General features: G+C 60.6%; 6 protein-coding genes across 12 annotated transcripts; 4 read left to right on the top strand and 2 right to left on the bottom strand.

Moving 5' to 3' along the window:
• The first annotated feature begins 1,683 nt into the window (after positions 1-1,683).
• On the top strand, positions 1,684-6,738 carry C1QTNF12 (C1q and TNF related 12). 4 transcript variants are annotated; one of them, XM_027060782.2, is made up of 8 exons: positions 1,684-2,222; positions 4,528-4,644; positions 4,726-4,837; positions 4,930-5,081; positions 5,493-5,676; positions 5,883-5,973; positions 6,119-6,197; positions 6,345-6,738. In XM_027060782.2, exons 1-8 carry the CDS (start codon positions 2,058-2,060, stop codon positions 6,528-6,530), a joined length of 1,086 nt encoding a protein of 361 aa, XP_026916583.1. In that variant the 5' UTR covers positions 1,684-2,057; the 3' UTR covers positions 6,531-6,738. The 4 variants fall into 4 exon arrangements, with proteins under 4 accessions (XP_026916583.1, XP_026916584.1, XP_053061206.1 ...); XM_027060783.2 differs by having other exon boundaries at positions 1,688-2,222; positions 6,388-6,735; XM_053205231.1 differs by having other exon boundaries at positions 1,689-2,222; positions 5,568-5,676; positions 6,345-6,733.
• A 7,362-nt stretch (positions 6,739-14,100) lies between these two features.
• Positions 14,101-19,323, bottom strand: B3GALT6 (beta-1,3-galactosyltransferase 6). Of its 3 annotated transcripts, none has more exons than XM_053205213.1 (2): positions 18,723-19,323; positions 14,101-18,430 (listed from the first exon to the last, which is right to left on the bottom strand). In XM_053205213.1, the coding sequence occupies exon 2, from the start codon at positions 17,775-17,777 to the stop codon at positions 16,788-16,790; it is 990 nt and encodes a 329-aa protein (XP_053061188.1). In that variant the 5' UTR covers positions 17,778-18,430; positions 18,723-19,323; the 3' UTR covers positions 14,101-16,787. The 3 variants fall into 3 exon arrangements, with proteins under 3 accessions (XP_053061188.1, XP_053061181.1, XP_053061191.1); XM_053205206.1 differs by having other exon boundaries at positions 14,101-18,881; positions 19,085-19,323; XM_053205216.1 differs by having other exon boundaries at positions 19,085-19,323.
• SDF4 (stromal cell derived factor 4) lies at positions 17,986-31,570 on the top strand. Its single transcript, XM_027060787.2, has 7 exons — positions 17,986-18,123; positions 21,209-21,561; positions 25,139-25,275; positions 25,774-25,887; positions 29,454-29,612; positions 29,950-30,125; positions 31,191-31,570. Exons 2-7 carry the CDS (start codon positions 21,257-21,259, stop codon positions 31,365-31,367), a joined length of 1,068 nt encoding a protein of 355 aa, XP_026916588.1. The 5' UTR covers positions 17,986-18,123; positions 21,209-21,256; the 3' UTR covers positions 31,368-31,570.
• Positions 31,571-33,765: 2,195 nt separating this feature from the next.
• On the top strand, positions 33,766-40,191 carry TNFRSF4 (TNF receptor superfamily member 4). The gene is made up of 7 exons (XM_027058186.2): positions 33,766-35,423; positions 37,587-37,709; positions 38,154-38,255; positions 38,642-38,708; positions 39,347-39,543; positions 39,713-39,817; positions 39,903-40,191. The coding sequence occupies exons 1-7, from the start codon at positions 35,276-35,278 to the stop codon at positions 39,971-39,973; spliced, it is 813 nt and encodes a 270-aa protein (XP_026913987.1). The 5' UTR covers positions 33,766-35,275; the 3' UTR covers positions 39,974-40,191.
• Positions 40,192-44,515: 4,324 nt separating this feature from the next.
• On the top strand, positions 44,516-49,939 carry TNFRSF18 (TNF receptor superfamily member 18). Of its 2 annotated transcripts, none has more exons than XM_027058188.2 (5): positions 44,516-44,837; positions 45,700-45,822; positions 46,791-46,878; positions 47,047-47,253; positions 47,317-49,939. In XM_027058188.2, the coding sequence occupies exons 1-5, from the start codon at positions 44,624-44,626 to the stop codon at positions 47,405-47,407; spliced, it is 723 nt and encodes a 240-aa protein (XP_026913989.2). In that variant the 5' UTR covers positions 44,516-44,623; the 3' UTR covers positions 47,408-49,939. The 2 variants fall into 2 exon arrangements, with proteins under 2 accessions (XP_026913989.2, XP_026913988.2); XM_027058187.2 differs by having other exon boundaries at positions 44,519-44,837; positions 47,047-47,249; positions 47,317-49,936.
• Positions 49,940-53,315: 3,376 nt separating this feature from the next.
• Positions 53,316-111,364, bottom strand: TTLL10 (tubulin tyrosine ligase like 10). Its single transcript, XM_053205190.1, has 17 exons — positions 111,283-111,364; positions 75,592-75,695; positions 70,055-70,214; positions 69,140-69,207; positions 66,210-66,510; positions 65,461-65,541; positions 65,195-65,330; positions 64,947-65,065; positions 64,645-64,774; positions 63,807-63,878; positions 63,265-63,350; positions 62,809-62,980; positions 61,942-62,113; positions 61,189-61,329; positions 54,533-54,649; positions 54,111-54,204; positions 53,316-53,789 (listed from the first exon to the last, which is right to left on the bottom strand). The coding sequence occupies exons 3-17, from the start codon at positions 70,065-70,067 to the stop codon at positions 53,413-53,415; spliced, it is 2,079 nt and encodes a 692-aa protein (XP_053061165.1). The 5' UTR covers positions 70,068-70,214; positions 75,592-75,695; positions 111,283-111,364; the 3' UTR covers positions 53,316-53,412.
• Between the last annotated feature and the right edge of the window lie 732 nt (positions 111,365-112,096).

Here is a 112,096-nt window from a genome sequence, read left to right as displayed (position 1 = left end):
TCAAGGTGCCTGGGGATGGGAGCAGAGCTCATGGTTCAGGCATGGTTGCACCTGTCTGAGGCCCATTGCCATGTGGCTCCCCCATCCTGCTTCAGAGGCCCTCTGCTGTTGGCCTGCCTTTAGGAGGACCGTGCCGGAGGCTGCTGCAGCTGGCAGTGTCCACACGGCAGCCAGAGACGGCGCATTGCCGATGGCACTCCGGTGACGCACTTTTGAGCCTCGAAGGATCAAACTGTCAGGATGCAGTTGATGGGAGCACAGGTACCCAGCCTGCGAAGGGGGGTCTGGCAACTCAGGAGGAGTCTTCCTGGCTACCTTTCCTGACCCGGTGTTGGGTGCAGGGCACATCTGGGGTTCCACGGGGCAGGGCACAAGGGGATCTTCTGCAGTGCGGCGCCCCCCTCAGGACCCGGCGCCCTCCTCAGGACCCGGGCGTTGGGAGCTCACCAGCTGGACACCCAAGAGACCTGAGGCTCCCAGTCGTGAGCTCCGGGTTCACCAGAGCCGGCCTCTGTTGTCCCTGGAGGTGACCGACTATCTCTGCCTGAGCCAGCAGAGGGGATGGATGACCCTGGGCGGACACTCCTCACACCTTCCCCACCAGGCTTGTCTCGGCGCCTCAGCATTCCTGGCAGGCATCGGGAAGTTGAGGGGTGCCTGGAGGACTCCTCCACCAGGACCGGTGTGCCCCACCTTCCTCTAGGCCGGACTGCAAGCAGCAGCTCCTGCGGGGGCTATAGCCATGGCTCTGACCCGTCCTAGCCTCGGTCCCCACGCAGGCCCTCACCACGCGGCGAGTGAGTCTGTGGGGCTTGTTGGCTTGAGTTGGCCCTGGCGGACCCGTTGCCCGCGGCGTGCACCCTGGAGGTGGTTCAGGATGGGTCCCAGCTCTCCCTGGGGACCCGCCCACTGTTGCTCAGGTCCAGCTGAGGGGAGATCCCGAGCTCCCTCTCCTTGGGCGGACAGCTGTGGAGGGAACCTGCTCCTCTGGCGCCACACGGCCACCCAGGGGCTCACACTTGTGCTGACCTCCAGGTTGGGGTGCAAAGGCCTGGGGACTCCGCTCCCTTTCCCCTGCTGGCTCAGGACGATCAGACGCACAGAGGCCTGTTTGGGTGAGGGCAGCCCCTCAGGCAGTAACGGTTGGCCTCGTGCCCCAAGAAGAGGAGGGGGCAGAAGGACGTTGGGGCGGCCGGGGCCACCCACCGTGCCTTTGCTCTGAGGTCAGTCAGTCCCTCCCCTCACTAGCCAGGCTCCCCGCTAGTGGAGGGCCAGCGCCCACTGCCAGGACAAAGCTGGGAGCCTGGTGGGTCAGCTGTCCTGCTTCCTGGGTCCTGCCTTTCTCAGGAGTGGGATCTGAGCCAGGCTTCTGGGCATCGCCGGGACCCTGGGGTAGGGGTTGCTGTGTAGAGGGCTTGGGGGGCCCGAGTGAGGTGGGTCATACGGAGGAAGGGCAGTTGGGGCTGTTGGTCCTGATGGAGGGCTCCCCTACCCTGGGCCACCACCCTGAAGGGGCTGGATGTGAGGTGTCAGGAGCTGAGCTGGGAGGCGGGTGGGGTGAATTCGTGTTAACAGTTTCCAGGGTGAGTTGGCCCTCGGGGGGGGGGGGGAGGGGGGGGGAAGGGTGGGGCTGTTTCCAAAGGCTCAGAGCGCCTGCGGGAGGCGCGGATCCACGCCCCCGGGCTGGCCTGGGAGCCCTCGGCGGCGCCGGCTGCGGCGGACCAGCCGAGTGTGAGCCCTCCCCCTTGGAGCTTCGGGGAGGAGGGGAGGGTTTATTTGGCGGGCGGCGCGGGCGGCCAGGGCGCCGCGCGTGAGGGGAGGCGGGCGCCGGCCCCAGCCTAAGGGAGCAGGAGCGCGTCTGCCGTCGTCGTGCCCGCCCCGCCGCTGCTCCAGCTCACCCTGTGTGTACATGCACCGGCAGCAGCCGGGCGCCCCCTGGGGCCGTGTCCCCGCACCGGGGCCCTGAGTGCGGCTGTGCTGCTGCCCCCATGAGCACACTGGGCTGTCCCCACCCGCAGCGCTGAGCTGCGGAGGTCCGGAGCTGCGGGCCGGCCGCCATGCACTGGGCCCGGGCTGCCGCAGCCCTCCTCTGGCTGCAGCTTGTGCTCCTCGGGGGCATCGGGGCGCGGCGGGAGCCCAAGAGGCCACGGCAGCCCGGCCAGCGCACCGAGCACCCCACCGCCACCGCGTCCAACAGCGAGGGGCTGCCAGGCTCCCCCAAGGTACATGCGGGCCGGTTGCACGTGGGTGCGGGTGTGCACGCCCTTTGTAGACTTCAGGGGGGCCCCCGGCTCTGCAGCCCTCCCCATCCTGTCCCCACGAAGTGGGACTTTGGGCACGATTTGCAGCGGCTGCTATTGGGGCATCCATGGGGCCCCCCTGGCCCAGGGGAAGGGGCGGGGGAGGAGAGGGACTTCCCAGAGGGGTTACAGTGAACGCTTTGAAGCCCTGGGTTCCACGTGCTGCCGTTTGGTGTAACTGCTAATTCAGGAGTGGGTGGGGAGGAGTTCTAGACTCCTCGTTGGGAATCCAGGTCCCCCACAACTTGAGTGGCTGGAGAGGCACAGGCTAGCCTGGACCCTGTGCTTCCTGGAGGTCCTTACCCTGATCGCTCACTGCGCAGCCAGCACCCTCTCCGGCCTCTGGCACGGGCTGTGTTCCTGGTTATTGCAGTCCCTCTGGCCCCAGTCTGGCCCTGGGTCCTCTCTGAGACAAAAGTTCCCCGCACCCACCTCAGCCCTGGTCCTCCACCTCTCCTGCACCTAGTATCTCCAGAGGGGGTCTCGGAGCTGACTCCAGCAGGCCTGGTGGCTTTGTGCAGCTGCCCACCTGGGGGCTGCGGGACTGGGAAGGGAGAGGCCGTTGCTGGGACAGGTCCCCCACCCCCCAGCCCTCACGCCTTTGATCCTGGCCTCCCGCCTCCCAAGGGCGTCTCTGCGGCGGCCAGCCAGGCTGCTCTCAGCCCACGCGGCCCGTTGGAGCCCGGGGCCCCGTTTGCCAGACGGGCAGGCCGAGCCGGAGAAGAGTGGGCTCCCCGCCGCTTCTGGGGCTGATTCCGGCCAGTCACCCAGGGGAAGGTGCTTAGTGGCCATTCCCTGCCCTGCGTGGCACGAGTCAGCCTGGGGACAAACAGGAAAATCTCTATTCCAGGAGTGGTCTCCGTGGGTTGGGGGGCTGCCGTGGGACACGTGCCCCGGACAGCCCTCCCCAGACACTGGAGCTCCTGCTCTTCTTGCTAGGGATGAGCTCATCTTGCACTGGTCCCCTGCTCCTGCAGCCCTTGGCCCCTAGACGCCACTGATGTACCGGTCTCTCAGGGCTCCTGGGTCCCTCAAGCGTGGCCAGGGTGGGTGGCAGCCAGGGGACCGGGCAGATACCAGATATGCGAGGAACCAGGACATTCCAAAGTTTTTTTTTTTTTTTTTTTTTTTAATCTTTTTAATGTTTGTTTATTTTTGAGAGACAGAGACAGAGCATGAGTGGGGGAGGGACAGAGAGAGGGAGACACAGCATCCGAAGCAGGCTCCAGGCTCCGAGCTGTCAGCACAGAGCCCGACGCGGGGCTTGAATTCACGAACCGCGAGATCATGACCTGAGCCCAAGTCGGACGCTCAACCGACTGAGCCCCCCAGGCGCTCCTGGACATTCTGAAGTTCTTGGCGTCCTTCTCTTCTCTGGGTGGGGCCCAGACCAGGGGTGGGAGGTACCCTACCCTACCTGCCCTTCCCATCCCCCCCCAGGATAGAGACCTGGCCTGGTCTATGGAGAGGAGGCCCTGGCTTTCCCAGGTCAGGAGGCGGCACCTGTCCCGGGCGCCTGGCTCTTGCTATGCTAGGGACTGAGGGCTGACTGCCAGCCTGGACCCCGGGTCAGGACTGCTCAGCTTGCCCTACCTGGGTCAGCCCGAAGAGAGCGGCCAGGACTCTGCGAGCCCCTCTGCGAGCCCCGTGGTGGTGGCTCTCTCCCAAACCTCGCTCCAACAGTGAGGTGGACTGGCCAGCTGTGGCCTGGGTCAGAGCCTGAACAGCAGGGCCGGCTGGGGGGCCAAGGCCACCAGCTCACACACTCATGTCCAACACAAAGCAAGGCCTGTGCCTGTCCTCCCCCTGGTTTCGCATGGCTCTGGGACTCTCGAGAAGCCCCACAGAGAACTCGCTGCTCTTCACTGCTGCCCGCCTCAGCCAGGGCCAGGCCTCTGTTGGGACTTGGGGGCTGGCCTTGTGTATACACAGGCGTGCCCATCCGCTTGGGAACAGGGTCCAGTGGGAGGGGACACGGTCGCTCTAATACAGAACCCAGACCACGGTGCCTGGCTATCAGGCCCCGAGCCCTTGTCCTGTGTCTCATCCTGGTCTGGGTCCCCAGGGGTGGCCCGCGGTGCCCCGTTGCCACTTTTCTTGTGTGTACCCTGAGTCCTGCCCAAGGTGGCCTGGGCCCTGAGGTTCCCTGCTGTCCGCTGGGGGCAGTAGGGCAGGACTCATTAGGGCCCGGTGGCCAGCACACTAGCCCTGTTCCCTGGCCCTGCAGCCGCCTGAGGCCTTGGGGCCTGAGTTCTCAGATGCCCACATGACATGGCTGAACTTTGTCCGGCGGCCAGATGATGGGGCCTCGAAGAGACGGTGCCGGGGCCGGGACAAGAAGTCGGTGAGCCCCGGGGTCTGAACCCAGGGCAGGGGTGGCTGTGGCTCCAACTAGGACCCTCACTTTTCTCCTGCCTCCCCGCAGCGAAGCCTCTCTGGCCCCCCAGGGCCTCCTGGGCCCCCTGGGCCCCCCGGCGCCCCCGGTGCAGCAGTCAACCAGGAGGCCCTGTTGCGAGAGTTTCAGGAGATGCTGAAAGGTGAGGCCCCTGTCCCTGACTCTTCCCGCCTGGGGCCCCGGGGGTGACCCCACACTGACCCCGAGGTGCTGCCTCACCCTTTTCCCCCGCAGAGGCCACTGAGCGCCGGTTCTTGGGGCTGCTGAGCCCCTTGCTGCCTGAAGGGACAGGCAGGTGGCTGGTGGCTGAGGCCTTCCACTGTGGACTGAAGGGCCCTACAGTGGTGGACGAGAGGACACTGCTGGAGCTGCGTGGCTTCCAGGCTGTGAGTGGGCTCGGGGGCTCGGGGGGGGCCCCGGTCCTCTTGGGGCATCTGCTGTAGGCCTTCCTCATGTACCAGCACGGGCCAGCGGGGTGCGTGGTGCTGGGTGGGCTCCCCACCACTGGGGGGGGGGGGTGGGGGCGGTGCTCACAGCCAGCCTGGGACAGCCACCCAGCACATACATGCAGGGGGAGGTGACCTAGGTCAGGGTCAGCAGGTCTCGTGTGCCATGACTGGGTGGGATCCAAGGTGGCCGGGAGGCAGGGATACCTTTCCAGGTGGGGGCTCTTGAGGGTTCATCCATCCCTTGGGGCCCGGAGCCTGTGCCCAGGGGCCCAGAGGGGCATAGACGCGTAGGTCACCCCCCACCTTGCCCACCTGGGGCCTGCTTGGGGTGGTGGCTGTTGGTCACAGGCGCCTCCCCCAGGCTGGATGTGCAAGATGAGGGCCCAGGCGCTGCAGCTGGCTGTTCACCTGCTATCCCTCCAGCCCACTGCCCAGGGCGCCTTCCTGCGGGGGTCCGGCTTGAGCCTGGCCTCGGGCCGGTTCACAGCCCCAGTGACCGCCATCTTCCAGTTTTCTGCCAGCCTGCACGTGGGTGAGTGGGGCCGGCCCCCAGGCCCGGGTCCTTTGCCACAACCCCACCTCCCTGGGGGTCTCACTCAGGGCCACCCTCCCCCAGCCCTCAGCCGCTCCCGGGGCTACATCTGGCAGTGCGTCCTGAAGGCCCCCAGTCCCAGCCCCCCGCCCCTCTCTGCTCCGTCCTCCCTGAGGGCTGTTGCAGGCCAGGCCCTGTCTCCACAGACCACAGGGAGCCGCAGGGCAGGGCACGGCTGCGGGCTCGGGACACAGTGCGGGCGCTCGTCTGCATTGAGTCCCTGTGTCATCGACACATGTGAGTGGGCCTTCCTAGGGGGCACCCTGAATGCTGGGCGGTCGCGGGGGGTGGTGCCCCAGTGTCGACCGCACTGTGTATGGGGGTGGGGTCCTGGCCCCGCAGTCAGCTGTGCCCTCACCCCTGTCCTGCGCGCCCTGTCCAGGTCCCTGGAGGCCATCTCGGGCCTGGAGAGCCGAGGCAGGGTCTTCACCATGCAAGTCCAGGGTCTGCTGCACTTGCAGGTGAGGCCAGGGGGCTGCACCGGGGGTGGGGGGGGTGGGGGGTGGGGGGGGTGGATCCGAGGCCCGGAGCATCGGCCAGATGACCCCTGGGGTGGGTGCTGTGTGCTGGGGCTTGAGCTTCATCCCTCCACGCGCTCCCTCGGGCAGGCGGGCGTCGTGGGTGGTGACATCCACTGTGGGATGTCTGCAGGCCGGACAGTACGCCTCCATCTTTGTGGACAACGGCTCTGGGACAGCCCTCACGATCCAGAGTGGCTCCAGCTTCTCTGGCCTGCTCCTGGGCACGTGAGGGCCAGACAGGGCCCCCCACCCACCCCCCACTGTCCTCTGTAAAACCTGTGGTGACAGCAATAAAGAGCTCTCAGCCCTCCCTGTCACCTGGTCACTTTGTAGTCATGGGGCGGGGGGGGGGGGGGGCGCAGGTGTGGCCCTGGAAGGACGTGTGGCCTCATGTCCAGCCTTGGAGGCAGCGGTCTGTGGACACGTGAAGGGCCAGGGGCCCAGACCCGTTCAGCATCAGAAGTTGGTCAGATGGTGGCCAGATGCCGCGTGCTGTGCCTGTCTGGGGTGCGGAGCGCAAGGTGGGGAGCCCTTGGGAGGGCCTTGTCCTGTGGGGCAGGTGCGGGGAGCCCACGGGTGTGGGCTGCACACAAGATTGCACGTGCGTGTGCAGGTCACCAAACCCCACACGTGAGCCCAGAGGGCGTTCCTGCCCACGCTGGGGTGCCGAGTGCGCCTGCGTTTGCAGGGCGGGGCCCAGGGTGGTCCAGGCCCAGGCTGGCAGGGCACCTCGCTGACTCCCCGCTTCTCCTTGGTGGCTGCCACGTTAAGTGGATGCAAACCCCAGGTGGGGCGGCCAAGGCCATGCCCGCCCGTCCTGTGGGTTTGGGGCCCTCTACCCCTACCCCGTCTTGGCTCCAGCAAACCCAGACCAAAGAATGTAAATTGATCTTGGGATGTCTGGGCCTCCGCAGAGCTGCTGAGATACTATCTCTGGTTGGCACCCGGGTCCTCGGCAGGCGGCCCCACCTGGAGGGCTGAGGTGAGGCCCCTGACCCCTCCACAGAAGCCTGGGGGCTGGAGGTGGGGCTCGGGTCCGCAGCAGCAGGGCCTGAAGCCCCATTTCCAAGGCTGAGCAGGGAAGGGCCTCTTTCACCCTGTAGACGGAGGGACGGGGCAGGTAGAGGTTGGAGCCCAAGGGCCATTGTTCAGCTTCTCCCCCTGGGGACCCTGACCCCTGTGGGGGGGGGGGCAGCGCGTGGGGGGGGGGCGGAGCATGGGAGGGACCCTCCCTGCAGCCTGCTGGGTAATGAGGCGGGAGAGCAGTGGTGCCAGACTGGCGCCAGCCCGTGCAGCCCAGGGCTTGGCCGATGACCCACCCCACCTCTCTCCCTGGTCGTCCCAGGCTGGCGTCAGGGGCTGGGGGGCTGAGTGGGGGGTGTCTCTGCTTCAGCTGCAGGCACCGGCCTGGTCTGAGTGGGGATACTCTGGTAGCTTGTGGGGGTGGGGCGCGGGTGCCTTCCTGGGGTCTCCAGTGAGGAGGCTGGGAGAGGAGGGGCACACAGGGGAGGCAGAGGCTTGGGAGGACACACCGTCCCCCACTTCCCATGACCGAGGTCCCGTACCAGGCTGGCCAAGCTTGGCTTGGCCATGGGCACCAGTTTATAGAGGAGTAACAGCCTGTGGGCTGACGGGGCTGCCGAGGGCACAGTGGGAGGGGATACTGAGGGATCGTGGCCAGCACCCAGCCAGACTCAGCCGGGCCCGGGGCCTCACTGCATCCAGGAGCTCTCCCGCAGGTCCTTCCACACCAGCCAGTCCCCCGCCCAGCCTGGTCCGGGAGGGGGCAGGTCTCACATACCCAGAGCTGCTCTGGGGGCGGCGATGACAGAGATGGAGACCCAGAGCCTGCAGAGAGTGACAGACGGGATGACAGATGAGAGGTGGGGACACGAGGACAAGGACGAACCAGGCCAGCCCCTTGGAGCCCACCGGGGGCAGGGGGCCAGGGCCAGGTTGTGGCGCCTGACTGCACCTGCCTCCCGGTCCGTCTGGTCTTTCCCCCTGTCTCTGCCACCCTAATCAGAGGTCATTAGCCACTTCGCTGCAGTCCCCTGGAATGTGCTGTCTCCAGCTGAGCCTCCGTGGCTGAGGATGTGAGAGCAGAGGCATGGGGGGCCGGGGTGGGCCGTCGTGACCGCCAATCAGCTTCGAGCGCTGTGAGCTGGGGTGGTCACAGCGTTCGGGCCCCAGGCTCAGACAGGCCCCCAAGGACACAGGCTGGCCCCCCAGTGTGAGCAAGGGGCCAGTGCAGGGCGAGGCTCCCACAGGCATACCCTGGGCCCAGCTGCATCCTTTTCTCTCATCTCTCCTGCCTTCAGGAGCTCCCAGGTACAGCCCTCACAGACACAAAGGGAAGCAGTGTTCTGTCGAATGGAAAAGATCAAGGTTTTTAAGTAGCTGACTCTGGGACCTACTTCAGTGGAAGCTTGTTGCTGTATTCTCTTCAGCCCGAACTGTGGTGTTTGAAAAGCTCCCTGGGGCCTTGGGAAGGGTCTGGAGCCCTCTAAGTGGCCCTGGGTCCTTGCAGTGATACTCAGCCTGAGCAGGGTTCCAGGGAGTGGGAGAGCTTGGGAGATGGGGCCGTTATCCTGGGCCTGGTCTCTTCTGGTTTCATAGCTGGGCTCTGGGGTGGCCTGAGCCTCTGGCTGGGCCACACAGCTCTGGAGAGCCTCGGGTTGACTGTTGACCCCAAGCCCTGCCCAGGAGCAGCGGGAAGTAATGGGCTGACTTCACTGACCTCTTTTAGGGCTCAGTCCCGGAACCTCCATCTGACCCTGGGGCTTGCCAGGGAGGGCTCTAGGCCCTGCTGTGCTAGGTAGGGCCCCCTGGGAGGGGGCATGCTTCCTCTGGCACGCCCCAGCCCTCCGCTGCCAGATCCCTGGTCTTGGGTCCATGGCCTGGTTGTAGGCCTTGGGGCCCTGGGGGTGGGGTGTCTCGGGGCTGGGTCATGGCCTGCCCCTCCAGTGCCCTCCATGTGCTGTGTTTGAGGGCAGACAGGAATGTGGGCATCTGGCTCAGGACAGCTGGAAAGTCCTCTTGGGGGCCAGGAGCCCCTACTAGCTTAGCAGCCAGGCCCCAACCTCGGTCCGTGGCAGGAGGCTGGAGGGGCAGGATGGGGGGGGTCCTGGCTATGAGCGAGAAGGCTGCCCGTCCCCTCTTCCCGTGGTCCTCCTCTGAGAGGCCTGTGGGATGGGACAGGGTAGGGGTGAGGCTTCCAGAAGAGCACCCTCCCCCCCAGCCTGGGCCCTGGAAGAAGTGTGGACTTTAGGATACAGCCAGGACAGGCTGGCCCTTGGTGGCCAGGGCCCAGCTTTGGGCGTGACTTCCCCCCCTCGGGGTTGGACCTGGGGCTGATGAGTGGGAGGGCTGTTCCAAGGGCGGCTGCTTGTCCTCCAAGCACACCTGGGAGGTTCTCACACCCCGTCGGGACGTCCCGACTCCTACGGCCTGGGCCAGGGACTGAGAGTTGGCCTGGGGTGTGGGGGGGTCTGGGCGGGAGTGTCCGTGCTTCTCTCGGGGCTCCCCGTGCTGACTTGCTGTCCTTGTGGCTGCGATCGTGTCTCTGGGCCAGTGGAGCTGCCCGGTGCTGCTGTGTGTGAGATGTGTGTGGGGTGGAGTCTCTGTGTCTCCTCTGTCTCTGCCCTGGGACCGGGGCTTGTGTGCTGAGCTAGAATCACCAGGCCCCTGGGGAGCAAACACAGGGCAGGAGGTGTCTGGGGCCCAGTGGCTGGAGCCCCTGGCCAGCCAGTCCCTGAGCTCGGGAACGGCTGTGCTCGGTCCTGGGCATCAGGGAGGCCGGCTGGCGGGGCTGTGCGCGTGGTCACAAAGCCGCCGGACCCCGGGGTGGGGATGTGCTGCTGTCAGTCCTCGAGCTGGACTCTCTGTGACAGCTGGGGACTCTGGGTGCTGGGGGCAAGGGAGAGGGCTTCCCCACCCCCAAGGAGAAGCTCGCAGCACACTGTCCTGGGACAGAAGCTCACTGGGATGGAGGGGGGCGGGGGTGCGCCTTGTCTCACCTGAGGCCTCAGATCCGAGGCCGGGCAGCCCTCTGCTGGGGAGCAGGGTGGGGCACTGCACCCCGGGGTCTTGCTCACTGGCTGGGCTTGAACGGTGCACTCGATGGGCTCTGAGTTCAGGCGGCTCCGAGCTCCGCATGACCTTAGGGCCCTGCCTCAGGGTCAGCCAGGAGCTGAGGCCTTCAGCATCTCAGGGTCTCCCCAAGCCCGGCCCCTGCAACCACGTTAAGCAAGGCTGGGAAGCACGTCCGGATGTCGAGCCCGTGCCTGCTCCCGCCATCGGCACGTCTGCCCACTTGTGAGTCTGATGGTGTGCACAGGCGGGCCTGGCCTAGGGGCGGGGGTGTGGTGCCTGGGGACAAAAGGCCTTTGTTCGGGGGAGTTTGGGGTGCAGCCCCTGCCCCGGGGCAGTGACTCATGGGTTCCTCTGGTTGATAATGTCAGTTTTGTAACAGCCGGCAGGTCACACACACACCCGGGGCGGCCTCGAGGGTAGGAGGGACCCCCACCTGCACTCGCGGCCCCTCCAGGCTGCTCTGTTGGAACCTGGGTATGTGAGGGGGTGGCAGCGAGAGCAGGAGTGAACAGGAAAGGTGTCAGAGGGCCAAGCGAAACTCCAGTTGTGAAGTAAAGCGTCTCCAGAAGCAGTCGCTCGGCCTTCCTGCAGCCCCTCGCCTGCCTCCTGGCCCCCTGCCGTAGCCCTGAATCCCTGCCCCCTGCCCCCCCCCCCCCCACCTCCGGGCCCCAGAAGCCCATCCGCAGGGGGCCCTCACAGCAGCCTGCACCAGGGCCAGACCCAAGGATGCACTTCAGGACCTTCGTCGTGGGGTCGTCTGATCCCTCCTCTGGGGCCAGAGGGACAGGGTGGGGGCCTGCCTGGAGATATGCTCAGAGGGCCTGATGTGGTGACTCCTGTCGCGGGCTTGAGCCTGGCTCTGGCCATCCATCTGTCACTTCCTTTGAAGGATCGAGTGGGCGCCTGCGTCAGGGTGCCGGGCCCCTCGGGGGTTGGGCCTTTGAGATCCTCGGACACCGCTGGAGGTCGGGGGCAGGGCTTGGATCACCGGGCTGGGCCAGGCCCTGGGTCGTGGGAGGCAGGCTGCAGGTGAGGGTCCTCACGGGGTTCCCGTCCTGCTGGCTGCAGCCTGTGGTGTTTACTCTGGAAGACGGGCTAGTCCATGGTCCGGGTTCTCCGTGGCCCTGGCTTCTCCCCGGCCTGTGAGCGCCACCACCAGCTGAGCTCTGCTTGGCGGGCCCTGCCACCCAGCCATCTGTGAACCCTGCTGGCTGGGAGAAGGGCCTCTGGGGCCATGTGCACAGGAAGTGCAGGCACCTGGGGCCAGGGGCGACAGGGGCACCTGGGCAGGTGGCCACAGGTGTGTGTGGGAGGGCCCCTGACCATCCTGCTGAGTGGCGGCGACCGGCCAAGCAGCTTCCCCCACTGCCACCCCTGCCTAGACCTCCTTGGATTCCAGTTCCTGCTGCCACGCCCCCCCCCCCCCCCCCCCAGCTGCCAGGGCTCCCTTCCTGGGGGTAGCTTTCATCTCCAAGCTCAAGTGGAGACCCCTCTGCAGAGAACCTTGACCCTCATCACTTCCTGGGCCCCCCCACACCCCCTACTCCCAAGATGGCCCTGGTGTAGCCCTCAGGTCTGTGTCAAGGCGGGGGAGGGGCAGAAGCCACTCCACCCCACCATTAGCTTCTGCAGAGGCTGGGTCTCCTGAGAGCAGCCTGTCAGGAGCCCCACCCCAGGCTCGGGATGCCCAGGCTCGGGATGGGCACCCCTGGGCACCTGCTGGTGCTCAGACTGGGGACCACGCCTCTGCCCAGTCTTCTGACTTGGGCAGCTGAGGCTGGCATCCAGAATGGGGTCCCACATCCCTGGGACCTCCCAGAACACATTCCCCTGACCCTGGTGCCCTGCCCTAGGCTTGCAGAACTGCTGATCTTCTCTGATTTCACTCATTTCCTGTTCTGGGCCCCTCGGGGGCCAAGGGGAAGGCCAGGAGCTGGGAGTGGGCGCCCTGCACCGATGGCCATCGGCCTCCGTGATGCCCGTTGGACCAGGCCCCGGGCAGAGCAGCGTGCCTGAGCTCGGTCCATGGGATGCCTGCCGAGGCCCCACTCCGAGTCTCCTTCTCTGCAGCCGGAGCAGAGGCCTGACACTGTCAGTCTTCCCTCTCCCCTCCCCCTCTCCTCCCTGCCCCTCCCGCACCGCTCGTCAGGCCACACCACCCACCGCACCACCTGCAATGGGACCCCACAGTGGGGGAGGCGCAGGGTCTGTGGGGGGGAGGGGGGAGGGGCTCCAGAGACACCCAGCAGAGGACAGTCCCCAGGGCATACAGGCCCCAGGACACACGGGGCGGTGGGCGGTTTTGTTGGCTTTGGGTGATCTCAGAAGCAGTCGGCACAGTGAGTAGGGTTACCTGGCTGCGGTGTGGCCATGGGGGGTAGTGCTGGGCCTTCTGCAGGAGACTGTGAGGGCATGAAGTGGGGGAACGGGGATGGACGGGGGGCCAACGGCACCATCCACAGGAAAGATGGGGGGCAGGAAGGGCTGGGTCAGAGGAGAGTGTGGGGGTGAGAGCAGAGGAGGGTAGGGAGCTCCAGGGGGTAGCCCAGGCTGGCAGTGAGCCCACCCTGGCCCTGAAGATGGGGGCACAGTTGCCCACAGAGGCCAGGTGACGGGATTATTTCAGCTCCCAAGCTGTAGGATGTGGGGAAGGTCCTCTGGGTGGCCGGAAGGTGACCCCTGGGGGAGACCCTGGAGTGGAGGCTCATGGGGTCTCAGAAACGGGAAGACTCACAGGGCTTGGACTGTGACCTCTCGAGAGCCCAGGTTTTGTTCTGAGGCCAGGCCGTGGTTTAAGGACAGACACAGGAGGTGTCCGCCCGCTCCCTAGGCTCAGAGAAGGAGAGAGACATTAGCTCAACCCAGGGCACACTGACTAAAAACAACCTGAGCCTCTCTCCAAATCCCTGGGTCCGGAGCGCAAGCATCAAGGAGCAGCCGGCACGCAGACTTTTTGGGATTGGCTTTTCTTGCTTGATGGAACTCTCTGGAGCTTCATCCTGTTACTGCCAACGTTTCTGAAGTTTCGACATTTTCTAGTCCTGGAACCTTGGCCAAAGCGCTCAGTCTCTATGCCCCGTCTCTTCCTCTTTCTCAGGAAAATGAAGGGGCCGTTGCCAGGGCTGCACGCCAGCCCGCAGAAGTGCTGAATGCAGGCGTTGGCGTGTTATCCTGGTGTCCCGACAGCTTGCGTCCTCTCCTGACACCTGCTCTCCACGTTGGCCCCGGGGGAGGGAGGGGCGGGGCCAGGGCCCTCCATGAGAAGAGGGGCACCACTCGAGGTGGTGCTGGGTGGCCCATGCCCCTCCGGGCCTGATGCTCTCTGCCAGTGTGGGCTGACGGCCACTTAAAGAGAGACTGGTTTGGCTGGGAGAGAGTGGGCTGTCCTGTGTCCCAAACCCCCAGTAAAAACCAGTTCGGTCGTCTGACTCCCCATCTCCCAAGAGCCTACCGTCTCCTGGGCCCTGGGCCGGCGTTGGGCTCAGCCACTGGCCTTTAGGACACACGTGTCCCGGTGGTGTGCAGCCTGCAGTGTGTGGCTCAGTGGGCGGGAGGTGCAGTCTGGGGGGGGCCACCCTGACCTGGAGAACCCGCCAGCCAGGGCGGGCTCTGTCCGTGGGCCCCAGTATTGCCGGCAAGGTGATGGCTGAGGGTCACTCCAGGAAGGGACCCCTGGCCATCAGATCGAACGTGTGGTCTGAATCCTGACGTTACAACTGCAGTAATGATGTGCACAGTCAGCCCAGGAGAGGGTTTGTTCTGTATGGAAATTTAATGATTTCAGCTGAACAATTGGAAGTTTCCATTTTTGTCAAAACTGGTTGCATACTGGCACCTTCATGTGATTCAAGCGAATGCTCAGTCTCATAGGTCCCCCTCGCCTCAAGAGACACGTCTGGGTTTTTAGATTTTTTACAAGGAGGCCTTGGACATGGCTGCCATGCTTCCTTCCCATGGGGTGTGCTCTGGAGGAACCGGAAACTACAGCAGGACTGCAACGCAGGGCAGGGATCAGAGGTCCACCCCTGGGCTCGGAGCCTGGCTCTGCCCCCGGCACGTGGGTGCCGGCAAGCTGTCTGCAGAAGAAGGACGGACACGGGCACACGCCAACTCCTCCGACGATCCCGACGTTCACACAACACGTTCAGGTGAAAAAGGTCGGCAGGGTCCCATTCTGCTCACCCCGGTGTCCCCAAACCTGGTTCCTCCTGTGAACCCTTGTCCTGTGAACCAGGTGTTCACAGGGGGAAGGTCAGTCCTGGCTCGAACTGGCCAATCAGAAAGCCGACGTTCACCTTGTAATCAGAATTTGTCAGATCTTGGGACCTCTCTGGCCCGGCTTCCACCTTCTAAAGGTAGGAGAATCACAACCACAAGACCATCCCCCGCTTCCTTCTGGCCCAAGACTCCAGACTCCGGATATCCTTCTACCTTTCAACAAAAATAACCCAAACCTGCCGCTGTGGACTACATCCCCCCAAACTCAGACTGAAGCCTCAACTTCCAATGTGATAGTATCTGGAGGTGGTGGTAGCTGAGGTCATGCGGGTGGGCCCTCTGGTGGGATCAGCGTCCTTGTAAAAAGAGACACCAGGCACTCGCTTTGGCTCTCTCCCGTCACAAGGCCGTGGTGAGAAGGCAGCCGTCTGCAGGCCGGGAAGAGGGCCCTCACCACCCAGCCCAGGTGGGGCGGATCACATGTGATTTTAGAGCCTGCAGACTGTGAGGGACACACATCTGTGGCATTTTGTTACCTCAGCCCAAGCTAAGACGCCCGCTCTTACGATCCATGGCCCGAGAACACCAGAGAGTGGCAGGTCAGAGGTCTGTGCCTTCTGTTTGCGTTGCCCGAGGTGCACTGCGGACACTGGCCGCGTGGCCAGGCTCCCCAGACAGCAAACCCAGGTCAGACCCCAGAAGAGCTCTGTAGGACCACACACCACTGCACCGGGAGGGGCTCGCGGCTGTCCCGGAGCCTCTCTATTTGACTTCTGTGACGGTCACAGCGCTCACTTTCACATTTAATGGGGAAAAAAGGGAGCCCGAGTGTCCGAGGATGTGTCCAGGTTTGAGGGGTGATCGGTCAGGGGGGCGGTGCACGTAAATGCGTTCTGTCTCCAAAAGGACGCGGCAGCCGGCGAAGCCTTTCTAAAGACAGAACGGACACCTCACCGGTACTTTCAAGGGTTCAGATTCCTGGAACTTGGACCCAGAGTCTAAAATAACAGATGTGCATGTGAGGAACACTTTGGCCTGCACGGCCGTGAGGAAGCCTTAAAAGGAGTCTTCTCAGAAAGAGACAGTGGGACTGACTTTCCAGTGTCAACTAAAAAGAGAAATGGGCAATTTTAGAATTCTTCCACATTTAAACACACATGCAGCAACGAGCCTACAACTCAAGCTGTAAAAACAGATTAATCCACAAATTCCAAGTTCTGATAGAAAAGTCTTCCCTTAAATAATTTAAAAAATATACTGAGACCCACATGCTCCCAACTTAAAACTCTTATCTACACGAATTTACAATATTTATAAGTCACAGACTCGTGCCGAAGCACACTGATCACAGATTCACTTTGGAGCAACACAGACCAAAACACCACTGAGGCTGTGAAACAGTGACACCAAGTGTAAACCCTAGACTTGCACATGACAAATGGTACCAACACGAAACACAGAAGCAGGTAACCTAACTCGATACGGCTACAGCAATTTGGATGAAAAGCCACTGGAGTGCGTCGCAGCGAAGGTGCAACATGCAAGGGCCCGAAGGTCAGATCCCTGCAGCCGCGGCTCTCTGGGCAGTGATTTCCTACGTGGACGGTCACCACAGGATGCAGGACAAGGCACAGTCCCCACCCCTGAACGAGTCCAGATTCTTTCTCTGTGGTCAGGCCCGCAAGGGCCCGTCAGCTCCAGCCTCTCGCTGCTGCTGGCCCCTACGTCGGGAGGACAGGCCGGGGCGCGGCGGCAAAGCCCTGCCAGCTCGCCCAAAGCTGGGCGTCTTCACAGCCAGGCCGATGCCGGCTGAGATCCAGGGACCCGACGTTTCTACCTGGACGTAAGGTGCTGCCCTGGCAAGTCCCAGGGGCCTCCCAGGCCCAGAACAAGATGCTCCCGAGCGAGGCCCGGTGGCGGCCGCTGGGGTGCACGGTCCTGGGCGCGCCCACCGGAGCTGGGACCTGCGAGCTGTCCGCCGCCGCTTGGCGTCTGCCTGAAAACCCTACCGGTCGCCGCAGAAGCCAGGTCCCCTTGAGGGCTGGGCTCCTTCCGGACACCCGGCCAGAACCCGTCAGCCGTGCCCGTGCAAGGCCGGCGGGAGGCCGCCTCAGCGGCTGCCTCACAGGGCCCTGAACGACCGTCGCGGCGGCGGCCGCCTTGGGGCCCCTGTCCCGGCCTCCGTGCGACTCGCGGCGGGTCGGCTGCGGCCGCAGCTCAGGGGATGCCCTCCTTCCTCTGACAGCACTGCGAGGGGGGCGCGGACCAGTCGTAGACGTAGGACAGGCGCAGCTGCACCTCCTGCCTGCACAGGCGGCCCTCCCGCATCAGCGTCTGGTGCTTCTCCAGCATGTCCTCCAGGCTCTGCTTGTGAGTCACCAGGTACTGGTTGCTGCAGCCGCGGGACTTGTACTCGGTGTCGAAGCGCGGGTCGTGCTCGCGCTGGACGTCCACCGGCGCCAGCCAGGCGCCCAGCGACACGTCCTCGCTGTGCCAGGCGCGCAGGTACTCGCGGCTGAGGCGCAGGTAGTGCACCAGGTCGGCCGAGAGCACGTAGCCGCCGCCCAGCGCGTAGGGCAGGTAGTAGTCACAGAGCTGCCAGGCGGCCTCGCGCCAGCGGCCCCCGGGCTTGACGCGGCCGCGGCCCGAAAAGAAGCCCCAGTAGAGGCGACGGCGACGCGCGGGTTCGCGCGCGCGCAGCTCGGCCAGCAGCGCGTCCAGCCGCGCGAACGAGTCGTCGTCGGCCTTGAGCACGAACTCGAAGGCCACGTGCTCGTCCAGCCAGGACAGCATGGCCAGCACCTTGGCGGTGAGGTTCTCATACGCGTCGCGCAGCGCGGGCAGCAGCAGCAGGTCGCCGTGCCGCGCCTGCTCGCGCTCCAGGGCGCGCCGCTCCTCGGCGCCCAGGCCGCCCGTGCCCACGGCGAAGCGCGCCCACACGTCGCCCGGGCCGCCGCGCCGCGCCGCCGCCAGCCACGTGCCGCGGACCACGCTGCGCCGCTCGGCCGCCCGGGGCGCGCTGGCCACCAGCACGGCCAGGAAGGCGGCGGCGCGTGCGGGCCCGCCGGGCGGGGGGCCGCGGCCGGGCGGCGGGCGGGGGCCGTCCGCGGCGCAGCGGGCCAGGTAGAGCAGCCCGGCGCCGCAGAGCGCCAGGCCGCCCAGGGCCAGCGCCGTCCGGTGCCGCCACGCGCGCCGCAACAGCTTCATGGCGCGCGCGCGCGCACGGGAGGCGTCCGAGGCTCCGCGGCTGGCGCGCAGGCCGCGTCCCCCCGCGGCGGACGCGGAGGGCTACGGGGCGCCCGTCACGTGGGCTCCCGTCACGTGGGCACGCGCGCCCTTCTCGTTGGTTGCCTCGGGAGGGCCGCGCGGCCACTTCCGCCCAGGGGAAAGATGGCGGCGCCGGCGTCGTCACGGCGGGGTCGCGCCAGCGCGCGCCGTTCCTGGTCCGCCTCTTCCCGGAAGAAAGATGGCCGCGGCCTAGGCGCGTCCCGTCGGAGGCGTCACGGGCGCTCGGGCCCCGCTTGGCGGATCCTGGGCGAGGGGAGGGAGGCCGGTGAGTGAGGGCTCCGGGGCGGGGGGCGTCGGGAGACCCGCAGACGCGCCCTCGGGCCGCTGGACCCTGGGCTCCTGTCCTCTCCGCCCACACCGACGGATGCCGCCGGGGAACTGAGGCTGGGGGAGACAGGTCGGCAGGGGAGTGGGGTGGACCCCGGTATTTACCAGCGAGGTGACTCCCTCTCCTAGTCTGTAAAAGGTGCCCTAATTGGTAGGGCTTGGTGAAGATTTGGAATGATACGTGTAAAGCCCTTGATTTCCGGTTCAGTCAGTGGCAGGTGTTAGGAACACTCTTAGCGGGACTCCTAAAACCGGAACAGAGCTGTGAGAATAAGGTTCGCGTTTTTATCGGCAAGAGATCTAGTTTCGCCTGAACGGACACCCCAGGATGACCAAGAAGTGTCGCCTCCACTTAAGCTGGTCACCCTGGGGCGGCGTTAACACCCTCCCCTGACGTCGTTTCTAGAGGAGGGCGACTCCCTAGTCAAGGGGGCAAAGCCCCTGCGCTTTGAAATCCCATTCTGGTGGGGCAGGCAGGGGACGAGGAACTGAGCAGTTGACTGAGATATTCAGCCGCGCTGCTCCTTTTGTGCTTACCAAGATAGGTAACTGTCGTAAGCGGAGAGGAGGAAGTTTCACGGGACTTCCTGATGTCCGTTCAGTTATCTTGGCATTACTTTTTGTACAGAACGTAGTGTGCTACCCATGAAGATAAGCGGACAGTTGATTTTGCTCTTTCAAGGAGCAAAGTACAGCCTGTTTGGACACAGTGTGTTTTTATGGCCACAGTCAGGGAGAGTTACAGTAACGTCAGGGGAAAGTTCTCTGGGTTTGCACGACACTTTCCTAGCCAGGAGAGCTGGGACGCAGCACTGGAGTCACACTCCAGCAGGAAAGGAAACCGTCCTCAGCCATGGGAAGAAAACCCAGCATGAGCACCTGCGTCGGGGGCTCCCTACCTTGGTGGCCGCAGGCTCATACAGGTCTTGGCTTATGGCGCTGCATTTCCTCCCGGGCCCACCGTAAGGCCAGCGCCACTGGCATCTCCTTGGCACCTGCGCAGAGCATCTCCTCTTGGTTTAATACCCCCGTGACCTGCTTGCCAGAGCTGTGGGTTCCTTGCCAGGCACCACTTCCTCGTGGTCTGTTTACATACAGTCCTGTTGGTTTTGAGTCACGTGCCCTCTTCTGTTCCCATGGGCCCTGTGTTTTTATCGTGCGCTCTTTTGCACTGACGTGTCCAGGAACGTGCATATTGCGATGTGGCAGAAATAGCTGTATGTGTTCGCTCACTTCTGTGGAGTGCCTGCTGGGTGTAGACGGTGTGACGGCCGTTGGATGGCGACGTGGGGGAGGGTGTGGCGTTCCAGTAGATGTGATTGAAGGGCAGTCACAGCACAGAGAGCACCATGGGGCAGCTGGCGGGCGCTCGTGCCCGTGGGGAGATCGCAGGCCCCAGAGGCCTGGGAAGAGGGACGTTTGCCACCCTGTGAGAGGCCCTCCCTCAGAGGGGTGAGACAGGTGAGGTGAGAGAGCAAGGGCTTGTCGAAGGGCCCAGACGGTGCGCAGCTTCAGAAGGTTAATGCATCAAGGCATCACGTGTCGGGAGAGTAATGCTGGTGAGGAGCAGGTAGCCTCAAAGGGAAGCATCGAGGAAGCAAGTGGTGGCATCTGCTAGTGCCCCCGGACCAGCCGGGGCTCGAGCTGTGTGCCCTCAGGCTGGGGTGTGGTGGCTGTGCTGCTGGCCAGCATAGGCAGGCGCTGTACCTCCTGAGCCCCATATGCCCCAGCTTGGCGGCGGGAGGGCACCCTGGCCTGTGGCCAGTGTGTCCAGGGCCACCGCCGCTGGGCCCTGGGTACTGGCGGCTTCCCTCTGCCGCTCCTCCCTGGAAAGACTGCCGGAGGAGGTGAGGGTCTCAGCTGCACCTGTGAGGACCGGGTTATGTCAGGGGCAAGAAGGAGCTGGAGCCTTCTTTGGGAAGTGTGGAATGCAAGTGTCCGTGGGAAGTGGAGTGGGCAGCACTGTCCCAGCGCCAGCCAGAAGAGAATCTGGAGGCACCCGGAGGGTGAGGGAAAGCAGGAGGGCCCAGGCAAAGGAGCAGATATGGGAGGAGGCTGGGATGGCCGAGTGCTAGGCGTGAGTGCTTGTGGCCCCGGGATCTTTAACGTGGTGACACGGACGGGAAGGTGGCCTTGTTTCATCGTTGCCAGGCCCAGGCATACCTAGGACGACAGACTTCCTGGTGCACCAGTCTTGGTCCTGTGTGAACACGAGCAAGGATGTGTGCACACACGTGCACGTATATGTGGGTGCACACGTGTAGGTGTGTATACACAAACACCTGTACATGCATGGGCATGGACATGCGCACATTTACGCGTATCTGTCTTGTGCACGCATGTGCGTGTATGCATGTGTTTGTGTATGTGTGTGCACATCTGCAGAGGTCACGGGGGTGGGAAGGTGGGAAGGGGCTGGTGCCCTGCTGGGCGGGTTTGGGCATTTGCACTGGCACCAGGCTCAGCTCTCACAAAGCCTCAGGGTGGGGAAGGGGCTGCTGGGTGTTCCTGTTACATCGGGGAAACTGAGGCAGGGGAGGTCAGGTAGCTTAGCCAAGTTCACAGAGCTCACAAATACTGAATTGGGATTCGGAGAGTGAATTACCACGTCCCTGGGGTCAGTGTCGATGGCGGGAGGGGTGGAGAGAGACTGTTCTGGGAACGCCTGCTGTAGGCATTGAAAAGGGGCAGGTTTAGTGGTGCTGGGCAGCCCTTGAGATGGGGCAGCTTTACGTGAGTAGGAGGGAGAGGGGCCGGAAACCCAGCATCTTTGGAAAAGGAAAAAGTAGCACGTCTAGTACGGAACCCATCAACCCAGAGCTTCTATTTCACGTCACAAGTAAACGCTTCTTCAGTGAAGTATTTGCCGAGGCTCCCCTGGACGATGGCTGTGTTCTCTTCGTAGACCATTAACGTTGGGGTCTGGCAGCCATGGGCGGTTGGCCTTCTGCAGCGTCTGGGGTGGCGGGAAGGCTGTGACCCCAGGCCTCGCTTCCTCACCTGTCCCGCCCCTCTCTCCCCAGCTCCTGGCCACACTTGCGGGACATCCCGAAGTCCGGACCCAGGTGGCCATGGCATCCAGGCGGGCTTCCCTCCGTGGCCTGGCGTCTCACTGCCTCTGGCTGTTGGGGGTCATCCTGCTGATGGATGTGTCTGCCCGGCCTGCCAACCACTCATCCGCTCGGGAGAGGGCAGGCAACAGGGAGGAGCGGGAGATCCTGCCCCCGGACCACCTGAATGGGGTGAAGCTGGAGATGGACGGGCACCTCAACAAAGACTTCCACCAGGAGGTCTTCCTGGGGAAGGACACGGAGGGGTTCGAGGAGGACGCGGAGCCACGGAGGAGCAGGAGGAAGCTGATGGTCATCTTTTCCAAGTAGGCGCCCAGGCCTGGGGGGCGGGGGGCTGTTAGAGTCCGACTGATTTGCTCACCCGGCACGTACTGTGGCCCAAGCCCAGGCGGGTCGCATGCTGGGGCTGGGTGGGGTCCCCAGGTGTCAGGGGCCCAGTGCCTCAGCACGTGCCTGGTGAGTTCCAGGCTCCCACGGTATTGGTAACGTGGTGGCACAGTCTTGTGCCAGGACCCAGGATTCGTGGCTCTCGGTTCCAGGAGAGAGACTGAGAGGAGCTGGGACGTGGGGCTGACTCTCTTGTGGGAGCCGCTCTGAGCGCACACAGGTATCACACGGGCCGTGGACACACACACAGGCCACACGCGCTGGCTGCGAGCACACACAGAGGTCACGTGGCCTGGGGCTTTGGAACCTCTGAGGGAGGTGAGGGGCCTCGCGGCTGGGGCCTGAGCTCAGGGGGAGGCCCTGGGCAGTTGGACTGGGCTTTGTTTCCTGAGCCCACTAGCCTCAGCTTCCTTGTTTGTGAAGGGGGTTGTTGAGAGCCCCGCTTTCCCAGGCATGGTGAGAACGAAGTCCCGGGACCTGCTGTGTGCTTGCCGTCTACTCGCAGGACGGGACGGGGTGGGATGAGGGCGGAGCACAGGTGGAGGGCAGCGGGGCTGAGGGGCGTGGTGGGTTTTGCCCGTGGGTGGGTGGGAGGAGACCAGGCAGCTGCAGGTGGAGGCAAGGAAGGACGGGCGGGTGGGATGCTCCTGCAGGCCCGAGTGGAGACGTCAGGAGCCCCGGTCACTGAGCGGGGCTGAGGGGGAGCAGCCAGCAGGCGTGCATCTGTCCTTGGCGTCGAAGGCCAAGTCTGGGCGCTGGGTGACAGATTCAGAGAGAGGACCGTGGCCAGACCAGGGCCTGGGGGGTTCAGAGGTGAGGAGAAAGGAGAAGCCGCCAGAAGGCTGTGGCGAGAGAGGGCGTCGCTTTCCCGCACGGCCCCCTCCGACGCCGCCCTGGAGGATGGTGATGGTCAGCTGTGCATCAAAGCCTCGTCCAGCGTACAGATTTTATCACTGTCGTCCGGAGTGAGCTTTGCTGCTTCCAGTGAGCAGAGGAAAGCTGGGGACTGAGCCACCAGTGGCAGGTGGCTTCTTCTTGGTGGTCAGATGGAGGCCGACCCACAGAAGGCAGCAAGGTTGGCGTGCCCGTTCTTTCCTCTCCATGGTGCCCTGATGGGGTTTCCCTGGATGGGTGTTGGTGAGAGATGTGGATCCCGGAGGCCCGCTGGTGAGGTGCTCTGTGCACAGGGTGCAGGGGTGGGGGTGGGGGCAGGGGGAGCAGCAGGTGGGCTGCCTGCTGGGGGCAGTCCGTCGGTGGGCTGGCCGAGACCGAGGACAGAGGTGGGCGCTGGTCGTGATTCGGCCAGCTCATGCAGAGGGCGCTGGGCTCTTCCCAGGAGTCTGTTGGGAGTACCCATCCCTACAATGAGAACCGCCTTCCCGGCAGCCTGGGGAGGGTGGGCTGCACCACTTGGTGGGCCAGGGGCGAAGTGTATGCCCACAGCCAGTCTTTGGGCTAAAAACCCGGTCCAGGGGATCTACCCAGGCCTGCCCTGGGCATTCTCGGGAGAGAGGGTGGCCCCACCCTGGGTCCTGAGGTCCCTGGGGTCCCTGGGGTCCCTGAGGGCCCTGATGGGGTCCCTGGGAACTTTGAAGCTGTGAATATCTTGCCTGTTGTGAGACCTTCCATCCGAACAGGTTCAAACTCAGCTGTTGAAGCAGCAGTGGGTTCTTCCTGGCCTGGCTTCTGTGCCTTAGAGCCCTTGGCACTTTTGCGTGTTCGGGGGCCTGGAGGGTCTGGTGGTGGATGGGCCTAGGGCTCTGGGAGGGCGGGGCCCCAGGGGGGCCAGGCAGGGCCTACTGGACAGGTGATGGCAATGGGGCAGAATCCAGAGAGGGTGGGATGTCGCCCAGAGACTCAGTGCCAGGAGCAGGTGCGTGACACCGGACAAGGTTCCGAAGGAGCAAGGCGCGCAGTGGGGAGGCGGGACTCTTTCCTGCTGTGCGCACACCTTAAGTGTTAAGGGTTGGTTCTTTAGCTGGTTGGCACATAGGTGGGCATGGGTACAGAGCGATACCGAGGAGTCTGGTGCCACAGCCAGGCCGGGGCCATGGGGGCTGGCGTGTGCTCAGAGCCCCTTTGGCGTTGGGCCCCACCCGCATCTCACACCTGGCAGGGCTCTGAGGGCCGGGTGTGCAGATGTCCGTGTGGAGGTGGGGGGCTTCCGGGCCACACCTGGGCGCCCGCTGGCCTGTGTGCCTGGAGCCACGAGGGGCCTGCAGTGTGGAGAGGCGGGCGCTTGCTCAGGGGTCATGATGCTAAGGTCACATCACCTGAAGTGCAGAAAACCAGACCGGCAGCCGCGTTGCTGCCTGGGAGGACAGTGTCCGTGGGCTCACACGCTGGCTGCCCGTCAGTCTCTCTGAGGGGTGGCTGTCTGCTCTCGCTTGTCATGACCTTGACAGTTTTGAGGGGGGCCGCACAGGCGTTGTGTCGAGTGTCCCTCGTTTCGGGTTTGTCTCTTGTGTTTTCTCATGGTCAGAGGGGGGTTGTGGCTTGGGGAAAGGACACCCCAGAGGTGAGGTGGCCCTCTTGTCACATCCTATCAGGGGGTCCTGTTGGCCGGTCACCTAGTTCGGGTGGTGCCTGCCGGGTGTCCCTCCTGTCTTCCTGGGCAGCAGCCACTCAGTGAGGCGGTCTCCCTGCGGGGCTGGGGACGAAGCTGTGCCTCCCTCCCGGGACCGGGGTGGGGGGGGGGTGGGGGCGGGGGATGGCGGGGAAGAACCGCTGTAGTATTTGGAATTCTGGAGGGTTCTGTCTCCCCCACGTGCTCACGTTTATCAGCGGTCCCCTCCACCAGCAGGGACTCCTGGATGTGTGTCGTGTACTTGGGGTCCAGTCCCGCACTGGGTTGTTTTGCCCTGGCCGTTGGGGGCTCTTTCATTTGCTTGTTTCGGGGGCACCGCCTTACTTTGTGGCCCTGCCGGGGGCTCCAGGTTCATCTCGTCGTGTGCCCGCCTCAGCCGTAGCGGCAGCCACGTCTCCAAGGAGCCCTGGTGTCTTTTACTGAAGGACGGTGTTTAGAAGCCAGGACCTGGGCACTGGTGTGCGTCTTGCTGCAGCTGTCGCGGCCTGAGGTCTTGTTGGCGGACGCAGTTAGATAACGTGTGCGTGCGTACCAACGTGTGTATATGTAGGTGTGTTAACTCACGCACATGCGTGCTAATATGTGTGCATTTGTGTGCACTAGGCGGTGCATACGCGTGAGCATCGCTGACTCGTGTTTGCACAGGGGCGGGCTGGCCCACGCACACACGTGGACGCGTGCTTGCGCCTCAGCTAGCCATCTGCTTCATCAGCTAGCCGTCTGCACCCGCGTATGAAGTGCGACCCCGCTCTGGCTTCGCGGCTCTGGTTCGGGCCTCGGCGTCTGCCACGAGCAGGGTCCCAGTCCATCCACCCCAGCGTGTCCCTGTTCACGGTGGTGGAGTCCATCGGTCCACCTGTGCTTCCGGGTTCCAGAGGCCTCGTGTGACATTGCCCCTCTGCCCGCAGGGTCGACGTGAACACCGACCGGAGGATCAGCGCCAAGGAGATGCAGCACTGGATCATGGAGAAGACTGCAGAGCACTTCCAGGAGGCCATCGAAGAGAGCAGGGTGCACTTCCGTGCCGTGGACCCCGACGGCGATGGTATGGCCGGCAGGGCTCGGGCCACCAGGAGGGGGCGGTGCGCAGAGGGCAGGGGTGGGAGTGGGGGGGCGCCCGCTGATGCTGCCTGCGAGACTGCCCTCCCGGCTCCCGTGTCCTCCGCTGGTGAGGGCAGGGCGGGGTGCAGGGGGTGGGCCGGGGCTTCGGGCTCCCCTGCTTCTGCTCCTTCGGTTGCCTGACGTCTGAAAACGGTTACGTAGCTCTTCTCGCGTATTTATCCTTTACCATTTCTTTGAAGTTCGCTTATTTATTTTGAGAGAGACTGCGCAAGTGAGGAGGGGCAGAGAGAGAGAGACAGAACCCCCAGCAGGCTCTGTGCTGACGGCTCAGCGGGGCTTGAACTCACGAACCATGGGATGGCGACCTGAGCTGGAACCGAGAGTCGGACACTTAACTGATGGCGCCGGCCAGGCTCCACTGCTCACGTCTTTGTAAAACTGTCCGTCGTCAAACACCCTAACGGTTGGTCTTTGCTTCTAGGCCGTGTGTCGTGGGACGAGTATAAGGTGAAGTTTTTGGTGAGCAAAGGGCACAACGAGAAAGAAGTCGAGGAGAAGATGAAGAATGGCGAGGAGCTGAAGGTCGACGAGGAGAGTGAGCGCCCAGGCCCTGCCGCAAGCCCGCGAGGGGGACCCCAGCCGGGGAGAGGGCGGGTCTGGGCCAGGAGGAGGGCCCACAGGGTGAGGCAGGAGGGGCACAGAACTCTGCCCACCCCTCAGCCTTTCACAGACATGCCTTTAAAACCTCAGGGACAGAAGCTCGGTGCACTAGGGTGTTGGCCAAGTTCTAGAGCGCGGCTGGAGAACACTGGCGCCTTTCCCTAGTGACTGCCTTCTGCTCCGCCACCCTGTCCCACCTGGGGGCCCCTGCGGGGCCCAGCATATCCTGTTCCTCCTCCACTCAGTGGGTCACCGTCCCCACCCTTGTCCCACGGTGTCTTCTCTTGGTGGATGCGCAAGCGTGGGAGTTTCTCTGCGGCATCTTTCTGCCTGTAACACGGTCTCTCACGTGTCCGCCGGCTGTGCTGGTGAGTGTGCTGGTGGCCTCTGCTTTGTGAAGGGTGCCGCTGTGTCCCCTGGGCCACAGGTGTTCACTGCTGTTGTGTCTCTAGATGAACGGTGGGCCCTCTTGTCTGTGCCAGTGTTTGTGTATCTAGGCCTGGACCCCTGTGTCCTGTGTCAGGACTGCAGCCATATCTTCTCTCTGTTTGATTTTCCCTTTAGTCTTTAATCCCGATTCCCCGTGTTCCTTGCGGGTGTGCAGGGAAGTGATGGCCTTTCTGCATTAACCTTCGTCCTGTGGTCTTGATACGATTGCCTAGTGGCTCCAGGAGTCTTTGTCAGCTCTTCCGGATTTTCTCTACAGGCAATTGTGACATCTGTGAGCCAAGACCGTTTATTTCCTCCTTCCCAATCTGGGTATCTTTAACTTCCTTTTTTTCTTTTTTGTTTTTAACTAATTTTTAAAGTTTGTTTCTTTCTTTTGTAATGTTTGTTTACCTTAGAGAGAGAACGCACACACAAATGTGGGGAGGGCGGTGGGGGTGGGGCAGAGGATCTGAAGTGGGCTCTGTGCTGCCAGCACAGAGCCTGATGCAGGGCTCAGACTCATAAATCTCGAGATCATGACCTGAGCCAAAGTCAAGAGTCAGCTGCTTAACCAACTGAGCCACCCAGGCGCCCCTTTAATTTCCTTTTCTTATCTTACTGTGTTGGCCGGAACTTCCAGTACAGTGTTGAAAAGCATCTTTTTCTTGTTCTGATCTTCGAGGCAAAGTGTCAAGTTTCTCACCATTAAGCATGACGTGAGCTGTAGGTTTTTTGTAGATGTTCTTTGTCAAGTTGAGGAAATTCTAATCTGTTCCTGGTTTGCTGGAAGTTTGGATCATAAATGGGTGTTGGATTCTGTGTAATGCTTTTTCTGTGTTGATAGGGTCATGTGGTTTTTCTTCCTCATCCTGTTGATGTGATGGTTACATTAATTGATTTTTGGATGTTCAACCAGCCATGCATACTTGGGGTAACTCCCACTTGGTCGTAGGATATAATTCTTGTGTTTCTGGATTCAATTTGCTGATACTTTGTGGGGCATTTAAAAAAATTTTTTTTTCTAATGTTTATTTATTTTTGAGAGAGAGACAGAATGTGAGTGGGTTAGGGGCAGAGAGAGCGGGAGACACAGAATCCGAAGCAGGCTCCAGGCCCCGAGCTGTCAGCACAGAGCCCGACATGGGGCTCGAACTCACAAGCTGTGAGATCGTGACCTAAGCTGAAGTCAGACGCTCAACTGACTGAGCCACCCAGGCGATGTGGGGCATTTTTGCATGAGAGACACCAGTCTGTAGTTTCCTTTTCTTGCAGGGTCTGGTAGTGTCTGAGTTCCCAGCCTTCCAGCTGTCTCCTTGGGGGTCACCTGTCACGGGCACCTCGTTAATGTCTCATGCCTTTATTTTTCCTGCTCAGTCTGTTCCTGGAGCACGTGTAACTCAGCAGAGTCTCAAGTTCAACAGTGAGGAGGCTCCTGAATGCGCTCCGACGCCAGTCGGCCTTTCCCACTTCCCAGGACGTCATCCAGAATTTTAGTTCTGTTCTTTTTAAACCCTGTTCCTTGGATGTTACTATTTTTTTCTGAATTGGTTGTTTGCCTTTTTCATATCTGTTTGTGTTTTGTGTTCCCACGGTTTGTCCTGCGGTTCCGGCTGTTCCCTGAAGGTGTAATTTGGAGGTGTCTGGGCATCCTGGGGGGCCTCTGCCCTCTTGCCAGCATTGGTGATTTGGCATCAGCTTCTGGGGTGGCCGCTGGGGTGTGGGCCGCAGGCCCCCTGTCCCTGCCTGCTCTCGGGAGCTAGTCTGTCTTCAGCGCCTTTCCTTTGGCCATGTCTGGGGTCAGGGCTGTCCTCCAGGGGTGTGAGTTCTGTCACCTCAGCACGTGTCTTCAAGGCCCCTGTTCCCTTCTTTAGTGTCGGTGGGGCACTGCAGGTGAGGAGCGGCGCCGAGGGTCTCGGAGGCCGGGGGAGGGTGGGCAGGGGCTCAGAGGTAGGCTTGGGGGTCCCCACGTGGTGGTCTGCCTCCTCGGGGGACCCTCACTCGGCAGGTGCCTGTGGGCTCACGGGCCTCCCTCCCTCCCGGCCTCCCTCCTGGTCCCTGCTTGTGGTCACGTTGCCGCAGTCTCTGTGTGTTGTCTTCTGCCGGGAGTCCTGCTGTTGGCTTCAGGGCCCACCTTGAGTGCCTGGTGACCTCATCTCAAGACCCTTAAGTGGTTATGGCTGCACAGACCTTTCTCCAGGTCAGGTGCTGTTGACAGCCTGCAGGCGAGTGTGTGCTAGCTAGCCCCTGTTTCTCTCGGCCCTGCACACGGGCAGGAGGGAGCCAGTCACCCCACCTCCCTTTAAGTGGATTCGCCATTCAGGGTAGGCCACCGTGGGATCTGGTGTTCATCAGAAGGCGCTAAGACTTGAGGCGACGGGTACCGTGTGGGATGCAGCTGTCTCCCCTGTTGTGATGTGCCAAGGCCCGGGAGTCCCTGTTCCTGGTGACGGTGGTGCGGTGCAGACACACCTCCTGCCTGAACCCTTCCTGCTCGCCTGGGCTCCAGCTGGACGGTCCTTGAGCCTGCGAGGCCGCGGGCCTTCCCACGGAGGGAGAGCGGGGGTGTGGCAAGAGTGTGCGGGGGATGCTTGAGTCATATCTGGAAGCTGGGTTTTCCTCCGGAGCCCTGCCCTCCGTGTAAGGCGCACGTGAAACAGATGGAAAGGAACAAGGTTATGCTTTGTTCCTGTAGGTGCGCGGGGAGGGTGAGTCAGCCTCCACCGTGCTTTTCCATTTCTCCCGAGGAGCAAACAGCAGTAGTGAGCTGGGGTGGGGGCTGTGTCTGGAGGAGGGTCAGCCCCTGTATTTGGTGGGGAGGATCTGTGTCCAGGGGCATATGTGTGTGTGTCTTGTGGGACCTGTGTCTGTGTCTTGGGAGGGTCTGTGTCTGTCTGGGGGCTTTGCCCCCTCTGCCTCCCTGAGGGCCGAGCTCTCCTTCGGGAGAGGGGCGCTAGGCCTCGCTTGCCGCAGCATCCTGAGCCGGCCCTCCTCTGCGGGCAGCACACCTCAGAGCTTTCCTGGTGCGTGCAGGTGCCGTGGGGGCCTGGGTCCTCACAGATGTGCCTCTCTCAGCACAGGAAGTCCTGGAGAACCTCAAGGACCGTTGGTACCAGGCGGACAACCCCCCCTCGGATCTGCTGCTGACTGAGGACGAGTTCCTGTCGTTCCTTCACCCCGAGCACAGCCGTGGCATGCTCAAGTTCATGGTCAAGGAGATTGTCCGGGACCTGGGTGAGGCCTGGGCAGAGGCCCTGGTGCCCCCGGGGTGGGGGTGGGGGTAGGGGCAGCTGGGCTGGAGGGCGGGGCCCACTGGCGCCTGCAGTGACTCTCCCGTCAGGGGTCAGCCTGGGGGTCTCGGAGGCTGTGTGGCCACCTGGTGAGGGAAGGCCAGGACTTGCCCTGGGCCGTCTGACTTCCACCAGGCTCCTGGGCACCTGTTTTGAGATGCGCCTGTTCTGCTTCAGGCTGAAAATTTGGCAGCAGACCTGTCTGATGGACTTTCTTCTGGGTGGGCCTGGGTGGCCCCGTGCTCACTTGGGGTCTGAGTGTCCACACCTCTGTCCTGCAGACCAGGACGGTGACAAGCAGCTCTCGCTGCCTGAGTTTATCTCTCTGCCCGCGGGCACGGTGGAGAACCAGCAGGGCCAGGACATCGATGACAGTTGGGTCAGAGACCGGAAAAAGGAGTTTGAGGAGCTAATCGACGCCAACCATGATGGGATCGTGACCATGGCGGAGCTGGAGGTGAGCGCAGGTGGTGGGGGGCGTGGGGGCGCCTCTGGGGTTGGGCTCAGGGCCCCGAGGCTTCCCGTGGGGCTGCAGTGGGAGGGAAGGCGGCACCGGTCCGGCTGTGGCCGGTCACTTAGTGGCACCTAGAAGCGGGCTCCCTCAGGGGTGGGGGTCCACCCCACCAGCCTGGTCGCCTTTGGCACTCACAGGGGATTCGAGCGGGGTGCCTGTGCCTGCCCCTGGTCAGGGTGCCCCCTGGTTGGGGTGTCTGGGTGTCTTGGCCTCTCGAGGCTCCAAGAAGCCGCTCCCCAGTGGGCATCTGGCTGGACGCTGGGGCCGTGGGCCACGTTGGAACCCACCATCTTCCCCCGAAGTGTTTTCACTGGTGCCGTGTAGGCTTGTTTCCCCATTGCTGTATGACTCGTTCGTCACACATCAGAATTCTCTGCTCCCTTGCTGATAGCTGGAGGACGGACACCTGTGGTTCAGGGGTCGAACGGTGGCTGATTTGGTCCATGTTTCCGCCTGTGTCCGTGCCCCGCACGCCCCACTGCCAGGCCGCGGGTGGCCACTCAAAGCTTCTTGCGCTCCAAGAGAGCTCCCCTCCCTCCCTCCCGTGGTGGGGGCTCCCTGGTGAGGACGGGGAGGCAGTGAATCTCCTGCACCCACACAGGCGAGGCTCCCTGGCCGTGAGCCACTTCCGGCCTGGTGCATGCCTTCCAGAACATTCAGGAACACGCCGCCATCCCCTTCCTGCTGCTTCTGTGCTATCAGCCATTGGGGGGGCGAGGGGGGGCGGGGTTTAAACAAGGACTTGCTCTTTGTAGCTGGTTAGAGGGTTCCAGCCTTGCTGCTGCTGCCTGAGGCACAAGGTGCTGACCTCGCTGACCGGGTGTCCGTGTGGGGCGGGGGCGTCCACCTCGGTGGGGGCTCTCAGCCGTGTCACTACGCGCGGACTTTGGGCGCCATTGTGACAGTGGCACCTGAGGTCCAGGGGTCCCAGTGCCGCCGGGGAGCGGGCGGGCCAGGGGGGCCCTGGCGGCCAGGGCCGCGCTGACGCGGTGCCCGCGACCACCGTAGGACTACATGGACCCCATGAATGAGTACAACGCCCTTAACGAGGCCAAACAGATGATCGCCATCGCCGACGAGAACCAGAACCACCACCTGGAGCCCGAGGAGGTCCTCAAGTACAGCGAGTTCTTCACGGGCAGCAAGCTGATGGACTATGCCCGCAACGTGCACGAAGAGTTCTGAGCCCGAGCCCCCCACCACCCGCCCCTCCCGGAAGCTTCCCTCCCTCCTGCCGCCCTCGGGCCCCGGGTCCAGGCTCCTCGAAGTTGTGCTCGAGCAGGCTGGAGCCCCCGAGGCGCACCACGGGCCCGGCCGCCCCTGTGCGCGGGGCCCCACGTGCTGCCACGTGTCACTTCTGGGAAGCGGGTGCCATCGTGCGAGGGCACGGACCGCAGTGGCGCCCTGCGGGCTCACCACACCTGTGGGAAGTAACGCGGCTCCTGCCGCCTCCTTAAAGACCGAGCGGTGGAGCTCGTGCTCGAATGTGCTGCCGGTGGCCAGTGGCTGGGGGTGCCTGCCCTTCCGAGCGGAGGACGCTCGGTCTCCGAAAACACAAACACTTGTGACAAGAATCTTACGAATTTACTTTAAAATATAGTTGCCTTTTTCTCCCAGCTTCTTTTTTTTTTTTTTTGAAGCCCATACAATGATTTTGGAACGTTTGTGGCTAGGTGGCTTCCACTTAGCGCTTTTGAGGTGGGCGATTTGGTGAGAACAGAGAGTTTGGTCAGGCAGGTGCGGGAAGGACCAGGGTCCCGGGTGGGGCTGCATATGACAGATGTGTTTACCGACAACGGGGACCTCTGGGAGCTCGTGGGAGATGGCTTTCGCAGGAAGCCAAGGGTGTGGGCTACAGATTTAAAGTCAGGAGCCTGAAGCCTGGGCCTGGGTGAGACCCCCTGGGAGGGGCTGGGGGGGGGGCGGGCAAGGGAACCGGAGTTCCTGGTAGAAAGGGAAGATCTGAGAACAAGCCCTTAGGGGAGGGACCGGGGTGGGGGTGGTGAGAACTCAGGAGTCCACCGAGATTGGCCTCAGAGCCCCCAGCCCGGCCGGTTGTGGGGGCCTAGAGTCTCCCTGAGCCGGCGGTCAGGGCCTGGGGACAGGACAGCGATGTTGGCTGAGGTTCCACCAGACCTGCATTTCTCACACATGCTGTCCCAGTCCTTCCTGGGGGTCAGCTCTGCCCCGTGCTTGACTGGCATTGGGGACAGAGGGCATTGAACTGTGAGGGTTTTGCGGCCCCTGACCCCACACGCCTCTCAGCTGCCACCTCCGGTCTCTGCTCCCCCCACCCCCTCCCTGCTGGCCATCCTCTCAGGAGCCCTGCGCTGTGGTCCGTGGCTCCTCAGTGGACAGCTCGCCCAGCCAGCGGGTCCACCCTTGCCACAGGGACCCGCTTCCGAAAAGCGTGGGAGCGGGGCCGCTGCAGAGGAACAAGGGCGCGGTGACACCTGGGCTGGTTTCTAGGCAAACAAGAGGAAAGACTTCAGAAGGGACGAGAGTGCGTGGTGGGAGGGGTCCCCATGGTGGCCAGGCCCACGTGGGTGCATCAGCAGCAAGCAGGTGTGTGACACTTGGAGGTGTGGGCTGAGCTGGGGGGGGTCGGCTGGGCCCACAGGATGGCGGTGAATCGAGCGGGTGACATACAGTTAGTTGTCTGTGCTCCACGGGCCGCTGTGGACCGATGGGGATACAGGGGCCAGGTGTGCAGGGCCTCAGGCGGTGGAGGCCGGTGCCGCCGGAGAGGGGGGCGCTGCCCACCAGACCCCCGGGTTGTTCCCTCAACCTCAGAGGCTCCGGTTTTTGTCAATTTAAGAAAAGGTTTTTCTCACCACCTGTGGGAGACGGCGTGCATGCACACACACACACACACACGCACGCACGCACGCGCACGCACGCACACCCGGCCGTCTGGACGCCCTGATCCCCTTCCCTGTGTGGACCCCGTCTCACTTGGCAGGCGTGGCGAAGGCTGACCCTGAGTGGCCCCCTGCCGGCTGGGAGAGCTGCCTCTGCCTGCGCCCCAGCCGCTGTGGGCCGTGGCCGCCTCCCTGGCAGCCTTGCCCCGCAGAGCCCAGGAGGAATTTCCCACAGACGGGCCGGGGGAGCTCAGCTTCCTTACCTGTTTTTCTCGGGGAGGGGGATTTCCAGCTCCTACCCCGCTCTCGTCCCATCCCCAAGGGAGGCCCCCTGCCTGAAACTTTTTAAAGTAACTGTTGAATGGTTAATTTCATCTCACGGTTGTGATTTGAAAGGTACAAAAATGACACAGTAGAGCGTCCCCTTCCTCGAGGGGTGTAAGAGAAAATGCACACGTATGCACACGTTCGTCTGGTGTGCGCACATGCGTGTGCCTGTGTCCTTCCCCCTTGACCCACCGCAGAGTTCCTGCACACGGGCCTTCCCTGCCTGCCCTGGATCCACCCAGATCTGTGTCTGAGGGCGCCACGCGCTCCGTAGGATCACACTGGGTCCTTCCAGTCTTTACTGCTGCCTTGGTGCTGTGGGGACACCCTAAGCCCAGGGTGGGTGTGGGGCAGGGTGGGGAGAGCCTGATGTGGCCTCTAAAGTTCTTGGGGAGGCAGAGTTGGCCCCGCCAGCAGAAGGCTCACAGCTGTCCTGCTGGCCTCTGCCCGGCCGGGGAGTCGGAGTGGGTGCTGATGGTTTGTTTTCACAGGACTCCCCACCCCCACCCCAAAGAAGTACCTGGGTGTTCACACAGGTCCCGGCACGTGAGGCCGGTGACACACACATGTGCCCGCGCACGGACACAGGTTCACACGTGCTCTTGGGCACACTGCCCCCAGGATGCATCTGCAGGCGTTTGGTCTGTGGGGCCGTCCGAACACAGCACCATGGGTGGGGCAGCTTAAACAGCAGTCCTGGGGCCCCGGTCAAGTGTGGGCAGGGCTGCTCTCTCCTGAGGCCTCTCTCCTTGGTGGCAGATGCCGCCTTCTCCTTCGTCCTCGCAAGGCAAAGAGACCCTCCCTCCCTCAAGGTGGGAAGAGACTCTCCTGGGGTCTCTCCCAAAAGGACCACGGTCCTGTGGGGTCAGGGCCCAGCCCTCTGACCCCGTCTAGCCCTAACCACCCCCCTAGAGGCCCCATCTCCAAACACTGCCACGTTGGGGGTTGGCTTCAGCACGTGGGGACACACAGTCCCTGACACTCGCGGTGTTCAGACACACTCAGCCTCACGCACACTCTCCCACACCAGCACCCCCCCTGCGTCCGCACCTGCCTGCTTGCCACACTGCTCCACACCTGCACACGCTCTCCCACGTGCTCCCACGTGTGCACGCTTGCTCTGAGCTAGTTCTGGGCACTTGTGCCAGGGACCATGCTCTGGAGGTGGGAGCACTCCTTTTCTTCCCCTTGAGCTGGTGCCCAGTCACGGGTCCAGATGGTGAAGGGCCTGTCTCCCAACCCAGTGTGCTGCCTCCGTTCACCCGTGTCCTCTGTTCACCCTTTTGCTGAGGGGGTGAAGACTGGCGTGAATGTGGCCTTTTGTGTGTGTGTGTGGGGGGGGGTAGGAATAGCTAGCCGCCTGTTCCCCCGGAGGGGCCGACCCTGCCCTGTACAGGGAGAGTGGGTGCCCAGAAGGAGCGGGCTTTGGAGGGGTTCTGAGACCAACCCTCCTCCAAGTGGCTTGAGTGGGCAGAGCAGGGCAGGAAGGCATCCAGGGTGCCCCGCTTCCCTGGTGAGATGGGAGCCAGAGGGGTCCCGTGTCGGGGGGGTGGGTGTAGACCGGATGGGCCTGGCAGGGGCCAGGGGGCTGTGGGGCCGCACTTTGGCCCCGGGGTCTGTCTGCATGCTGCAGGAGGGGTCTGGGTTGGTGCCCAGCTGCCAGCTGGCTGAGCCTGAGGTTAGTAGGTGTCGTTGAGGGGATGGGGGCCGGGCCCCGGGGCAGAAGAGAAGCCCACATCCCAGACAGGCTGCCTGCCTGCCACCAGCCCGGGGCAGGGGTCGCCAGCCCTTCCTGGGCCTCCTTCCTCCTGGTCCCCCCCTCCTCCCTCCCTCCCCACCCCTCCCCCGCAGCTCTTATAGCCACATCCTGCAAGGAAAAACCCCAGACTCCTGCACCGGGCAGAGATGAGGGTGGTTGTGGGGGCTCAGTGGCCCAGGGCACCTCACTCAGCTGTCCAGCTCCTGGGGCTTGTGCTGGGCACCGCGGCCACGCTCCACTGTGTCGGGAACACCTACCCCAAAGACGGCAAGTGCTGTAGCGAGTGCCCACCAGGTGAGTGGTCTGGCCACAGAGCTGGGGAGGGATGCCTGTGGGGGCATGGGGATGAGGTACACGGGGAGAGGGGACATGGAGACCTGGGACATGGGGACATGGGGACAAGGACCATAGGGATGGAGACACGGGGATCGGGGAGGGGGAAAGGGGGACAGGGACATGGGGACAAGGGGACAAGGGCCATAGGGATGGAGGCATGGGGAAAGGGGGGCAGGGGCATGGGGACAAGGGACATGGGGATGGAGACACGGGGATTGGGGAGAGGGAAAGGGGGACAGGGACATGGGGACAAGGGGACAAGGACCATAGGGATGGAGACACGGGGATCGGGGAGGGGGAAAGGGGGACAGGGACATGGGGACAAAGGGACAAGGGCCATAGGGATGGAGGCATGGGGAAAGGGGGACAGGGGCATGGGGACAAGGGACATGGGGATGGAGACACGGGGATTGGGGAGAGGGAAAGGGGGACGGGGACATGGGGACAAGGGGACAAGGACCATAGGGATGGAGACACGGGGATCGGGGAGGGGAAAGGGGGACAGGGACATGGGGACAAAGGGACAAGGGCCATAGGGATGGAGGCATGGGGAAAGGGGGGCAGGGGCATGGGGACAAGGGACATGGGGATGGAGACACGGGGATTGGTGAGAGGGAAAGGGGGACGGGGACATGGGGACAAGGGGACAAGGACCATAGGGATGGAGACACGGGGATCGGGGAGGGGGAAAGGGGGACAGGGACATGGGGACAAAGGGACAAGGGCCATAGGGATGGAGGCATGGGGAAAGGGGGGCAGGGGCATGGGGACAAGGGACATGGGGATGGAGACACGGGGATTGGGGAGAGGGAAAGGGGGACAGGGACATGGGGACAAGGGGACAAGGACCATAGGGATGGAGACACGGGGATCGGGGAGGGGGAAAGGGGGACAGGGACATGGGGACAAAGGGACAAGGGCCATAGGGATGGAGGCATGGGGAAAGGGGGACAGGGGCATGGGGACAAGGGACATGGGGATGGAGACACGGGGATTGGGGAGAGGGAAAGGGGGACAGGGACATGGGGACAAGGGGACAAGGACCATAGGGATGGAGACACGGGGATCGGGGAGGGGAAAGGGGGACAGGGACATGGGGACAAAGGGACAAGGGCCATAGGGATGGAGGCATGGGGAAAGGGGGGCAGGGGCATGGGGACAAGGGACATGGGGATGGAGACACGGGGATTGGGGAGAGGGAAAGGGGGACGGGGACATGGGGACAAGGGGACAAGGACCATAGGGATGGAGACACGGGGATCGGGGAGGGGGAAAGGGGGACAGGGACATGGGGACAAAGGGACAAGGGCCATAGGGATGGAGGCATGGGGAAAGGGGGGCAGGGGCATGGGGACAAGGGACATGGGGATGGAGACACGGGGATTGGGGAGAGGGAAAGGGGGACGGGGACATGGGGACAAGGGGACAAGGACCATAGGGATGGAGACACGGGGATCGGGGAGGGGGAAAGGGGGACAGGGACATGGGGACAAGGGGACAAGGGCCATAGGGATGGAGGCATGGGGAAAGGGGGGCAGGGGCATGGGGACAAGGGACATGGGGATGGAGACACGGGGATTGGGGAGAGGGAAAGGGGGACAGGGACATGGGGACAAGGGGACAAGGACCATAGGGATGGAGACACGGGGATCGGGGAGGGGGAAAGGGGGACAGGGACATGGGGACAAAGGGACAAGGGCCATAGGGATGGAGGCATGGGGAAAGGGGGACAGGGGCATGGGGACAAGGGACATGGGGATGGAGACACGGGGATTGGGGAGAGGGAAAGGGGGACAGGGACATGGGGACAAGGGGACAAGGACCATAGGGATGGAGACACGGGGATCGGGGAGGGGAAAGGGGGACAGGGACATGGGGACAAAGGGACAAGGGCCATAGGGATGGAGGCATGGGGAAAGGGGGACAGGGGCATGGGGACAAGGGACATGGGGATGGGAGACATGGGGTGAGGAATGGGGAGAGGGAGATAGAAACACGGGGGCCTGGGACACAGGGATGTGCAGATGGGGTCCTGGGACACAGGTGTCACGGACTAGGGGACTCAGGACAGTGGCCGGGCCAGAGGCTGGGCAGGCTGAGTCCACCCTCCTCGTCCTGCAGGTTATGGGATGGAGAGTCGCTGCAGCGGTGACCAGGACACCAAGTGCCTCCAGTGCGCGTCCGGCTTCTACAATGAGGCCGTGAACTACGAGCCTTGCAAGCCCTGCACACAGTGCAACCAGAGTGAGCGCCACCCCGGCCCTGGCCCCTGGCCCCCCACCTGCGTCCCGTCGCCCCGCCCAGCGCTCTCGTGAGGCCCCCAGCGCCACAGAAACAAACCCCAAACCACAGTGGGGCTGCCACACCATGGAGGTCCCCAAGGAGAACTGTCCTCCTCCCAGGGGGGCTGAGGCCACGCGGAGTCAGGGAGGAGCATGTGCCTGCCAGGTGGCCTTTGGGGTGACGAGACCTGGATCCAAGGGCCATGTAGGGTCCTGGTGCAGGCCTGAGGGAAGGTGGGAAGGGAGGCTGCCGCGGCCACCGGGTGCCCTAGGGGCCAGAGAAATATGGCCTCCAGGGGCTGTGTGTGGGGCTGCTGGTCCGGGGACCCTCGGCTTCTGTCCTCCGGCCTCTCTGCCTCCCTGCCAGCTGTGCCTGCCTCACCTGACCCCCCCCCCCTCCCCACAGGAAGTGGGAGCGAGCCCAAGCAGAGATGCACACCCACGCAGGACACCGTCTGCCGCTGCAGGCCAGGCACTGAGCCCCAGGACGGTTACGATCGTGGAGTCGGTGAGCCCGGAGTGGGGGGGCAGTGTGTGCGGTGAGCCCCGGGCGGGGTGGGGGGCAGTGTGTGTGTGAGAGGCCAGGGTCACGTGCCTGGGGGGGGCCTCAGGAGCTGTAAAAGAAGCATGTCTTCCATATCGCACGCTCTTACTTCCCCTGTACCCCCATCCCAGTCCTGCCACCATGTTCCTTTCCCCCAACAAACAGGTGCCCAGAAGGGGGTGGGGCGGGGCACCGGGTCCTGGCCAGTGGGTGGATGTGGGCAGGGAGGGGCTTCCGGAGGGCACGGTAGGTGAGCGCCTAGCCCTCCAGGACCAGCCCCCAGTGGCTGCAGCGCCCAGGTCCCTGAGGTGGCAGGAGATGGACTGAGATTGTCCCTGTCTTTGTTGCAGACTGTGCCCCGTGCCCACCGGGACATTTCTCCCCAGGTGATGACCAGGCTTGCAAGCCTTGGACCAAGTGAGTGTCCTGGGGGCCTGGGGATCAAGGGGCCAGGCCTCGGAGCAGGAAGCTGCCGGCTGGGGGTGGGGTGCTCCTGGCTCCTGCTGCCCTGACAAATGGCCCGGTCCCCTCATGACTCCTGCTCCTCATGGCCCATGACCCTGGCCCCACCATGGCCCCTGCCTGCCTGCTCAGCCCCGGGTCCAGCCTCCTCCACCAGCCTGGCTGCTGGGCCGGAGTGAGGAGTGTGTGAGACTCTTTCCCAGGCCCTGGGGGTTTATGAGACCAGTCAGTTGTAGCTGGGGGCTCCGTGGTGGGGGCAGGAAGAGACGAACAAGCTGGTGGTGTGAGAGGGCAAGACTGGGCTGGAGCCGGCTGGGAGGAGACTGTGGGGAGCAGAGGGAGGGGAAATGGGGAGTGAGGGTGTGAGCAGGTGGCCTTGGAGACCCTGCAGGGTGTGAGGCCCCCTGGGGGGGGGCGGTGAGGGGCCTGGGCAGGTCTTTGGCGGCCCACACAGTGATCCAGTGTGGGTCCCCAGCTGCTCCCCACATCCCCTGGTCCTGTCTCATGCTGGGCCCATCCCATCAGTCTGGCAGGAGTCAGGGGAGGTGGTGGTACAGACCTGTGGCCTGATCCACACCCCCTGCCCTTCTCAGCTGCACCTTGGCGGGAAAGCGCACGCTGCGGCCGGCCAGCCAAGGCTCAGATGCCGTGTGTGAGGACAGGAGCCCCCCAGCCACCACGCCTTGGGAGACCCAGGGCCCCCCAGTCCGGCCCCCTACCACCCAGCCCACCACAGCCTGGCCTAGGACCTCACAGGAGCCCTTCACACCCCCTGCAGAGCCCCCCAGGGGTAAGGGGGCCTGGCCTTGCCCCAGCAGGGCCCTCCCCCCAGTCCAAAAAAGAAGGGGGCTGGGGGAGGATGGGGTAGAGACGCCCTCTGCCCTCATTGGGGTCCTCCTGGGGCGGGTGGACTGCTTCCTCTGGTGGCCCCAACCCCAGCAGGCCCCGCCTCCCCACAGGTCCCCAGCTGGCTGCTGTCCTGGGCCTGGGCCTGGGCCTGCTTGCCCCGGTGGCGGCCGCACTGGCCCTGCTCCTGCACCACAGAGCCTGGCGGCTACCCCCCGGTGAGTGCGCAGTGTGTCTCCAGCCCAGACGGCTTCCCGAAGGGGTGGGGCCGTTGCCCACCTCCCCCCCTCTCCTCCTCCCCAGGTGGAAATAGCTTCCGGACCCCCATCCAAGAGGAGCATGCCGATGCCAACTCCACCCTGGCCAAGATCTGAGCGGCCAGGCCAGGGGCCCAGAGGGTCTGCTAGACATTGGGGGGCCGTGGGGCGCCCCCAAGCACGGGCCACCACATCCCACCTTCCCACCACCCACCCTGCCACCCCGCGCCGTTTTAGGTGCTCCTGGGCTGACACCCAGGGCTCTGCTATGTATGCTGTGCATACTCCCCGCCCAGGGTGGTGCCCCCCCCCCCCCAATAAATGACACTGGCACATGTGGTCTCTGACTGGGCACTGGTGGTCTGGGGGCTGCACACGTGCGGTGGGGGGGGGGGGCGGGGGCTGGGGCTGTGCCCACCTCTGGCTGGAGAGGGGGCTCAAGCCGACTGCTCAGAGACCCCAGGACCCCTGCCCTCATCCTTCTCTGGGCACGTCCCAGCACCTGTGGTGGGATGTGGAGGCCTAAATGAGCGTCCTGGGGGTGGGGTTTGGACAACCCAGCAGCTTGTGGGGGAATTCAGGAGCTGCTCCCCCCAGACCCTAAACCTGGGTGAGTGGGCCCGAGGCCCCCCCCAGTGCTAATGGGAGCAAGGAGGAGGCCTGAGGCCCTGGTCCCCAAGGGGACTTTTGAGAGCGACCCTTCGGGTTTATGTGTTCCCCTGAAGGAGAGAGCTCTTTCTCGAGGCCTCTAAAACCCCCTGCCCTGCCAGACCTGCGAGTGGGTCCCCGCAGCAGCACTTTGGGGAACGAGAGGCTTCTGGAGGGGCGGACTGCACGGTGGCCGGCTGTCCAAATGCCCATCGACGGCACAGTCCCACTGACCTCAGCGTGCCTTCCAGGACCATGGGGCCCTCCCGCTGGGGCGCCAGGCCACAGAGCGAATGTCCTTCATGGCTGCGGGGCGTCCCGCAGCCAGCAGGTGACTCCGAGCCCTGGTTTTGGCAGAGCCTCAGCTCTGGCCACCAACCCTCCTTGTTTCCTGGGCCATCTTTCTCCCCAAGGTCACCCCAAAGGCCCGTTCAGCCTGTCTTCAAATCTCCCAGTGCTCCCGCCCTGGCCCGAACACCGCCAAGGGGAGACAGGGCCGTCCCTTGTTCATCAGCACCGAGTCCCCACAGGCGTGGGACTCAGCAGGGAACAAACCAATGTAAACCGTGCCCTCCAACAGACAGCAAATCCACACAATTGATTTGGGGATCAGGGGTCCCCAGGACAGCATGGAGGCTATGGAAAAGTGCTGTGGGGCTGGTGGAGGGGCCAGATCCTTGGGGCCCAGGGCTTCCTCTCCACACCTCCCCGCTCTTCCCCCCCTCGCACACCCAGGACGCCCTTCGCTTGCCTGGCTGCCCCAGCTCTGCCATCGGATGGGAAGGTGGACAGACTCAGCTTCTCTTTGCTGCCACACTGACCCTGAGCACAACTCTCCGACCCCTCACCCCCTGCCCGTCTGCTGAAAAACCCCAGCCTCCATCTACCCCAGGCCCTGCCTGACCCCCGAGCCTGGGTGTTGAGCTGGTACCTCCCACAAGCCCCAAAGGCACACGCTCAGCACGGTGACTGGTGTGTCCCCAGCTTCCTTCTCCCACACGGCCCCTCCTCCACGCCCCCGCCTGGCTCCCCATCCGGGCCCGCTGTGGGTACAGGTACGAGTGGCTTTGAGATTCCCATCTCCACACCACCACCACCCACCCCCTTCTGGTTACTGCCTGGCTCCTTAAAGGACCCTCTGCTGACAGGAACAGGGGTCACCGTGTCGGTTGGAACAGGTGATTGTGCAGAAATGTGGCGAGCTGCTCATAAAGGATTGGAAAACGCAGACGAGCAGATAAAGATCATCTCTCGCCGCACTGCCCAGTTACAGAAACTCTACTCATCCACGCAGCCTGTGGCTAGGGGTGGGGGGTGGGGGCTTCCGGAGGGGCTGGAACGAGAAAGCAGACGCAGGCACTGACATTTTGCTGATGTCACTCGTGCCTTTTGAGGGGGCTTGCTCATAAGCCACCATCCCGTGGGCATGATGTAATCTAGGCCCTTTGATTTTTGTGCTGCTGTGGCTGGTAACCACGGAAGATCCTTCTTCTCCCACTCGGGCCCCTCCAGTGGACATTTTCTGCACAGAGCTCCTCCTGCCCAGCCCCCCTTCACCCCTCCCCCCAATAAACTGCTTCCAGAAGTTTCTCTGCCCTTGCTTCCGGAAGGACCAGCTGATGCATGGCACAGGCCGACTGAGTTTGTGGGTGTTCATTGTATTTGCCTGGGCCGCTTAGCGGAAACGGGGTGACCCTGCGCTGCCACAGACGGGACCCCTCAGGTCTTTGAAATGAGCAGTGGACGAAGGAGCTGCCCCATTCTGTACTTGGAGCACCTTTACCTGGTGTCCGGCAATGGCCAGCGCTTGGACCTGTCTCGTCTAGGAGCTGAGCGGAGATCTCAGGGCTCCTTAGAGAGGGTGGGCCTTACCTCAGCCTGGAGCCCCTCCCTTCCCTGCAGGACCCTGCCTGACCGTCTGGGGAGGGGCTGTGCATCCTGGGACTTGAACAGTTGGGTCACAAGTTGCTAATTCCTGTCATTTCCTTCGGGCCAGGTGGCAGGTGCAGGTCTCAAAGGCTTATGTCACAGCTATCAGCACACCTACAGCCCGTGGGGCACATTCCCGATCCCCCCTCCCCAGAATTCTCAGAAGTCTTCACCGCTTCCCTGCCGAGACTCAGCTGGAGGGCTGGGAAACACGGCTGAGCTTTCCAGGGGGGCTTACAGTAAGGAGGCAGGGCCCCAGAACCCCTCTGTGCCACACGGGGAAGCCGAGGCTCAGAGAGACAAGGGACAGTGAGCTGGAGGCTGCGTTCTCTGTGGTTCGAGAGCTCCGTCAGGGGCTGCCCCTCCACCCACTTCCAGGAGGACCAGATTTGTCTGGAGAGGTCTGGATACAAATGGGCCCAGCAGTTAGAGCTGTGACGTGAGCAGGCCACCTCTGACCCAGAACTTCAAGTGACCGGAGTCCCAATCCATGCCCAGACCTCTCCTTGCCAGCAACCTCTTCCAAGATCCAAAGAGGTCCTTGGGTGGGGAGGTGTGAGGGGGCTTCCCTGGGGGCTCTAAGTCATGAGCAAGATGTCCGCACAGCAGCAGTCCAGGGTCCAGGTGTGTGTGTGTCTGTGCGTGTGTGCATGTGTGTGCGTATGTGTGTGCGTGCGTGTGTGTGTGTGTGTGTGTGTGTGTGTGTTGTAAGACGACACCGTGTGCATCTGGAGCCCAGTCAGACCTTCTTGGCCAAGTGAGGGGTCTTGTCTTGATCCCTAGAAAGTGTGTGTGTGTGGGTGTCCTGATCCCTGGAAAGTGAGGGGCCTCTCGGTATTGGGCTGTGTGCTAAGGACCGGTGAGCTGGTAGGTCTCTGGGGCCCGGATGCCAAGGGACTTCATCCTACGCTCTCTGGTGGTTGGAGGAGATCTTTATTTTTTATTTTATTAAAAAATTTTTTTTATGTTTATTTTTGAGAGGGGGAGAGGAGCAGAGAGAGAGGGAGACGCAGAATCCGAAGCAGGCTCCAGGCTCTCAGCTGTCAGCACAGAGCCCGACGCAGAGGTTGAACTCACAAACCGTGAGATCATCACCTGAGTTGAAGTCTGATGCCCAACCTACTGAGCCACCCAGGCGCCCTGAGGATGTGATCTTTAAAAACCCACAGAGCCCTCCTGAGGAAGTTGGATCCAGGGTAGGGGACGAAGCCAGGTGTGGAGGGGGCACAGAGAGGGAGCAGTCCCTGGCCAGACCACCCTTTGGGGGGGGGGTCCCTGCACCAGTCTACCTGTGTCACCTGCATCTGTCACCCACCCTTCCTGCCTACATCTCTCCCTACAGACCTGACAGACTGCAGGTTTTGAATAGAAAACATGTTTTTAAATGTTTATTTATTTATTGGGCGGGGAGGGTCGGAGATAGTGGGAGAGAGAGGATCCCAAGCCGGCTCCACACTGCACAGCGTGAGATCGTGACCTGAGCCGAAATAAAAGGCGGCCCTCAACCAACCGAGCCACCCAGGCGCCCCTGAACAGCAAACATTTCTGACCTTCCCCCTCCGGTCCTGCTCCAGACATAGTTGGGGGTGTTGGCTGTGTTCCATGCCCCCCTCAGCACTCACACATTTGGCAGCATGTTTAGTTTCTGGGTAGGAATTCCCGGACCAAAGGGCATGAACACTTAGGAACCCCCAAGGTCACCGCTGAGCCTGAGTCTCCTGGAGGTCCCCAGCCCCGCCCTGTGAGGTTGGGCTCTCCACCTCCTTGAGATACAGCTGGGCCCAGTTGACTTAAAAAAATTATTACTTAGAGCAGTTTCAGGTCCACAGAAAACTGAGGCGCAGCTGCAGAGATTCCCACGTGCCCCGGCCCCCACCATCGTCCCCCGCCCCCCCCAGGGGCCATCTCTGGCCGCCAGGGACACGGCATGGTCTCCCAGGGTGCCTGGTCTACAAAGGGTCGCTCGCTGCTGTGCTCTGTGGTTTGGGCAAAGCTGTAATGACGCGCGGCCACCACTGGGGTCGCAAGGAGTAGTTTGACACCCCGCCCCCTCCCATCCGCCGTGCTCCGCTCGCCCCTGGAATTCTGAGTTGCCAGTGGTCGGGGCGGTCCTGGTGGGCACCGGTTCTGTGCCCTCCCTGCATCGCGGCCGATGCCCGGGGGCCGCGGGCGGGGTCTGGGCGTGTCCGGATGGGGGCGTGGCGGGGCGCATCCCCTAAAATCCCGCAGCTCGGTGGGGCGGCGGGGGCCATGGGGGCGAGGGGCGCGCGCGTGGCCCTGTGCGGCGTGGCGCTGCTCTGCGCGCTCGGCCTGGGCGAGCGCCCCTCGGGTCCGAACTGCGGCCCCGGCCGCCTGCTGCGAGGAGCCGGGACGGACGCGCGCTGCTGTCGCCTGTGCTCCGCGGGTAAGGCGCGGGGAGCCCGTCTCGTCTCGGAAGGCGGCCGCGCCGCGCCCCCTCCCTGTGCTCAGCCTCGGCCTGGGAGGGGCGGTGGGCACCCCTTCCGGGTCCAGAGCCCTCGGTCCCAGGGGAATGGGTGAGGGGGCGTGTGGCGGAGAGGAGCTCAGCTCAGGCCAGTGGCCCAAAGGCGGAGTCCGGGGCTATGGGCGGGAGAGCCTTCCTCAAGGGGCGTCTTGGGTCCCAAGGCGGAGGAAGGCTGTCCCAGTTCCTACTGCGTGGACAGTGAGCCCCCGCCCATCGCCCTGGCCTCTTTCTGCCCAGGTCAGGATTGCAGCACTGTTCTGCCCCAGACCTACCTGTATGGGTGAGGGGCAAGTGGAAGGTGGCAGTCTGGGGACAAATATTGCAGAGAAAACACCCCCAGAGTATCACCCTGGTAGATCTTGGGGGCTGAGAAGGGGAGTCTGAGGGCCCCGCGTCTCAGTGTGGCAGGCAGGGACAAGCAGCCTGCCTCAAGGGGTATGGCAGCTGGGGCCCGTGCAGGATGGAAAGAGGAGGGGGCGTAGGTCCCCCAGATGACTCCCTTGTCCTGCAGGGACATGTTCTGTTCTCCTGCCAAGTCACAGCCACCCTGGGCAAGAGCAGCCTCAGGGCAGTGGGGGACACAGCCAAGTCACGCGGGTGGGGGAGCTGGGTGCCTAGGAAGGAGGGAGACAGCTGGACCCAACTGGGGTCCTGGCTCCCAGACAGGTGCCCTCTGCCCCCCCCCGGGGCTGCCTAAGGGTTCCCCCTGCGGGGCCTGGGGGGAGTCCTGGGGAGGGAGGCGCTTGGCCCAGCTGCTAAGAGGGCTGGCCCCTCTCTCGCTCAGCTGAGGAGGTTTGTCCCGAGGGGGACTGCACATGTGTCCAGCCGGAGTTCCACTGTGGAGACCCCCAGTGTGACACCTGCAAACACCACCCCTGCCCGCCCGGCCAGGAGGCGCAGCCACGTGGTAAGTCCCAGCAACTGTGGCCGGAGCAGGTCAGGGGGTTTGAGCAGGGCTGAGCCACAGCTCACGGAAGCAGCTGTGCACAAGTGGCGTGTGGGTGTAGAAGGAACACACGTGTGTAGAGGGTACAGACGTGTCCTCTGGGCAGGCAGGCAGGCACCGGCGTCTCCCGTCCTTCAAAGCCTGGGTGGGTGGGGCCGCTCCGCTGCTCACTGGCGCAGCTCAGATATGAGCCCCAAGCACGCACGCGGCTCCGGGGAGGGGTGGGGGGTGTCCTTCCCCGTCACAGCCTGGGTTTCTTCGTCCAGAGAGAGGGTGCTCCTCAGAGAGGATGTGGGTGGGGGTGGGGGTGTCCAGGGTCTGTCTGGCCCTCGGGCCCTGGCTCTGACTATGCCCCAGTCCCACACCTCCCCTGAGCATGTGCTTGGCCTGCCCCCTGTTGCCCTGCCTGGGGGTCAACCCTTTTCCTGGAGGGAGCAGCTCAGATCCTCTTGGGGCCTGGGGCGTTGTGAGGTGGGTAGGGCAGGGTCCAGGGCCAACTGGGGCGGGAGCCTCACCTCCTTTCTCTGGGACCCTCACTGGCCTCTCGCCCTCCAGGCTACTGGACCCAGCACAAGGTCCCTCCTGGGTTTTGCTTGGTCTCTGCTTCCAACCCCCTGCCCCCCACCAGCCTCCAGTGGGCAGGCCCTTCCCCTCCCCTCTGGCCAAGCACCACACAGTCTCCTCTCCCAGATTGCCCCGGGGACCTCCACTCAGCTCAGGGTCACAGCCTTGGGGTCCCTCAAGTCTGCCTCCCCGACAGATGCCTGGAATGGGGCACACGTGGGCGTTGATTTCTGCCAGGTCCTAGTCTTGTAGGCCTCAGAGGCCTCTGTCCAATGGATAAGGAGTGTGTGGGTCATTCTGCTGTGGCCCCAGTTGGGTCCCATTGCATCTACCCCAGCAAACCCCGGCTGTCTGTCTGTCTGCAGGGAATTTCAATTTCGGCTTTGAGTGTGTTGACTGTGCCACAGGGACCTTCTCTGGGGGCCGTGAGGGCCGCTGCAAACCCTGGTCAGAGTGAGTGCTGGTGGGACCTTCAGGTGGCTGGGAAGTCCCTGAGGGAGGGGCATCTCCGGTCCTTCCTGGTATGGTGACCCCCCCACACTCAGAGGACAGCGGCCATGCAGAGGGGCTGCTCTGGTGGCCAAGCGCTGACTGAGGGCTCTGTGTGTCCGTGTGTCCCAGCTGCTCCCAGTTTGGGCTTCCCACCATGTTCTCTGGGAACAAAACACACAATGCCGTATGTAGCCTGGGGCCGCTGCCCACTGAGCCACACGACCCCCTGACCATCGTCCTCCTCACCGTGGCCACCTGCATCCTGGTCCTGACTGCAGCCCAGCTTGGCCTGCACATCTGGCAGCTGAGGAGGCAGCGCATGTGGCCCCCAGGTCGGTTGTGCCCTCGGGAGGGAGAGGTGGGCCCTTGGCTTGCCCGTTGACCAAAGTCCCTCTGCAGAGACCCAGCTGCTGCTGGAGGCACGGCCGCCAGCCGAAGACGCCTGCAGCTGCCAGTTCCCCGAGGAGGAGCGCGGGGAGCAGCTGTCTGAGGACAAGGGCCAGCTGAGGGACCTGTGGGTGTGAGGCCTGGCTGTCCTCTGCCACAGCGGACCCAGAGCCAGACCTTCCCGGGAGGCTGCCCAGGGCTGACTCTCGGGAGCAAGAGCTCTGCACCCTGCTGTGGGACCCCAGCTCCAGGCCCGGCCCTGCTCCCCTCGATGGCGGAAGTGGGTGTGCGTGGTGACAGTGACCGGTCCCCCAGACCATGCAGAAGAGGCAGCAGCCATGGCCAGACCCCATGGGAGATACAGACACAGCCACGTCTGCCTCCCTCCCTCCCTTGCTGGCCCTGTTGGGGTGGGGTCTCTGGGCCCCTGGCTCCCAGGACAGGAGGCCATGCCCAGTGCAGGACCTAGCTACAGGCAGTGCTCAATAAACACTTGTCCAGTGACCTGAGTGGACGTGATCGGGGATGGGGGGACAGGGAGACGAGGCCTCCCCTACCAGTACCCTCAGTCGCCTTCCAGCCTAGGCAGGGCTGGGGGTGGGGCCATTCCCAGGCATGAGCACTTAGCAGGGGCCGTGGGACTTGGAAGGCTTCCCGGAGGAGGGGCACCATGATGGACACTTGCCCTCTGTGCCTCTTTGCTGCCCTGTCCAAAACCCCTCCCCTGGTAGTCAGCCTGGCACTTTGGGACAGCTGGGTTCTGTGTCCAGTCTCTGGGCCACTGCTGCTCCAGACTCTGGGCCGGTCACACAGCCTGCTGGCCTCTGTGGGGTGCCTGTCTCTGTCATTCTGGCCCGAGTCCAGGGCGGGGTCAGTTTCTACACCCACACCTCGTGGTTGGGAGGGCAGCCCTGGAGTGGCCTGCCCTCGGCCCCCTCCCCGTCTCCAAGCCCTGCGGCCTGCCTTTACCACCTGCTGAGATCCCTCTCCCTCCGGGGCGTGGTCCCAGGCCCCCACCCAGTGAGGTGAGCAGCCTTCTCCGGGCCTCCTGGCAGGAGCTGCCGGGCGAGGCTGATAAGGGTTCCTTGGCACAACTGTCCAGGGTGCGGCAGGCGGGCCAGTGGAGGCTGGTCTCAGCAGCAGCGCCTTCAGGTGCCAGCGCATTTGGCCACCTGCCCGGAGTCCCGATGCTCCAGCTCCCTGACACCCCCTTCCTACCTGCATGCTGCCCAGGAGAGTGCCCTCACCCCCACTCAGACCCGATGGGCAGTGGGCCGGGTGCACCCAGCTCACGGCAAGAAGGTGGTGGAGAGATCTGCATGGATCGCGCCCGGGGGCGTCACCCCCACCCCGCTGCACCCCAGCATGGCGAAGCCCACTCCTCCCCGTGGAAGGAGGGGCGTGGACAAGTCCTTCGTGATTTACTCACATGGGAAACACTCATGCTCTCCGTGCCCCCTGGCTCCCAGACCCCGGGCACTCCCCGGGAGCCCCAGTCCAGGCGAGGATCCAGGTGAATTAGCTAATAAGTGAGAGAATGCAGGGGCACTGGCCAGATGTCAGGGGACAGCGGGAGGTACAGTGCTGGCCAAGTCGGGTGTGTCCCAGGAGGCCCTCTACAGACTTCTCTGGGACCTGCTGGCCACCCCCACCCCCACCCCCCTCCGGTTCTGTCTCCAAGCCAGGCCTCCTGCCCTGCCAAACTCTCCCCAACCCTGCTTCGGGAAGCTAGCTCTCCTCTGGGCTTGCTCTTGTCACTTGGGTCACCTGACTGCCCCGTCCCCACAGGTGGGGTACATGGGGTGCTCACGGCTGTCCTAGACCCTCCCGAGGTGCTGGTTCAGGCTGCCCTGGGGCAAAGGGTTCCCTGGCCCCGGCTCAGCTATTCCCATGAGGGTGGTGGGGGGGGGGGGGGACTCAGGTCGTCTGCAGTCGTGGACGTTCCTGACTGACAGGTTCTGAGGGGCCTCTCTGGTCGCTGACTCAGCATGGAAACTCCGCGTGGGGGCCCCCCCACTGTGTGAGGCAACAGCGCCCCAACGTCAGCATGGGGGCGGCACAGAGCAGGGTGGGAGATTCCGAGGCCCAGGCGGAGTATGGGGAGGGTGCTGGATTCAAGCTGCAGCACAAGAGGGTGGGAGCGTGAGGCCTGGCCTGGGGGCTGGGCAGGAGGGGTCTGGCCCTGAAGATCTTAGGGCTTTGGGGGGGGGCCCAGAGGAACGCTTGTGGGTGCTGGATTTGTCCCCTTCTCTCCACCTCTCCCCCACCGCCCCTCGCACAGATACCCCCTGTCTCTCACCCCAGATCCATCTGCCCACTCCTGCCCCCCTCCCTCCTTGGAGCCCCCAGAACCCCATGATCAATCAGCAAGCCGCGCTTGGCCCTGAGACACCCCAACTCAGAAGACAGAGCAGGAAGTGGGCATACGGAAGGGCTCTGTCTCTACGGCTTACAGGACAACTCTTTGGTGAAAGGTTCTGTGCAGGGCCTTGGGGGCACAGGGGCTGGACAGGCAGGCAGAGACCCCGGGGCATAGGTGTGCAGAAGCCACCATCGGGGGGCTTAGGTAGGAGAGGACTGGGCAAATCCAAGTTCTAGGGATGGAACTGTGGATGGGCAGTGGGGGAGGGGGAAGTGCCCAGGGCAGCGTGGGGAAAGGGGTGGGGGGCTGCTGCTGAGCTAAGGGGCTGGTGACAGGCTCCTGTCCCCCTCCCACTCAGCCCAGCTTCCTGGGATGGGGACAGGAATGTGCCCACCAGCAGAGCCTGCCAGACTGCCTGATCTTCGGGGCCACCAAGCCCTGAGAGAAACCCCACTATGAGACTCTGCTCCAGGCCCCTCACTGCTTCCCCTGGAAACCCCCACCCACAGGAGCAGCTCTCCAGCTGTTCCGGAAAACCGCAGCTCCTCCCCCTGGGGTAGCAGTCCACATTGTCTCTCCAACCTCAGATAAGGGCCTGCAGGCCGCCCTTGGTTCCCAGAAGTGCTTCCGGCCACAGCTGCTCCCTACCTGGTCCCCTCCCCTCCCCTCGCTGGAAAAGGCCCCTGCCTCGCCCTTTACTAAGATCTGGACTCAGCTAGACAGAGGGGTGGGGACACATCTGAGATGGAACTGGACACTGGCCCCTCTCAGCCTCGGCCCTCGGGCAGCTGCAGGGAGCTATCCAGAGGCAGGGGGTCGCTGGCCCCCAGTTGCTGGGATGTGCACCTGTTGAGAAGATAAGGTCCCTGGTGCCAGGTACGCCCACCCAGGAGCTTTGTCCAGGACCTGGGGCCATCACTCTCCCTCCCTCCTCCCCCAGCCGTGGTTTCCTGAGCATTTGGGAGCAAGCCATGCTGCCTCCAGTGGGGTTGAGTTCGAGGTCAGAAAAGGACTGGGTCCTGGAGGGGCTACCCCTGTGGCCCTGTGGCCGAAGTGGAGAGATGGCCACTTCCACACTCATGCGTCATGTTTCCAGGAAGCTTTGGGAACAGAGGTGCTGATTCAGGCCAGGGCTGCTCCAGACCCTTTTCCCAGACACACATTCTATGGAGACAGGCTTGGGGGGTATATGCGGGCACGGGGGATGGGCTTGGGGGGGTGTATGGGGGGACTGAGTCTTTGGGGCTCCATGGGATCTTTGGCTGAAATAGACACACGGCTGACAGAAGGTGCTCAGCCGGTGGAGGATGCAGGGGTGGTGGGGGTTCCACACCCACCAGCAGGGCCCCAGGACTCATCCCTGGAGGCGCAGAGAGGGAGACGGAGGGAGTGAGTGTGGGGGAAGGTGGAGGCCTAGGGGACGGCAGGGTGGGGGAGAGATAGACACTCAGCTTTTAGGAGCCCATATTCACCTTGAATTACAGACTCCAGCCATGGTGGGGCAGCCCTGCCCCAGGCACTGGGTACGCTATCCTTTCCATGCTGCCACGGGCCAGCCCCTCAAGCCTCTGCAGGGGTCTGGGCCCCTGTAGTGCCTGCTGCCCATCATGTGCTTTGAATATTCGGATGCACCTGGGGCCTCCAGATACTCAGGCCTCCCTCTCCCTGGCGGCCCATATAGTTTGGGCCGGCAAGGGCACTTCGGGGCCCAACGTGAGCTGGCTGGGGCCAGGGGAAGGTCCAGATGGGGGGCGGAGTACGGCCGTCACTCCTGGGGGATGAACAAATAGCAGTGTTCTTGAGAAAGTCTCTTTATTGACATTTGGGCTCTTGCGGGGGTGCCAGGGACCCCAGAGCAGCAGGGGTCAGGCCTTTGGGGAAGCCCGAGGAGGGGGCTCGGTCCACACAGGGCAGGCCATTCTGCCAATGTGCACTTCCCTTCACTTTGCCCCCACTCAGGGCCAGGGAAGCAAGCATGTCACGGAGGCCTCAGGTCACTCTGAATGCCATGCTGACAAGCGAGGCAGCCCCAGTGTGGCGGCTGAGGAGCGTGGGAATGCTCTGGGATAGCACCGTCAGGCCACACGGAGAACCACGGCACGATGTGGGGGGCAGAGGACCTGTGAGCTTGTAGGGCGGATGCCATTCATGCGAGGAAGGGGTGGGAGAGGCCTGTGAGCTGGGCCATGAGGTACAGAGGCCCCAGGGGGAATCAGGAAGGGACTCTGCAGCGACACGGCTGTGCTGTGTGGTGGCCTGGATGCTAGCAGGGGACATGGCCCCGACCCCAAAGACCTGGGTGTACTCAGCCCACCCAGGAGGCCACTGCACTCCCACCCCCACGCGGAGGCAGGTTTTCTTGCCTCCCGGCCTTGGGGCCGCAGCAGGCAGTAGTAGGCTGAGCTTGGTCCTCACAGAGTGACCATCAGCCAAGCTGGGAGGGGGAGTTAGGGTTCCTGGACCCCAGGCACATGGGGACAAGTGTGTGCTTCTTGACTTTTGTCTGGGGACCCTGTAATCCAGGGCACAGCAGCAAGATGAGGGGGTGCGGCAGGGTGCCTTGGGAGAGCAGGGGTGCGGTGGGTGGGCTGTGACTGGCCAGACCAGGCTGGCTTTTCTCAGCTCCCTGGCCTGAGACACAGCGGTGCACAGCGCCCTCTAGTGGTTCTGCAGCTCCCCTTCCCTGGGAATGGACCCGCCCTCCTCGGGAGCGGAGGCTGGCCCGCAGACCCGTTGACCCCAGGTCCCACCAGCACTCCAATGCAGAGGCGAGAATGGGTTCCAGCAGTCCCTGACCCCGCGGGTCAGGAGAAGGGCCTTTGGGACTTGGTGGTAACCATGGAGAGGTGAGGGCAGGGTGCGTGAGAGGGAGCAGTGAGGAGGTGTGCAAGCCGGGGTGGGGCTGCCCCGACCCTGAGATCTGAACTGGGGAGGGTGCGAGTGGCTGGGGGACGGGGGTGGAGAGGGGATTATAGCTGGACCTGGACACTTAGTGGTCGTAGGGGGCTTGGACACATCAGAGGCCCTGAATCCCCCCCTCCCCCACCCACCACCCCCCCCCCCCCCCCCCCCGCCCCCGACCTGAGGTCTGGGTCCATGGGGAACGGGAACACCTGAGGCCATTCATGGACCGGCCGGGGTAGGGCCTGTGCCGGCTCAGCACGTCCTTCAGGGCTGTCCTGCCATGGCTGTGCCCCCTCCCCCACGGCCTTGTCCTCTGGGCCTCTGCAGCTCCAGGCCTGCAGGGAAGTTAGGGCCCGTGGAGGTGGTGGAGAGGGCAGAGCCCGGGTACCTTCTTGGCCCAGAAAGGAGCTGTGCCTGGGCAGGCCCCCTTGGGGCCGCCTCTGTGGAACGATCTCGGCTTTGAGCAAGCCCTCCTTTGCTTGGGGATCCGGATCCTTTCCTGGGGATCACAGAGCCAGGCAGTAGGGCTCATGCGGGTTGTGGGACTTCGGGAAAGTCCTGGTCTGTGAGGGACACAGGGTGATGTGGAGGAGCCCTGGACCTGCGGGCTTCCCCGCGACAGAGGCAGCCCCCCCCCCCCCCCGCCCCCAGGGCAGAGCAGGAGGCTGTGGGGAGCTCATCCCCCTTCCAGTAGGACAACACCCCCGCATCCCTCCACCCTCGGCCACGGGAGCGCCTCGGGAGCGAGCGTCGGGGAGGCCTGGGGCCACCTGACCCGCAGCACGGGCCGTTGGTAACAAAGTAGCCTTTATAGGTCCCAGAGGGCGCCGCTGGCCCGCCCGCTAGGAGCCGCGATGGCCCGCGCTCTTGCGCTCTTCCTCCGCCAGCCCCGGGGACGGCTCCCGCGCCGGGCCCCCTGCTCCTTCTCGCGGCCGCTCGGCCCGGGGCTCCCGGCTCTGGGTGCCGCCGTCGGGGCCGCGGCCCGGGGGTCGGGGCCGCGCGTGCGCGCCGCCGGGCCCCCGGGGTGGTGCGGGCGTGCGCGCGCCTGGCCGCGGAGCGGCGCGAAGCGGGGGCGGGGGGCGCAGGGCGCCCCGGGAGCTCCCGGGGCGCGGCCAGAGGTCGGTCTCGCCGTCGTGCAGGAGCACGAAGTGGCGCTGGGACAGCAGAGGCAGCATCTTCTGGCCGCGCAGGCTCTTCTGGAAGGTCTCGAGCGCCAGGTCTGGGGGAGACAGGGGAGCGGGGCGCGGGCTCAGGGTCCCCGACCTCGCGGTGGCACGGCTGAGGTCGTGCCGGCGGGGGGGGGGGGGGGGGGAGGGGGTGGGTGGTGAGGGACGGGACCCAGGCGGGGATGAGGCGTGTCGGGAGGCTCGGCACGGGCGCCTTTTTTCTGTGGGGCGTAAGGTTTCCACGCAGGCCCTCCGGAGGTTCGAGAACTGGGCGCGGGCTTCTGAATTTGGGGGCGGGTGGGGTGGCGCATCCGAGGCGGGGCAAGCCTTGAGGAGCCGGTTCGAGGGCTCTGCGGGCTGCACAGGGGCCTCACCCAGGGTTTCCGTGACCACGCCCGGGATCACCTCCTTCAGGACTTCACAGTTGGTGTGCAGGGCGGGGTTGGAGTTCATCTCCAGCAGCCACACCTGCAGGCACCCCTGGTTAGCGTCCCTCCCCACCAACGCTTGGCCAACAGGAGGCTGAAGCCCCGGTCCCCTTTAGTCTTGTGATCCTGGCCCGTCACTTCTTTTCTGTGGCCTCACTCCTCCTATTTTCCAAGGAGCTAAGACTCTGAGGGTCTGAGGGTCTGGCCTTGAGGGCTGCCCCACTTCAGGATCTTGGCAGCGGGTGGGGGAGTCTGACTGTAGGCTCCACCCCACGGGCTTGCCTGGGTGGTCAGGGTGTACACAGAGGCCCCTGCCTCCTTCCACGTGCCTACCGAGCCCCATTCACCCTGGGAAACCTCGGCAGTACCTTGAAGTTTTCGTCGATCAAGAAGTCACAGCCAATGAGGTCGAAGTAGCCCAGCTTGCATTGCAGCTTGGACTTGACAGCCTGGAAGCAGTGAGCCATGATCTGCTGCATCCGCTTCTGTGGATGGGGGCAGGGAGGCGGTGACCGGATGTCGCCCGTGCTTACATCTCCCAGGCCTGGGACCGCAGACACCCCTCACCTGCATTCCCGTCTGTGCCCTCACCTGCGCTCCCGCCAGGTGTCCTTCCTGCACAGCCACACCGCCCACACTTGCATACGGAGTCACAGACTCACAGCTAGAAACTCATTCACTCTTAGTTTACTCCTTCAGCAAACATGTGGAGCTCCTCCCGCATGGCAGGTATGGGGGTTCAAGACTGAGGACAGCTTTGGGCAGATCACTCGCAGTAATGGCGACAGGAGGCAAATGTGGCACATGAATCACTGTATATTTTGTGCAGCACATCAAGCAAGAAGTGCTGATGAAGAAAATGAAACAGTGTTAGGGATCGGGGGTTCTGGGGGGATGGCTGTAAAAAGGGGTATGGTGTGTTGGGCCTCATTGAGGAGATAGTGAGCGGACTGAGCACAGGGTCTGGGGGTATGGCATGGGGAATTTGTGGTAAGAACAGCTGTAAGTGGGAGCCTGAGGTGTTGGGGGGACAGAGTGAGACTGCTGTGGTTGGAGCAAGCTGGGGCGGGGGGGCAGCAGGAAATGAGTCCCGAGTGGTGCCGGTCACATTGTGGGGGCATGGGAAGACGTTACCTTTCATGCTGGAATCAGAGCTGTTGGAAGGGGCGGCACAGGAGGGGCACAACTGATTCATGACCTAATAGGATCCACTGGCTGCTACGCTGAGAGAAATGGAGAAGCCATGCGGAAGTTGTTGGAATAATTTGGGTGGCTTGGGCAGGCAGAGGTGGTGGGTTGGATTCTGAACATATTTTGAGGTGGAGCTAACTTGATTGGTTTATGAATGGGTTATGAGCTGTGGAAATAGTTATCCCTAAGGGTTTGGTCTGAGATTCTGGAAGGATGGAGTCCCCATCAGTTGAGAAGAGGAGGACCATGGAGTCTGAGATATTTAGGAGCTTGCTGATGTGTGGGACAGGCCCTGGGATCTACGGCTCAGGAGAAGGACCAGGGTCAGATGTTTAATTGTGGAGCTAGGAGACTTCATCCCAATGGGTGCAGATAAAAAGCAGGGCTCTGGACCTCAAGAGAGCAATAGTTAGGATGGGGGGCAGGGGAGCAGCACAAGGGGCCAAGAGGGAGCAGGCGAAGTCCTGGAAGCCATAGGGGTAGAGCACCAGGGGGTGAGCAGTTGTGTCCAAACTGGCTGACAGATGAGAGAAGAAAAGGACTGGGAATTGACCCCTGGGTTTGGCAACAAGGAGGTCACTGCTGACTTCAATGAGTATTTCAGTGACACACTAGAGAAGCCTCACTGGAGTGGGTTCAAGGGAGGCAAGGAGGATATCAGCAAAAATGGCAGAGGAAGGACATCTGAAAATAAGCCAGTCCATAGAAGCCACCAAAAAAAAAAAAAAAAAAAAAAAAAAAAAAAAAAAAAAGAAAAAGAAAAGAAAAGAAAAGAAAAGAAAAGAAAACCTGGCAAAGAAAATCATCAGAATCAACTTTTTAAGAGCTCTGGAAATTAACCAAAGGCTTGAAGCAACTGAGGACTGCACAGGAAAGAAAAATCTTGAATCTTGGTAAGAACAGCAAGCTTTGTAGCATTTTAACTTGACCTGGTTTTATCCTCTACTTCCCAGCTCAGTGCTAGCCTTGAAAAAAGTCTGCATTCTCAGTACTGGAGGTAGCAGAATGGACCTGACTTGCAAAGAATTGTAGCTGTTTGTTGTGATCTCTCTGCTGCTTCCCCCTCCCCACCAAAAGACCTCACTTGGAAAGAACTAAAGGAAAATATGAGAATGATGTCTTACCAAATAGAGCATATCAGTGAAGAGACAGAAATTATAAAAGGAAACATACAGAGATATGGGAGTTTAAAAGTATAGTAACTGAAAAATGAAATTCACTAGAGGGGCTTAACAGTAGATTTGAGTTGGTTGAAGATAAGTCAGTTGAGATCATTTAGTCCAAGGAACAGAAAAAAGGGAATGAAAAAAAAAAAAAGCTACAGAGACTTGTGGGACACCATCAAGCCAACACACATAACGGGAGTCCCAGAAGGAGAAGGGAGTATGAGGCAGGAAAAATAGTTGAAGAAATAATGGTAAAAAAACTTCCCAAATTTGATTAAAAAAAAAGTCTACGCACTCAAGCAGGTCAGTGAGCTCCAGTTCGGATAAACTCAGAGATCCTCCCTCCGTACCATAAGCAAACTTTCTAAAGACAAAAAGAGAATATTGAAATCAAGAGAAAAGTGATGAGTCACAAGGGTGCTTAATAGGATTGACAGCCAACTTCTCATCAGAAACCATGGATTCCAGAAGGCAGTGGGATGACACATTCAAATGCTAATGTGTGCCCATCAACACAGATTTAGAATTACTGCTTTATTTAGTTGTTTTTTAAATAAGAGAAAAAAAGTAATTACCAAAAAATACATTAATATGGCCTTTTACATTTAACTATGTAGTTACCTTTATGAGAGTGCTCTTTATTTCTTGTGAAGTCAAGCTACTGTCTAGAGTCCTTTCATTTCAGCCTGAAGGACCATAGGGCAGTTCTACTAGTGATAACTTCTGGTTTTTAAAATCTTGTTTTTTGAAGAATAGTTTTGTTAGATATAGAGCTGTAATTTGTGAGAATAACAGCATCAAGGGATGTAAAGAACTATGTAGGAACAATAGGGTTATTTTTTTTTTAATACTATTGAAATTAGCTTGGTATTAATCCAAATGAAATTGTTATAAATTAAGATGTTAATATTAATCTTCAGGGAAACAACAAAGAAGATAATTCAAAAATATATAGTAAAAGAAATGACACTAGAAATTGTACACTAGGAAATATGTATTTAGCACTAAATGAGGCAGTAATGGAGGAATTGAGAAGCAAAAAAGATATGATATATAAAAAATAACTATAAAAATATAAGATGTAAATCTTACCTTATCAGTGATTATATCAAATGTAAATGGATTAAACTTTCCAATTAAACTAGAGAGATTGGCAGAATGCATTAAAAAACCCTTGATATACTGTTTATAAGAGACTCACTTTAGATTCAGAGACACAGGTTGAAAGTGAAAGGATGGAAAGAGATATATCATGCAAACAGTATCAGAGAGCTGACATGGCTATACTGATATCAGAGAAAATAGATTTTAAGACAAAAATTGATACCAGAGAAAGGAAAGGACACTGTATGATAGAACAAGATGATGTAATAGTTATAAACATACATACACCTAGCAACAGAGCCTCAACATACATGAAGCAAAAACAGAATTGAAGGGCAAAACAGACGATTCAATAATAATAGTTGGAGACTGGAATACCCCACTTTCAATGATGGATAGAACATTTAGATAGAAGAACAAGTAGATGGAAGACTTGAACAACACTACAAACCAAGTAACTGTGTCGGAGACGTCTATAGAATACTCCATCCACAACAGCAGAATGTACATTCTTCTCAAGTGCACATGGAACACTCTCCAGGGTAGACAGTATGTTAGGACATATAGCAAGTTCCAGGAATTATTAAGGGATTCAAATCATAAAAGTATGTTCTCTGACAACAATGGAATGAAATTAAAAACCAACAAGAGAAAGAAAATTGGAAAATTCACAAATATGTGGAAATTAAACAACACACTCTTTAGTAACAGATGAAATGAAAATAGAACATACAAAATTTTATGAAATTCAGTAAAATCAGTGCTCAGAGGGAAATTTATGGCTGTAAACACCTATATAAAACCAGAAGAAAGATCTCAAGTCAACCTTAAGATTGAGATCTCTTCAACCTTAATAAACTAGAAAAAGAAGATAAAAATCCAAAACAAGCAGAAGGAGGAGCACCTGGGTGGCTCAGTCGGTTAAGTGTCCAACTTCAGCTCAGGTCATGATCTCACAGTTCATGGGTTCAAGCCCCGTGTCAGGCTCTGTATTGACAACCCAGAGCCTGGAGCCTGCTTCAGGTTCTGTGTCTCCCTCTCTTTCTGACCCTCCCCCACTCATGCTGTTTCTCTCTCTCTCTCTCTCTCTCTCTCTCTCTCTCTCTCTCTCTCTCAAAAATAAATAAACATTTAAAAAAACAGAAGGAAGGAAATAAAGATCAGAGTGACTATAAATGGAAGAGAGAATAGAAAACAACAGAAAAAAATAAATGAACCCCAAAGCTGGTTCATTAAAAAGATGGACCAAATTGATAAACTCTTAGTTAGACTGGCCAAGAAAATGGAGAGAAGACTCAAATTACTAAAATCAAGAAAGAAAGACCTTACACAGAGATGAAAATGATTATAAAAAGGATTATAATTGTTTGTAGAACACTATGAACAGTTGTATTCCAAGCAAATTAGATAACTTGAAAGAAATGGACAAGCTCTTAGAAGGACAAACTAACAAGCTTGATGCAGTAAGAATCAGAAAATATGAATAACCTATAACAAGTAAAAGTTGAGTTGGTCATAAAAAACCTTTCCACAAAGAAAAGCCCAGGACCAGGTGACTTCACTGGTGAGTTATTCCAGACATTTAAAGAATTTACACAAATCCTTCACAAGCTTTCCAAAAATAGAAGAGAAAGAAATACATCTGAAACCAGACAAACATACAAGAGAGTGCTACAGACCAGTATTGCTTATGTGTGTAGACACAAAAATACTCAATGAAGTACTAGTGAACTAAATCCAGCAGCGTATTTAAAGGATAATATACCATGTCTGGGTGTGATTTATGCCAGGAATGCAAGAGTGTTTCTACAAATGAAAACCAGGTAGTGTATTGCAACACATTTATAGAATGAATGAAGTGGGAGCAATCAAAACAGTGTGGCACTGGCATCAGGACAGACACACCCACCAACGGAATAGAATTGAATAGAAATAAACCCATACATATCTGATCAACTGATTTTCAACAATGTGCCAAGGATGGTCTCTTTGACCAGTGGTGCTGGGAAAGCTGGATATCCACACACGAAAGAATAAAGTTGAACCCCTACCTCACACCATACAAAAGTTAATTCAAAATGGACCAGTGACCTGAGAGCTAAATGATAAAACTTTTAGAAGAAAACACACAGGTACAAATCTTTGTGACTTTGGATTTGGCAATGAATTCTTATATATGACATCAAAGGCATGAATAACCAAATTAAAAATAAACAAATTAGGGGCACCTGGGTGGCTCAGTCTGTTAAGTGTCCGACTTCAGCTCAGGTCATGAGCTCATGGTTTGTGAGTTCGAGCCCCATGTCGGGCTTTGTGCTAACAGCTCAGAGCCTGGAGCCTGCTTCAGATTCTGTGTCTCCCTCTCCCTCTCTCTCAAAAATAAATAAACATTAAAAAAAAAAAGAAAAAATAGACAAATTGGACTTCATCAAAATCTAACATTTTGTGCAAGAAAAAGGACATTATCAATAAAGTGAAAAGACAAGAACAGGAGAAATATTTGCAAATCACATATTTGATAAGGATCTAGTATCCAGAATATATAAAAAGCTCTTATAGCCTAACAAAGAAGAATGGACAAATGATCTGAATAGAAATTTTTCTAAAGCAGACCTGCAAATGGCCAATAAGCCTACGAAAAGATGCTCAACATCAATCAAAACCACAATGGGACCCCACTTCACACCCACTGGATGACTAAGAAAGAAAAAGAAAAAGAAAAAGGAAAAGAAAAAGAAAAAGAAAAAGAAAAAATAACAGGTGTTGGTAAGGATGTGGAGAAATTGGAACCTTTATGTATTGCTGGTGGGAATGTCAAATATTGCAGCCACTGTGGAAAACAGTTTGGTAGTTCCTCAGGAAAGTTAAACCTAAGTTACCATATGACCTCACGATAGCATTCCTAGATATATACCCAAGAGAACTGAAAATATGTTCATGCATAAACTTGCACATGAATATTTACAGCAGCGTTACTCGAAATAGACAGAAAGTGGAAACAGCCCAAATGTCCATCAGGTGACAAATGTTTACCAAAGCAAATTGTATGTCCCTGCCATGAAATAGCGTTGAGTCACAGAAAGGAATAAAGTACGGGCACATATTGTATGATTCCATTATTATGAAATGCCCAGAACAGGGAAACCCATAGGGACAAAAGTAGATGAGTGGGTGCCAGGGACTGGAGGGAGGTGATGAGAGTCTGATGGTGGGTATGGGGTTTCTTTTTGAGGAATTAGGTGGTGATAACTGCACGACTTTGTGAATATGCTAAAAACCACTGAAGTGTACACTTTAAAATGGTGAACTTCATGTCATGTGAATTGTCGACAGTGAGAGAAAGAGAAAGAGAAAGAGACAGAGAGAAGCTGGAGCTCCTTCGAGTGGCCAGCCTCCACACCCACAGCACACACGTAGACACACGTGAGGCACACTTCCATGCAGGTGCATGCCCTCAGGGACTTCCGAGCACCTTGTGCCCAGCACCTACCCCTCATGTACCCTAAGGGGTCTTGACCCTTACCCCCTCCCCACAGGCTGGCACCGGGAAGAAGCACACGGACCGTAAAGGTAGTAAAGACCCAGTCCCTAGGGAGTCCCTTGGTCTTCCGGAATTTGTCGTTGATGTAGCGGTTGAGGTGGTCCATGCTCCATACCGTGTCCTCCTTGAGCAGCATGTACAGGGGGCTCTTCTTCTGCATGAACTGGGGGGCAGTGCAGCATCTGGAGCCCACCACTCCAGAACACCCAGAGGCCCTGCCCCTGCTAAAGGCCCCTAAAGAGAGCCTCACGCTAACCCAGCTACCCAGTGAATCCACAGAGGTCCTGACCACCCCAGGACACCCTGCGGTGACACTGCCTGCTGAGACCCTCCCCAGCACTTTCTTCCATGAGACCCTCTCAACCGTCAAGTCTCCCACAGATCCTCATGGAAGGCCCCCACCTAGATCCTCTCATGAAGATCCTTCCGTAGAGACCTCTGCCTACAGGATCTCTCCACGGAGGTCCTCAGAGACCTCATTTCCTACCCCTACCCACACCCCATCCGCACCTAGAGGGAACCAAGCTGGGGGTCAGGGGCGCAGGGCTCTCAGTCATCAGTCATTTCACCAGGATGCCCTTCCCTGGCTGAAGGTGAGAGGTGGTGCCGACTGCGAGCAGGGCAGCCCGGGATCACCACCAGGCCTGGGCCACCTCTGGGCCCCTGCCACCTCTGGGTCTGAGCTTCCGCCTATAGCTGAACTCTCCTCTGCGTCCCAAGCAATGATCTTGTCCCAAAGCTGCAGAGAGGGCCCTCATCTGTGGGGTGCCCTTACCTGGTTGGTCAAGTGGCCACTGAGGTCGCTGGAATGGGGGTCATAAAGGCTGAGAGTGAGGCGGGCATAGCCGTGACCAAAGAAGACCATGTACGGCATGGCACAGGCGATGAGCAGGTAGGAACGCACGTCAAACTTCTTCCCATCCAGTAGCAGTGGGTTCTGGATGTACCTGGGGGACACATGGGGGCTGAGCACATGGCTGGCCTATCCTGTGTCCCCTTGGCCCCCCAGACCAGTTCCTCAGCACCGCTTGTCCCAGGTGTGATCTGTGGGCCCTCTCTTCTGGCTGAGTGAGTGTCCATCGTTAAGGGGACATTTCTGAGCCTGAATAAGTCAGGGAATTGGGAGGGAGGGTCTGGCCACTGAATCTCAGCCCACTGCATGATCTGGGGTGCCCAAGGGGCAGGAGAACGTAGTTGTGGCAACAGCCACCCTGGTGGGTGTGGAGGTCCAGAGGGACCTTTGTGAGGCCACATTGCCACCCATCCACCTCCCCATGTGAGGCTGTGAGTCAAGACCCTGCCCAGGGGCCCAGGGAGCAAGGGAGGGGTGGTCCCTCTGCAGCCTGCAGGCCGCGGCTGGCTGGGCTGGGGACAGAACAGAGGCTGGCCTTCCTGCAGGAGCAAACTGCCCGAGCCCTCTCTGCCCTGCCCCGTGTCCAGGTGGGTGTGTCTGTGTGGGTGTGTGGGGGGGCATCTCTATCAACCCGGACGACATGTGACACCCCCACTTCTGCTGGCCACACAGAGGCCCAGCTGGGGGCACCGCAGCTTTCCATTTCCAAGCCCGCGCTCCCAAGCACCAGCGGGGCCCAGGGTCGGCGCCACCCTGACCGACGCCCTTTGTGGTGCCCTTGCCCAACACCTCTGCACGACCCGCGCCTGAGGCGCCCGGAACGGCATCTTGCGGTAGATGGGGTCGTCCTCGATGCTCTGGGTCTTGACTTGCAGGGCGGCGACTTCCTCCTGGTTCCTGAGCAGGAAGATGCCTTTGCCCTGGTTGGAGGCCGTGGGCTTGCAGATCCAGGTCTGATTTTCTGTGGGAAGAGCCACCTGAGCTCCTGGCTGGCCCCGCCCCGTTCTGACCACGCCCAGCCACGCCCCCAACCGCCCTCCCGGCCATGGTCCCGCCCCCTACCAGGCTCCGCCTCCACAAGGTCCGGCCTTGACCCTTCACCTTGACCCATCGCGTCAGCCTCAGCCCAGACCACGCCCCCGCCACGACTCCGCCAGGCCTGACCCTGCCCTAATGGAGCCAGGTCCTTGGTCCTTTCCTGAACCTCTCTGCCCAGAGCGGGCCTGGCGTCCAGTGACCTCTCACCATCAAAGAGAGTGAAGAAAGCCTCTCTCTCGTCCCTGATGTCCAGACGGTAGGTCTCTGGGAAAAATTCTTCCATTTTCAGGACTCTGGCGGAGCAGGGGGGGTGGGGAAGACACAGGGAAGGCTGTCCCCTCGCCCTAGACTAGCCAGCCTAGAAAAGCCAGCCTTCCTAGGGGTCTGACCTGGGGGCAGCTGGAGGGACAGGTCCACTGGAAGGCTGGTTACCTCTGCCAGGAGCACTCTTTTCGGGGTCCTTGCACACCTGGCTTCTCTACGGGCTGCAGGCTGCCTCACTCACATCCTGGCCCCTCTCCCACCTCCTTGCTGTTCCCCGCGCCCCCTCAGGCATTGTGAGTGGACAGTTCAGAGCTGTGTCCCCAGGCTAGGACAGTGCCCAGCACGCAGTGAATGGTCTGCATGGGTCCCTGAGCACCCCGGCCCAGTCCAGACCTCTTCCCCTGGCTTGGGGTGCCCTGTAACCGCCAGGCCGTCCTTCAATTTAGGGCAGAATGGCTCCTCCCAGCTGGGCTGAATGCTGCTACCTCTGTGGCCCAAAGCATCCTGGGCTGGTCCACGTGAGCTCCTCAAGGGCGGAGGTGGTGTCCTTTCTGGATCTGTACCCCAGGGGGACACAGGGCCTGGGCTGAGCGGCCACTCGGTAGTGTGTGGAGAATGGATGGATGGGTGTCTGGAGAGGTGAGGAGGCGTGGGTGTGGATAGGTGGGTGGTTGGGTAAATGGATTTTGGATGGAAGTAGGTGGGTGGATGGGCAGGTGGTCCGGTGGGTAGACAGATGCTTGGAGGCGATCGATTAGATTTGTTGGCGGAACTGGGTAGGATGGAGGTGGATGGCTGGACACGTAGATGTAAGGTGAGGTCATGGATGGCCAGGTAAGTGGGGGGGGGCCGTCTGCCTGGTGGAGGGCGGACGGGGGAGGCGGGTGGTGCACGGCTGGTTGGATGGGCAGGCAGATGAGCGGACGGTAGTCGGATGAAGACCCACAGCGGCTCAGGCAGGGCTGTGTGGTGGGTGGGGGGAGGGGAGCAGGTGGCAGTGGTGTGGGAGGTTCTGGGGGACGCATTAGGGTGGGTGGACCGCGGTGGGTGTGTGCACAGATTGTTGCCTGGTCCGGGGGGTGGGCAGATGGAGTGGGCGGCAGGTATTTGGGGGGTGCATGGATGTAGGTGAATAGACAGAACGGGGAGTGGGCTGGTCCCATGGAGGGTGTTCAGGACCAGCGGCTGGCACGTCCGTCCGATGGATGGTGGTGCCGCTGAGCAGAGGGCGACGGTGGGTTCGCGGGACGGGGTGTGGCGGGGGAGGACACGTGGGTGTGCGGTGAGTTGGTGGTGGGTCCCAGAGGGCCGGGGCAGGCTTACTTGGCCTGGGCACACGGTGATGTCTTGTGGGTCCTGCTCACGACCCTCGAGTACTCCCTCAGGGCACTGAGCAGCCCAATCTTGGTGGTGAGGAGCTTGTTGTTGGGGAGCTGGTAGAGCAGCTGTTCGCCTGGCGGGTGGAGGCCCGGCTGGCATGCGGGGCTGCGGGGCCACCACAGCCTCCCCCCGCCCCTGTGGCCACCACCTCCCCGGGTGGAGGGCAATGGCACCACCCGGCCCCCGGCTCTGGCCCGGGGGGCTCTTGCAGACTGTGCCAGATCCCGCGGCCCCTCCCCTGCTACCTTCCCGGAAGCTGTAGTAGCTGTCTCTGCACTTGACCTCGCACCACTTCAGCTTGTAGTCCTCCCGCCGGCTGTCCTCAATGCGCTGCCAGCCCTTGCCCTTGCAGTAGGAGCTGATTCTGTGGAGGCACAGGGGCAGCGGTGGCCGCGGGGGCCTTGGGAGCCTGGGGGCGGGTAGGTGTGCCAGCGGAGGGGACGTGGGGCCCTGAGGGCAGTGGAGCAGGGCCCAGCCTGAGGCCCCCACTCACATGGAGGCCCCGTTGGTGCCTCCGATGTAGAAGTAGGGCCCTTGCCCACTGCCGTGCAGCTGCCTCTCCCCCTCTGGCAGGTGCCTCTCCAGGAGAGAGGCCTGAGGCCTGGCGGTGTCAGCAGCGTCCAGGAGGTCTATGGGCAGGTGGCGGGGGGGGGGGGGGGTGGGTGGGTGGGGGGTGGGGGGTGGCGGGGCAGGGTGTCAGAGGCTCTGGCCTGGCTGGAGGGCTCCCGTCCCCTGGCCCTGCCCCTGCCCCAAGCCCACCTGCGTCTTGGCCCGACTGGCTTGGCAGGTGCAGGGGCTGCTCCTCTTGGCTGCTCCCCATCGGTCTTTTGTGGGCCCAGCCTATGAACGGGGCGGGGTCCGAGGGGGTGGCTGGGGGAGGTGCCCACGGTGAATCTGGCCATCCTGCCCATTTCTAGTAGCCCCTGGGCAGTACCCCCGGCCGCCTGGGCCCATCTCAGTCCTGACCAGTGGGCCTGAGCCTATCTTGGGCAAGAGGGGAGAGTCATCACCAGCCAGGGCTGGCCTTGGAGAGGGCAGGGTCCCTGCTTACCAACAGGCTGGGGGCTCCGTGTAGGGGAGAGCTAGGCTGTGAGGCTGCAGCTGGGGGGAGACGTGGTGCAGGCACATGCCCAGGAGAGTGGGGGTCACAATGTGTATCAGTGATGTCATGGGTGACCCATGTCAGGCAAGGGAGATGGGCCCAGGCATGTCCTGGACAGTGGCTGGGTTCTGGGCCAGGCAGGGGCAGTGCCTGCTATGGCTGCCCCTCGTGGTGGTTCCTCCAGACCGTGGAGCGCTGCTGTGTCCCCTCTCTGTGCCTGTTCCGACCCCGGCTCTGCTGTCCTCTCTCCTGCTCAGCTGGCGCAGACCCCACACCCAGTGCCTGGCCTTCTCCTGGCCCCCCTCCCAGTGAATGGCTATATGTGGTCCCTTGATGGGAATGCCTTCCCTGGGGATGGGGTGCCTGTCCCCAGGGAGGCACTGGACAGGCCCAGGGCTGCATTCACCTGGCACCCGGGTGTGGCTCCGCCGGACCCCTGCAATCCTGGACCACTTGCCCCTCTTCCTGCTGACGTGGGTCCTAGTGGGTGGTCCCCGATGATAGATGAAGCGGGTGCGGCTGCGGGCTGCAGGTGTGGGAGCACAAGGGCGGGGGCAGCTCTGGGAAGACACCACCCCCACCCCTCTGTGGGACCTTTGGGCAGTCCTCGGTCCTAGCCTCAGGGAGTGGTGCCTCCCAGGGTCCTGGACTTGGGCCTCTGCTTGTGGCTGGCTCCTGTCTCTGCGGTGACCATGGGGCCTGGTGCCCTGTGGAGGCAGGGTCATCTCGGCATCCTGTTTATTCCAGGCGAGGCTTTCCCTGCAGGGACCATGTGTCTGGCATTGCCGTGCTTGGCCTCGGTGGTGCCGGCTGTCAGGTCTCGGGGGGTCTGGAGGGGCACCCTGGCCCCAAGCGGGTACCCCCTTGGAGCTGAGGGTGGCACGTGTGTCTGAAGTGGGACTGGGCAGTGAGGTGCCTGGCAGCATCTTCACGGCTGCTCTGGGCCCTGTCCCGAGACGACGCCCCCTTTTGAGTGCCCTTTCCCTTGTGGCCAACTTGGGGCCATTTCAGGGAATTTTAGCTATTCTTTGATGAGTCTGTCCCGGTTTGGGGGCTGCTTGGGGGGTGAAGACTTTGGAAAGGATTGAAAAAGACAAGCAGTGGGGAGGCAAGCACACTGTGGAGTTGGCAGGATAGAGAAGGACAAATCAGGTGTCGGCAGGTCACTATCCAGAGAGGACAGTCACTCTGCAAACACACCAGCTGGTCACCCAAGAAATACTTTAGTCCCCCCCTTAGGAGAGGAGAGGAACAAACTGAATAGCTGTCAACACGATTATGGGAGGTGGGCTGGGGTTGGGGGGAGCCTCACACCTCTGCTGAGGGGTGGGCTGAGCATGTGTGGATGGCCCAGAGCCCCTTGTCCCAGCCGTGGCCCACCCAGAATGGGAGGGTTCCTTGGAGGGTGCTGAGTGTGGGGGCTGGACGTGGTCCGGCATGGCTGGGGTGATACAAGCCTGCCGAAAACAGGGAGAACGCGAGCATGTGGGTGCGTGCACCCCAGCCCCTCCCATGTGTTCCGGGAACCCAGCAGCAAGTCCCAGGAGTCCTGCTGGGATGACCTCCCCCAAAGGTACTCATGTCCAATACCGTCCCTCAGCAGCTTGAGTGAGTGGCCATGGGGTCAACAGGCATCTGAGGGAGGCCCCCCAGGTGTGAGTGGGAGCGCCACGCGCACAGTCACGCACGTGCGCACAGGAAGTGGAAGAGGTGGGGAGAAACAGATGACCGGGAGTTGAAGGAAGGCAACCCCTGGAATGTGCTGGGTTGTGAACGGGAGAGTCGTCGCCCCTGAAAGAGGGCTGGATGCCACCAGAACAAGGGGTCCAGACTACGAAAGAGCTCGTGGAAATAAAAATGCAACAGAAGGGTTGGAAATTCAGGGCAAGGAGATTGTCCAGGAAGACACAAACATGGGAGTGGGGGGAAGTGGAGTTAAGCTGGCATCTGTGGGGCACCCGGCACCGGACTGCCAGGAGCCCTGAGAGGCAGAAGGGTCAGAGGGGCTACATCCAGGGCCCCTGGAGGAGCATGGTCAGAGAAGTTCCGGACATTTCCCCACAGGGAAGTTCCTCAGCAGTTCGCCTAATCTCTCTGTGCCTCTCTTTCTTCGCCCGTAAAGTGGGCTGGCAGGGACAGCAGCCTGATGGGGCTGCTGCGAAGACAGAGGGCTTATTATACACATGACACGTGTCAACGTGGGCTAGCGGTGGTAATGGCGAGGAGGACGTGGCGACATTCGGGCACGACTAGAGAACGGCCGGAAGAGAAGCAAGTGCACCACGGGGCGGTGGTCGGCTCCGGAGGGAGCAGAGCGTGTGCAAGCCGCGCCTTCCACCGCCCAGAGTGGACGGGGAACTTCCGCAGCGGATCTGGAGGCTTGGCAGCGTGGGCGCACTCTGCAGAAGTAAGCGCGGCCGCCACGCCTCCACCTGGCTTTCCTAACTCTGTGCGGGATCCCCCTCCGCCCTGGCTTTCTGCAAGTTCGAGTTATACCGCTTCACTTTTAACTTAGCAGGACCCACATTGGTACCTGCTTTTGCTAACTGAAAGAAGTCCGAAGAGGCTCTTTGCCTTTACGGACCAAGGCGAAAAGAGAAAATAGCGTTCAGCGGTTTGTTTTGCAGTGTGCCCTTACAGAGGCAGCGGACAGCTGGCCGGCCCGCCCAGCTCCTTCCTGGGAACCGCCCTCAGCACCCCCTGTACAGACCCAGAGCTCTGAGCTGTGTCTGTGAGGATCTGGGCTTTATCTCAACTTATGTTGTGCGTCCATTAGCAAGATGTACCCTAAGGTATCAGAAAAGCCCAAGAAAGGTTATTTTTTGGGTCTGGACGCGCTGACATTTTTTCCCATATGCCTCTTTGCTTTACAGCATCTTGGCTTATGAAAGCGTTCATAGGGTTGCTCTACTGATGGTGGGAAAACCTGTGTTTATTACATTCACAAAGAAATAAGCCGTGAATCTTCATTTCTTGTCATTCAAATTAACAAAGGTTAAGAGAGAAAAAAGAAAAAAAGGCCCCCGGTGTGCACACAGGTGGGGACATGTGACGTCTGTGGCTGGCAGGGGCGTAACGGGTGGGGGTGGGAGGTGTGCATGTCAGACCTCCTGGCCCGCGAGCCTTCTCTCTAGTGCCTGCACTTGTCAGAGTGTCATTCTAAATACAGATGCAAAGCTTTATGCTCAAAGACGTTCACGGAACGCATTTATCACAAGAGTCGCAGGATGGGAGCCCCCCACAGCAGAGGATGGCCCCCACATCACGTGCGGCCTGCGGAAGCCCGGGGCAGGTGAAAGCTCGACTTTAGAGTAAATTTTGAAATAAACTTTTTACCTGGTCAGGTAAAAAGACTGGCAGGAAGCGGCACCCCGGTAGAGGATGGAAGGCAGGCCCTGGCAAACCTGGAGGAAATGTTCAAGGAAACGAGAAGACGTCAGTGTCCTGCCGCGCGTCTTCTCCCCAGACACACGTGTCATCGTGGGTTGCTCGGGAGGTGCTGACATTGTTTGATGGGCTGGTGCCTCCCGGCTGGGGGTGGGCTGTCTGGGAGGACGCCCTGTGGGGAATTGGCCCAAGGAAGCAGACCTGGTCCTGGGCAAAGGGGCTCGTCCTGAGGAGCCAACCCCCCCAGGAGACAGGCTCCTTTTGGCCCAGCCTGGGGGTTTGTGACCCTCACGCTGTGGTGCTGGGGGGGTGGGCCCTCTGCAGAGGGGGCTCATCTCAGCCAGGACGCCCCTCTCCCCACCCTCCTTCATGTCCCTTCTGCTCTTGACAGAGAGAACTGAGAGAACCCACAGGGTCCTTGGCAGCCAGGTGGGTAGGGGACATGGGATGGTGGCCCCAGCCCTCACACTCAGCGAGGACCTGTGCCGGTGGCCCACCTGTCCCTCTTACCTGCCCAACAAGGTGGTGTAAGCCCTCTGCCGGGGAAACAACAGTGGTGGCCTGGCAACCGTCTCTGGGCAACAGCCACCCAGTGGCCCAGAGGCAAGCAGGTGGGAGGGGCAGGAGGCCAGGCTCCACGGGGAGCTAGTGGGGGGGGGGGGGAGGGCTTTGGTGGGAGGTGGGGTGGGGCTATGGCTGGAGCAGGGGCCTTATGTGCACAGTCCCCACACGGGCCTTGCATCCTTCACACGATCATCCCTGAGCCTTCTGAAGACCCCAAAACCCACGCCCGGAACCCCAGACCCGACCCCGTAAAGGTTTTCGCGTTCCCTGTTTTACGTGCTCTGTTTCATCTCCGCTTACCACAGCCTCTCATGTGGTGTCCACCGTCCAGCCACGTGGCCTCGCCACCCTCCAGGGTCTTGTGTGGGTCAAGGGCGTCTCTGCTTAGGGTGTCTTCACTTGCTTCTTGCAGGGCTGGATGGTGTCCCCCCAAATGTGTCCATGTCCGAAGCCCCAGAACCTGCAGATGTGACCTTACTTGGAAAAAAGGTATTTGCAGATGTGATTGAGGGTCTTGAGATGAGATCCTCCTGGATTATCTGGTGGGCCCTAAATCCGATGGCCAGCGTCCTCACAAGAGGGAGGCAGAGAGAGGAGACCCAGGAGAAGTCACGTGAAGATGGGGGACAGAGGCTGGAGTGGTGTGGCCACCAGCCCAGGGATGCCTGGAGCCACCAGAGGCCGGAGGAGGCAGGAAGGACCCTCCCCTGGAGACTCCAGAGGGAGTGCCCCCACCCCCCCACCTTGATTTCTGATCTCTGGCCTCCTGAGCTGGGACGGAGTGCATTTCTGTTGCTTCAAGCCCCCCAGTTCGTGGCCCTTGGAGGTTAATATACCCTTTAAACTGCTCCTTACTTTGGGTGTCCTGTGGATAACCCCCCCTGTGGAGAGGCTTCCCTGACCCCACGCCGAGGCTGGTGCACTCCCAGGCTCCTCGCCTGCCTGTGCTGGTACTGGGGACTTTCAGGGGTCAGTCCTGCTGGACTGTGGTCTGAGACTTTCTGCCCCAAGGTGGCCGTGGGTCAGCCTGGAGGGCAGAGAGCTCCTGCAGCCAAACCCTTGACCTGAGTGATTAGGGCTAGTGGCCGCCAGCCTGGGCCTTCCCGGGGCAGCAGAGGGTGTGGGGGAGTGGGGCCCTGGTCTTTCCCTTGGCCTGAGCACAGAGCCCCCGTACTTGTCTTCCCTCAGAAACCAGTGTGCCCCTCCCCAGTTTACTTCCAAGGGCCCAGACCCCTTGGAGGGCCAGCCCACCACCCTGGGTCCCTGTGGGCTCTGGGAAGGTGGCCCCTTGCCTGCACTGACACAAGAGCTCAAACTGCAAAACCTTGCCTCATAACCCGACAGACTGGATGGTGTGGGTGCCGCCCCAGCCTTTCCCACGGTGGTAATGGCCTGGGGCTGGGCGCGTCACTGTGCCTCTGCAGCCCGGAGCAGGGCAGGAGGATCATTAACCTGCCATCCCCGAGGGGGCAGGTGGGCAGCTGGGGGCCTCTGAGCTGGGGTGTGTGCTGGGGGCAGGAGGCAGTGGCCCAGCCCTACCTCTGGGGCCAGGGAAAGTGGGGAAGAGCCCAAGCGGTAGGTGGGTAGTTGGCGCCTTGTCTGGGGCCAGGCTGTGCTGCCTGGACGCTGGGCCAAAGTCCTCCTGTCGGACTCCATGCAGCCTCCGGTACCTCTGCTTGGTTCCCGTGGGTGTCTGCATGGTCCCCACTTGGTCATCTGATCCCAGAGGCCTTCCTGGGCCGGCTTTACCCACCCCCACCCCCAACCACCACCTTCTTGATTGCTCTGGCTTCTTCAACACTGACAGCCCTTGTAGTTGACGTGTCCTGCTCCCCAGCCTCCTCGCACCTGCTACCCCCTCTCAGGGACGTTCCTCCTCTCCCCGGTGTCTAGAACTGTGCAAGTTGGCCACAGGTGCTCAGGAGAGACTTGGTGATGGAAGGAGGGAAGTGGGGGGTGGAAAGGAGGAAGGAGCAGGGAGGGGGCCTTCCCCAGAGCCCCCAGAGGTCCCCTCTTCCTGACTCAGCCTGCAGAGCACTTGAGCAATGTGCAGACCCCAGGACCTACTTGGAATTCTCAGGGGGGGAAGAAGGGGCTTTGGGGGGGGGGCAGCCGTGAGACTGAGGGTGGGATCAGCATCCAGAAGTTTGGTTTTGGGGATAGCTCTAGACAGAGGACATCTCCATGATGTCCTTCTCAGAGGACTTCTCACAGGGGAGCAGCGGGGAGCAGGGTGGGGGCCTGAGAGCAGCTGAAGATTAAGGGCTGCCTGCCCCGATTCAACCCCATGTTGATGGTCTGGCACCTGGAAGCCACTCCTTGACTGGCTGCCCAAGCCTCCGAGATGGGCCTGTGGGGACCTGGTGGGGTCCTGAGCTTAGGCCCACAAAGGGAAGCAAAGGTAGCTTGTACCTCCCCACCCCGCCCCTCGTGCTGCCTGGGTGGGGGACAGTGTGGCCCAGGGAGGTGTCTGGGTGCACTACTGGCCACGGGTGCCCTTCCTTGCTCCGCGTTGGAGGTTTGGGGGTCTGGGGCTGTTTCAGTCTTGTCCTCAGGACCCCTCTGCCTGGCACAGGTTGGGGGGGTGGTGAGGGCTCTAGGTGGGACTCCAGGGGGCTAGCTGGCTGCAGCCCCCGGGGGTTCTTCTGGCCCCACGGCAGTGCCAACGGCATGACGTCTGCCTCGCCTGCTCGCAGACCCTGACGGCCCCATCCACCCGTGGACCCGAGATGCACAGAAGCCAGCCACGTCCGCACCTCTCACCCTTTATTACACCGATAATCCATTATGGCTGTGTATCCATTTTGACCCCCTGAGGGGTCAGAGGGCTCCCCCGGTCTGGGTCTGGGGTCTGGAGGCTGGGGAAGTCCTGCCATGGCCCATGCCCTGTGGGGGACACGAGGGCCCTGGGCCTGGGCAGGTGTGCACTGCCTGGCTCAGGGCCACTAATGGGCCTGTAAAGGCCCACGGGCCTCGCCCTCCACCCGGTGTCCCTCCAGGGGCCCCTCCTCCAGCGGTGGTCAGGCCATGGATGAACGGCATTACCAGACAGTATTAGACAATGGAACCCAGATCTAACCGTGTCTGGTAAGACGCCCATCGGCAGGCTGTGGTGCAGGCGGCCTCCGGTCAGTGGCAAACACTTCCAGGATGGCAGTGCCCTGCCCTGAGGAAGCAGTGAGACCCCCGACCATCCTGAGTCTGCAGAGTGGCCCCCAGAAGTCCTGTGACCCAAGGCAGCCCCAGCACGCAGCCCCCCAGGTGCGTGTGCCTGTGGGCGTAGCTACGGAGCAAATGATCTGGTTTCCCTGCGCTTGAACGTGAGTATGCTTACTGTGGCACCCTCCCCAGTTCCCTGAACGGCTCTTGGCTGGTTAATGAATAACGGTGAGGCCAGGGTCAGACCCCTCCTCCCTCCCTAGAGGCCGGCTGGGGACCCAGTACAGGGTGGGGTTCCCGGGGCCTAGGGGGCCGCCCCGGTGCAAGTCAGCTGGGCAGGTCCGGAGGCTGGCATTCTGGCTTCAGATCAAAAAGATAAGACAAAGGGCCATCCCGGCCTCGCCGATGGCAGACAATGTTCCCATTCTCGACTGTGACACCGTGGGGGCTGGTTGGGGGAGTGGGAGACTCTGTTCTCGTTGGGAAACAGCACAGAATGTCCACTGCCCTCCGACCGTGGGTTTGGGCCGGGGCACCTGGACACACCGTTGTCCTTCCTGCATCCCTGGTTGACCAAGAGAGTGAGTTCCCCTTTGTAGAGTAAGAGTCCTGGTGTGAGAGAGGCCACCGCCCGTGGCTGGCCTCACTTGACTGGGGCCTCTAAGGGTGGGGCCAGCTCCCACAGGACTGGCCATGGTGCCCTAGACAGCCACGGTGGGTGACCCTGTAGGGTGGACAGGAGGGGCTGCGAAGGGAAGGTGGGGGCTGCCTGCTGCCGACTCTGTGCCAGCCAGAAAATGCATTTCCTCAGGCGGCTGCTGACTGGGCCCAATCTCCACTTCTGCTGACAGCCCTGAGTTCAGCCGCGGCAAACACACAGGGGCAGAGCAGGCGGGGCCGGGTGTGCGGGCCAGGGCCCCGGGACAAGGTTGGTGTCCAGGACATGACAGGTGGCCCTTTTCCGGTCCTAATGTCCCAATCCTCATGGTCTCTCCCCGGGGGTCAGAGCACCCTGAGAACTCAGCTCGGGAGGGAGCCAGGGGTCCCCAGCCAGGGCTCAGTGGTACGGCAGAGGGGTACCAACCTGCAGGTGGGGGCTGCCCCGATGCGCCGGGCTGCACAGCGGAGACAGGCTGTCTGCCCAGCCCTAAGCCAGCTCTGGGCCCTTGGCCCGTCTTTGGAGTCCAGGAGCTTAGGACGGTGTGTCCTCGGGCCGCTTCCTGGCAGGCAGGCGGTGGGTCACCTTTGAACATCGTTACCAGACAGTGTTAGAGTCAAGCCAAGAAATCCAGCACTGTCCGGTAAGATGCCCACAGAGGCCCAGGTGCGCCTCGGCCCGAGGACAGGGACAGACACCTGGTGCCCACCCATGGGCAGGCAGGGTCCAGGTGGGAAGGGGTGAGGATCCCCGGGCAGGGAGGCCCGAGGGCTCCTCCCTGCTTTCTCCGGAGCGAGGAGACCTGGGGCTCGAGACCCAGGACCAAGGCTGGAGATGTTGCCAGTCTGCAAGGTGGCCCGCCTGCCCTGGGGCTGTCTCGGGGCCACCCCGAGGCCCAGGCCGGGCCTTTGCCCTCCAGAACCCTTTGTTGTGGCCCGCTCAGCCCACACCTGCCGGGTGTGGTGGCAGCACCTGCTGGGGTGTTGTGGGTAGGGCCTGATACCTGAGCGTCCTAATCCAGGATCCCTGGGGGGGGGGGGGGGGCTCAGTGCAGCTGCAGGACACCTTTCACTCTGGGGGGCCAAGAAGGGGCACTCAGACATGCCTGGGTCCAGGGGAGGGGTCACCTTTCTGCCCCACAGCCCCACCTGGCAGGAGGGGACAGAGGAACTCTGGGTGGGTGGGCCGACTCAGGGTGTCTGTCGGGGAGCTGGGGCCTGCGTGGGGCCTGCGTGGGGAAAGGGAGGGGCCTGGGGCTGGGGGAGGGCGGCCCCATCGCTGCGTGCAGGGCCCCGCCGTCATCATTACCAGGCAGTATTAGAGACCTGACACCATCCAATGCTGCCCAGTAAGATGGCGATGGCCGCCCCCAACTGGGTCTGGGGGCCGCCCCACGGGGGGGGGTGTGGTCAGCAGCCTGAGGCAGAACCATGTTCATCCTCTTAGGGCATGGACGGGGGAAGGGGACCCAGAGGGGTGGGGGCTCAGGAGAGTCCCCGGGCGTCCTGAGGCCATAGTGCTGGGCAGACACAGGGGAGCCTGGGGTGGGGGGGGGGCAGCGGCGCTGGGCCGCGGCACCTGGAAACCCCTAAAGGCCAGGACCACAGGGTGACCTCCTGCCCGGCCAGCCCTGCCCAGCTCGGCGGGGCCATCGACTCTGGACGTGGCCCCAAGGAGGGACAGGGTGTCCTGCCTGCCGGAGGCAAGGACAGAGTGGTCCCAGGGAAAGGTCTGGACATCGGGCCCTGCCCCCTCAGGGTCCGGGTGAAGGTGAGTGCGTCTCAAACCCGAAGGGCTGCTGAGGCTGGACAATGAGCCTCTGTCTCCCAGACGCCGCCCCAATGGCTGTCTCCAGCCCGGCCCCCTGGTGCCCTTGTCAAGGGCGCGGAAGGGTGTTGGGACAAGGATGGGGAGCAGGCCATGGCTCTTGAGGCAGGACGACACGGGGGGCCCCTCCTCGGCCCCACCCCAGCGAGCAGGGCGGGAGCTCCCCAAGGCCCAGGCCCTCCGCCTCGCTCACCGGCCAGGTCACAGGTGGGTCTGTCTGCCCGCCCCACTGCTCCGTGGCCCTGGGCTTCTGGCTGCCGCCGGCCGTGAGGCCGTGAGGCTGAGACAGCGCTGGGCCTGGAGGAGGGACCAAAGGGGTAGCCCCGCCCAGCCTGCGCCCAAGTACAGAACGCAGGATGAGCGCCCCCACCCCCACCCCGTGCCCGTGCGTGCCAGGCCAGTCTCCAGAGTTCAGAGTGGGGTCGAGGAAGAGAACGGCTCTGTGTCCGCACCTGGGGCCCTGTGTGGAACTGAGAGAACCCTGGCCCCCTGCCCTGGGGAGTCTGAGGGGTCCCATCCAACCTCTTGTCCCTTCTCTGTGACGGCTGACACCTGGACCTGGCGAGCGGGCCAGAGCAGCTCCTCAAGTTTTCCGGCACCTTCCACCCACAGAGGCTGTAGAGATGGGGTGTGGGGCCCGTGCTGATTCTCCCCGGGCCACCTGCCTGACTGCAACAAAGCCTGTCCATCTGCCTAGCCAAGGTTCACCTCGTTCTCCAGATTTGTCCTCAGGAACAGCCAGCATTTCTCAGAGGACCTGATGGTGACACAGGCCCAGCGTTGGAGGGGACAGGTGAGAAGCCTGTCCTCTGCATGGGAAGGCGGCTTCACAGGAGCCTGGAGCCTCCGGGTGGCTGTGTCCAGGCTCAGAGGGTGGAGCCCATGGTCAGCCTCTTGCCCTGTGCCCCCGTCACCACCTGCCCCGCTCCGGATCCACACCTCACCTTTCCAGGTCTGTCCCACAGACCCTGTAAAATCAGTGTGCTTTAGGGATGCAATTCTACCTCTTTCTGAGCTAGGCGAAACTGTCTCAACTGTGCTTTCAGGGCTGAGTTAAATTTCAGCTCTGCTCTCAGCTGCCAGGCTACAGGGGAAGGCGGTGGGGGCTGGGGGCCCGGTGTCCCTCCCTTGTAGCCAGCCCGCTGTGCACAGACCGGCCTCCCACTGTGTGGCCTCTGGAGCCAGAGCCCGGTGTCCCTAGTGTCCTTGGCCGAGGAGCACCCGAGGCCCCGGAGACCCCACGGGCCCAGAGCTGGCCTGGCGGCAAGCCAGGGGAACAGGCCACCCCAGCTGTCTGCTGCCCACCGGCTCATCAGCCCTGACACTGTCACCTAAGAGGTGAAGAGGTGCACGGACACAGAGATACATGGACAGAGCCGGGGCAGGCCGGTGGGCAGCAGAGTGCCCCCTCCTAAGTTCCAGGACACAATCCCACACTCTTCCTGAACTCAGAACCTGTAAATTCACAAGGAGAGACCAGCACCTGGCCTTGGCCTCTGAGTGCAGCTCAGCGTGAGGTCAAGATCCCCGACCCTCCTGCGCCCACCCTATGCCCATCCTGCGCCTGGGGCAGGTCCTATGGGCAGATACGAAAAGTGGAAATAAACCTTCCCTGTTTCAGAGCGACTAAATGGTGCTTTCTCGGCCCCTTGTTGGCAGGGAGTGAAGCCAGCGTTGTGTTCCCAGATGTGGGGTCTGGTTAATCATCACCACTCTGAGCAGGCTTAGCTTGGGAAAATCAAGGAATGAATCGGGAGGCCCAGGGCAGCACCCTCCAGGCTCCTCTTTGCAGAGCGAGTGCCCCACCTGCCCAGCCCTTGGCGGGTCCCACCTGTACAGGCACGGGTGGGGTGGGCAGGGAACGCGATCCCAGCGTGAAAAACTAACTTGCCAGTTAACCTGCCTGACGGGCCTTAATCAACGTTGAGGGCCGCACAGAGAACAAAGCGCTGAAACCCAACCCCGTGTACCGCGCTGGCCACGGGGTGGGGGCGGAGTGGGGGCGGCCGAGCGGGCCTGTCCACACGCAGGGCGTCTCTCCAGTGGCCTCCCGGCCGCCGTTCCCCGCCATGTCCCCGCGCCCACGCTGGCCCGAACCCGAGAACAAACCGGATGCCCCGGGAGCGGGGGTGACTTCTGGGCGGTTTACCTCCTCTCAGATTCACCAAAGACATTCTTACCGACCTGTCTTGCGGATGAGGTATTTGCAAATTACCAAAATGTCGGAAAATTCACGGTAGACTGTGTCCCCGTTTTACATTTGCTTTGCACTTTCATAAACCTGTACTTATTCTGGCTAATTCGGCATGCTGCCAGCTGCTCTGACTTGTAAGCATCTCATCTGGGTTACTAGAAAAAAGCAAAACAAAACCGCCCTATTTTTCCAGATGCTCGGCCTAAGAAGGCCTAACATGCCCCCACTGGATTCATTAGAACGTCGTTTTCCTCTGCCCTACGAGTTTTGTTCATCCAGAACAATGGAACCTATATGATGCCTCAGAGAAAGTTAGCTTTATGTCACATCAACGTTATCACCTCCTAAACTTGAAGACCGTCTGAAAAAGCCAGCGATCTGGACTATAAAAGCTGCTCTCAGGGAGCCACACGGCAAGTCCAGAGCTGGGTGTGCGCGGCCGAGGTAGTGAGGGCCGTACTTTGCCAGAACAGAGTGTTGGCGTGCTGTGATCGTTGCTACTTTGCATTTAGGGAAGAACCTTTGGAAACGCTTTCCTGCCCTGAGTAATGGTGTCAGGCAGGGGGCCGGCCTACACCTTCTCCAAGGTGCTTCCGGCTTTGTTGGCGCCTCAGACACAGGCGGGTGAGAAAGAGTCTGAATCCAGGCCAGGCTGGCCCTGGCCCCGAGCTCCAACCATCCCCAGTGTGGCCTCTGGTAAAGCCAAGCCCTTCCCTTCAAGAGCAAACTCCAGAAGCCCATGACCGGGGCTGTGGGTGCCCTTGAGCCCAGGCCCCCAAGTGCTTCTTCCCCACGCCCAGCTCTGGGGGAATAAGGTACCTCAAGAACTGTCACATCCGTGGCCGATTTGCAAGCTTCCAGAAGGTCCTGTCGCCAGGCGGAAGGCGGGAACGCTTTCTGTTGGTGACCCTGAGCTGCGTGCGCCCCCGCCCCCCCGCCGTGGGCTAGAAGACACCCACTGCCCAGTGCTCATGCCTGCCGGACCCTGAGCGGCCCTGGCCAGCCCAAGATGGCTCTGAATCCAACACCCAGGGTGCTCGGCCCGAGGGGCCCACCTCCCCAGAGAGGAAGGACTACCCTTCCCCGGGTCTGAGCCCATCAGCCACCATCGCTCAGAGTGTCCTCTCCGGGTCAGCCACTCAAGGGCCTCTCCCCATGGGCGGCCTCCTCAGACTCCTCCGCCTCCACCTCCTGCGTTTACCTGCCCCAACAGGTTCTGCACCCGGAGGAGGAGGGTGGGAGGCCGCTCCGACCCCAGCCTGGCGGCTAGACCAGCATGTCCGGCACTGTCCCTGCGCCCAGGGCCCCCCGCCTCCCCAGGCCTCAGGACAGACATCAGAGAAGCTTTGGCATAGTCACCCCAAATACCTCTGAGCCTGTGGTGAGCGGCCTGGGGGCCCAGCCTGACCCCAACCGGGATCCAACCTTGGAGCAGCTTAGGAGGCCAGTGAACACTGCCCGCCTCCTGGAAAAAACCAGCTTCCTGCCTCCCTCAGCTGAGGCTCCTCACAAAGGAGAGACTTAAGTTCACACGTGTGCAGGTGGACAGATGGCCTGGTCTTTCGGGAAAGTTTTGAGAGCGACGGGGAACAATGGAGGCTGTGGCCGGGTCCTTCTGCAGCTGTGAAGGGCAGGGCAGGGAAGAGACGGTGGCCCCGGGCTCGCCTTACATGTAGGGCCTCACCCCGCCCCATGCAGGTGCCTGCTCCCTGCCGACCAATCTCTGCTCCTGGCCGCCAACAGGTGTGTCCCCCGGGCTCCCATAGGCCAGGAGGGAGGCAGCGACGTGACGCAGCAGCTGGGCGGGCGGCAGGCCCCCGCACACATTCCTGCCCCCCCCCCCCCCCCCCCCCCCCCCCGCCCAGCTCACCCGCCTGCCCGCCCGCCGGGGCCCAGCTTGAACAAAAACCAGGGAGGAGAGCTTCTGTAGGGGCTGCAGTGAAGTGTGCAGGCAGCTGGGAGGCCCAGGGCAGCAGCTACTGTCCTGGCCCCTGGGCACCGCCTTGCCGACGAGCCCGGGGAGGCGAGTGAGGTCACACGCCGCACCCTCTGCTCTGCCCCAGGGGTGGCCCTGGCAACGGCCGCATCTCCCATTAACAGAGGGCCGAGCCTGGACCTGCCCCTCTCAGCTCTGGGCCCCCGGCCCCAAGCCGCGGCAGCAACGGCGGGGTCTCGTCTGCCTGAATCTCTCAGGATCCCTTCCTTGGGTGCCCCCGGCAACAACCCTAGGGCAGGAGGCCACAGCACGGGGTGGGCGTGGGTCACATAGACTCACATGCTGGTGTCGAGAAGAGGAGCCCTTCTGGAGGGCGGGGGGCTGGTCCGGGGGCTGAGGTCGTGGCAACCCCTGTAAGCCCCAATTTTGGGACCCCGAGGCTAAGGGATGCAAGACTGCACATTGGAGTTTGTGAGGGTCTGGGGCCACGGCCGCAGGGTGGGGAGGAGCAGGGCCCCAGCCCCGTTTGGGGAGGCGGGTGGAGGGCACTCCCCGCGGAAGGTCCCGCAAGGACACGCAGCCCCACACGTGATTAGCCCCACCAGTGGGGATCCCAGAGGACCCAGCTGTTTTCCAGAGCGAACTCTGGCAACTCCCCTGCAAGCCCCAATCACAAAGGGCCCATCCCCGGGCTGTTGGCTCCCGGGTGTGCTTCAGCCCAGGGACTGGGCTTTGTGGGGCCTCGTCTTTCTGTCCAGGCTCTGATCTTTAGACCCAGAGGCTGTCCTCCAGGGGTGGACGTGGCCAGGAGAGTGGCTGCCACAGAGGGCTCCAGAGGGTGCTGTCCCTGCGATGCCACCCTGCTGGCCTCCTGTCCCCGCCACGCAGAGGGTCCCAGTGGAGCAACCCGAAATCCCTTGGGGTGGGGTTCCGAGTCCACTGTCCACCCTAGTCCACTCCCCAGCCAAGCTCAGCCTGGCCTTCTGCCCCAAAAGAGCTGTGCTGGTGATGGGGGTATCTGAACCTGCAGGCTCCTCCCTCACACCTTCCGACGGGACAGCCAGGAGCTGGTCCGGTCCCCCTGGCCCCCGGCGCGGCATCTGGAGGCATCAGTGACCTCTGACCCTCTAACCTCCAGCCCCTAGGGCAGTGCTGACTAGGGTGACCCACCAGGCACACCCCTCCTTCAGTTCAGGACTGTGAGGACCCCCATGCCCCCGATGCCCGCTCAGGGCGTCTGCTTGTGTGGGGCTGGGGTCAGGACGCACTTGCCAGTGGCATCCGTGTCTTGGGGGAGACCGAGGCGTCGCCCCCTAACGAACCCAGAGGCGTTTGCTGTTGGAGGGGAGGAGGGGCTGCTCGCCGCTGACCCCCTTCTCAGGCTCACGCCCTGTCCTCCACACGCTACCCGTCCGCTGGTTGCAGGACAGCTTGATGCCTCTGTGCGTAGGAGCCACCTGGCTCTGCCCAGAGATGTTGGGGTCAGGGCTCACGGGCATGGCGTGGCCAGACTTCAGAAGCTCCCAGGAGGACGAGGGTGGCTGGATGAGGCCCCACTCAGGCTTGGTGTCTGGGACGGCAGGGAAGGAGCCCCCCTGGAGCCGGGGAAGGGGACAGTCCCCTGAAGAGCGTTGCGGGGAGGAGGGCACCTAGAGTGAGGCAGAAGTGAACCCCCGCCAAGTCGCGGGCCCAGGTGGCGGCCGTCTTTCGCCTTTGTGGCTACTGCAGTGACACCTGGCCTGGTCTGACGACCCTGATCCTATTGCCAGCCGGGCGAGGAGGACCCCGGACTTTGCCGTTGATTCCAGCGCTCACACACGCTCAGAGACACCTGGATCGCAGTGAACTCTGACTCACAAGGGACCACACAGTTTTCTGCAGGAGGTTGAGTGAAGAGCCTGTCCTGGGAGCTGCCAGAGCAGCCCGCCGGCGCCGTGACTGGCCCGGGGCAAGAGCCCTCTGCACACGCTCCTGTCCCGCTCTGGACAAGGGCGCAGCAAGCTCGCTGTCCCGCTGAGAGGCTGCCCGCGCTGGCCGAAGCCGTGTCGCTGAGGGATGCTCCTAGCCCGGGAGCGGAAAGGCCAGGGAAGAGCTGGGCTTTTCCTGAGTGGAGGCCAGCTCCCTAAGCCGAGCGCAGGTGGGTCCGGAGTGGGCGGGTGGGCAGTGGGCTGTGGGCTGTTATGCCGCACGGCCAGCCGGCTCCCGGCCCACGAAACCTACATTGACCGTCCCCGCTGGCTGTCACTTTGAAGAGGAAGGTTCTGGTCTGGCTAAGCACCTGCTCTCTGACCCGACGGTGACACTCACCGTTCTCCTTGTCCTGCTCTGCTTGAGTCCCAAAGAGAGTAAAAATGACCCAAAGTCACGCTGTGGAACCTGCACCATCAGCTCCCTTGTGCTGGCAAAGGGGCCCAGGAGGGCTCGGCGCACAGGCCGGGCTCCCACGCGTCACACCTCTCGGCTTCAGACAAATGGTCAGTTGGGACGTTCCTGTGCTCCTGTAGTTGTCACAGGCAGCCCCTGACGACGAGGCTGGGCCCTGTGGACTCTCAGGCCCATCTGAACTCTGCCGATGGCCGGCTTCAAGACCCCGAGCCTGGGGCAGTCACTCCTGACCAAGCAGCCGTGCACGGCCACCAGTTCTTGGCGGCAGCAAGATCCCAGCTCCTGCCCAGGGCAGGGACGCTGGAAGGGTAGGCCTGGGACACTTGCCCCCAACAGGTCTCTCTGGGACAGCATGCCCCCACCCCTCAAGGACGTATGTGGACGCGGCGGGGGCAGTGGGGCAGGACCTGGAGCCTCTGGCCTCCTCCAAGGGGAGAGCCACAGTGGCCCTGCCCGCTGGTGCCTGAGCCCTGAACGATCAGCCTGGGGCCGCCCTACGCGGCACAACGGGCCAGGGTCGTCCTGGCCTGAAGGGCGGCAGCTGCAGTGTGTGCCAGGATCACCGGAGATGGAGACGGAGACACCGGTGGCTGCCAGACAAAGGTTCTGGCCCGGCCCACCTGCTGGGTGCAGACGTTGCCATGGCAGCAGGAACAGGGTGGGACAGGAGAGACAGGTTCTCTAGGGACAGGGAGGCCTGACCTGGGAGGGTGATAAAGGCCACCTCGTGCTTGGGGACACAGTCTGGCTGGTGGCAGAGCTGGCCTGAGGGGGCCCAGCCTCCAGCCGCCCAGCCTCCAGCCCCCAGCCCTGCCTGCGGGCAAGGCCTGCCTGGGTGAGGCAGCAGGACAAAGGGCCATTGTGCTGTGGCTCCTGGCTACTTCCTGCATGGCAGCCAGCCACAGATGGCCTCAGGGTCTCCGCACCCCACCGAGGCTGACTTTGGCCTGGAAACCAGGCTGATGGGGGCTCCCACCTCCGTGCCAGGGGATTGCCAGCCGGCTGGGGCTGTGCTGGGGCAGGGGGAGGGCCCCGGAGCCTCCAGAGCCTTGGACTCGGGGCGGGGGGACTCTCCTAGCACTTGGCCAGCTCTGGGTTCTGAGGGGACCCGAGCTCAGAGACGCCTCTGCAGGTCCCTGCACCTCTGGCTGGCACCGGGCGCTTGTTTCTCTGCACAGGCTGGGGTCTTCCTGAAGCCCCAGGCTCCTCTGTCTGACTCACCTTCTGGCCACGGCACAGCAAACACCTGGGACAGGTGTGGCTGGACTCTGGGGGGGCCCTGCCAGCCCACACGTGCTCCTCTTGGGCAGCTGTCCCTGGGGTCAATGCCCCTCACAAGAGGGGAGGGGGCAAACACTGCTAGTCACCTCTCTTTCTCTCTCTCTCTCAGGGGTGTGGATCTGGAGAGGGAGGGGCCCCCTCAGCACTGCCCTAGAAACTGGGGAAAAGGTCAAGTCACAGACTCAGCAGAGCCAGACCCTTAGGTTCAGGGCTCAGACTTGGCGGTTCTGCGCAGGACAAGGGCTCCCCCACAGGGCACTGGCTCTGCCTCCTCAGGACTTCCCAGTGGTGTCGTTCCCAGCAACCATGCCACCCCCCACCCACTCTGAGCTAGCCGATGCAGCAGAGGCACCTTCCCCCCCCCAGCGGGAAGGCCTCTGGCTTAGGTGCTCTCTCCTGCTGTGCTGACCGGGCAGCACAGCCTGGCACAAGCAGGTAGGCCCTGCCGTGATTAGATGCTGCACGGAGGGGGTCCTTCTTCACCCACCTTTTGATCGATTTCCACCCCTTCAAGCCCTGGCTCTTCTCACCTGAGACAAGGACCCAGGGACCTGCTTGCCACTCCAAGCTCAGAGCACAAAGGCTACAGCCGGAAAACCCCTCTCTTACCCCAAGGCACCACTCCAGCCCTGCCTAGCCCAGATGGAGGCCTGGTCATCACATGAGGCCTCAGACGGGTTAAGTTAGCTCCGCACTGGGGACCCCTCTCCAAATCTCCTGGATAAGTCCTGGTCACCCTTTCCCCCACTTGCCTGCCCTGGACAATGATCTCAGGCCCCAGTGTCCCGGCAGGGCCTGGCAGCGACACCCTCAGCACCCTCAGGCCCTCCCAACTCTGATGCATACTCCTGTAGTCTGACTCAGTCTTGACCTTGGCCCCTTCTGTCTGAGACCCTGAAAGCACCTGTGTTGTCCCCGAGCCTGTCTTCGCAGGGACCACACTCGGTCATGCCATCCAGATAACACTAGGCCAGAAGTCTGAAAACCTGTGTTCGTTGTTCTTACACACAGCCTCCTGCTAGGTAACTATTTGCCTGATCCTCGTTGTCCATTTCCTTCTTCTTTGGTGCTCATCAAGAACCCATCCCTGTCTTCCACAGCCACTGGCACTGAGGTCCCTAGAGGCCTTTAGGATGTCAAGTCCCTTGGGCAGCCCTCAGACCTCCTTGACTTGCTGGTCACTGTGTTCTCAGCACCTCTGTGCCACTGGGTCACCAGAGCCCAAGGCATTCTGAGTCTCCCCATCTCTGGGAGGCAGTGCGTCAGGGTGCTAGTGCCATGGGAGGGGAGCAGATGCAGGTAGAGACCAGGGGCCCGAGGACAGAGCCCTTGGCACCCCAACATCTGGAGTTTGGGGAGGACTCAGAACACTATTCCCCGGTGTCCTGTGGTTTCAGCTCAGACATGTGCTGGTTCTGATTAGGCAGGTGGAATTGGGGTGGGAATTTTCCAAGTGGAGATTCCACAGTGGCAGTTGGAAGTCGGCAGAGAACCCAGGCAGGAGATACAGCTGCTATCTCCTGCTGATGGTGGGAATGGAGGCCACAGTCAGGGTCCACTGTGCTGGGAGGAGTCCCAGGATTCCTGGTTGGCAAGTAGGTGATGGACTCACAGTGGAGACAGAGGAGCAAGAAGGAGAGTGAGGAGCCCCAAAGTCAAGGGCGAGAGAGCCCCATGAAGGAGAATGTGGCCAGTACGGTGGCTGTTGCCTCTCAGCAATAGTGGAAGGCGGAGGCTCTTAGGCCAAACCTGCGCGCGGAAAACCAAAACACTAAGCTATCTTGCGAAAGCTTTGGTGAGCCATGGAACCAGTAAAGGGCATATCAGGCTGCAACCAAGGAAAATCGTGGCCTTGAGAGGCAAATGCACACAAAGCCCACTGTCCTGTTGGGTCAGATGAGAGTTATTGTTCTAACAGCCTTGGGGAGCTGGGGGACATAAATGAAAGTTCAGGGTGCCCACGAAGTGCAGAGGTGGGTCTAACAGGACACCTTCCCTGCAGAGAGCCGGGAGCCCCAAGGTTTCCATTGAAAATGAGGTGTAAGTGCGGCTCAGTTCAAGCTGCAGGGATCTTTCTCAAGTCAAGGTGGTCCCAGACTAGGCAGGGCCCTGGTGGTTGGCAGAAGGAAAACAAATTGGGAGGGCAGAAGGAAAACAAATTTTCAAGTACAACGACTAGCACACAAAGATAACCAGGCATGCTAGAATATAAGACACCATGAACAAGAACCAGTAGAAACAACAGAGATCAGAAAGACTTACAAGGACCTCAGATTTGGAAATTATCAGACACAGACTGAGAAAAAATTACTATGTTGAAAAAGGAAAAGATAACAAGTTTAATATCTGCAAGCAGCTGGAACTTATAATAATTATATAGTAGATTTAAAAAAAGCAAATGAACCCTTAGAAATGAAAACATGTAGTAACTACAATTTGAAACTCTATGGATAGGCTTAACATCGGGTTAAAAGTAGGTGAAAAGAAGGGACACCTGGCTGGATCAGTTGTTGGAGCATGTGGCTCTTGATCTTGGGGTCATGAGTTCAAGGCCCACATTGGGTGTATAGATTACTTAAAAATAAAATCTTCAAAAAATAAATAAAATCTTTAAAAAATTTTAACATTTATTTTTGAGAGAGAGAGAGCACGAGTGGGAGAGGGGCAGAGAGAGAGGGAGACACAGAATCGGAACCAGCCTCCAGGCTCTGAGCTGTCAGCACAGAGCCCAACACAGGGCTCGAACTCCCGAACCGTGAGATCATGACCTGAGCCAAAGTCAGACGCCCAACTGACTGAGCCACTGAGGTGCCCCATCTTTTTAAAATCTTTATTTAAAAAAAAGTAGCTGAAAAGAAAATTGGGGAATGGAAGATAGGTAAGAAGAAATTGTCCAGAATGGAGGCTAAAAATGGAAAAAAAAAAAAAAGACATGAAAACTACAGAAGGGAAGAAGGGAGGGTAAGATATAAGGGTTTGTATAAAACACAGAATTGAAAGAGAAGAGAATGGAAGACATTAATGTTTGAAAGGAAAGTATCTGAAAATTTTCAAGAACTGTTGAAAGACATCAAAATATGGATTCAGGAAGCCCAGTGAATCCCCCGTAGGATAAATAAACAGAAACCCATACCTTGCCATCCAAGTGAACCCTCCAGAAAACTAAGGACAAACATTAAAAGCAGCCAGAGAAAAACAAGACTGGTCAAGAGTGGGAGTGACTGCTGATGTCTGGACAGCGCTGATGGAAACAGAGGACAGTGGAAAAAGAACCCAAAGTGACAACAAACCAGAAGGTCTTTCCTCAGAACAAAGATGGAATACGGCACAACAGACAAAAGTCAAGAAAGAAGAACTGGGAAAATTTGCCACCAACAGCCTTCTATAAAAGCACCACAAAGCATACACAGCAGGAGAATGATTCCAGGGAGAAGGTTTGAGGTGTTAAATGTGGGTCAGTCTAAATTTACACTTACACGACAGCGATCATAACAATGAGCAACTGAACTCAAAGATCATTAAAATTAAAGTACAAGACAAGAAAAAAATGTCCCACTGGTGGCAAAACTGCAGTTGAGTGATGAGTCACAGCGACAACAGGCCTCCCTGACGTGACATGGTGAGGAGGGCACTGCACCTCCGTGGGCCTCCCCCAAAGCCACGCCCCAGTCTAGCCACGAGAGGAACATCAACGCGGCTTCCAGAGACACATCACCGGCACTTATCAGAACTGTCAAGGTCAACAAAAACAAGGAGGAACTGTCACAACCCAGAGGGACCTAAGGAAATGCGACAACGAAACGTCAAGTAAGATCCTGAACGGGATCCTGGGACAGAAGGATCATATTTCGGAGAAACTAAGGAAATCTGAATGAAGCGTGGACTTCAGATAACATTATCAATATCGGTTCGCTGTGACCGATGATTCGTACTAGGTGGAAACTGCTAACGACGGGGGGAGCTGGGTGTAGGAGCCTGGCGCCGTCTTTGCGACTTCTCTGTATGTCTGAAAATGTTGGAAATAAAAAGTTTATTTAAATATATTTTGAAGATTCCTGCCAGTGACCTTGGCAGGTGTCCTATCTGTGGCCTGGGACCAAAGCAGTTTGCTATGGGTGAGGTGTCAGGGGAAGGTGAGGAGATTGAGACGGGGACGGGAGTGTTTGCCAGAAACGAGCCCTGGGCCCTAAGGCGGGACAGTACTCAGAATGGAGCGGGGGTGGGGGTGGGGGGGCTCCGGGTCTGAGGCTGCCCCTAAATCTTGGCTGGGGCCATGAGGCAGGGCTGTGGCCAAGGTCCCTTCATCCCCCACCTGCCTGCGGTCAGGCTGGGTTTGGTGTGTGGAACTTGGGGGACCCTGAGTCTGGTCGACCGTGAGCTGAATGTTCCTGGGACTCTGACCCGACACTCAGCGCTTTCACGGTCACCTCCACGTGTGGTCTGTTGGGACCATCACTGGGCGGCCTCTGTACCTGGAGCCTGCTCGGGGCCAGGTCGGGAAGGGCTGCTGGGTCCAGCCCCTGAGAGATCGAGGGGGCTCAGGAGATGGACCTTGCCTTGGATAGCCAAGGGCGGCTGTGTGAGAGGCAAACCCCAGGAGCAGGCCCGAGAGAGGACGGATCTGGGGAGACAGGCGGTCTCAGGTGTCAAGCTGAGGACACAGGCTTCTCTGACTCCCTGTGTACGGGAATCTGCAGCGGTCAGCATCAGAAAGCAGACTCTGATGGGGCACGCTGGCGGGGACCCAGGGGCACCCTGGTGCTGTCCTCAAGTACATCGTGAGCCGAGAGGTTCTGGACAAGGGTACTTCCAGACCAAAACCCTGGGACCGAGCCAAGGACCCTTCCAAGGATGTGCCTAGAACCTTGGAACTGTGGGCACTGAATAAGTTCCCCCCAGTCACCATTCCAGGGGGCTCAGTGGGTTCACAGGCAGCACCTGCCAGAAACAGAGCTTCCAGGAGGGAGCCAGGCAGGGAAGTCTCAGTACAGCTGAAGCAGCCACGGAAATGGAGGTGCAGACCCAGCAGGCACTCAGACCTCTCTGCTGCCCGGCCTCTTGGCCTCCTCTCTTCCAGCCTCCAGAGGGAGCTCTAGAGACTCAGGGTCTGATGGGGGCAGGTGTTCCCTGCCGGCTCTGGCGGGGGAGTCGGGGCGGGTGGGTCCGAGTACCCCGCACTCCCAGAGGCCTTGAGCAAAGACTGGCTTGTGGTCTGAGCAGCTGGTGGGTGCCCCCTTTTGTCCTGAGCAACAAGAACTGACCACAGGCCTGGGACCTTGGTGTCACAAGGAGTGTCTGCACGCTGTCTCCTCAGCCCCTCAGCCCAGGACCCCTCAAAGCCCCTTTGCTGGAGAAGGCTGGGGAGAGGCTATGGGGGAAGGCCAGCTCAGCCCTGCCACACTCTGACCTCAGCCAATCCACCCCTTGCCCCGCTGACCGCTGGCCTTCCTCTCTGCTTGGCCCTTGTTTCCAACTGCCCACTGGTTTGGCCGGCCAGGCCAAGGCACTGTCAGGGACGGCTGCCCAGCCGAGGAGGTCCCCCAGCCCCCACCTCCGGCGCTGTCACCTAGAGCCATATTTCCTGGTCATAACCGGCAGGTGGCCAGGGCAGATTCCTGACCACCCCGTTGTCTTTGAGGAAGACGACAGGGGCCAGAGCTATGAGGCCCAGGATGGGACAGGGTGCCCAGCGTCAGTGCAGAGCACATGCTGCTGAGTGACTGACAGGCGAAGCTGGGCCCTGCCCTCCCCTGTGGGCTGCGTGGAGACACCTGCTTGCTCTTGACCACGCCCTCTCCCCCGCCAACTGCAAGGAACTGCCTATCCGGCAGGAGATCTGTCCACCTGGGGGTCTCGAGGTGCTGAGGCGCTTCAGGACCCTCAGGTTGCGCTCCGCAGGCCTCGGGCATGGAGGGCCCCAGGCAGAGCCAGCCCGAGGGGCTGCTGGACCCCACCTGAGGCTTCCTTCTACCTTTTCTGGCCCTGGCAGCCAAGGTGAAGCCAGAGCTCGTGGGCAGGTGGGGGGTGCTCAGGGGGGCTCAGGGGAGTCCTGAATCCTGGCTCCTCCTGTGTCCATGGGCCTACAATGCTGGCTGAGCAGGGCCCCGGGGATGGGGGCGCATCTTCCTGCCAGCCGTAACCCCCAGCCTGCCCTGCCGGGACTGAGCCGCTCCAGACCGCAGCAGGTGCCCCCGGACTCATCCTGCTGGGAACCTGAACTCCACCTGCCCTCTTCTGCCCTGCGGGGCCTACGCCAGCTGGGCCTGGCCTAGGTTCTGGTGTTTAGGTGAGGCCAGGCCCAGTGATTCAGTGGCCTCTCAGGAAGAAACCGGGAGCCTGGAGGCCCCGGGGGAACTTTTCCCAGATGTGGAATACGACCTGGGCATCTGTGTTCGCTGCACAAACAGGGCGTGGCCACAGGCCCGAGGTCACACAATCTCCCAGGGAGACAGGTGGCTTGGCCTCACCCCCCGCCCCCACCGCCTTGGCCAAAGCTGGAGGTTTATGAATGCCATGTTGCTCCTGAGAGCCCACAATCTGTGGGCATCAGCCCCACACTGAGCACTCAGGAAAGGAGGCCTGGTCTAAAGGGGCTCCCATCTTCCGGCTGCAAAGAGAGCCTGAGACTTGGGGACAAAGCAGACTAGGGACCCCAGGACTCCACTGCATTCACCCAGCTGTGCAGGAACCCTCTGGAAAAGGGCCTGTAGCTCTTGCACTCAGAGCAGATCCTCATTTCTCCACCACACAGCTGGGTCTAGAGCAGCAGCGGGAAAGCCTCCAGTGCAGACTTGGCCCCCTGGGGGGGGGGGTGTCTCAGACCAGATCCCCAGGCCTCTGCCTCGTTCCGGGGAAGCACCAGGTGCCCTCCTAGCCCTCACAGCCCTGAGACCACTACAGCCCCCAAACCAACCTCTTCCAAACTCGGGATTCCCAGGCCCCTCCTGGCCTCACCCCCATGTGGTACTGGGCCCCCCAAGTCCCCAAAGTCCCCTCTTTCCTGGTGTTCCATCTCCTGTCATCACCTCCTCACCCATCACCTGCACCTCTAGACGCCTTTACTCCGTGCTTTTCAATGCCCCCGGTCCTAATTCTTCAATGGTATCAGCGACTGCAGCCCTGAACCCCCGTTCCCAGCTCCTCTCCACCGCAGGCCTCCAGAATCTCCCAGAGCAGGGGTCCTCCCTCCTGCCCTCACTCCCCGAGGCCCCCTTCCTGGCACGGGCCTACTAAAGCCTGAGGAGGGCCCAGCCCTGTCTGGGACCTTATTTTGCTTTATCTTAAGTCTTTCCTTTGTGGCAATTTTTCCCTTTTTATTTTGAAATAATTTCAAACTTACAGAAAAGTTGCAGGTACAATACTGTCTCAGTCCTCTTGGGCTGCTGTGACGCATCACCGCAAACTGGGCAGCTTAGACAATGGACATTTGTTTCTTACAGTTCCTGGGCCTGTGAGGTCTAATATCAAGGTGCCAGGAGATATGGTGCCTGGTGAGGCCCCTTCCAGGCTCGCAGACAGCACCTTCTCACGGTGGCCACACAGCCTTTTCTTGGTGTGTGCAGGCAGAAAGGGAAGAGCCCTCTGTTTAGAAGGACACTAATCTCACCGTGGGGCCCACCCTCATGACCTCATCTAACCTGATCTCCTCCCAAAGACCCCCCTCCCTATACCAACACATTGAGGGGTTAGGGCTTCAACACACGGATTTGGGTGCACCCCAATCCATAGCAAGTATATTTGGGTGAACCCCACTCCATAGCAAGTATTGGGAGTTTCTTCTAGGACACTTGAGAGTGAGTTGCTGGCTGGATGCCCCTCACCCCTGACCTACAAACAAAGATACCGCCACCCCTACCAAAGCACCACATGGCCACCGAGCCTGGGAATTCTCGTCACCTGCCCCATGCCCTCCAGGCTGGTCTCAGACCCTGTTGACCAGTTGTCCCAGTGCTGTCCTCCCAAAGGATCTGACCCAGGACCGTATGCTGCACTGAGCTGTGGTGTCCCCTAGTCTCAGTTGGTCCAGAACATTCCTCAGCCTTTTCCTGACTGCTGAGACCCCCTTTGAAGGCTCCAGGCCCATCCTTCTGCACAAAGTCCCTCCGTGCAGGGGTCTGACAGGCTGTGCACCCCTGGCAGTGGTCACAGCAGAGGCTGTGGCTTTGCTCACTGGTGGTCGTGGCTGGCAATTTTCTCCTCTGTGGCTCTTCTGAAAGGAAAAGCGGTCCCCTGCCCTCCCCCCACACCTCACGCATTCCCATTCATTGACCAGTTACCCTCTGTCACTGTCATCCAGGTCTGTTCTGGCCGGGATGCTGCCAGGCTGCCTCAGCGGGCCCTAACACGTGTTTCTCCCAGTGGCTGCGTGCCTTTTGCTGGGCAGTGAGCCCTGCCGGCCGGTCTCCTCCTGCCTCCTCCTCCCTGCTTTCAGCACTGAGTTCTCAGCCATTGTCCTCAGCCTCCTGCCCTTGACCTTCTGACACCATGGGTCCTCAGCTCCATCTGGAAGCATTTCTTTCATTGGCTTCCAGGAACCCCTGCTCCTGTCCCCACCTTTAATCTGGCCAGGCCCCAGTCTGTCCATGTCTCTGTCCCCCTCCCCCACACCCTCTCCAGTCACCAGACCGAAGAGTCGTCATGCCAACAGCTCCCAAACGCACTACCCGCCTGCCACAGCGTGTCCAAGAGCCATGATAGACCGGTCTGGACCTGCCCCATGTCTACTAAGGGCCCTCCCATCTCCTTGCACCCTCTCCGGCCGCAGCCCCTAGGAGAGCTGGCTGGACCTTCCTAGTGCACCCAGACCTGGGGGTCCTTCTGACCTGTGTCACTGCCTGCTCTGACCGCCACGGTCTCTCCTGGGTCAGTGCTGTGATCTTGACTGGCCCCTGCAACTGCCCTCAAAGGCTGTAGGCTCAGCCTCACCCACAGCACGTGGAGACACACTGTCCCTGGTCCCTGGCAGCTCCCCGACTCAGAACTTGCCACAGCCGGGCCCACATCACCCCACCCCATCACCCCTGCCATGTTCCCGGCCTCTTCCTGGGGGTTCCTTGTGGCACCCTCACCCTTTTGGCTTCTTTGCTCACGTATTACCTCTCAGTGAGACCCAGACATCTGCTAACTTCCAGCGGTGCCCGCACTCTACCCAGCACTTATGTGCCAACCACGCGCACAGTCTGAGGTAGGTCTCATGACCGGGCTGCAGTTTTGTTCAGGGCTGACCAGGAGACTAGGTGAGAGTGCACACAGATGGCACCACGGGCATTTGCAGAATGGACGAATGAACGCTGCTGGAGTGTCAGCTCTGTCTGGATCTCCAGGTGCCGTTCAGGGACACTCACCACTGGGCAGGGGGAATGCCCGCACTTTGGGATCAGAGGACAAGGGTCAGGTCTTGGGTGCAGGACCCAAGAGCGTCAGTTTTTGTGTCCCTCCCAGGCTGGCACCAGGAACCATTGAAGTCACTGTGACCTTTCCCCACGTGGAGGCAAAATGACAGCAAAATGCCCAAGGTCAACTTGTAACCAGGGCTGGCTTTATTTAACAGTGGCCTTGGAGCTGACCCTGGTGCTGACCTCCTTCCTCTCCCGCAGGCAGGGGCTGCCCAGGCGCTGGCCTCCACCACAGGAGTTGGAGCAGGAGGCCAAGCCCCCTTCTGAGGCTTGGCCCAGGACCACATGGGCAAGTCTGTCGTGTGCAGGAAGAGCTCTTGGAAGATGCCAGACGCCCCAGTGGCTCTACCAACAGGGGCGACCTTGTGTCCTGGGGAACCCAATTTGGGAGAACCCACTCTGCCCCCCCCATCCCCGGGGCCACAGGGCTGCGGAAGCATTTGTGTGGTGGTTCAGATTTGCATTCCAAATCGGCAGCTGCAGCAGGCATTAGCATCTAATTTGAGTGAAAATTCTCACATTCAGGGGAGAGGGTCGGGCTCCAGAGCCCACCCCACAGCCAGGCTAAAGTGATGTTGAGGGGCTTTTGCAGGAGTGAGGGAAACTTGCCCACCAGCCCCCAGACAGTGCTGGGTGGGGGCTCCCAGGGGCTCCAGGGGCTCCCACCCTAGCCATAGCCTTCCTAGGGGCTTCCCTGGCTGGAGACACGCTGCCCCTCTTCTGGAATGTTCTCCTTCTCTCTTATGGGGTTAGCCTCCGAAACTTGGGGTACCCCACCCCTCAGCAGGCTGTAGGCCCCATGAGCCTCCAGGTGTCCCTAGTGCTGACAGGAAGTGAAGGCTCACGAAATCCTGATCAGAGGAAGGAGGGGGACAAGGTCAGGTGGGGTCAGTGAGAAGGTCAGCAAGAGAGTCAGGTGGGGTCAGCAAAGAGGTCAGATGAGGTCAGTGAGAATGGCAGGTGGGGTCAGCAAGGTCAAGTGGGGTCAGCAAGAAAGTCAGATGAAGTCTGCAAAAGGTCAGCAAGGTCAGGCGGCATCAGGGAGGAGATCAGGTGAAGTCAGCAAGAAGGTCAGGGGGCTCAGCGAGAAGGTTAGGGGAGCTCAGCGAGGTCAGGCGGTCAGCAAGAAAGTCAGCGAGGTCTGATGAGGTGAGAAGGTCAGGAGGGGGTCAGCCATGAGGTCACGTGAAGTCAGTGAGGTCAGGCAGGATCAGTGAGGAGGTCACTCTGGGTTGTGGGGCCCCTCCCCCATCCTTTCCCTGGGGTCCCACCTGGGGATGCCCCATCCTGCTCCTGGGGGGGGGGGGTTGTTTCTGTCCATTTCCTGTAGGGGCCTGTCCTATGGGGCTTCTTCTCAGGGTCCAGCTGGGGAGGGACTGAAAGTATAGGTCTTGGCCTGTGTCCCAGGTTAGATGCACATATGACTATAGGGAGCAGGGAACTAAGGGCTTGTCTAGAGGGGTGTGGGGGTGACCTCTAAGAAGGAAACTAGGGGTGGGGCGCCTGGGTGGCTCAGTCGGTTGAGCGTCCGACTTCGGCTCAGGTCACGATCTCACGGTCCGTGAGTTCGAGCCCCGCATCGGGCTCTGGGCTGATGGCTCAGAGCCTGGAGCCTGCTTCCGATTCTGTGTCTCCCTCTCTCTCTGCCCCTCCCCCGTTCATGCTCTGTCTCTCCCTGTCTCAAAAATAAAATAAACGTTAAAAAAAAAATTAAAAAAAAAAAAAAGAAGGAAACTAGGGGTGCTGTGGGTGAGGCCCCTCCTAACTTTCTGGTGCCCTTTGGCAACAGACGCCCTGAGCCAAGGGGAAGATCCTGGTGCCACAGCCAACTCTTCCCGTAGATGCTTATCTGCAGATAAGCAGAAATGAGGACATTGTGTCCCCACATTTTCTGCTTCAAGGTGGTCAGAAGGTTCTGTGGGATTTGGGGAGAGGTACCTGGGAGGTACCTCTCAGAGGGTGATGGGGAGCGAGCCCGCAGTAGGCCCTGGGCCCCTCTTGCTCCCATGGAGGGTGGGCAAGGGGTCAGGAAAGGTCATGGATCCTGGCGGAAGCCAGGATTACTCTGAGAGGGCTTCAGGGAGTCGGTGGCCTATTTGGGAAATTGTTCTGGAACCAGTCTCTGGTTTGGCCTTGTCCCTATCAAGTCTGAGCAGACTGCCTTACAGACCCTAGAGAAAGAATCATCCAGAAACCCCATATTTATCAAGTAAGGCGGCATCAGGGGACAAGCGGTGGTTGTGGTAATCCCGAGGGGGGCAGAGCCCGACCCCCACCACGAGGCGCCCTCACCCCCGTGGAGCAAGGCAGCTCCGGCCTGGGGCGGGGAGCCTGGGCCTTCAGGGCAGGGCGCACCCTGTGCCTAAGGTGCTACTGGGGCCCCCGAGGGGCCCCTTGTCTGATGCAACCCCAGCACCAGGAGAGGCAGGCGTCGGCTGGGCTGTTGCCACGGCAGGGAGGGAGCTCCGCACTCCTGCACCCCCTGGCACCCCCGGGCCCCGGGGTGGGGCCTGCCCTTGGCTCCCGCTGGCAGAGGCCTGAGCCCACCTGGGGGCCCTGGCGTGGTGAGGTTCCTTCTGCATCTCCAGGTCCTTGGGGCCCGGCCGAGTTGTCTGGGCTGTGGACCCGCTGCCCTCCCCGGTCCCCCTCCAGTGGAGAAAGCAAGCTAACGAGGCCACTGGGCCCAGCTATCCCCCTCCACCTGGGTAATTGGTCTCCAAAGGCAGAAAAGTGTCATGGAGATGCCTGAGGCTGCCACCAGGGATGGGGCTCGGGAAAATTACCACCCTCTTTTTCCACTCGTTGGAGTCTAATTGTGCTCTGGGGCCGCCCACCCGGCACCAAGCAGATTTGTTTTTCAGACACACACGAGGGAAGACTGGCTTCCCTGTTTCCAGGGCACAGATGCCTTCCTGAGCTGAGCCTTCCAGGGCCCATCCACACAGAAACTGGGGGGCAGCTGCCTCAGGAGTGAGAGGGCCTGGTGGCCCCAAGCAACACCTGGATCCTATTCTGATGGGATTTGGTTTGATGGGAGACGTGTTTACCAAGGGAGTATTTTTTAATTGAGGTGAAATTCACATAGCATAAAGCTCACCATTTTACAGTGAACAACTCAGTGGCATTTAGTGCTTTCACGATGTTGTACAACCACCGTCAGCATCTAGTTCCAGAACATTTTAGGCCCCTGAAGGAAGACCCACCAGGTAGCCCCCTGGCCCCAGGAGCCCCCAGTGTGCCTCTGTCTCCATGAGCTGGCTGGTCTGGACACTCCTATCAGTGACCCCCACAGCGGCATTGGTCCCGCCACCCTCCCTGTGCTGCTCACCGACGCCAGCAGGAGACCCCCCACCCTCTTGTCCACCCTTCGGGTCGGACAAGAGGAGGCATGGAAATCCATCCACAGACGATTTGTTCACAGTCTGGGCCCTGACCTGTGGGCAGCAGAGGGAGAAGCCGGCAGGGTGCCCTGAGGGGGAGGGGTTTGGGGGATGAGCCACTGCTCCACAGGATGGGGCCGGAGGAGGGGGGGGCCGGGGCTACCGGGAGGGGGTGACACAGCACAAGGGAAGCTGGTGGCCTGGGGTGCAGTGGAAATCCGAGGCAGGGCCGGCAGGGTTGGGAGGATGCACAGAGGATGCAGCTTTGGGAAACTGACATGATGGCCACCCAGACGGACCCCTAGGGTGTCAATGGCCCGAGGACCAGCTCCCATGGGACTCTCGGGTTCGAGAGATCGTTTGTGAAGAGAATCTATGCCCTTCGACAAGCTCGCTGGGCACGAGAGGGGCAGCGGTTGGGAAGGAGTCTGAGCTATTGTAACAAGGTGCTGAGGGTTCACCTCTGAGAAGGGTTAGGGCTCGGCTGAGCCTTTGGCTGTGCCTCGACACTTTGCTTAGAACAGTGGGGGTGGGGGGTGGGGGAGGGCATCTGGGTGGCTCAGTTGGTTAAGCTTCTGACTTTGGCTCAGGTCATGATTTCACGGTTCATGGGTTCAACCCCCACCTTGGGCTCTGGGCTGACAGCTCAGAACCTGGAGCCTGCTTCGAGTTCTATGTCTCCCTCTCTCTCTGCCCCTCCCCTGCTCGTGCTCTGACCGTCTCTCAAAAATAAACAGTAAAAACAGACCAAAAAAGAATTGTTGGTGAGATTGCTGTCACAGCACCTGTGGCTCTGCTAGGCCTGGATTGGCCTTTCCAAGACACTCGGTAGCTCTGTCCCAGGATTCCAGCATAGCTGGATGGGCCAGGGGCTGCGGTGTAGCAGCCGGGAAAGAAGGGCTCTGGGGACCGGCCTGGGCCTGCCTGTCAGTGGGAGGAAGAAGAGGCAGACGTGGCCGCTGGTGCACAGGTGCTGGGACCTGAGGAGTCCCAACCGCATCAGAGGATAGCGTGAGGGGGGAGGGCGATGGAGGGAGCTAGACCAGTGGGAGAAGGTCACTGTGACCTTGGTGGGAGGGAGGAGCCAGGCTACGAGTTCTAGAAGTGCTGAGGGAGGAGGCAGTGAGTTTTTTTGTGTGTTGCAGAGGAACAGGTTGGAACTAGAGACATCACTCTGGCCAAGCAGGGTCTTATTTAAAGTTTATTTATTTTGAGAGAGACAGAGAGAATGGGGGAGGGGCAGAGAGAGAGAAAAAATCCCAAGCAGGCTCTGTGCTGTCAGCACAGACTTGGGGCTCGATCCCATGAAACGTGAGATCATGACCTGAGCTGAAATCGAGAGTCGGATGCTCAGCTGCCTGAGCCCCCAGGTGCCCCAAGGAGGGTCTTGTTTAGAGACCTAGGGAACCAAGGGAGCTGGCACCTTCTGACACTGGGGCAGGGCGGGACCCCCAAGGCTAGGGAGGAACAGCATAGATGGACCCATGAAGGGCACTGACCAGGGCGAGGTGGGGGGTTCACAGGCTGCAGGCCTGTTCATGGAGGCTGGGGTTGTAGGGTGGGGCAGAGAGGCCTCTGTGAGGGCAGCAAGTAGTGGGAGGGTGTAGGAAGGCCTGTTAGGACAGAGGGTGGACCCTCGTTCCTGACCAGTGGGGACAGGAGTGGGTACAGTGAGCCCTGTTTGAGAAGCAGGGCTGTGTGGGTGAGGGTGGAGGAAGTGGGCGTGGTCATCTGCGATGGGGCCCTGGGCAGGGGCACGTGCCACTGCTCAGCTCTGGACCTGGAGTCCTGGACACCTGGGGGCCTTTGGGGAGAGGGAATGGGGACAGTCTGAGGGAGAAGCCCAGGGCTGCTTTGATGACAGTGATGGGCCAATATCCTGCCCAGCCAGATGGAGCAGGTGGGCTGGGCAGCCCCTCAAGTCCTCGCGGGAAATGGACCCTGCCCCCACCCTGGGTCTAGGTGCAGTCTGGGGGGGCAACACAGGCCCCTTTCCGGTGCCCGCACCTGTACCATGGGTGGGGCCTCCTCTCCTCCCCCATGCTGTGGGCCTCTGGTCTGGCTGAGGCTTGGGACCTGACCCTATGCAGTGCCTCGGGGACCCCTGCATCACATTGGGGTGCATGGTCCTCCAGGGCCCCACTCATTTCTGCCTCAGGATTGGGTGAGGGCTGGGCCAAGGTCCCAGGGATGTGGGAGCCTCTTGAAGACCCTCGGTCCCATTGGGTTGTTTACTGGCCTTGATTGATGGGTGTCCTGGCAGCCAGAGGTTCCTCCTGGAGCCAGATGTAAGGAGACGTCTCCAGGGCTTCTATCTCTGGGGGTGGGGGTGAGGGCTGGATGCCTAACTAACCTGTCAGGGGCTACTGGACTGCAAAGCTGGGTTGGGCAAGACACCCCATGGCCTGTGCTGGAGACAGAGTATGGCCACTCAGCCACTGAGGCTTCTGGAACCATCCAAGCAAAGTGCAGATGCGTCTGCATCAAGTAGTGATAACCAGGAAAGCTGGAGATCACACGAACAGAAGTCACTCACAAGCAGCCTCGAGTAGTGGACGGGGGGCGGGGCGGGGGGCACAGGTAACGTGGGCGCCGCGGGCGAGTCCAGTGACTAACCTTAGGGGAATGTCGTGCCCTCGCGGGGATATTCCACACCTCAAACCTGCCTCGGCCACAAGGCACCCACGGCAGCCCTGTCCAGCAGACCTGGAGCTCGGGGTGAAGCAGGAGTCACTAGGGGACCCAGGGGAGGTCCCCGTGCCTGGAATGCTCAGCAGGTTCTCTCACCCTCATTCTTGCTTGAGCCCTGAAGCTGCTGCCTCAGAGATGGGGGCCCAAGGCAGAGGGTACCCCATACCCATCACCCTGGCTGCTCTGCTGCCCTCAGGGGGCCCAGGGAAGCTGCCTGAGCCTCTTAGGCTGAAACCAGACCTACCCCTGAAGGCAGTTCTTCACCTGATGCACAGGGACCCCTGGTTAGCATCCTGGGAAGCTCCCCAAGTCCTGGCCCCACCTGCTCCCCACGGGGCACAGATCACTCTCAGGAGTGTGCCTCTGGGCTGGGCTCTCCGGGCAGCACACCTTGGACAGGGTGTGAGATGCTAGAGGTCACGTGCTCACCCCAGGGCATCACCCCAGGGCACGGCCTCTTGTCCGAAAAGCTCCCCCACCTGGCCGTGCCTCCCTGGGGGCATCGCCCCTCAGATCTCACCCTACGGACTCCGAGAGACTCCCTCATGTGTCCCCCCAACTCTGCCTGGGTTTTGAGAAGCACTGGGATCACATGGGGGCACCCCAGGCCCTGTGTCTAGGGTGGGGCAGTAAAGGGGGCAGCTCCTAGCCCACCGCCACTCGGCTGCCGCCCCTGGGCCCAGCTCACTCTGGCTGCCCTCCCTCCTCAGGGTCACATGGGGGGTCCTCCCTCCCCGCCAAGCACAGTGCCCCTTTAGACATGGCCCACACCCCCATCATCAAACATCCATGGATGGGGTCACCTCTGTCCCTTTGGATTCCAGGTCACCTGTCGTGCTCTCTGAGGGTATGGCTCCCATCCAGAGTTGCTGCCCCCGGACCCCCCTGAGGCATCGACTTCTTCCTCATGTCTGAGCCCCAGGCCAGCTCTGGTCAGGCGAGAGTACACGTGTGTACACGTCAACACCCGTGTGTCCTGTGGACGGACTCCGGGAGCCTCTGAGAGGGGCTTGTCTGGGGTCCCAGGGTCCTGAGCAGACTCCATGTCAGGTGCTGAGGTCAGGATTGGGGTGCAGGTAGGGTTCACGAGGAGAGGCTCGCGTCAGGCGCTGAGGTCAGGATTGGGGTGCAGGTAGGGTTCACGAGGAGAGGCTCGCACACAGGCGTGCAGCGCGCGTGTGGAAAACCAGGCGAGCACCCGTAGGCAGGTAGACAGGCGTGTGGCACGGGCGTTCACGTGCGGGGCTGCACACACGTGCGCACGCAGCGTCCCCAGGACTCTGTCCCCTCTTCCCGATGCCAGGTGGTAACAGTGAGGGAGGGATGGCATTGGGCCTTTGAGGGTGCAGCTCTGCCCCCAGAGGAGCAGGGCGGGGTGGGGGGGAGTTCCACTTGGCAGGAGCCTCTGTGCTTCTGGCTGTTCGCAAGGGAGGCTTTCTGGTTCCTTTCCTTAGGGAGCCCCAGAAGAGACCAGCTCAGACCCTGGGCCTTGAGCAGGAGGGTCTGTGGTGGCTGGGAGGGGCCTCGGGCAGGGGCTGGCCGGGAGGGGCCTGAGATGCCTCCCTGTGGGGGGGGGGCGCGGGGGGCTCTGCAGGGCCAGAGTGGACCAGGAGGCAGCTGGGGGTGCAGTGGGAGTTGGGCCTAGGTCAGCTCACCCCAGGCAGCTGTGGGGAGGCCCCCGTTGTCAGATGCCTGGTCCCCCAAGTCTCTCACACCCCAGTGCCATCCCCATCCTGGGGAACAACGCTGAAAGGGAAGAGCGGTCTAGGGACATCGGCCCTGACCGGTGCCCAGTAGGGAAGGAGCAAGTCCCCGCTTCCGGGAGATACAGGTGCAAGACCAGAAAGACAGAGGAGCAGACCCACAAGACGTGGGATTTCGTGCAGGAAAAGGAGGAGCTGGTGATTCACCCCCTGGGGGTGGGGGGCGCAGAAGAATGTAGAGCTCTCCTGACAGCGTTCACAAGATAGGACACCCAGAGCCCAGCGCTGCAGGGAGGACCGGTACAAAGCTGACCACATAGCCTATTGTACAATACAACGCGGTGTGAACACTCACAAGAGGCAAAACACCCAGATACAAAGCACTGAGAAAGAAAAGACACCTGAGCAAACTTAAACTTCAAGACAAGGCTGGCAGAAGGGTTGTAACGAGTCCCACGGGATCAGGGGAGACTGTGCCCACCTCCTCCCACCCCATCCTCCCCCTCAAGGGCACCCCCGGGCACGTTCGCTGGAGATGCCTGGGGGTGTCCTGGCTTTTGCTCAGGACCCAGGAGTCCTGAGGCCACCCCGCCGCCACCCGACGCTCCTTGCTAAGCCTCCTTCCGTTGTGAGGGACACCTCTCCCCCTTGTCCTTCCCCTTCTCTGCCTTTTGTCTTTTCCGAAGCAAATCCCAGCTCCGGGCCTGAAGCGGAAGCGAAAAGCAGCCCTGAGTGACCGCAGCCGCCGGGAGCCCAGGAGGGCGCCGAGGTCGCCAGGAGCCCAGGATCTGCGGCTGGAGAGACGCTGCCTTGGTTTCTGGGCTAAGGCCTCGTGCCGTCAAGAAGCCGCCCATAGAAATGAAGCACATCTCTGTCTAAACACAGAGCAACTACATTTTCATTGGCGGGTCCTGCCATCTTGGACCCCAAGTTCTCCTCCACGCGCTGCCCATAACCTAACACCAGCAGCCATTGCTCGGGGCGCCCTGCTGAGCTCCAGAACCCAGATCCCCAGAAGCTAGGGCCGGGCCATCTGGTGACCTCCCCGGCAGCTGCCACACTCAGGACAGTGCTGACCCCAAGCTGGAGAGAGCTGTGATCCCGGCCGGGCAGCGAGCAGACTCCCGGCCCACAGACTCCTAGCGGAGAGGGCAAAATGGGGTGTCTCGCTCAGGTCAAGCCAGAGCCTGCGTCAAGCAAGGATGCAAGTAGTTAAGGGTACCACAGCTATAGATCTCAGGGAGACCCGCACCGGCTGACGACACCCCAGAACTGATAACAGGCGGAAGCAGAGGAGGCCTGCAGGGGCCCTAGACTGATTAAATCTGAGTTTGGTTCACTAGCTCCCCACCCCCTCTGTGTCTTGTCTGTTGTGTGGCTGCTCTTGTGTTTTGCTCTGTGTGCTGTGTGAGAAGCCAAGTTTAATCAAGTGGTGAAATGTCATCGAGTTTGGAATCCTGAACTTGCTTTATAATTGTGACTAACTCTGCCTTCCGACTGGGTAAGGCTGACCTGGTGGAAAGACACAACTTGCGTGTGCGCCTTCCTAGCGTGCTCATGACACCTGGGCAGGACAGCCCCTCTGTCCTCCGTGCTCCAGGGGCTACCACGTGGGCCAGGAGCACAGCTTTTGGCCACTGTTCTGTCCCTCCCTTCAAGAAACGCAGCGCTGGCCCCACTGTCCTGACTTCGGGGGCTAGCACGTATTTGTTTGACACGAAGGGCACTCAAGACGGCTGCCATCTACCACCTAAGCAAACGAGGCTTTAACACCCGTCACCAGGGAGGACACAATCCTGGGCTGAAAGATGCTTCCTTTAAATTGCACACGCTGGAACTCAGCTTTCTGGAAAATCCACTGCATACCATAGACTAGCAAAGCCAGGGCTGGCCCTGCTTGGGAAGGGCCTGTCTCGGCCCTGACCGGGGCCCTCCTGCGTGCCCCCTGTGCCTGGGCTCCTGCTCCACGAACCCACAGGGCTTGGGGCTCCCTGCCCCTGTCTCTCAGGGGTTCCCCTACTGTGCCTGCCCAGAGAACCAGGTTGCTGAGTTTCCAGATTGTGATGGAAGCTCAGGGAAGCGGTCAGACCCAGGGAGAGGAAGGGCCACACCCTGTTCTGAGAAGGTGGAAAGCAGGAAGGAGCTCATGGCTTCCAGCCAGGTGGAGCCCGTGTGGGTGGGACGGGCCTGGCCTGGCCAGCCGGTGAGATTGGCGGCGGGTCAAGACCGCTCCAGTCCTAGTGAGACCCAAGAAAGCAAAGCCTGTGGTTCTCTGTGAGGCTGATATAGTCAGTGTTGCCTCCTGGTGCTCCCCACTCCCCATAGACGAGCAGGGGGCTTGAAGGCCACGGTGGGGGTGGGGGGCCACCTCTGGAAATGAACTGAATGGGGTGAGAGGTGGATGGCCCAGGACAGGGCCAGAGGACACTGCAATGCTGGTGCCTGGCTGCCAGCTCCAGATGCACATTCCTCTGTGTGTGTGCACGCCGGTGGCTGTACATGGGGGATACGGGGGGTTGGGAGGGGGTGACCTTGTGTACGTGTTACTGGACACGTGTGACTAGCATGTGCGTGAGACACACCTGAAAGGGAAGAGCGGTTTGGGGACATCGGCCCTGACAGGTGTCCAAGAGGGAAGGAGCAAGTCCCCGAATCCCAGAGATACGGGTGCAGGTCCCGTATGCGGAGCCCGGAGGAGGAAGGCAGTTGGAGGCACAAGGAAGGGGACTGGGAGGGGCCCAGAAGAGCAGGGGATGCGGGTGGTCCAGGCTCCTGACCCTCTGGGGGTGTGCTGTGCCTGAGAGGCCAGAGAGACCCCAGCCCTCCTTCCCACTAATGCTGCTTGTGTCTCCCCCTTCTGTCAGCTCCTGTGACAGAACACCCTGAACCCTTCCTCAAGGTCACAGCGATTTGGACCCAGGCCCAGAGGCTGTGCCACAGCCCTGAAGCGGGCCAGCTGGGGGTTGGAGGGGTCCTTTCTCCAGGAAACCCCTCCCTCTGTAGGTCCCCAAAGCCCCCAGGGGGATACTCCTGCATTTAGGCTGGGGGGGGGGGGCAGTGCCTGGGACACTGCAGGTGGCCTAGTCCCCAGAAGGACCCACACAAGGCCCACTGCAGAGGGCTGGGGAGCTGACGACCACAGGATCCAGGCCTTGTGATGGGGGGGCCCAGGACCCAGCACAGGGCTGGGGAGGCTGGGGCTGTAAGGTGCCTGCCCTTCTCCAGGAAACCCGCGCCGAAGGGGTGATAGGGACACATAGGCGCGCCATGAGAAGCATGCTTGCCTGCCTTCCCCAGGCTCCCCTTCTGTCCACGGCGCAGCCTGAGAGGCTGGGGAGGGGCCCATGCAGACGTGGGGCAGGAGGCTGGGGCAACCTCGGGCCTCTTAACCCCACACTCACATCTTCCCGCCGGGTCCCCCCCCCCCCCACCTCACCGCCTCGCACAGACCAGGGGAGGGGGTGTGGACACCCCGCCTGGAGGATCCGCCCCTCAGAGCTAGCGCAGGCAGGGGCGGGCCACCCGCCTTTGTCTCCCACACCTGGCGGGGCTCGGGTTTCCTTATGCAAAGCTGGGCTTTCCACCCACCCTCCCAGGATGGGCCCAGTCCCCAGGGTGAGGCCACCACAAAGCACCCTGCTTGCTTTGTTAGCTGGAAAACCAAAGAAGAGGCGGGGCTGAGGGGTCGAGGACAGGTGCCCGACTCCAGAGGCCCTGGTGCCCGTGAGTTTGCAGAGGGAGTGGGAGGAGGGCTGCCTTGGTCCCCCTCCTAGTCTCGATTGGACCCAGCCGACCAGCAGGAGTGAGGCCGCTATCCCCACAAAGGTGCATGTGGCCAAGTACTCAGGGCAAATTGAACTCCTGGGGCTGGGACAGGCCTCCGGCCCTCTTGCCCCCGTAGGTTTGCCACCCCGCCCCCAGGGTCCCAAGCAGATCGGTGGGGAGAGGGTTAAGCTGGCCTGGGTGGTGCACCTCTGTTTGCAGGAGAAATGCACCTGCTCCCGAGTTAATCCAGACAAATGAAGGTGAGACTGCATGAGTCCCCCAGAAAAGAGATCCGCCCTCCTGTCTGTCTCTGGCAGCCTCACCTAGGCAGAGGCACTCGTCTCCACCCCAGGGCCTGCTCCCATCCGCTTCCGGCCTCCCGGGCCCGGAGGGCGGGACGCAGGCGTCTGTGCACATCAGAGAAGTTCTGTATTTGGGCTGTACCAGCAGGAGTGCAGCCTCAGCACCGTGCCGCCCCGCCCCCCTGCCGGCAGCTGTCCAGGCCCGGAGCCCTGCACCCCAAGAGCTGAGACCCCCATCCCGCGCTCTGTGCCCCCTTGGTTGTCTGGGAGTGACGGGAGCCGTCCCTCAAGGTAAAGGCCCTCGTGGCACCCACAACACTGTTGCCTCAGACACACAGCAGAGACCGGGGCTCCCTCTGCGGCTTGACAGCTGACATCCCACGGGCCACCAGCAGCCTCTCCAGTACAGGTACCTCTGACCCACCTCACTCTGCTACAAGGTGGCCACAGCTGCAAATCGCACCCCCCCACCCCCGCCAGCCCAACCCAGCCTGTCCACCTGGTGTGCCCAGAGCCTGGTCCCACGGTCCCGCAGTCCTCCACTCACCAGCCCCCAGACACTGTGTCCTACAGGCCTCTGCTCAGCCCAGACCTCCAAGGGCTGCCTCCTGCACCCCCCCCCAGCACCCCCCTGTGTTTCTCAGCTCTGCCTGCGCCCCACGGGCTGCCCCTGCCCCACCTCCCCAGGGCACAGAGAGCTGGGGAGTAAGTGGCTCTCTTGGCCTCGGAGGATATGTGTGGGCACAAAGCTGCAGATGTGGACCCCCCTCCCTTAGTTCCCTCTATGGGCACCCGGGAGCTGAGGAGGGGGCCATGGCAGGCCCTCAGCCCAGGCTTGGGCACGCACCGTTACCCCTGTGGCCACAGGCCACAATGACCCCAAGGCCCTGCTTTCTGGCCTAGGGACACCGGTGCTCCTGTGTGATTCACATCCCACACGGGAGCGCGTCAGGAGGACAGGGAGTGGCTTAGGAGACACTCCCGCCTGCGGATTATTACGCCTCCCACCTCAGTGTTCACTGGCTGCACCCGGCGGCTTGAGATCCTGGTGGGTGTTTTCACTGTGGAAATGGGCAAATGCCACAACCGGGTGCCCACCCCCGGGGCCAGCTGTTAAACATTCACCAGCTTACCATGGCCTGGGACATCCCACTCCCTGGAGAGGGAGGTGGCAAGACCTTCCAGTCCCTGCCCAGGAAGTTGTGGACGGGGTGTGAGGGCGCTGGTCTTGTGACCCAAATGCCCTTGGGCAGCCTTCGGCCTGGTCAGCAGGACGGTAGGAGCAGCGGACAGTGGCCTTGGGACCTGGTTTCCCACAGAGCCCTGGGGGATGGTCAGAGGCTGCAGGCAGCACACCGCTTTGGGAGGGGGGGGTCACAGAGAGGGGCTCTCCCTAAACCCTCAGAAGCCACAGGCATGTTGGTCTGGGCCTAAGTTGGAGCAGCCCTCTGGTGGCACTGCTGGAGGGGAGTGTGATTATGGTCAGGTGGCCCACCCGCCCCTCCACACCACTCTCTTCCGGCCTGGAGGAAACCTGGTTTAAAAAAAGCCATGCCCCCTCACAAATGGGACACTGATGAGGCTCGGGTTTGAGCCAAGGTCAGTGTCGGCCACAGATTGGGCCCCAGCCTCCATCTGTCCTCTTCCCCGGCCTTGGTGGTCGGTCCACCCCTCCTCAACAAGACCCTGCTGTCCCCAAGGACTTCTCATGGGGCCAGTCCTTCTGTGGGACTTCACCCTGTCACCAGATCCCATATTCCACCTCTGAAAGCTGTTTCCTGGGGGCCAACACAGATGTGGGCCCCCAACATAGATGCCGGCTCTAGGGTCCTCTTTGTGACCACGTTCTGGGCACCTGTTCACAGAACACTGGAAAGAGTTGGCACCCATCCTGTGGGGGATCCATGGGGGTCCTGCAGAGTCCTTCCCAAGACAGTGAGAAGTTCTCAGAGATGCCCAGGGTGTGATGGCAGCTCTGAGGCCCCAGGGTCACGGGCCTGCCTGTGTGGGGACCTTCCCTCCCTCAAGGCCACCACACAGCGATGTCCTGGGAGGTAGGGATGGCTCTCTCGGATGTTGTTTTTGGGATGTTATTGGGGTTAACAGGATGTGAGGAATGGGTTTATGGAGAGAAGTGGCTGATCTGTTCTGGTTTTCAGAGTGGGATGGCGGGAAGGGAGGGGGCAGAAGGCCCGAGAGGGGTCTGTGCAAGGAGAGGGCAAGCCTGGACTTGGGTTTCCCAGTGAGCTGATGTTCAGTTGTGCCTCTGTTTCTTAGGAGACACAGAAGCTTTCATGTCTTCCCGACCACTAACTCTTCACAGGCCCAAGCAAGGGAACTTACGAGGAAGATGTGCAAATTAATCAAACTGTTCTCTTTCAGGAAAACCAAACACGGAATCTACTCTCTAGGACACTTCCCTCTCCCAAGACCAATGACCCACTGGGTCAAACTCCAGAAAACTATACGCTTGTCCAAACAGACCCAGGAACCCCTAGCCTAGCCTGTCAAATCATTTCATGGACAGACATTGTGGGTGTCCCCAAAGTTCCTGCTGCTGACCCTGGCACAGACCTGACAGATTAGAGGGAAAGGCCATTGTTCTGTTCCTTGAGGTGGGGGCCGGGGGGGCGGGGACAGGTTTCTACAGAAACCGTTAAAGCCCCACCCAGGGTTAATCAAGCAGGGGAAGGAGTGAGACATTCAAATGCAAGGCCAGTTGTCCCACTGGCTGCCTTCCCACCACTGCCTGGGAGCAGAGACTCTGAATCTGATGCAGGAGCCCCCCCGCAGGGACCAACCAGCTTGACACTGGGGCCTACCGAGCCCCTGGGCTGGTGGGGAGGGCGTCATGTGCCTCCAGCTCCCAGCCCCTCTCACTCATGGCCTCCCTGAGCAGTAGAGAAGATGACATTTGTGCACACAGGAGAGTCACGCTTGCGATGACCCCATTTGGGAAGGACGCACCAACAGCCAAAGACGGGAGACCCTGGCCCACCACCGGGGGCACTACAGATAGACCAGAACCCTTTCCCGGGCACCATGGACAGACTGCACACACTCAACGCGCCCAGCCAGCCCTTGCGAGTGCTCTCTCTGCCTCCCATCACACGCTGTGAGCTGCCGCAGGACACCTTCCCTCGGGCCTCCTTGCAGGCTCCCAGTGGAGTGCTCCTGATTCCTGCATCCCCCATAGCACGAGAGCTTGCTCTCCCCACAGGCGCCTGTGTAGCTGTTGGTGCTTCACTTGTTCGGTTTTGCAAATGTGACTCCTCCCAAGCGACACTTCACCTCCAATGAAGCCAGGTGCCCACCCAGGAACCCTTACAACAGGTGCACAGTCCCCACCGCCCAGGGTTCTCAGCTGCCTCCTGGGGGTTGTCACCCTCAAAATGATGACTGATACTCTGCAGGGTAGCTTGGCCTGCTCCCCAAGGCCAGAAGCTCCTTCTCTGCCCAGTCTTGCTTCTCTGTTCTCTGAGGCACCCCTCCCCATAGTACTCCTCTTGCACAGGATCCCCTGCCCCAGGCTCTGCTTCCAGCAAATGAGCCAGTGTCTGAGTTTTGCCTTCCCGAGAACTAGTGAATCTGAACTTTTCTCAATTCTGATGGCCCATGGATGTGATCATTGGCTCACTGGGCCATGGCCCACTCCTATCTTTCCATAGAATATCTTGTGTTTTTCTTTTCTTTTTTAAAAAAATTTTTAAAAATGTTTATTTATTTTTGAAAAAGAGAGAGGCAGAGTGTGAGCAGGGGTGGGGGAGGGGCAGAGAGAGAGGGAGACACAGAACTTGAAGTGGGGTCCAGGTTCTGTACTGTCAGCACAGAGCCTGATGCGGGGCGCAAACTCACAAACTGTGAGATCAGGACCTGAGCTGAAGTCAGATGCTTAACTGACTGAGCCACCCAGGCGTCCCTATCTTGTGTTTTGCTTGACAATTTATCAGTTCTTAATTCTGATTCAACTCTGATTTAACTTTGCTATAGCAAGCATGACTGTAAGGAAATAGGTGCAGAAATGTATTTATCACGTTTCTTCAGAGTCTGTACAAGAGGAAAACTTAAAAAGGAGAGATTATTAATATCCTCAATGAGATGAGAGAAAATAGTGTGACCACAGTAAAAGATCAGAATGCTGTAGAAATAAATATTCAGAGAACAAAAATGTACTCTTGGAAATTAATATTACAGAAGAATGAAAAGCTCGAGGAAGGAATTGGAACACGGAATAAAAGCATTTCCTTGGAAGTGAAGCCACAATACTGGGAAAAGGAATTCAGAAAGGTCATTAGGGGCCTGCCAAAGAGGTCCAGGATCCTGATATTTACCACAGAAAGAGGAAACAGAGAAAAGGGAAGAAAAGAAATAATTTAAAATTAGTAATTCAAGAAAATTTTTTGGAACTGAAGGACAGGAATTCCCAGACCAAAAGAGCCACCGGGCATCTAGCAAAAGGGATGGAAATGAATCCACACAAAGGTCATTTTCATGAACCGTCGGATCACTCAGGACAAAAAGAAGCCCCTAAACACCTCTAGCAAGAAGAAACAAGCGGTTTCCATACCACAGATCAGGACTTGAACAACGTCGCCTTTACCCACAGCAGCATCAGAAGCTGGGAGACACTGAAACAGTTCTCACATTATGGAGGGAAAATGGTTCTATACCCAATCAAACTATCACACAAGTGGATTAAAGATATTTTAAAGCCATGTGTCTGCCATGGGCCCTTTCTCAGGAAGCTACTGAAGGACGTGCTCCCCTAGAACAGGGACTAATTAAGAAACAGCAAGCCTCAGATCCAGGAAAATCCAACCCAGGGGAGCAGCAAAAGGAATCTTCAGGATGCAGATCAAGGAGTTCTTGAGGGACCAGCTCTGCCGTGGACCCAGGGAGAGCTGACCAGGCTCCTTAGAAATACTCCGTGTGTTTGAATTTAAGCCACTGGCAAGAATCTAAGGATGAATTAGCAATGAGTTCAGAGAAAACTCAGCAAGCATGAGAAAAGAAAGGTGATTATTAACTCCAGGGAAAACAACACGTGTGTGGGGTGGAACAATAACCATGGCATGCCACAGGCCTGGTATGAATACAAATCTAATCCCTGAGTACAGAGCTAACTAAAATTATAACACCATTGAAAACAGGGGGCACAAGTGTGGGGAGAGGTGGAAGGAGTAAAAGCTATTGTCCATAGAATGAATTCAGTGGACAATACCTAAAACAGAAACACCAGGAAACTGTGGTTTAATCATGTTGTTGCACAGATGCATGTAAATAACGCAAAAGTTATCTGGAGTATGGAAGTTGTCTTTGGGGACGGCATAGGGGGTGACTGGGAGGCTGTGTTTGTCCAAGCCTCATAGGAATGCCTGACTCTTAAGCTACATACAAGTATAACTTTGATAAAAAATGAAATAAGGGGCGCCTGGGTGGCTCAGTTGGTTGAGCGCCCAACTTTGGCTCAGGTCATGATCTAATGGTTCGTGAGTTCGAGCCCCGCATCGGTTTGCTGCTGTCAGCACAGAGCCCCCTTCAAATCCTGTGTACCCACCCCCTGCAGCCCTTCCCCCACTCACGGCCACATGCTGTCTCCCTCAAAAATAAATACACATTAAACAAATGAAATAAAAATTCAGTCGGTATACTTTGCACCCTGTGAGGCCTGGCAACCACTTCAGTAATGTTGGAATGACCTGTAATTAAAGCTCAAACTTCTCTGCTCTCCTACGATAAGTGACCTTGTCACACTCTCCACTCCTCTTTTGATAGTTGATATTCAGCGGGGACAACATCCGTTTCCCCGTGATGGGGTCTCACAGAGTCTAGCACTCCCACCCTGAGTCCACCGTTCTGGGCAGGCATAGTCTCCGCCACATTCTGCCCATTTTGTCATGAGACCATCAAGGCTTAGCCCTACTGTGGACCGTCCTGTGTTTTAGGCCACGTCTTGTTTCATGTCCTCACATTACCGTGACACCCTGGGCTCCGAATCTCAGCCGGGCTCAATTTCAGCTTTGATGGAGGAAGCTGGCCCTACCCCAGCCAGTCATGAATTCCGCACCTTTAGAGTAGTTACGCATAGTACACGTGTGTCTTGTGAAATGGAATAACTTTGGTTTCCTTGCCGGCACTTTCTGGCCATTGTCACATCTAGGAAATGGGAATGATCTCAGTCTTGATCCCTTTCTCCTTGGGCCCCCAGGATCCTGGCTGTCATCTTCAGAGATGGCCAGGTAATAAGTGAACATTCTAGGGACTTAACAATCATTCTGTCCCAGAGGATGCTCGAAACACCCACACCATTCACAGAGGGCAAAGACCCCCATTCTGCTGGGGAGACTGTGTGTCACCTCATGGCCTTTGTATGCAGCCACATGGGGCTGGATTTCCAACAGGTCACGGAGCTGTGGGATCTCGGGCAGCCTGCCCAGCCAGCACAGGCCCAGTGCCCCCTCCGCCCCCCCCCCCCCCCCCGCCATGCCCAGATATCTTCCAACACTCCCAAAGATGGGCCTTGGGCACAGTCCCTCCCCCCTCCCCCAACCAATAGCAGAAACACCACCAGTTTTCCGTAAGACCCCTTCGGCTGACGCAGCCCCTTCCAAAGGCCCCCACTCTTTCTCTCTTGAAAGCTCATGGGCTAGGACCTCCCCATGGTCCCTCATGTTTCAGTGCCATCGGCAGCACCAGGACATCCCAGAGACTGTGGGCTGGACCACAGCTCCGAAAGAAAAAGTTCAGGTTGGTGGGGACTTTCAGGCCAGCTCCGATTACAAGTGATGAGGTCACTGTAGACCCCACGAGACAAACCTCTCCCTGACGCTTTCCCAGAAGCCTCGGTCCTACCTGGTCCCTGTGGGGACAGCTGGGCGGCGGGGCAGGTGGGCAGGTCGGCAGGCTCGGCTCCCAGGGCTGCCTTATCGTGGCCTGGCTGGGCGGAATGTGGTGGAAACCTTTGCCTGGTACAACCGGCCTCTGCAGCACAGCCCAGGAATTTTGCGTTGAATAATTTTTAACTTCTGCTCTGAGAAAAAACCAGGGCTGTATATAGTGTCTGTCTACATAGGAATGCCAAGCGGCTTTCGCTTAAAAGTAAATACCTCAATAATAACAAGGAAACCTGCCTTGGGAGAAAAAAAGAGAGAAAAGAACAGAAAAAGAAAGCAGTCACAGGGGCTTAGGGACCATTCGGCTGGGCTACAGGCCAGGTCTTACCTCTCCTTCTGTGGTGAAGCCGGGGTGCTGACTCCCTCACACTCTGGGTACAAAGCCGGCTTGGCGGCCGCTCCCCCACCCCTCATCCCCCCACCTCCCCCGGCCTGTAACTCCTCACCCAGGACTGATTTCTCTCAACAGCCTCGGATTTCAGGAAGTGCTGGGGCCAGGCACCATTTCTGCCACCTGCAGACCCCGACTTCCATACTCCTGGCATTAGTTCTATATTCTTCCAGGGCTTGGGCCTGTAATCCTGTGGCTGCAGGAGACAGAGGCCGCCTGGAGCTCCAGTGGGCCCTGGGGACGATGGCAGAGGGGACGGCCTGGCCGGCCCTGCCCAGAGTGACCATCATACAGCAAGCTGGAGCTGGGAAACTCACAGCCTGAGGCCAAAGTTTTCCTTCAAAGACCTCGAGTCTTTCTTCAGCTCCAAGACAGGCGTGAC

Source organism: Acinonyx jubatus, chromosome C1 (genome assembly GCF_027475565.1).
Source record: "Acinonyx jubatus isolate Ajub_Pintada_27869175 chromosome C1, VMU_Ajub_asm_v1.0, whole genome shotgun sequence".
Taxonomy (NCBI): domain Eukaryota; kingdom Metazoa; phylum Chordata; class Mammalia; order Carnivora; family Felidae; genus Acinonyx; species Acinonyx jubatus.
This window is presented reverse-complemented; position numbering and strand designations above follow the sequence as displayed.

What these genes read in the sequence shown, in the direction of transcription:
- TNFRSF18 (XM_027058187.2), top strand. Translation starts at nt 44,624, where the DNA reads ATGGGGGCGTGGCGGGGCGCATCCCCTAAAATCCCGCAGCTCGGTGGG. An exon ending in CTGTCGCCTGTGCTCCGCGG is followed by an intron (nt 44,838 to 45,699) that starts GTAAGGCGCGGG and finishes TCTCTCGCTCAG; the next exon opens with CTGAGGAGGTTTGTCCCGAG. An exon ending in GCAGCGCATGTGGCCCCCAG is followed by an intron (nt 47,250 to 47,316) that starts GTCGGTTGTGCC and finishes GTCCCTCTGCAG; the next exon opens with AGACCCAGCTGCTGCTGGAG.
- B3GALT6 (XM_053205213.1), bottom strand. Translation starts at nt 17,777, where the DNA reads ATGAAGCTGTTGCGGCGCGCGTGGCGGCACCGGACGGCGCTGGCCCTG.
- TNFRSF4 (XM_027058186.2), top strand. Translation starts at nt 35,276, where the DNA reads ATGAGGGTGGTTGTGGGGGCTCAGTGGCCCAGGGCACCTCACTCAGCT. An exon ending in CTGCACACAGTGCAACCAGA is followed by an intron (nt 37,710 to 38,153) that starts GTGAGCGCCACC and finishes CCCTCCCCACAG; the next exon opens with GAAGTGGGAGCGAGCCCAAG. An exon ending in CGGTTACGATCGTGGAGTCG is followed by an intron (nt 38,256 to 38,641) that starts GTGAGCCCGGAG and finishes TCTTTGTTGCAG; the next exon opens with ACTGTGCCCCGTGCCCACCG.
- TTLL10 (XM_053205190.1), bottom strand. An exon ending in TTTCTTCACTCTCTTTGATG is followed by an intron (nt 62,981 to 63,264) that starts GTGAGAGGTCAC and finishes CTCTTCCCACAG; the next exon opens with AAAATCAGACCTGGATCTGC. An exon ending in GGGTCTTTACTACCTTTACG is followed by an intron (nt 54,650 to 61,188) that starts GTCCGTGTGCTT and finishes CCCCATCCACAG; the next exon opens with AAGCGGATGCAGCAGATCAT.
- C1QTNF12 (XM_027060782.2), top strand. Translation starts at nt 2,058, where the DNA reads ATGCACTGGGCCCGGGCTGCCGCAGCCCTCCTCTGGCTGCAGCTTGTG. An exon ending in GGCTGCCAGGCTCCCCCAAG is followed by an intron (nt 2,223 to 4,527) that starts GTACATGCGGGC and finishes CTGGCCCTGCAG; the next exon opens with CCGCCTGAGGCCTTGGGGCC. An exon ending in TCCCTGTGTCATCGACACAT is followed by an intron (nt 5,974 to 6,118) that starts GTGAGTGGGCCT and finishes CGCCCTGTCCAG; the next exon opens with GTCCCTGGAGGCCATCTCGG.
- SDF4 (XM_027060787.2), top strand. Translation starts at nt 21,257, where the DNA reads ATGGCATCCAGGCGGGCTTCCCTCCGTGGCCTGGCGTCTCACTGCCTC. An exon ending in CGTGGACCCCGACGGCGATG is followed by an intron (nt 25,276 to 25,773) that starts GTATGGCCGGCA and finishes CTTTGCTTCTAG; the next exon opens with GCCGTGTGTCGTGGGACGAG. An exon ending in GCTGAAGGTCGACGAGGAGA is followed by an intron (nt 25,888 to 29,453) that starts GTGAGCGCCCAG and finishes TGCCTCTCTCAG; the next exon opens with CACAGGAAGTCCTGGAGAAC.